General features: G+C 40.6%; 9 protein-coding genes across 11 annotated transcripts; 7 read left to right on the top strand and 2 right to left on the bottom strand.

Annotated features, from left to right (window-relative positions):
* Positions 1-594: 594 nt before the first annotated feature.
* Positions 595-10457, bottom strand: LOC118785580 (endoplasmic reticulum junction formation protein lunapark-B-like). Of its 2 annotated transcripts, XM_036540358.1 has the most exons (14): positions 10344-10457; positions 9130-9227; positions 8578-8619; positions 7706-7893; positions 7203-7261; positions 6978-7018; positions 5902-5982; positions 5748-5799; positions 5421-5630; positions 4383-4488; positions 4031-4101; positions 3419-3580; positions 2941-3057; positions 595-1680 (listed from the first exon to the last, which is right to left on the bottom strand). In XM_036540358.1, the coding sequence occupies exons 2-14, from the start codon at positions 9154-9156 to the stop codon at positions 1451-1453; spliced, it is 1386 nt and encodes a 461-aa protein (XP_036396251.1). In that variant the 5' UTR covers positions 9157-9227; positions 10344-10457; the 3' UTR covers positions 595-1450. The 2 variants fall into 2 exon arrangements, with proteins under 2 accessions (XP_036396251.1, XP_036396252.1); XM_036540359.1 differs by lacking the exon at positions 2941-3057.
* An 8233-nt stretch (positions 10458-18690) lies between these two features.
* On the bottom strand, positions 18691-21067 carry LOC118786302 (homeobox even-skipped homolog protein 2-like). The gene is made up of 3 exons (XM_036541437.1): positions 20677-21067; positions 19924-20171; positions 18691-19263 (listed from the first exon to the last, which is right to left on the bottom strand). Exons 1-3 carry the CDS (start codon positions 21065-21067, stop codon positions 18691-18693), a joined length of 1212 nt encoding a protein of 403 aa, XP_036397330.1.
* Positions 21068-32188: 11121 nt separating this feature from the next.
* LOC118786292 (homeobox protein Hox-D12a-like) lies at positions 32189-33428 on the top strand. Its single transcript, XM_036541425.1, has 2 exons — positions 32189-32861; positions 33147-33428. The coding sequence occupies exons 1-2, from the start codon at positions 32303-32305 to the stop codon at positions 33383-33385; spliced, it is 798 nt and encodes a 265-aa protein (XP_036397318.1). The 5' UTR covers positions 32189-32302; the 3' UTR covers positions 33386-33428.
* A 5468-nt stretch (positions 33429-38896) lies between these two features.
* Positions 38897-40515, top strand: LOC118786090 (homeobox protein Hox-D11a-like). The gene is made up of 2 exons (XM_036541129.1): positions 38897-39699; positions 40283-40515. Exons 1-2 carry the CDS (start codon positions 39084-39086, stop codon positions 40513-40515), a joined length of 849 nt encoding a protein of 282 aa, XP_036397022.1. The 5' UTR covers positions 38897-39083.
* Positions 40516-45854: 5339 nt separating this feature from the next.
* LOC118786205 (homeobox protein Hox-D10a-like) lies at positions 45855-47813 on the top strand. The gene is made up of 2 exons (XM_036541304.1): positions 45855-46584; positions 47539-47813. Exons 1-2 carry the CDS (start codon positions 45855-45857, stop codon positions 47811-47813), a joined length of 1005 nt encoding a protein of 334 aa, XP_036397197.1.
* A 2513-nt stretch (positions 47814-50326) lies between these two features.
* LOC118786106 (homeobox protein Hox-D9a-like) lies at positions 50327-51441 on the top strand. The gene is made up of 2 exons (XM_036541153.1): positions 50327-50887; positions 51197-51441. The coding sequence occupies exons 1-2, from the start codon at positions 50335-50337 to the stop codon at positions 51439-51441; spliced, it is 798 nt and encodes a 265-aa protein (XP_036397046.1). The 5' UTR covers positions 50327-50334.
* Positions 51442-66676: 15235 nt separating this feature from the next.
* Positions 66677-68098, top strand: LOC118785994 (homeobox protein Hox-D4a-like). The gene is made up of 2 exons (XM_036540985.1): positions 66677-67113; positions 67536-68098. The coding sequence occupies exons 1-2, from the start codon at positions 66705-66707 to the stop codon at positions 67835-67837; spliced, it is 711 nt and encodes a 236-aa protein (XP_036396878.1). The 5' UTR covers positions 66677-66704; the 3' UTR covers positions 67838-68098.
* A 2940-nt stretch (positions 68099-71038) lies between these two features.
* On the top strand, positions 71039-82019 carry LOC118785993 (homeobox protein Hox-D3a-like). 2 transcript variants are annotated; one of them, XM_036540983.1, is made up of 4 exons: positions 71039-71110; positions 76616-76678; positions 79620-80148; positions 81209-82019. In XM_036540983.1, exons 3-4 carry the CDS (start codon positions 79710-79712, stop codon positions 81955-81957), a joined length of 1188 nt encoding a protein of 395 aa, XP_036396876.1. In that variant the 5' UTR covers positions 71039-71110; positions 76616-76678; positions 79620-79709; the 3' UTR covers positions 81958-82019. The 2 variants fall into 2 exon arrangements, with proteins under 2 accessions (XP_036396876.1, XP_036396877.1); XM_036540984.1 differs by lacking the exon at positions 71039-71110 and adding an exon at positions 73590-73634.
* A 9404-nt stretch (positions 82020-91423) lies between these two features.
* On the top strand, positions 91424-104406 carry LOC118786287 (metaxin-2-like). Its single transcript, XM_036541418.1, has 10 exons — positions 91424-91596; positions 93201-93248; positions 94133-94179; positions 97839-97911; positions 100082-100158; positions 100737-100829; positions 101945-101983; positions 102817-102942; positions 103109-103185; positions 103928-104406. The coding sequence occupies exons 1-10, from the start codon at positions 91557-91559 to the stop codon at positions 104127-104129; spliced, it is 822 nt and encodes a 273-aa protein (XP_036397311.1). The 5' UTR covers positions 91424-91556; the 3' UTR covers positions 104130-104406.
* The last annotated feature ends 39773 nt before the right edge of the window (positions 104407-144179 follow it).

Here is a 144179-nt window from a genome sequence, read left to right on the forward strand (position 1 = left end):
ACCTCACCTTGTGTTCCTTAGATTATAAAAATGAGCACGCAAATGAAAATTCTATTTAAAAAGCCTGAGTCCCCATGCTTAGCCACTTCCAGTCTACACACTCCGCCCTGTGTGTAAGAAGTCTCCCAGCCTGTGCCAGCCTGACACTTTTCGTCTGTCTGCCCTGCTGGAGGAGTGAGGACTGAGCCAAGCAAGAGTGATGGAGTATTTTCAGGGACTGCATCTCAAAGGGGCATTCCTCAGGACATGGGGAAAAAACTGAGATTACATTACATTGCATTACATTCATTTAGCAGACGCTCTAATCCAGAGCGACTTCCAGCACAGGAGAACGGACGTGCATCCATCCACATTAAATGATCAACAGCACAGCAACATATGGAAATAATGAATTTCTGTGGCAGACAAAGAGACCAAGGGCAGAGGACTGGAGCAGATTAAAGTTCTGTTCAGGTTTACAACCCATTTTAAAAGCCTTTACAGTAAGATTTTCAGTTCTTCAAACTACACATATGCAAACTTTACCTAGAAAAATCTCTTACCTCCGCAGCCATTTCAACCAAGTGGACATGAACAAAGAAAAAAAAATGGGTGCCAGTTTTAAAATTTTTAATGGGTGCACCATGCACATAATGAGAAAAACCGCCATTCACAAACATCTGTCATTCATATGACAGCCTGCAGCCTTAAAGTGAAAACAATTTTATTTCAGCTAAACTAGGACCAGCTGAACACACCTACGCAGGCAGGTAGTTTGAGACACCCTTTTAACAATAAATAAAAGCTTCCTCTTGGCTTCTTATCAATGTACACTTAATATGTAAACATGGAGGTGGCCTGACAGTGCCAAGAGTACCCGAAGACCTTACAACACTTCCATAAAAGGCACAGTATAACAGATTTAAATACCAATACAAATTATAAATAAGTTTTAAAATGTGTGACAGGTATTAGCCTTAATTTATACTGTTATATGCAACAAAGCACATATGTAAAAAAATGTGAAATAAAGTCAAACAAAACAGTGCTTTTTTTGGCAAGTTAATTATTCTGCTCTTCGAAAAATTAATAGAAAAACTATTCTCTTGATCACACCACGTGCATTAACTCGGTAACAGATCTAACTTGCTCTGGGCATATCTGCTCTATTTTGAAGAGTGCTAAACACTTCTAAAGCCCCAGCAGAGGGCAAATGAAGACAACCGCTTTTATCATTACCCCACTAAAAAGGAAAAAAAAATCCCTTTACCTCAACTATAGCTTTACCTACCCATTGGCTCTCCTAAAGCCTATACTTTGCTTATTCACATAGAGTGTCATGGGTAAACTAGTGCCACCTGGAGAAACACTTGCTTGAATGTAAGCAAATCAAAGAAACAGAAAAAAAAAAAAAAAAAAAACAGAAAATATCTTCACCGATTTCCTGTTTTGTGTTCAAATTTTGTGACCATCACTCTATTTGCGTTTGTGGGACCTCTTGTTCCTCGTCAGACTTCTCAGGGGGCGTCGTCTGGGGTTTCTCGGAGGGGGTCTCCTCGGACTGCTCCGCGGGCGCCTTCTCAGATTCAGGGGTTCCTGGTCGTTCTTCCTCAGGGGCTTCTCCCTCTTCTTCTGCCGGCTGCTGTTCCCCTGATTGGGGTTCAGTCTCAGCGGAGGGTGTTCCTTCCTGTTGGTCTTCATCTGAAAATCAGACCAGTTACACCTGTTTCAGGAAGCAATCTATGCCTGTGCCCTGACGTCATTTTCATAATCTCATCTTAATTTCTCTTTGATCTCCCAACTATCTGCAACAAATGTGTAGCAGACCACGGAGGGCTGATTAAAGAAATGTTTGTGTAATTATTCACAAAGCAACAGAAACAGGAGCATCTGGTGTAGCTGATGTAGTGTGAACGTTAATACTGGAAGAAGCCAAAGCTTAACGAAATGACAGAGAAAAAGGCATCACAGAAAGGTCACCCCTTAACCTCTCACCAAATCTAGCATCAAATTGAGCAACATGGAGTGAACTGTTCCATTAAAAGTTAGGAGGATGGGATGCTTCTGAACAGCCCATATGTTGCAGTTATGGGACAATGACTCTCTGTTAGCTGGAGCCCAAACTCTCAGATGGTGATAGAGGTTAAGGAGTTACACAGCTATCGATTAAATTATAGACCTGGTACTAATTATTTGCTGCATGCAGGTTTCTGTCCAGCCCATTAAAACTACACACTACAGCGATCCAGCTGGCAAATGCTAAAGCTTTGGGCAATCCCAGGGTTCTGTGTATTTCCATCTCCAATTCCTAAGATCCAAAGAGTGGGATCAGTATGTGCTGGTTCTTATAGGAGCCAGAAAAATATCTGAAAAAGCAGACAGAGAATATGAACCGAGTCAAAGCCTTCCTTCTCAAAACAGAGGTAAGGAGCTCACTTAAGAGGGGGGAATCTACTTTTACCTCCATATCCAGACCTTTGTTGCATTACAACAAATCTTCCCCTAGTATGTGACTAATTGCAAGACTGTTAAATTGGATCAGTTACAACCACCACAAAATCCAAATCCAAATCACTAAACCGTTTCATTTCTCAATTTCACTCGTGATTAAAGGAGAGCAGATTTTTGGCCAGTGAGCTCCATTTCACTGCTGACACAAGTAGTATTTTACAGGAGTATGACAGCAGGTGTTTTTTACAGTAGCATAACATAACTGATTATCGTTCCCTTTGGGGGTGCATGTGTCCTTTTAGATCAGCTGCAGATCAATGTTAGAAAGCGTTATTGATCAGATTAAGGGAAGAATCTTGACATGGTGAAAATCAGCAGAACTGAAATTCAACAATTACTCCAACAATTAACCAAGAGAAAAATTTTCAAATGTAATTTGAGGATAATTTTACGGGACTAAACGTTATTGGCGAGGTAACTGCAAGGCATCAGACTGCGTTAAGACAGAACCTTTTTGCTGGTGATGGACATTGTCGAAACTGTGAACTTTACTCCAAGGAGCTGTAGCTAAAGATACCGAGGACACCCTTTTCTGACGGCCTGGACCACCCCCTTCGCTTTGATCAGCTAAAAAAAAAAATGAATGAGGCTAGGTTCTATGATATAGCGAACAGCATGTTGAAATTTCACTATACATATCATGCAAGCAAAGAGTAAAGTAATTCCATTTTAATATGTACTTCAAAAGAATGATGAGATATTAAAACAAATATCAAGATGGAATATTTCAAAAGAAGGCAGTTGAGAAAGCTGAGTGTATCCTATCTGTGACACTTCTCTCCATTATTCAGCTTGCAGAAACCTTACGCTTTTTCATCAATAAAATTGCCGTGAATGGTTCCCTTCCCTTGCCAGTACTACATGTAGCACACATGTAACAGACATGTAACACACTGTGTACACAGGCGTTACGGAAACGGGGGGGTACCTGGGGCATCGTCCGTGTCGCTGCCTGCAGGAGTAGCTGAGGGGCCCGGCGTTGCTGAATCGGAGCGCTCCCTCCTCTCAAAACTGAACTCTGGGAGGCGTGGCGCCTGGGGGCGGGTCTTCCTCGCGGGGTTCAGGAAGTAGCAGTACGCACATCTGAAGGCTGAAAGACAACACCAAGCACTCTGATGAAACAGCAGCACCAGCCTCACGGTCAGCAGCATATTCAATCTACAGAAGATGCACGACCGCAACTGACAGACACCACTGGTGGCCACAGACTTTGAAACCATTATGTTGCACAGCAGGCAGTGTAACTTAGTGGTAGTGAGCAAGACCGAAAAGGTTGCTGGTTCAATTCCCTGCTGGGACACAGCTGCTGTATCCTTGGGCAAGGTACTTAATCCAGAACTGCCTCAGTAACTATCCTGCCGTATAAGTGAATAAATGTAATGTAAATATTGTAACCTATGCAAGTTGCTCTAGATAAGAGCATCTGCTAGAGGTGAATAATGTAAGATAACGTAACAGTACTGTCAGACATCACAAAGCAGCTGAAGTTGCCATGTTCGATGGTGGCTGACAGACAGAGCAGCGTTTCTGTAAGCCTTACCGACGTATTCAAATTCCTCCTTTAATGCCATGCCATTATGGGAGCAGCACTGCTGGCATATAAGGGCATATCTGTGTGTACAAAAACAACAAAACAATATAAACTGTGGCTCACTTTTCGAGTTTGTCTATATGCAGTAAACTTCAGAAATACAATTTTAGTACTTAATAATTAATTATTTATTTTGGTTTAATTACAAAATAATGCACTTTAATTCAAAATTTAATTCTATTTAAAAAAATCACTAAAACGGAGTACAGCTTATACATATATTTTATACACATAAATTCTCATATAATAGTAACAGATCGTTTGAGAGCAGATGCTGGCATCTTTACAGAACAGCAGGGACCTGTTCTGAGGGCCGTCTCCGACGAGGTACTCGATGACTCTGTCCATGGCCCCTCTCTCCCGGGGCAGTATGGGCCTGGCCAGGGGGGGTCCCGGGGGGTGCAGGCCTGCCACAGCACACAGGAAGAGCACAGTCAGGGAGAAACCGGACCCACACGCACAACTACGCCACACCGTCCCTCTGACATTAACTGCAGAAGCAATGGCACATGCGTGAAATGGGAGATTTTTATATCCCTTTGTGAGCTGGGTATCCCTCAATATTCATACACAGGGGTCACACTGTCATAGTGAGCAGTGATTACTGTGATTATATATCAAGATGAATCACTCAAAGATGATTTCTGAAAAGCCTGGCATGTGTATCAGTGCCCTGCTGGTTTTTTCATTTCCCAACGTATGGACGCACTGTGGAAACTCTGTATGGAATCATTGTTCAGACTGTGAATCATTTACTAAACAGAAATGCGGATTAAATTTTATAAGATTAAGTTTAAGAACAGAAATAACAAATCCAGTTCACCACTCAAAGTGCAAAGTGCTTGCACATTCACAACAGCATATAAACAAACAAGATATTTTCATTGCTTGCACAACAGGTGTCATTAGTTTTAACAATACCAAACTCACTGAGTCACAGAAGCACAGCACAAGGCCAATAGAGCCTCTTTCTTAGGATGCTGATTAAAGCCTGAAGCACTCCAAGTACAAACACTTCTAAAATCACAGCTTTCCGCAGGATACCGTGCATGCTTTTTACTATGCATTCTGTCTGGGAGAAAAGACTCAGTTTTTTTAATATGCAGAAGAAGTCTAAAGCAGGACTATCTTCTAGTAGGATTGATTTATTATTACAATTGCCCGGCCAAAGCCATCATGTATGCATGTGTAAAAATAAACATGACACCTGCCCTGCTGGGTTGTGGACATACGAGACAAAGGGCAAGTAGATCAGTTTAGCAGATCCTAGTGTCCAGTAGTGCCCACCCCAGTGTCCTCCCTGCAAGACCCAACCCCCCCCCCTCCCCCCCGCACTCACCCACTCCTGGGATGGGTGTTCCTGGACTCATGGGCCTCCGCATCAGGCTCTGCTGGGCGGCCATGGCGGACAGGTGCTTCTCGGGTGGACCGCCGGGGGCCGAGTGGAGGGGCGGGCCAGAGGGGGTGGAGCCTGGTGTTGCCGGGGGGTGGGGCGGGCCGGAGGGGGTCCCCATAGCTGGAGTCCTGGGGATGTTCCGCTGACGAACTTCTAATGAAGGAGAGAGTGAAAAGCAACCACTTTTCATTTCTCCTCAATACAAAAGGGATTGGAGGATTTAAATTTCACAACAAAGGAAAACCATTTAACGGACATGGACTCATGTACCTTGGCCTGGTCTGGGAGTCATCTGGGGTCCAGCTGGTGTGGATTCATGGTCCTTCATGAAAATGGCACATTGGCATTTTAGTTTGAGATACTTTTAGCTTATCTACAAATCGATCCATTGATTCTTTTGTAAGTTTTGAAGGTAGAGACTTACTTTTTTCCTTGACTCTGGATCAAATCTTTCCAGGATCAGTTTAGCATTTTTGTAGGTTTCGGTTTCCATCACCTCTTCAAGCTATAAGTAAATGAACATTCCACACTAAGGTGACACTCAAATGTCATTTATATTGCAGTCAGTGTACTTGCACCTGACATACAGAGACGACATTAATAACAATATATTAATATAAAACAATATTAACATATTGTTCTATACTGATTTATGACAGTTGTTTACTGCCATAAATCTTGAAACAAGATATGACTTATTTCAACACAGAAAATTAACACCAAACATGAAAAAGTTATTAAAAGAAAACTTTGATGATCAGGTGTCAACTTCAAAGTTGCTTTCACCTACTGTGTTACCACAGCTACTTAAATAGCTTGATTTCAGGGAAAGATCAAATATGAATTACTTACATATAATAAGAAGGATAATTAGTGGCATGCATTAACATCCATAAAGGAATGTGTTAAATCCCATCAGCAATAATTATTGGAAGTTATTATACAAGACAGTAAATGACAGGCAATTTTTCAGAAGCGCTTCCTCTTAGCACTTATTGCTATTAATTTAAAAGAGGCCGTTAGGAGAGCGCTTTGCAGAATAAAGTGTCTTCGGCAATTAACTGCTGTCTACATTGATTTTAGATTATTTATTAGCAGGAGCAATTAGCTCGCTGTACAGTGCTGTGAAAACCCAGTGAAGGTAAATGGCGGTATGAAAATTCCTGTCATGGCCTGTACCAGCCTACCGCTCTTCATGGCCCTGCTGAGAGGGGTATCTGTACTGCCCACTGGGGAGAAATTAAGCGAGGATGCTTAAGTACACAAGGCATACTTGAACAATGAAAGGGACACAGAGAAGTCTAAAGAAGCTGTCTCTCTGAAAAGTAGCCCGTGTTTAAATGGAATCAGGGCAGATTCAGATTCAATGCATGCCAGTCCCAGTTTAAGGTCTTTTTTAGCTAAGAATGAGATAAATAAAACCAAAAATCTAATGACTAAATGTCTTCAAAGCAACACAGATGTCATGTATGGAGAAGGCACTTTAAAACTTAGACTCACTATTTTTCTTTTTTGGGATTTCAGATCTTCTAATTTTTCATCTGAAACAAAAACAACATTTACATCAAGTTGGTTTACATTTCAGAGGCCGGTATGCATTTCGAGTAGGATTTTCTGATTTGAATGATGAATGATATATGCTAATGTTAATAGCTCTCTGAAAGAAACAAGACCTTAAACAATTGGGTCAAGTTAGGGTAGATGTAGACCCAAAGAGAACCTTACTGTTTCTCTCTGTTCGTTTCGAGAAAAGAAAAATCAGCAACTTCCTCATGAACCACACCCTGTGGAAACACAAATGAAAAATACTTGAGCAGACAACATACTGCCTTCAAAAAAAAAAAAAACCCAACTCTTTTCTAGTATTTTAAAAGTAACTCTCAACATACGCTTATATCACATTCTAAATCTAGTAAACTATTTACAAAATGTCTTTATTCTATGAGTAAAATACTGCACTCCTGTAAAAATATGGAATTAGTTAATCCATGAACACGCTTTCACTTGATTACCACTAATTATACATGTGTTCATTTGGAGACCTTAGCTGTTTTAAAGCCATTTTGATTAGATGTATTTACAGAAAAATATACTGATGGTAATCTACTTATCTTAAGAAGTTATGACAGCGGTGACATAATATGCAATTTCTGGTTTGGGAAACGAGAGGCATGAGTGTACTTACAGCAGCAAAAAGAGAAAAAAACACTGGTGCTCTGTGTACTTACAGTATGGGAAAGGTGAAAAAGGGCAGAGCCCATATGAGCCGCCCTGTCCACTCTTCAGGAAGACACCAGAGATACACAGTTACACAGGTAATCAGGTAAAGCAGGGAGGAGTACAGTAGCAGTCTTCCCACCCACAACTTCAACAGTCTCTGATTTTTTTCTCTGAATTCTTCAAGGTGCTTTATGTCCTGCGAACACGGCATACTTCCCATTAATAAAAACATATAAACTGTACACATAAATTACAACTCAACATCACTTTTAATTAGCATTTATGTAAATTTGGTTTGCTTTGTAAATCACTGCAGATAAGCATATCTGCCAAATGAATGTTAAATAAAGTGAATAATAACATTAATAACAAGGATTATAATCTTACTTACATAAAATGTCAAAGTAAACTACGAGTATACATGACCAGGGAGGAGACTATGTCCCTTGAACAAATAAAAGATGTTTTCTGTGAGACTTGTGTAAAGTTTGCTCATTTTGAAAAAGATTTCCTCTAGAGTACTGAATGTCTGAGCCACCTGTATATTCAATAGTCATGGACGGCAACACCAAGCATTTTCTTCGGTGCACAATCTCCTCTCAATGACATCTCAAGGATAACATTTCTTGAACCTGCCTGCACTATGCTGGACCAAGAGCATGTGTGTCTGTCACTCTAGGGATCATAGTGAGTGAAACCCCAGTCACTGTCTGACCCAGAGCCACAGCCAACACCCGCCCCAAAAAAGAAATTAAAAAGCAGCGTCCAAAAATACAACCCTCCATCTAACACAATCTATATCTCTGCTGCATAACCATTCTGTGACTCTTCAGTTTGAGAAAGTACATTTAACTCTGAGAATAATGATTAAAAAGATTACCTTTTCTATACCTTCCAAAATCTCCACTGTGGAAGGCTTAGCCTGTTTAAAGGTGGACAAAAGTAGACAGATTAAACTTGTATTTCTAAGAATATTTGGCCATAAAACATAGAACTCATTATGAAAATTAAAGCTATGGGCCTTATTGTCTTATTGTCAGTGAGTACTTGTGGAGGATAGCCATGAGTACACAATTTTAAAGATTTTTTTTGTTCATGCAAACTTTAACTACATCACACAACCTCTGTACAAAACTGTACTGTACCACTTCCATTACCGCTCCCATCTCAAACAGGGAAAATGCAGGCGGTTTTCCAGCTGAATGAAACTCTGAAATGGCTCCACTGTTCATCTGTGTGGCACTTTCAAGCCCATTGGGGGAAAGGCCAAGGTAAAATCTTAAGTCAATGGTGCAGAAACACAACAGGCCGGCAGTGGAAAATTGTGTGAGACCACATAAGGACTAATATTACGTGAAAAACAGCCACACAATTCCACCCAGAGATTGTGTGGTCTTACAGCAAATGCAATGATCTTAATTTCCATACTCACCTTCCACCGTGACACTACAGTTCCCATGTCTTTTGACTGAGCTCAGTGCTGTGAACACTTTTTACTCCTGCCACTGACAAAGTAGAAGGGCTCTCTACCTGCAGACAAACATAATATTGAGCCTCAGGGAGGGGGCATTATGAAGGCTCATTGGCATTGAAGAGTAGTTTAACTGTTCAGCCAAATTAGCCAAATATTAGGACAACTCACCATAGTGGTTTGACTCAATATCCCCAAGGAGTTTAGCTGTATTTACTATTTCCTTAAGTGCAGAAAGTAATAACCACCTTATTTATGACAGCCGACCCCATTATGACGAGAATGCCTGAATAATTCATAGCAAACTACTGTTCAACGGCACATTTTCACTATAGTTTTAGACTTCACATTTTCATCTAAAACTCTGTTCAAGTATGATGGTATGCAAGCAGACCGTTTTTAATAATATTAGCCAAACACTTAATTTTCCATGGCAGCTAGCAAACGGTACTGATATGTAACTTTTTCTGGTTAGCCTTCTCGCACTTTGGATTGATAAATGAAACGTTATCTTGTGTCAGAGCAAACAAAATACTACATCCACCCCTATCAGTCGCTAGCCAGCTGTCTAGTGTCACACCCTAAATAGAAAGGACCTCACACCAGCGTCATCACAACAATAACTGAACTTCGCCATCTACTTTAGCAAATACTGCTAGCATGGATTTTAAAAGCAGACAACTGAATGCACCTAGTATGCCCGCTGAATAACACAGCTCGCGAAAAAATGTTCACTAAAAGTAATGCAAAACATGCTAAGTAAAGCTAAAATCCGTTTGCATGGAGCCAATAAAATAAACCTTATTAATTATGTAACTATTGAGAACGATTATTACTTTACTACGCTGGCTATCTATTTTAGCAATCTGTTTAACACGATCTGGGTAGTTTTAGCTAGCTAGACCACTCAACAAGCAAACTACACAGATAATTGTCCAGCTAACAGCAAGCTCTGATTTTATCTAGCCAGCTACACTGACATCTTCCACAAACATTCAGGCAACGTTAGCTAGCTAACCGTTAGCTCACGTCACACACAGTAGCATGCTAAAGCACAGGCCCACACCTGCTGCTGATGCACACTTACAATCGCAATAATGCGCGTAATTTACTGGCTGGGTTACTGATATATACTGATCCGACTGTGGAGTGTGCAGACTGCGGCTATGCGTTACCTGACTTGGGCAAGATGCTCTTCCTCCTCACAGCTTTGCTGTGTGGAAGAGCTCAGCTAACCTCCCACGGCAACTACGCAACGCAGCTCAGGCATGTAGGTCCTCCTCTTCTCGGTGAATCGCCACAAACCCTTCCCGTCATCCCTTGCGATGGAGAATTTCGATGCCTGTCTTCGTCACGTGATAAGGGTTTACCCAGGGGCACGGCACCCTTGCGGTGTATGCAAGCCGCGGTTTGCCCAACCAAACAATGACTCATCAGCCTTTTTCAAATGATGAAGGCGAAGCGTGGAGAAACGGGACAAGAAACATGTGTACGTTTTGGGGTTCATTGCGTGCCCCCCCTATATGAAAAACGTGATAAAGGTCTGAACATTCCCATCAGGTCAGTATTATTGTTATCTCAATATATGCCCTCAGAGCACGTTCAGGTGGTCACCTGGAGAGCTTAAACCTTAAGCCGTTAATATTTTATGAGGGTATTATTATTATAAAATAAGTTGAAACAAAAAATGATTAATTCAGCTTTAACTCTGCTATGATTCCCGTCCACAACATGCACATTAATGTTGTTCAATGCAGAGAGGAGGGAAACTACAGGACGCTGAAGGGGCGTGTGTGAGGCCTTTATTGCCAGCGAGTTCATGCAACTAATGAAAGAATTTCAAATGAGCTTTTTTTGTGGCTAAATAAGAAAATGGGACTCTCTGGTATGGAATCTGTCAATTTTGTGTTCAGTATTAGGCCTATAGGGAAGGGCCAAGCCAAGAGTAACATCTACTTGGAAAATACAGTTAACTGAACCAGTTGATGCTATAGGGAAATACATTGAGAAAAACAAGTTACGCTTTTCAGAACATATGTTTGTAACTTGACCCTATCAAAAGTCATGGCAGTTACCAGTTAAGTTAGTCACAGATGTTCTTGATGTAGTAATGTGGATTTAAGCCGCAAATTAAACCTTTGATAATTTTACCTGAAATGATTGTATTCTTGTACCACAGGATTTACATAATTGATTTCAGTTCACAATATCTAAACAAGAGAACACGTGATGAATTGAGCATGGTGGACTGGAGCAAGTCAGTGTCACATAGGAACCAAGACTGCAACCAATAAAGGCCTTTAAATAGCCATTGTCAAGTGGAAAAAAAACACTTAAATTATGAAATGAAAAGGCTTCTTTTTGCAGTCTCTGATCATGTTCACACAGCTCCGTTTGTGGTTTGATGGGAACTCAGGGGGTCGACAACTGGGCTGAGGCATGACCGTGCTCTTTGTAAATCCATCCTTATGACGGCACACTGCCCAAGATGCAGTGTGTGTGTGTATGTGTGTGTGTGTGTGTGTGCTAGCCAGGATGTTAGCCAGGAGCCCTTCAAGCAGATCCTGTGTGTCTGTCCTCAACTGAGAGTGACTATGGCTGACACCTTTTTCAGATACGGTAAAGACTCCCCCCAACAGAGGTTAACCAGCTGTAACCAACTGTTACAAGGCACTAATCACAATTTTTGCCTGGAAGTTGAAATCTGAACAATTACTTGTCATGGCAAGTGATGGCACTAATACCTAAAATACATGTACTATATAGCATTAAGGTTTAGCCCTGTTCGTAAAAATGTTAAGGCCATGTTTTTAAAGGGAGTATAACTGTTTACCATGTGACTCAGCCCTATACCTGTTTTTGAATGAGTGTGCAAAATACATGCAACTCTGTGTTAATCTCTACATGCATGTGCAGAGGTTGCAATGTTTTTATTCTTTCTTTAATTTGTTTTCTCATAAAAGTGCCTGTGGGAAAGCATTCTGAAGCCCTCAGTGTCATCTTATAATATGTTACTTATTTCCTCACAGTACACGTTAGGGAGGAATTTCTGTCTCATTATTCCTTGACCTCCTGGGTCCTTTGTCCCAGATCCTTTGGTGGAGACAAAAGTCATGCTAAACAGCCACAGCACACTAATAGAAATTTGGTATATTTTTAAATCGCATAGGTAGTTATCACATGTAGCACATGTAACTTGAATCCCATGTAACCTGCATATCTGCTGCAGGTTTCAGGCCTCAGATCTCAGAGCACAGAAAAGCTCTGTGAGCTAAATGCTCGGATTTTAAGGGGCTGACATGATATGCTTTCTGCTTTCTGGTACGATTGATCTCAGCTATTCACGTGGCCTCTGACCTCTTGCAGCAGCTTCTGCTAACTGACAGGCATCAGTCTACATTACCCACTGCAATGTCTTTTCACAGTTGTTCAGGTGTGACAACATAAAGAAGTAAAAGACACTTGCTGCACTTGTGTATTTTTATTAGATGCCGTTTATCAAATTCCTTTGTGTAGCACAGTGTTTGGGTGGCAGTTTTTTCCTCAAATGCCAATAGCGGTCTTTTTACTGTAGTTGATCTGTGGCCTCTCTTACCTTTTGCTTATTTTTCCTTCTCTCTCCAGAAAATCTCCTCAAAGCTGCTTCATCTTTTCACATTCAAAAGGTACATCTGTAAATTCCAGCTGCATTAGGCCCAAGCAGAAACTCTTTTTTTTACATGCTTTGAAGAGGAACATTCCCTTAGTTTGACTAGTCTATTGTAATTTAATTGAACACAGTTCGTGAAAGATGTGTAATATTTGCTGTATATATATATTTATTTATTTAGCCACAGCCAAATATAAGTGGGTGAATATTAAACGTATTTATCATATCTGGTATGTCTTTTGGCCTACTGGTTGTTCAGGTATGAAGTATAAAATCTTGGTTTGCATGCAATCAAGATGTGTGTTAAATGGTTTCTGTTGTGATCATTTTGGTCATATTTAAAGTGTATCTCACCACAGACACTTTGTTCTAAATATTGTAACTTATTCTAACTGACACAAAGGCAAAAATATGAAAGAGTCTGGCTGTGTTCCAGATATAATTGGTAACATGTTGTGATTCAAACATAGCTAAATGTTTTACTTACAGATCTGCATGGAATACAATGAAGAATGAGGACGCAGACATTGCTCGTGGCCTATCCCTCTGCACGTGCACAAAAATTTCAGTTGGTAGTATTAAAGTCTTCTGTATGCTATCATGTATGTATCATGCTCCCGCGAGGCAGTGTGCCGTTTGCCCCGACCTCTTTAGGCTTCTGAGCTGCCAGTCTGCCGGTCTTAATCAATTCACGTATACCAGATTCCCCTGTCTTTGAATTATTGCAATTAATCGTCAATGGCTGTAGCACCATGTTTTCCTGCAATAACATTATTCAGACAACGTGCCCAATTGCTCAAGCAAGTTTCAGAAGTTTTCTTTTAAGCGGTCAGTGAAGTCGCAATGGATCAGATAAGAAAGTTAGTTATACGTGTACGTCATCTCAATCTCGCCGCTAAGCGGTGTAATTTATGAATTTAAGACCAATACACTTATTTGTTGCATACCGTGTGGACTGTGTTTAATTAGGTCTATTTTCTTTATGTGAAGAGTCCCGAATGAGGGTTTATGGTTAGGGTTTAGTGCAGGTGTGTAGTTCAGTTTTTTCATGTACGAAAATACAGGTTCTGTGGGTAATATCAGCTCCGCTTTCATGCACCTTTCAGTCAAGGTTCTTGCTTTACCTCGTCCAATGTCCATGATGCTGTTTTCAGGTATATCCGTACGTTCAGTAGCCTAGCCTATTGTGATCAAATTGACAGTGTGTCAGTCAGAAAGAGCGAAATGTCTTATTTTTAAATATGTCTTATATGTCTTTTGAAAATTCAGTGTGAATACCATGGGATCATTTGCTTTCATACTGTAAAGCATGAAACGGATGATCGTCCATACAATGTCGTGTCATGCTTTATGGTAGAAATGTTACCCTTTTGTGCGTTCGTGTTTCGATATGCACACGTTTACTGACACGACTCATGTGCCGTGTAGCGAGCTCGTGAAAAAAGGTTTGAAACTGGATAAAAGTGACCCTGGACCTAAAAACAACGTAGCATCTCCGGTTTGAAATACTTTGTCCTATGCGCCCATGTAACGTAGCCTGTACACATAATTTTTATTTTCTTTTTTATTTGATGGGTAGTCATAATAAACCACTGGAATGTATTTATTACGTACGTGCTCGTGTGAAAGTTAAGATGCTTTTGTTCCTGAGATCGGGGGGTATTACAGCTGTTGGGTGTGACGTCGCTTGGTTTCATAATAGTCGGTCCAGAACCGCTGTTTAATCCACTGAAAGAAATTTCCAGGGATAATTGGGAGCATGTTTTAATACATATACATAAAAGATTGTTTCCCCGAAAATTACGTTTCAAGCTATTGTAATTGATTAGGGGGTTGTCCTGCTATTCAAAAAGCTGTTTAAAAACCATAAAACATGCGTACACGTGCCCAGCTTGTATCTGAATTAATACCTCATTCATCATCGTTATTGGTTGAAGTCAATTTAACCGCTTCACTCTGCCTTAATGAGCTTTACTTAAATGCTGTCACAAAATACATGTAACATTTAAATCGAAGCACTCATTTGAGACAAACGGAGCCTCAAGCTATTTTGGTCAAATAAATAAATCATAATTACAACAAACGTTTATTTGAACAGAATTCATCTTCTAACTTTTATGAAACCAGTGGGGTTGGCATATTTTCAGTGAATACAGTGCCTGTTTGAATTAGTGTTTTGATCTTTAGTTACTTAAAAACGCGGATAATTGTCTTCTTCGAAATTTTATTTCAGCTTTCATAGACTTCTGTGATATCGAAAGTTAAGCCATTATTCACTATTTACATTTTGGTACAGTTTGCTTTTTTAATCATCGTCTGGAGGAGTTCATTACTGCAGCGTCTATCGCGGCCTAAACCCCTCTGTGATTTTCTGCTTCACATCAAATCTGATGTTAATTTATGGAATACATTCAGGCCGTATGAATTTATTCAGCTGGTATGAATGCATATGTTGATTCAGAAAGGTCATACCTATGACTTTGCGTCTTGATGACAAGCCACAGTGACCCAGCAAGCCTCGTACTTTTGTGTACTAATTGCTCCATGGTACTGTGTAATATGGTGATGATGACTTTCTCTGCTAGCGTACATGAAAGGCACATTGTGGAATCCACTCATTACATTACATTATTGTCATCTTATTCGTAGTGACTTACTAGTAGGTTACATTTTTTTCCACTCGTAGAGTTGGATATTGACTAGGGCAATAGAGCAGCAGTGCTCTAGCGGGGAATCGAACCAGCAACCGTTTTGGTTACAAAGCCCTACTCTTTACCACTACGCCACAACCGCTGTCCCCGCTGCTGTGCACACAGACAGGCGTCCAGATGTGTAAATTCGTAAAAAAATGATCTCAATTTCAATCGATACCGAAGCATTCTCGGGCATTTATTTCCTGAATTTATTTTATGACATTGAACAGAACGCTTTTTCGCCCCGCGCTGAGCGTCGAACACATTCACCCTTTCCCGAGCAGCAGCCTGATGGGTAACCTCTGATCTCAGGGCCTGCGCGTTTCTGCGCTGGGCGGTTTGCGGTTCCGCCTTAAGCGGCGGCGTGCTCCCGGTAGCTGGATTTTCTGTCCTCCCTGCTGCAGCTGTCACCCCGCATTACTCGCAGGCAGCTAAACGAAACATTATTCTAAACATATGCATCGTAATCAGCTCGGTCACACTTACAAGAACAGGCGTTAATAAGGCAATCAATCACTCCGGAACGGGCGAGTTGTTCCGTAACAGCTCATAAACAGTGCGTAATGGAGACCTGGAGGCCAGCGTGGCGCGCGGTGATCACATAATCAATGCCAAAGATTCGATGAACGTCAGCGAATGTAGGCTTCGTGTATTTTCTATAAAATCTTCAATTTACAGTAAGCGCTCCATTTACACAGTCAGTCAAACTGAGGGACTGGGCGTTGTGGAGGATGGATCGTCGTTCTCTACATTTCTGCCTCGATGGTGGAGATGTAATTTAGTATTTTTATTCTGAGATCACTAGCAAAATAACCAAAATATAAAATTCAACTGCTTACATTTTTTTATTTTCTTTTCGAGACCAATTCGGGTGTGTACATACTAGGTCTTCGACTAGACTGGACAAAACTTTTCTTTTTTCATGGCCTCTGTTCTATGCTACTCGATGGCTTCGCTTAAGCGCCGCAAATTGTGCAAATACATTAGAAAACAAATTGAAATATCACGAGCCCAGTTTTACTGCTGTATTTATTTCTTTTTAATTGGGACATTCAGAACAGAAACAGCTTATGTCCCACGGGAACATTCTCGTATATATTTACCCTGAGTGCAATTAAGTACAATGTCTGCCTGTATCAAATTGAAGTGATACAGGAACAATGCAGTCGCGCCTACACTCAACAGCTGTAACTTCGGTTAATGAATGACAATCCGACTTGCTGGTATTAGGAAGAGGTTTAAAACAACGGTTTGCTTTGTACTTGTCCGACTGCAGTTGCCATGAAGAAGTGATAGATAATGTCAATAACTAGTAAGTTAAATAATTGTATAGTCAGCAGACAGTTATACAGTTAAAAAGAACAACATTATTACAAGGATCTTTTTAAATATTTATTTCCCGTGAACAAACACCACCAATAAATAACAGAGTAAATAAATATTTAATATTGCACATTCGTTCAAAATTAAACATTTAATTCGCACATCCTGTTGTATTTCAACACAGGTTTAATGTAATATTCATAAGTCACAGCGATCCTGGCAAAAGGGTAAAATACAAGCATTTTTAAATCTCTGAAATTCTTCACTGATCGCTCACCAGCCCTTCGAAGCCGCGTCTCAGTGTATATAATCCCTGAAACTGTAACCATAATATTATTAATGACAATAAATGTCCCGTGGTTGGTTTTGGTTCTTTGTAAGTAAACGTTATTTTTACGTTCTCCATTTAGAACATCTAGCCAAAAAAGGCTAATATCAGTCTGTTATCAAGAAGCATAGAAATGTCGAGCTATTATTAAATATTGTTCCTCAGTATGTCCAAAATCTGTCCGTAAACATTCAGTCAGTCACAGAAATTATGAAAAAATATAAATGCGCCATTTAGCCTACTGGTCGTTGAGCATTTTGCACCGCTGGTCATATTTTGGTTTTAACCTTTTTAACGAGACAACACATGATATGAAAATATTAAGCAATTTGTTTGCGTAAAAATCTGTAGTAGTCACAAGGACACCGTGTAATTTACGGATACATGTCTGTAGACAAATACACATGTGCAAATTGTCTGACATTCCATCTTATTCCGATAATCCAATTATGTCCGATTGGAAGTAGGTCTGTTGGGAGTATTATGGAAATATTGGCTTTGATTTAACAGAGCTGCCAACATACGTGAAACGTCAAAATAATAGGGAGAACATTCTACCCAGAACATCAGTTATCCTCAGGAACATTTGAAACAGGGCCCTAAAGATATCGTTTTTGAAGGAAAAAATATCAAAACACCAAGTATAAAACACGAACTGATACAGAGCAATCTGTTCACCAAGAACAATGTTGAGGTAACAAGTCTTCCGTTGGTTTACTCTAACGACATCCCTCAGCGGGTTGTTAAGGGTTTGACAGCGGGTTTCAGAATTGGGATCTTTCTGTTCCGCATTGAAAAGAGGTCTATCAATCCATGATAAACAATTTTCGTTACAATTCTGGAATTATTAACATCATACGTGGCACGGGCAGAGCAATGTACAAATGTCCTGATTTTTTCTTTAATTTTTTTTTCTTATTTCGTTGAGCAGCAAGACAATAGTTCAATTTAATCATGGAAATTTAACTGAAAATCAGATTTTACTAATATATTTTTAGAAGTTGTAGATATGAAATGGATATTTCCCAAATACAAGCTAAGATAGGCCTGTATGTGTAAAAGAAAAATAAAAACGTCAACCTAAAATTGACAAATGTTCAGAAAAATCAATTAAATCAGAAAAACGAGTTTTTTTGTGGAAACAAATTATAACAAAATATGTCTTGAGATTATTGAGGAAATTGATATTAGCACAACGCACTTCACTGACTATTTTCGAGTCTTGACTCATTCATATGCAGTCTTGACATGATGAATTGTTTCACAATGTTGTTGCGGTTGCATATGTTGCAGTATTTAATTAAATCAAGCTGTTAGGGTAAATTATGTATCTGGAATAGATGTTTATGTCTGTATGCTTGTGTATCTACATCTTCATAAATGTTTATGTCAGAGTTTCCCAGAGTTTGGAGTAGGCCCAGGGCAATTTCAGACATCGGTGCAAGAGTCTAACGAAGTAGGAAAACAGAACGCAGTATAACAGGCCAAAAAAAGACGTTCTTAGACATATTTTTTTAGATCCACTCGAGTTATCTGGTCAGCGACGTTTCCTCTCTCTGATCTGACGAATTGACCGCAGATTTGCTCAGAACGGCGGCCGAGTAGGGCAGGAATCCGCTTTCAGGCCTTTGCCCGGCGGCGGTGCAGGTGAAGTCCGTCCCGACGCTCCTGGAGCTCAGGGCGCCGGCGGATTGGCCGCCGTGGCAGCTGAGACAGGAGCATGGACCGGCCGCGGAGGATGCGCTGACTGCGGCCGCAGCCGAGCCGCTGAGGCCTGCTGGCGGCTGGTACAGGCCTGCGTGCCGGAAGCTGCAGAGCAGCTCGGGTCGCGAGTACGGATGCGAGAGCGAGCGGAGAGGGTCGAGAGGACGGATGGAGGTAGCGAAAGGAGAGGCCGCAGCACCCGTGATGGCGGCTGCGGCGCTCACTCCCACGTGTGGGTAGTAGTGCAGAGGCATGTGGGAGTGGAAGGGGTACGGCAGGCTTCCCGTGGCGGCCGCGTGCGTCATCATGTATGTGTAAAAGCTCGGATCGGCGGGGTGAGGCCAAGACATCGCCAGGCGCTGTCTCTTGTCCTTCATCCGCCTGTTCTGGAACCATACCTTGAGAAAATAAAGGATCGTTCAGATTAGAAAATTCAAACTTTACAAAATTCAGGCAAATTCAAATTCAAACAAAAAATTCAAGCGCGCGCGCACACACACACACACGCACAGAGAGCGCGCGAGAGAGGCTATAATTATTTGCACTTGTCATATCACTACTTGTCACTGGATGAGCCGCATTTCAGCAAGAATGCGTCCGTTCAAATAGGCTGCTGATTAGGCTAAATGAAAAAGGTCGTGTCAATTTTGTTTAAAATTGTGATTCTAGTGCAAAAAGCTCTGTGTTCGTCGCCTGTTAGCGTATCACACAAAGCTGCATCCAGTTTTTGCATTCATTCCAAATGTCACCACGTCTCATCACGGAATTTGTGCAAATTTGTTCAGCCAATTTTGTGTAGGCCTATTTTTTTGTAACAGTTACCTGAAATAATTCATGCTGGACATGCGGGGTATTAATGTTACATATTTACAGTTTTATTTGCAAGTGCAGTCAAATTTAGGCTTTGTAGATTTAGAAATCCCAAAAGAGTTCTGGCTTTGGATCTTGGTCTATATTGCTGTTTAATATTATTTTAATTCCGCGTCTATTGAAGTGTGTTGAGAGGGAGAGAAAGAGGATGTGACACATTTACCACCAATGTAAGAAATAAAACGCACCTTTATTGTAGTTTCAGGTAAGTTTAAAGATGCAGCCAGTTCACACCTTCTTGGTCTGGAGACGTAGTTTTCCCTGTAAAACTCTTTCTCTAGTCTGCCTATTTGTTCCCTGGTAAAAGCAGTCCGGTACCTTCTCACCTGATCCGCGTTTAAGCTGCCTGAACTGCCTATCGCGTTACAGTGAACGCCTAAGCTGGATAAAGATGATGAGTTTGTTTGGGAAATTCCAGAATTGCTGTCAGAAAAACCTGTAAAAGGGATATGCACGTATTAGACAATTATTTCCATGCTATTCGATAATAATCTACAGCGGCTATATCTCATTTCTGTTTCATTTTGGCATAGGCAGTGAAATTGGATTTGTTCTACCTTATATGTATAGGCTACGTCTGAAAAGCATTCAATTAAAATATCGAAACATGAAGAATATGAGGATATAATATGTTTCGATAAAAGAACGACATATCGAAATGAAATACGCAAATCTGTTATGTCTGTAATGCTGGCTGCTGGTAAGAGTAACTTTATTCACATGTTATAATTAAATAACGAGGATATATGCTTGATTTAAATGTGCCAAGGACCTGAAAGTAAAAAATTTTATACACCAATCGACATGTAATAATCTAAATAATTATTTATTTCCACCGATATGCACCGAAATGACCATTAGATTTGCATGCAATAAGTAATATGGGCGTTTCAAAATTAGTTTTAATTTCAGTGCATAAAGTGATGATAAATATAAGTTACCTTTGTGGTTGTTCTCTTTGCTAGGAGAGCTATCTGCTGTGCATCCCACCTCCACGTCACTGTTCATGTCCGAGTCTTGCGAAACTTCTGCATACACGCCGGGTTTCTTCCCGTTTTCCGGAGATAAAGTCTCCACAGCGGCGGTGTGGGTGGTGACACGGTGATGGTGGCCGAACAAGGCGTCCGTTTCGAATTTGCCTTTGGCGGAGACATCCTCGACATTTCCAGGAGTTAATCTGGGGCTGAGGTGACCACCGTGCTGTGAATTTTCCAGGGCCTCCAACACAGTATTTCCGGCCGGTTCTGACATATTCGAGGGCCTTTTACCTGCAGCGGGACTGTGTTGCCCCCGTTCCATCAAAATCAACTCCTGTCTTATCCTCTCCATCATCACGATTCAAGAAAAAAAATATCCCAAATTCCAGGCGTGCTCTTCTGATGCGTCGCAGCGCAGCTGTAAAGCATACCACACCTTCTCTGTGCGGGGTGCAGAAGCAGCGTGCCCTGCGCCAGCAGAGAATGCCAGCTCACTCTAAACCCGCGGATCCTTTTCAGCCCGAAATGTCATTAATCAAAAAAGTTCCTCCTCGTGGTTATGGTGCGTGTGACGCTGCTCGAATAATCATTTATTGGAACGTATTTCGAAGTGGGTAAACACACAGGGCTGTCAGTGGGTAGGTGGGGGGGGGGGGGGGCGCCTGTGGTCAGAGGGATATATCCAGGTGGAGAGAAAGAGAGGGGGGGGTAGAGTGGGTGGGGGATGAATACTAAATCTGGTGTCTCTCGGTTGATCAGCGTCTGCTGTAAGATCTGATTAATAAAACTAGCGCCACAACGAATCCTTAAATTGAGAAATAATGTTCTGCTTTGATTCTCCAACGTTCTCCCCTCCGCCCTTTTTTGCGTCTCGCTCTTGTCTTTCTTCTCTTACTCTATAATAAAAACGCGAGGCTGTGAGGTCAGACATTACTGTGGAGTTGTTTGTATAACAACATCAGAAAACCGGGTATGATTTTGAACACCAGACATTTTTTTTCTAAGCCAGATACGATGGCTTAGAAAAACTTTTTTAAAATGTATTTTTACACTTCCTATATCTGGGGTGCAAGGTTTCCAAGATTATAAAACAATTTCTAAGCGAATGTCCAGTTCAGTCTTATAGTCCTGCGGTGAGAAACAATCATGTGTATTTTATACACACTATTTCACTGATATTTCTCCAATTTTTTTACGGGTAGGTAAGGTTGTCGCATATTTTTCATTTTACAGAGCGATTGCGTTGATATTTCTGGCCATGTTTAGTGTTGTAATAGTGGAGAAATTACCATGATTATGAATGACACAAAGTAATAGCCTATATCGATTAAATTATATTGTTTATGACTGATATATTAATATATTCGAATGTTAAAGGTGCTTACTTTCTTTGCTATTGATTGTGGAAAGTTTCTTTCACTGAAGAGGTCAGTCGTGTCTTCACAGAATTCACTGGCTTTAAAATGTACCGCTTTAGTTTAATTGGCATGACATGATAAAATAGCCTGGACATCTTTCACAGTAAATATATATATACAATATATACAATTCAATTTATACCTACTAATTTCCTTCCTGGCCTAATTTTTAATGGATTTAGGAAAAGTACGTTTGTGATAATTATGTGATAAGCGACTGAAATGAAATTTAACATGGGTTTTCTGATCATGGTAAGGACGGTCTGTGCCTGGCGATGTTATGCAGCAGGGAGAATAGCGTATAGGGAGCGTAGGTAAACAAAACATCTCTCGCGCGTTCTTTGGCGCCCCCAACAGTTTCCGTTATTATTGGAAATGTGCGATGGTGTTTGGTCCTATTCAATCTTACCGCAATGCCTTCATTTTGCTTAACTGTTGTCAGCGTAGAGACAGCGTTTTTACGTGTGATTAAATGAAGTATGACAAAATAACGTGAACTAAATATTAATATTTTTGTCACAAAACAGGATATATTTTCACATTGTCAAGGTAAAATAATAATAAAGCGCCGTCTTAAACCCGTAGAGGGATAATCAGTCCATGCACTTTACAGTTTGTCCTTTGTCTACGTAATGTCATCATGTTATTTCTTCACGATTGTCGCGTCATAAAGCAATGTGGTTACATTTCTAGTCTTATATTAATGGACAGGATTTAGATGGAGAGTGTAAATTACCTAGTCCAGCACATTAATATGTCTGCTGAGCAAAGGTATAACAGGTCTTATTAACATTTCACAATTCTTTTTAGATTTCGTAAACATTAATTGCAGTTTTTATATGAAATTCCCTTCACCTTCCCTTCAATAAGGGCCATGAATAGTGTACACATACACAAGTACACAAGTGCAAGAACAGCCAACGACATAATCTCATACAGCCAAACACATTCAATTTGTCTGAATCTATATTAACAACAGTCAACTGACAAAAGTATGCGTTTAAACGTGACATCATTGTCATTTAGCAGACGTTCTTATCCAGAGCGACTTACGTACAGTACGTCACAGTTTTATCCATCTATACAGCTGAATATGTATACATATTTATACTGGGCCAATTGTGGGTTAAGTACCTTGCCCAAGGATACAACAGCAGTGTCCAGGCGAAGAAACCTTTTGTGACAAGCCCTGCACTACGCCATACTGCTGTCCCTCATTATGGATTTACCTCACTACAGATTTTATATTATATATTGCAATATTTGTTTCTCGTGTAGAAGCGTCTGCTTAGTGAAAGAGAACGATGTCACGGAAATTAAAAGTTAAAATATTACGACCTTTCTTTTAACCACAGTCGACTTGTTGAAGCCTATATCACATAAAGGATTGTATATCATGCATCTTACAATAGACATAATATACCTTCTTAATTATTTAACGGTTTTGGGTTTACAGATTATCAGATCGTTCGTTCATATGAACCAGTTAGTTCTAAGTTGCTGTTGTCTCAAGCGTGCAGCACTGAAAATTGAAGCAGACCTATGCACGCGTGTGCGTCTTCGCAATTCCAGAATCTGCGGATTCCTTTTTTCTTCAAAATGACAGAACAGTGCCATCTAGTGATGGTGGCGTTATACTGCAGAATCGGCTTCCGGGGGATTTGTGCCAGTCGTTGGACTCCTTCAGCGGCTACACCCGTCTTACAGAGTAAACGAAATTTTGTAGGCAGGGTGTTTCTTAAAATTACAAATGTCCGCCAGCCAGTGGAAGCTCGAATACGGCCTGAATATACATTATTATTAATTTTTACTTTGCTGTTTTAACGCCGTTTACTTTTTGGTGTACTATTGTTTTTAAAAACCGAAAAACAATTGGACTCGACAAACCTTTCTTTTTCCTCTCAAAATTGCAGTTTCTTTCAGAAGTGCACGGCGACGGTCGTGTTAACAGGACGTTGCTAAAAGTAACTTTTAAAAGGTACAGACGAAAAGTACGTTTATATGATAGCCAACTTAAGGACATGGGCCCTGCATCTGAGAGACAGCAAGATTACAGTCGAATCCCTCTTTAAATCACGTCGTAACAGAGAGCGGTTGTATATGAACAACTACAAGGTGACAATGTTATGATCTCATTCCGTTCTTCCTTATAAGGTGAAGTGCGGCTTTGGAGACAGGGGGTAAAAAGGCTTCTTTCACTACAACACGAGAAATCCCAACTAATGTCAATCGTTGAATGAATATCGAATAGGCTATTTGGTTGTACCAATTTAAACCTTCTTCGAAAACATGAACATCTTATGATAATACTCAGGCTTCTTCGGAATAAAAGTAATTTAAGTACAATATTGTTATCCCAATCATTTGTAATGTTACAATGCTGTCGCTGACGCCCCAAAGAAATAACCTACCTTACTATATTAACTCGTGAGAACAGAATTTTAAACAGCATATATGCACATGTTCTAATATTTATCTGTTCAAGTAAGATAAGCATTTCTATTCTGAAACTTTGTTTTCTTTTATTTCTGTTCGTTCAACAGAGAATGCAATTATTATTGAAATAAAAAAGACTGCATCAGGGCGAGTCCGCTTGTTTAAATTGTGTTGTTTTAAACATTTGTGTCTATCTAGGTGCGATGTGTGTCAGTTATAGGAATTCTGTGGTCAATGTTCTTAGTTTCTGAGGACTAAATGCCTTAAGATTTGTGTCACTAGATTAGTCAGTCTGTCATTTTCTGTCTTTATCCACTTTAAATCGACTACTGTTTGATTTTATCGAATAATAATCACATATTTATAAAATATAATTATGGTAAATAGAAAATATATTATGATATAACTGAAGTAATATTTCGCTCAGTATTTCTTTTAATCCACATGGGGGCTAGAGGCAGTTAAAAGAAAATTATTTTCTCTAAATGATACATATTTTCTCTCATTTCAGATGAAAATATCCCTGCGCATTTAAGTTGATTACAGATAAGAATTAATTTAAACAAGGATAGGACTACTTTAACTGCATTTCTTTGTTTGAAATCCGTTTTTCGTTTTATGTGTAAACTCGTATAGTAAACGCGGACATAACCCTGTTGAATCTGTTCAAATCTTCATGCTTCTAAAACATATTTAACTTCTTTCAGTTCTGTTAATCGTTTTTTCTTTCTCTCTAGAAAGGAATAAACACGCGTCTTCACGTATTTTTAACTGTATATTTCATGCAACTGTATGTATTACAGACATACACTTAACCATATATATATATATATATATATATATATATATATATATATATATATAAAATTACGGGTATCGCAAAATCAATTAGTTAATGTCAATAGCAAATAACATCACAATTAATACACTAATTTGAAACAGCCCTGGTTAAGGTTTTATTTGCTGCATTTTTAAAATAGATGCCTTAACTTTCTCTTGTTAGCTTAAACAGTAGTATTACAACGTAAACATAAAAGGTAATCTCAGTATGCAATGTTTTGTCCATGATTATAAAGATTGTTTGTTCAAAACATTCTAACAACATTTTCTTTTTTCATTTTCATTTCTCTCCTTACTTGACTATGTCTCCTACCTGTTGAACCCAGTGTCACGTTTTTCAGGGATGTCCATCTAAATTCATTCATTGTGTTAAAACTGCAGGCCTAGCTCGACTTTAATATCTGTAACAAGATATAGAACAAAAACCTGCCACGTATTCGCAATGCCCGCTGTTTAAAACTGTATTGATCATATACTGGTGTTGATCTTTTTGCGTCTGCAATACAAACCAGTATTTTGTATCCAATCCAAAATCTTCGGTGTTGTTAGGCGATGACCTAATTGTAGCTATTTTTCAGTTACAAAGTGGATACAATATAAATACGTCAACATATATAAACATTTCATGTTTATATTTAAAGAGAATCTAAAATAAAATCAATGAAAGGAAAATTGCTCTATTTAGTAAAATATATATTTAAATTGAAATAATAAATATAATATAACTGAGGTTTCTGAAATCTGAAATGATAGATATATATGTAATTTTTTTTATTCAGAAAATGTATGACTGATGGGATGAAAATGCAAGTGTGAGCGCGAGGCCTTCCTGAATGGCACCGTTTGCAGGGCAAGTGACGTTACCTTCGGCCCAAACACAGTTTTCCTCAACGGTGGGAAGTGGGCTGCCTGCAAAACAATAATACGGTCTTTACACCGGATATAATCTCGGCGCGGAAATGTTAGGTGTTGCTGTGTCAACAAAAGAGAGAGAATGGATGAATACCCAATATTAGCGGTGTATTAATGCTGTAATAATTGTAAACATCAACCGATATAGGTGGTAGGCCTACCATGTTATATTAAATGCAGTAGATTAGATTTAACTGAAATGCAGCGCAGTTTAGAAAGTCTAAAGGTTTCTCTCCGCAGAACTTTTGTCTGTTGCAGTTTAAAAGATATTTTGCTGTCGATGTTAAATTCCAGATGACCATGTTTATCCCAGGTACCTGAAGGATTCAACGAGTTCAGCATTTATCCCCGAATTACGCAATGCACTCTCTATCTAGGTTTGGATATAGCAAGCAATAATCCCGTCCCCAAGGAGAGCCAAGGTCATCAGAGTTTGAAAAAGACCGCGCGGGGATCTGTCCTTTTGCAGTATAGAAGGCCGTCTACGGGAAGAAGGCAGGAACACACCCCCGCCGGACAGCGTTTGCGATGACAACGGGAAACCCTTTCAGCCATCAGATCCGACACACGTTTGCTGCTGGCTTCGAATCCGGTGAATTGAAGAAAGGAGACTTGTGTACATTTTCACCATTCAGACATGTGATTGTCGTTTCTGTTGCAGTTATTGATTTATTTATAGTTAAAACATATTACTTTGTAAATTAGTAAACCTCACTGATGCCTTTAATGGAATACACTTTACACATATCTAAAACAACCGTTTCAGGGGCCACACAGTAAAATATTTTGCCGTGAACGGGACCAGGCTATACTGCCGCCCTCTACCTCTTAAATGTGGTTATCTGTTTTTTGTTGTGATTGAGTGCAAATGGCTGACTTTTTGTTGACTAGTTTGGAGGTAGTGTGTGTGTGTGTATGTTTTAGTTGCGGGCCGTCACCGCTCAGTCTCCTGTGGAGTGTCCGGTGGAGCAGCAGCAGACCTTACTCTGAAGCGAGAGCTCTCGCGGTGCGTAAAGGGGAGCGTGTCTTTGCTCACCACGCGCTCGCCAGCGGCGTCCTCGCGAGCTCTGCTGGCCAAAAACATCGCCGGTGGTCAAGTTTCTGTGATTAGTAAGGTGTGCCATGATTTTTGGTACGTGATTTCAAGCATATGAGGGTTATCCCCCCCTGTGCAGATATGTGTTTCTATTATGACGCTTGCTGAAGCCTCCAAAGCCGCTTGGTCTATCATATATTCGGATCACACAACATCTTTCGGCCCAGGATCAATCAAATATTTTGGACCGCTCCCTTCATCCCTAAAATCGCTTTCAGCTGTCCTGATAAGAATAGTTTAGTCACCAAATCCCAGGCCGGGAATCGAAAAGAACGTAAAGAAGCACGTGCACCTCCGGCAGGCCATTCAGTGGAAAAAGATGTCGATGTTTCAAGGTTTGAAGAGCCAACATGCATTATGAGAAAATGTCAGGAATGGGCAGCGAATTTGGTATTTACAAGATCGTAAGAGTTCTTAACCCTGGATCCATGGGTACAGGCGTAGATGTTGCGCATAGAGCACTTGGTATGGATTCGAGTCACGCAACTGTTTCAAACACTCAAGGAAATCAGATCTGGAACTCGTCAAACAGATGGAACAGACAACTTAACACCAAAGAACCGACCCGGGGCTCCCGTATCTGGATATCATCTCTCGCGGGTATGATATTTCCTCTGGCTTTCAAAAACCCGCTAGTGCGCCATGTGCTTCGGTTGTTGCTGAAAGTGCAAAGTGAAACACAAGTGGGAGATCGAACAGTTTTTTTTTCTTAATTTAAGTTTATCACTGCTGTAAGATTTCTTTGATGTCTCCATAACAAAAATAACGAAAATAAAAGCATTGGTCGAAACGTGTCATGATTTCAGGTACATCCAGTGCATGGATAGAATATAGGTGATATTGGTGTTTTGAGGATTTTTTTTTGATATAGCTGAAACGCTGAAACATGTAACATTTAAAGAATTAAACCAGTTAAATACCCATGTTTTAATGTTTGTTTAGCACAAACGGGTTTAGCTTTTCACTGTATGCAGAACACTATATATCCAGTAATTGCAGCCCTGTGTCAAGTTTACTCTTATAATATAATAGTATGAACAATAACAAAAACGCAATAAATATGATTATGACAGAAAAAAAATGCTGTAGAGAACAAGTGCAAAGATGACGAAAACAACGACAATAACAAGTGACACCCACAACCAACACGCGTTTGCGTGCGTCGTATCGTGAATCAAAACGCGATGGATGTCTTGTAATTGCTGTATATCCGTCTCCTGTGATTCCCGTATAAACGGTATTAATATTATAATATTAGTATACCGAACCCGAGCCTGATGTTGCTGCAAGAAAAAATATCTTCCTGCAAACTGCATTTCGGGGAAGTCGAACATGCTTAAACCGGCACCAGACTTTATATTAAACCACGGTTTGGTATTCTTGTCGTATCATAAGTGTAGGCCCAAGAGGAATAACTTTGGAACACCTCCTGGAAAATCAAAATGGGCAGATATTGCAATGTTCAGATATGCAAGCCTTTCTATTTGTTTATATGCAAAAGAAAAGATTTGCCTTTGTGCTTTTGCGACATTGTAACGTTAGTTTTTTTACGACGTCATTCATTTAAATAGGATTTTAAGTGTGTATGTGTATACAATTTTTTTAAAAAGAAACCACTTGTTTTAATGCACGCACTAAGCTGACATTGAAACATTTCTAATAATATGTGGATTTTACGATCTTGTGTTGGTTAAAAAATCCTAATGAATTATTTCTTGCCTCCCTGTGAGTGCTGTATATCCCTTTTTCATAGGTCACACAAAATCAGCAGATTAAAGACTTATTTTTCTGTTTTTCTGTGTTGTTGGTAAAATCAGCCGATGTAGCTGTCTGAAGCGAACACATCATTTAAACAGTCTACTGGAAACTTCAAATGTATGTTGCTAAAAGGGTAAACTGTGGTAAGATTATTGTATTTTAATACGTATGTACATTTAGTAAACGCATTCTGAAAGAGTTGCACATACATTGTGTAAATATGAAAGGACACATTAATACCCTGCTTCTTCTACTGACACAAACTTAAACTGAAAATATGCCATCGCAGATTTAAAACTATTTCACTTCCTCGTCTCCTGAGCTAATCTCTTGCACAACATTGCAGATCCAAACAAATCTTGAACTGTAATTAACCATATCATTTATGACGCTGAGGTATTGGTTAATGTTTTTGTATTTGTGTCAATCCGAACGTACAGAAGAAGAAACACTTAAAGTTTACTTTCGTGATTAGTTAGCATACAGTTCTGGCCTATGCGAAAACAATCTTTCTGATACGCCCCTTTCCTTTGTAGTTAATAAGTTATCCATATACATATTCTATTAAACGAAATCTAATGCGACAGAATATGGTCACAAGGAAGCACGTACTGTATTCAGGTACATTCTGTATAAACTCTAAAGAGGGGCTTGGTGCTGTATAGTTATGGAATATACCTGAAACCTGACGGGTAGCTTATCTGCTATCCCAGTACACAAGGATCAGTCCAAGTATTTCTGCGTGAACGTAATATCACGAACGTAATGTAGAAGAATAATCAGAAATATCATTATTGTTTGCTATTTTGATATAATTAGAGTTTTGCCATTGACCTTGAGACGCATTTGTAGTCTTTGACCTTGAATGCAACGCAAGCTCATGAATAATGTACAGACCGCAATCCACGGACTTTGTTTGCCATCTACTGGATAAAGTGTGCAACTGCATATGGAATTGCATGAAAGGGTACTTCCATTTTTATCTCAAAAAGGACAATTTTGACGTTTGTTTCTATGTAGTGTGAGGGACACACAGCACGTTGAAATTACGAAAAACAGAATTTCAAAGTCGTTTAAAGGACCATTTATGACTTATGAATAAACTAATTGAATGGGGAAACTAAAATAAATTGCACAGTGAAATTTCCCATTCACTAGCCGCTGTCCCGCCCAAAGTCTGACGCCATAGAGAGCTGATGGTGTAAACGCCGGTGTATTTTTCATTCACGAAATTTTTTTATCTGTGTCTGTACTGATGTGTTTTTCTGTTTTTTTGCTGTCTTTTGACTGTTGAAATGGCACTGTGCTTTACCCTGAAGGAGGCAGCCAGTCATTTGTAGCTGTGTGGACCGATTGACAAAATGTGTACTTGAAGCTGTTTTGGATAAATTTAGGTATCTGGACTTTGAACTTGAACCATGCCGATACACTCTAGCGGTAAGCAATTCTAACGGAATTTATAGGTATCGAATGTCTCACATCACGCCAACCTTTGCTGACCTGCCGAATTCCGCCTTTAAAATAGTCTATTCTTGATTTTACAGGACTCGTAAACGTGACGACGCCAAACGGTCTCCTTTCTCTCTGAGGATAAGTAGTGAGTGTTTCTCCAGTATATCCGAATAATACTGTGTGTCTACATTTGCAGGTGGCGCGGTCTTTATTGAGTTGAGGACACATTCTGCGTTAAATACAGATAGAACACACAAGTGTCGAAACCCCGTTTTTTAGGGAGAGCAGTATATGATCCTGAGTTGTGTGTCTTAATAATCAGTTGTATTTTTATATTAGTTTTTGAAGTTACTTTCCCGTTTCTCTGGAGGAACTGTGTATTTATGTATGTATGTACGTTTGTATGTATATATGTATGTGTGCGTTATTATTCGTAGTAGTGGTAGTAGTAGTATTGTTGTTGTTTATTAAAGTAATAGTAATTGTGATATTAGCATTATTCTTATAGTGTTTAATATTTTAAATCTGAATCTTTATAGCCTACATATTACAAAATTGTGTTGTTGTTGTTAGATTTAAAAGGTGTTTCAGAATGTGTTCACAACATTTTTTTCTTGTGAATCTCATAACTTCTTTTATGATACGATTTAATTCTCGCCGTCGTCCTGTATTTCGGTATTGACATGCATTGGGTACATGTGTGTTCTAAAGTCTGTCAACAAGTTGAATTTAAGGATACAGTAATTCTGTAAAACGACGAAAGGCGTGTATGACTAGATATGCCAATACAAATAAAACGCAATTCGAATATTTTTCAGGGACCTCTGAGACAATTTAAACTACGCAGTGTCAATTGCGTATTTGGTGATTTCTATTGCATTTCTCTTTTCATATAAAGAAAGACTAAATTGAACCCAGTGATTGAACAAAATTATTAGTAAAAATAGTCATTTTCATTTCATCTTTAATCTTTCTTCTGATGACATGTAAAGTTTCTTGTGAAATTAGTATTATGTATTCGTAGATTGTATGATATGTTATACTGTTTTATAACCAATGTAATCTATAACCCTGGCATAAACCTAAAGGAAGTAATTGACAGCATAATTTTGGTTTTGAAATGTAATCTAAGCAAAAACAAAGGTAAATAATATATTTTTATAGCGCGTGAGTTATCGGTGTTTTAGTTAGATTATATTTTGGTCAAATGTTTTCATTTTATTATTTCACATAGATATTTGCACTAAATTGTTAGCTGGATCTGATGTCATTAAATGCATACAAAAATTTAAAATAATTTCTAAAACATTTGTGCATGGGGTTGAATGAATATTTAGTACAATATTCACCCAACACGACTATTACTAAAGCTACAATAGGATTAATAAAATAAAAACAATAACATCGCTGTGATTTCATTTTCATACCAACACTAGTTCTTTATTTAACTCAAGATGAGTTTAGTTGCCTGGCTTTCCTTCAGAGATAATTCTTTGGATTCTAGTGTGAAGAAGTGTTTTTTTTTCCTGTCACTACAATCATCTGGATGAGGGTGGAGCAGGACATCATCGTTTGCATATCACGTGACGCAGTTTTGACAAATCAAATATTGCCTTCCTTTTATTCTTGAGGTGAAGCTAAAAGGTCTGTAAGAAGCGTTTGTGTTTGCTCCTTGGAAATGTGTGAGCGCAATCTTCTCAACTCCGGCTATGTTGGTTCTTTGCTGAATTTCCCCTCACCGGACTCGTTTTATTTCCCCAATCTGCGGGGCAATGGAGGTCAGTTCCACGGTCTTCCCCCAATTTCCTACAGCAGGAGAGAGGTGTGCTCGCTCCCGTGGACTTCACCAAGTTCGTGCGCATCTCCGCCACAGAGTCGCGCCTTCGGTGGCTACTCTCAACCCTTCTTTTCAAATTCAGTACCTCAAAGTACCAACCAAAACAATCAGAAGGGACCACTGGATGAATGCAGCAAATGTTACTTTCAGGATACAAACCTCAAACCAGAGGAACCAGGCAGGCAAGCGTCATCTTTTACAGGTGAGCATGGAATAACCTGTTCCGCTAACTCTGACGTGTATGAATTTTCAAACTTGGAAAGACGTTCGCAAAACTCGACGGCGCACGCTGAACTGAATTCAAGTAGCCAAGAAATTTCGGAAGGCATGAAGCAGTCGACCAACTCGGTCACAACACAGCCATCTTCAAGTAACTGCACCAGAGCTTTCCCGTCTGATGGTACGCAACCTCTTCCTCAACCTTCTAATCGTATGTCCATTGTATTTATTTATTATTTTTACTTAAATGTACGTGTTTGTATAACGTATGCAAAGTCGCATTAAAAATGTCAGGTGAATATACTTATCTTACATGTAACTCACTTTAAGATATAATTATATATCTACAATATTTCTTCAAAGCCCTCAAAATTGTTACCAAAATGACTGGCAAAATAATGCCTCAAGTGGGTATTGATGTTTAAAATATGCTCACTGTTGATATTATTTTGCTTTACTTTTGCAGGTGTATCATGGGGCCCCTCACACGTGAAATCCAGAAAGAAGCGAAAGCCGTACACGAAGCCGCAACTCGCTGAGCTGGAGAATGAGTTTATGATGAACGAATTCATTAACAGACAAAAAAGAAAAGAGCTCTCTGACAGGCTGGCCCTGAGTGATCAACAAGTAAAAATCTGGTTTCAGAACCGCAGGATGAAGAAAAAAAGACTGATGATGCGCGAGCGCGTATTTTCAGTGTTCTGAAAGAGTGGGACTGGTAGTGACCTCCACGGCAGTTCACCCGAGATTTCCCCCACACTCACACTCACCTTTTCGGAAGTCGCTCCTTTCTACGCTATCATAGGAACTCTTCAAATGCGTCAAACCGATTTCAGATTCAAAATATATACCTATATACCTCAAATGTGCTGCTGTAGTCGGATATTCAGCAGAGTTATGATATTTACATGTGTTGTTCTCTTCTTAAAAATACGTGGGAATCTGTTGGAACCTAGAAAACCCTTGTTTATTTGGAGATAGAGGAGTAATGAAAATGACTTTTATTTTGCCAAGCATGCGATTTATATGTAAACATCCAGTGTTATATCCGTTTCCTCTTTCGTAATATTTTTTATTTAATGTAGACTACCTATTTTTGATTTATGACAATTTGATCTGTACCCCAGAGATTGTATTGGAGTTTTGAAGGAAATGGATCTGTCCTTGTGTCTGATTTAGTGTCGCATGATGGTTGTATGCCGTGTATGAACCTGACTAGGATCTAAATGTAATATATATTTTTTAATCGCGCTGTAAATATGAAGGTTATGATAGTTTGGCATGTGGTGATTCTTTAAAGATACAGCCATCGTACATAATGTCCCTTATGATTACATTTTCCCCCCAAGCAGTTGGTGACCTTGGTTGTGAGGTGGGACTGACTTCCACTTGGCCACCCGCACCCCCCCCCCCCCCCCCCCTCGCCCCCACACCCGGCACCACCCGCGCGCCCCCTCCCCCAGGACAGTCGCCGATGCACCATGCAGTTGTCCTCCGTTTTTTGTCCATTTCATTTTTTTCTTTTTTTCTTTTTGGAAATAACAAGCGCCAATCTGTAGTCAAAATTACAGTCCTTTCTGTGGGATGCTGGAAAACGTGTAATCCATGCTACTTTTGTTATCCGAGTGTCGGAATGATTGTTGTACGCTGTTGTATGGTTTAAATCATGTGTATACATTGGTCATACACGCCCGTATGTTGTGTGAAACATTCAGTGTTTGTATACGCAGTACTGTATCAGACAGATGTCCCTGAGCGAGCATCTAGCCATTCTCTGGGAGTTTAAAATTTAATTGCAGACGCATGAGTCCAAGCTCAAGTTTTTTAAAAGGTGGGGAGCTGAGACAATGGGAAGGACAAAAATATTAGCATTTACATGATTATTATACAACAAAGAAATGTAAAGTTGCCATTTTTCATGAGGAATCCTGTTATACATTTCTTTTGTTGAGTAAATGATAAAGCTGGCATTTTATCAGCCGCAAAACGCGTCACAGGATTTTTATGAATGCTGTTTTCCAAATTGTTGATTATTATGCCAATATTTTTACTTTATGAATACGCTGAATGAACAGGAAGGTATTTAGCCAATAAGTGTTAGTAATTCCATAATGTGCCAGTATAATTCTGTTTTAAAAATAAATTAACAGTGTATAAGAAAATGGGTTGGGCGATCGCAATTTTTGACTTTGAAAAGATTTCTGACTACTTCGGAAGACATTACGCACTACATTTCTAACAGAACATTTGCTACACATTGAATTTCTTGTGTGCTTACACATGTTTAAAGCAGGGATACAGTAACAGCCACGCATTGCTTTTTTAAATATGCGCCATTAAAATGGTGCTTGCTCCTTCATGTTACTACAGTAACAGTTCCTGAAATAATAATAATAAAATAAAAAATAATAATAATAATTATTATTATTATTGTTGGTAGTAGTAGTAGTATTGTTGAAATAATAATAATCATAATAATCATAATAATAATAATATAAGTAAATAAAGTTACAATGTACATATATTTTATTTCATACGGGAAGCTAACTACTTCGAATTGGCTACGTACCGTTTATAATGGAATAGTTTGGGCGCCAAACGCCTGTCAGAACCAAAAAGAAGAGACGGTGTCATGAGTTTTTGTTTGTTGAAAATGTTCTTTTTGTAATATCCTTAAATGCTGCTTTACCTTCATGCAACCGTGGTTTAAGATATTGTAGAAATAAATTGCAAACAATGAAATAACCTCGTCATTTCATATTTCGATATTAGGTGATAAGTTATCTGCACGTTTCGTTCTCTACGTCTATTCTACGTCTATAAACACATTTGAAATGAAGGATTATACAATTGTCAGACTATTAAATTTTGGTGAATATGAAGTCTCCTGTGAATACATGTGTACACTTCAGGGTGTTTTCCTCCTGTTGTTTTTTCTAGTAGATTATGAAATATGATTGCTGTATAATGTAGAGAAGTGAATGTTAAAAATTAAAGTAATTCTTTGTTGTGATTTCACAGACTCTGTTCGACTTGTCGAATGCAGATGACATGACATTATTTGTATTTTAAAACAGCGTTTCTAAAACGGTTTGAGTTTGACGCTATGCTATAGTCTAAGCAAAACGCAAAAGTCGTGATCTACCATTACATTCCATATCCAATAAATGAATGCTATATTATAAACAAAATAATTTGTAATGTAATATGAAACCCTATGCTTGTATTTGTGACAAAAGATGTTCCAAGACTACTTACACTTACATATTCCTAATGTCCAGCACGATATGAAAATTTACCAAAAAAATCAACAATACACACACAGATGCAGTTACATGTTCCCAAATTAAATAAGATGCCCCAGATTCGGTTAATTGAGACATAACGTCCAGAAATATCACAGTTAATGCCTTCACCTGTAAACGTTACCTTTTCTCACCATTGTTAAATTGTTAAATATTTTGTGATGAAGTAAAGAGGTTTTTGTTTTTATATATGAGCACATATCACGACCATTGCATGCAACTCTCACTTCGTTAGTGACCCATTTAGCTAGACCACGAGGTCGTGTATTAGTAACCCTTCAAGGTCTTTCAGAAGATATCTGACTGAAAATAACTGACTTGGAGTGGGAGGAGAGCTTTGCCAAAACGGCACATTTACCCGTCCTTGCGAGATTAATTTCGCGTGATTTTCAGAGCGATTTATTCATTGAATCATCGTAGCTTGAAAACGGACAAACGAGGAATGACGTTGCTTTTTCCATCCGGCGACCCTGTTTTATGAGAAGCCTGCCGGAGGGCGCCCGCTCACGCTCTCCACATACGGAAAGGCGCCATGACAAAGTTAAGGTCAAGTTAACGTCTTATCTTGCGTTACAAAATTCACTTCTACACTGCCCCCGTTTAACCAGCAATTTGCTCCAGTTTACTTTAAATAACATCTAAACGCATTTCTCCTCGTTTTCACGAAGTTGCACTCTGATGAATACGTTGAAAGATTGCTACATAATGTATACACACTTCCGTGTATATTGCAATGTACGATACATATGTATACATCTAATAATGAATCCATGTATATATATGGACCCAAATACACACACACACACACACACACGCACACACGCACGCACTCACGCACGCATGTTCGCACTACTGAATTCCTGCTCTAAAGGTGTCTTAATAGATATTATTTAAAGACCATTTTCTTGGCTGAATATTACTTTAAAATGACTGCGTCGGTATAATGTTATTTTATATTACATTATTTCATATAACATTACATATATACAATGGTGCACTAATAATGAAATAAATAAATAGTGTTTTAAATTTGTATGTGGGAAATTGTCAATATTGTTGAAAAGTGATAGTCAAAAAAAGAAGGGAGACAATTCAAAGGGATTCACCCGTAATTTAACTGGCATGAATCCTTTAAATGTGCCGTAATTTAACTGGCATGAATCCTTTAAATGTGCCTATGGTATCCCATATTTCCTTCGAGACAGAAGAAAACTACAATGGCAAAATAAAAAATATTTCTTGGTTAAACAAGTGGTATCCTTTCAATTGTGTCCTAGAAAACGCCCGGGCTGATTTCGGCAATGTCGTCAGCCGACTTTTCCCCCCGTCCAAATTATCTAACACTATGAGTAAACCGCTTCCCTTTGTCTGTGCAATAAAATGATTTGACTGCTGACCGTTACTGTCGATTGCTGGGCCTCGCCGTCTCAGACCGCAGACGTTCAAAGCCAGGAGAGTTGTTTTGTACTTGGCAGTGTGATCCCCTTCCTCACCAATTCATTATGGAAGTAATCGGACTTTTAATTGCTGCTGCGGACTTGAGGAAACGTTATACTGCAACTATGGTCAAGATAACGCCCTCCGACTGCATGAATAACACGCCTCGGTAAAGTAGCTTTTTCTGTTTCTTATCTTGTTTTGATCATGCGTGAAGTCCATTACCAAATGAACGCAACTGCTCTATCTGAGGAAGCTGTCGGGTGAAATAAATGAAAACAGAAAGCATTCAAAGGCCGAGACTCGTTACAGGCCACTAAAAAACGAATTGCAATATGCTAGTATGGGATGTAATTGTTGGCGTTCCTTTTCTTTCTTTCTTTCTTTCTTTCTCTCTCTCTCTCTGTCTTTCTTTCTCTTTCTTCATTTTTCTCTATCCCCTTTTCTCAAGTAAAAGAGTTGTTTACTTTCAGTTCTTCATTTTTCTTTAAGAATAAATTCTTCATTAGGACTCATAATGAGCAGTGTATGTGCATACTTTAGTAAAATCTTGAATTATCTGCTTATCGAAGCAAAGGGCCGTTTGGTGAATAGATAGTACTCCAAAAGGTAAGCCAAATAAAGAGCACAATATTCATGATTTCTTGATGGTATATTTATCAATCTTACGTGACGAATATATTGTACTCCTATTCGTTTAAAATAGTCACAATTATAGATATATATGTATATAATGTCTATTTTTGTGCAATAGTTTGGCCATTTGAGCTGTGTAGTACCATTAACTTGAATTTTACACATATGACCCAATATTTAGGTTGTTTTGGGCATGCCTCGCCTTTTTTATGGGGTTGAAACTGTTTATCAATTTCGATATTATGAAAAATACTCACATACATACGATTCCATTATACGATTGAAATGTGTTATACTTATTTGTGCCATTGTTGCATTGTGTCGACGTCTATTTCTGTTTTAAAAGACAGATCATCTCATTTATTCATTTACTTACTTATGTATTTACTATTATTTACACTGGGACTGGTCTTATCAGGTTAGGACATGAGGCGTTTCGGATGAAACCCTGTAGCTATAATGTTATGTAAGGATGTTTGAAAGGTAGCTGTTAAAAGCAACAGCTACAAAAAGGCATATAAATTGATTGTCGGGCGAATCATGGACGAACTACGTCTGTAACCCTTATGAAATTCTATATATGCTTTTATTGGTCAAAGAAACAACTTTAGATGTATCAGATTTACTGCCAAAAGCGTAGGATTTGCAATTGTAGTCCGCATAGATTCGCGCAGAGAACCATAAGATTTAATATTTCAGTGATTGTTTACTCATGTCTAATTCGTGGGGGAAAGTAAGATTTACGTTGGGGTCTCTGCAAGAACTAGGCAACCAATGAACGGACTTGTACGCTCACCCACGAGTTGCTCATAGCTCCTAATGACTGATATTGATATATGGTAATTTCTTTACCGGATCACATGACACAATTACCTCAAGAATCGATCAAGATGAATTGCACGTCAGCCTACGTTTCCGATTTTTTCCCTCTCACGGGTGCTGTCCACACGCCTATAGTGCAATAGATGGACAAAGTTTAACACACTCACGCCGCCAGTTCCTACTCGCAAACGCAAACAGACGACATGACGGAGTATGATGACCGCAGCAACTGTTCGTCAAATATGTATCTGCCAAGCTGTACGTACTATGTATCGGCACCTGATTTTTCGTCTGTTTCGTCGTTTTTACCTCAGACGTCTTCGTGTCAAGTAAATTTTCCTTATTCCTCCAACATAGCTCAAGTCCAACCTGTTCGAGAAGTTGCTTTCAGAGACTATGGACTCGATCACGCAAGCAAATGGCATTACAGAGGCAATTACGCTTCCTACTATCCGACGGACGAAATAATGCACCGAGATCTCATGCAGACATCGAGCAGAACGGATATGATATTCAAAAATGATTCTGTGTACAGCCACCACGGCGGCACGAACCCGTCTTGTAATTTCTTCACGAATGTCGGCAGAAACGGAGTTCTTCCCCAAGGGTTCGACCAGTTCTTTGAGGCAACTAACGCCAGCACCGATAAGCCGAACTCCGAGCCACCGAAAGCAAAGGCAGAGACGAACGCGCTCGGAGATGCGGAATGTAATAAACTATCTCCAGAAAGCTCAGAGCAGGCGAAACGAGACCCAACTGAAAGCATAGACGAGGACTCCTCTCTATCAAACAGCGCGGAAGAAAAGAACAGCGGCCCAAGTAGGTACAAACATTAAACGGGGGTTAGAGTACAAGTCCGCTGTTTTGTCAGTCTGATTTTACGTGCACCTTTATAAGCATACAAAGATTTTTACATAGCCTATAAGATTTGCTTGAGTGTTGTAAAAAATATTTACGATGGGAAACAACAGTTTAGGTGGCCTTCAGCGGGAACACTGATGTGTAATACCTGTCCACTTCCCCATTAGAAATGAATCAACTGTTCATACACTTGGTTGCTTTGAGGAATATCGTGGGCAGTTGTTGTTACTTTAGTTTATTCCCCGTGTTTTGATGTGTAAATTTAGTAATTAAGGTCAAGAGACGTGATCATTGCGATATAGTTGTGTTTGGGGAGATTATTTCCTCCTGCACGAGTCGATAATATAGCTCATACAAGGGTTCAAAGACCTAGAAATCATTTAAAAGCCGCTGTTTTGTCCATGTGTTTGTGTGTGTTGGGTCTTTTTCTGTTGCAAGATTTTATATGAAGTAATGCATGTTCTTTAATGTGGCTAAAGAGGGACCAGCAATAGCACGTGCAATACTGTGATAAATAAAAATTCGATGCTTCTCTTTGTAGGTTTATCAAAGTCAAGGAAAAAGAGATGTCCCTACAGCAAATACCAGATCCGAGAACTTGAACGAGAATTTTTTTTCAACGTGTACATAAACAAAGAGAAGCGGCTCCAGTTATCAAGAATGCTAAATTTAACGGATCGACAAGTGAAAATCTGGTTTCAGAACCGAAGAATGAAAGAGAAAAAACTCAATAGAGATCGTCTTCAGTATTTTACCGGGAATCCGTTATTCTGACGTTCGATTTTAGGCGAATTCGCAGGTCACATCGGTGACCTCCACAATGGAGTGGCTGTGGCTTGTGAGTGCTAGGACGCTTCATACAAAGGATTTACACGCAGACACGTAGGTACTATGAACACTTGGGATATAAAAATTGTCTGCGATTCTATGCAAAAGTTTTGCTACAAAGACTCCTGCCACAAGAAAACAAACGGATTTAAAGCAGATGGATTCATCTAAAGTCACTAATAAGTGAATTATCCAACAGAGTTAGAGCAGTAAGGACATTGTGACAATCTCCGTTCGTCCTCCCTCTGTTTAGATGTGAAATATCACATGAAGTGTAACTGATGTGTACCTGTTCCTTCTATTTATTGCATTTTATTTGGTTAATTTGATTGAATACCGAACAATATTGCATCACGCAACAAATAATTTGATTACAGTAATCAATATGTAATTTTATAACTTTAGGCCTATCTATATGCATTTATTTCTCAGACGCATGTGATGTATTGAACTATTAAATGAAACTAAACATCACAAATGTTGTATTGTAATGGGTTACTTCCAGAAATTCAAATATCCTCTGTTTCAAGCATATACAATATGCAACTTGGAGTGTGAACGTATTTGTGTGAGTGGCGCGGTATCACAAATTTAAAGTTTTAAGATGATTTTTAGGTTTAAGTCTACGTGTTCAAAGAAGGCCAGCCGTAAGACTGAAATGGTGTAAGTTTTAATGAAATTAACATGGCAGAAAGCCGAACCTCTAGCAGCTTAACGGATGCGTGAATGTGGGAGCGCCATTCGGAGACATTTGATAGTTACTGCTTAAGAAAACCGCATGAATACCTTGTGAGAATGAATTTTATAGACGATTCTGTGTAGAGGTAGAAGTATTTTCTTTCTTCCGTTTAGTAAAGCTTGAGCCGTCTAGACAACACAATAAAAACTAGCTGTAAATGTCTAAATAGGGGTTATTTAACCTCTTGAATATGCCCACCGCATTTTTTGGGCGCAAAACGTTTACAGGATTAAGAGCGTTTAAATGTTCGATAATGCGCTGCGTCAGAAATGTGAAAAGTACAGTGCGGCAGTTAGAAGTATTAAACCGAAATACCGTTTACATTCTTGCTCGTTAGGAAATCATTGATTGCAGCCAAAGTAAAGGCCTTTTGTGAATATATAACAATGTTACTTCTATTTTGAACACATTGTTAGATAAAAATATTTTGTATTTTGGCGTTGAACTTCCGTAATGTCAAGGTCGTCACCTTTAACCTATGTATATAGGCGCCTTTTGGCTGTTCTCTTGGCAAAGTGACACGCGTTACAAATGTCTGCAATGCAGTCCAAGACGGCCATAATGCAGTGGTTGTGCAAATGATCAAAGTGTGTATGCGCGCGCACGTGTGTTTGTGTGTGTGTGCGCGCGTATGTATACATATATACATGCATAATGTATTTGCGTTGTTGTGTGTTGAAACAAAAAATGTGTGTAACTTCTTAGATTACATCCATAAGTGGCGGTGAGATGTAGCGGTAGCTGTGTGAGGTTATAGAGCAGATTTGCCTCAGTAGGTATCTGTTTTAATTAATAACAAGTAAAATATAAACAATGTAAGTCGCGCTGGATAATAACCTTCTGTAATGTAATTATCCGACACGGGTCATTAAATAATCGTGTAAGATACGATGGAAGCCAACATGAAACAAGCTCCTTTCGCCGTACTGCTTCCATTGAGTGACCACGCCAGAAGTCACGTAAAATTGTACAAAATAACTGAAATATGTTGGTGGTACTTACTGTACAAACCATTAGACCAACTGCTCACCGCTCTCAAATCACTGCGCGTTTAATGGGAAGTTGAAATGTATTTTAAATGTTTAAATTGATATAGGACCTCATTGTGATCAATTTATGTGCGTATGCATCTCTTTAACCCGATACAGATTTTTTTTCCCAATCGATGGTGTTGTGCTCTTTCCCTCTTGCAATAACAAGGACTTTATTTTAAACCTCATTGGAACAAGCTGGGCTCCATTTCCAGATATTTTCCATTTTCCACCACACGAGGGCGTACCTCCTACCACTTTGATTGAAATAAACATCCAGTTCAGTAACTGTGGAATTATGATACTGTTATTATGACTATTACATTTTGTAGACGCAATTTTAATTTTAGGACACTATTGGACTAACTTCTATTGAGTCATTGTAGCTTTAGGCACAGTGTTTATTAATATTTTAATGTAACAGAATACATCATACGGAAATCTAGATATGTGACTTTGCACTGATATGGAGAGATTAATTTCAGCCAAAAGGGTTTTTGTTTTAATTTTGTTTTAGACAGTGGCTGCAGTCTTCACACTTTTTAGGAACGAAATTATTATTCATAAGATAGAAAGACATAATGCAATGCTACAGATAGTTATCTTTAAAAAAATAAGATAACCGGCCTTCATAGGTGAAGCATATTCCATTTACATTATGGGATAAATTTAATATTGTGGGGTAGTTTTTTTACATTTACATTTTACATTATACATATTTTACATAATTTTAACAAAAGCGTTTCTTATTTCTAGACCAATGCAAGTCAGGTAATGGCTTTCAGAAAGATAAATTGAAAAAAAAAACTCTTCAATATATAAAAAACTATTCAGTTTACAACTATATATAAATGTATATATATATATATATATATATATATATATATATTCTCTAGTTCACTTCAGTATTGAGTTCGATATTTGAGGGTGTATAACAGAAGCATATTCTGTCACAAATATGTGTGTGTGATAGTATTTAACTAGTAAATAGTATTTAGTAACGGGATAGTATTTAACTACAATATTCATTTGAATAATCGCTATCGGACGTGGTGAATATGCTCGAATGAATTTATCCCGGAAGCTGTGGGTTATTCCTGAGAAATTAATTTTTATTCATAGTCTGAGTTACAAATAAACATTTAATTCCTTAATAAAAGTACAGTTTATTAAGCTTGGTTGTCGGTGAAGTCGCCCGTATTTTGTTTCGGAAGAAAGAGGAAGGTAGTGTTGCCTTTGAACTGTATTTGAAGACCCAGCCGGTTCATTCCTTGGAAATAATTTTTTTTTTTTTTTGGACAACAATTTCTTGTGTTCTGTTACACAAATTCTTGTGTTCTGTTACACAATTTCGAGTTGATTGCTCTCACTGTGCACAAGCTGTATATGCGATGTATAACGTCTAAAAGCGTATTTGGAATATTTCGACTTGAATATCTTGTATTCTAAAATCTTAATATCTTTAGTTTTTACGCAATTATAATGTTAACCTTATCCAGACATGTAGATATGTGCTACCCTCTACAATCAGATGGAGGATCGTTTCTCTCATTTCCTTTCCGAGATATATAAAAACAGGGAAAAGTAAACGCAGGCCGAGTCCCACGCCAGTAGAGCAGTGGTGTGAAATATATAGCCAATAATATAATCATAGCAAACAGTATAATGTCTGCATAATTATGTCGTATATATGTATACGCCAACATCCAATTGTTCTTCCCACACTGACTGTCGCTTTCTTTTGTTTTTGTACATATGTTAGTAAAAAACAGTAATAATAATGAGTTCTCTCCTCCACCGTTTGTTTTGAACTTGTTTCCTGTATCATGCGGTTTCTTCCCGAGATTAGTGCTGAACACGATCTATTGTTTTTATACTGTTGGTCGTGTAGTATTTATAGTTTGTGATTTGTTTAGGCCTGTAACACTAAAAAGAGCCCGTCTTGGATTCCCTTCAGAAGGCCTGAGCATAAACAAACCGTGCTGTGGCATGGAGGGGTACGGGGGAATGTCTCTCTACTTTCCAGAGCAGAATTGTTGTCGTGTAGCTCGTCCCTGGACTATCGGTTTCTCTAATATTGTGTTGTTTGAATCACTTACAGCTAACCCTACATATTGGGGAAAGAGGATGGAACTGCAATACTTAATATATACAAAAACAGAACAGTTCTTACAAAGACAGAGCAACTCAGACATTTGGGAAGTATTTATTGTTAGTGATATAGTACGGTAAACTTGAACATGCATGTCTTTACACGTTTGTTCAGAACGAAAGGGTTTCACACAACAAGGACCAACGTTGTTTCATTTTCTGCATGCAGCGGTGTCTGTACCATATTGTACGATTGTACTGTGTCTGTACCATCTGCACGATTTCTCCTTTATTGTGTATCTGCCGTTTTGTTCAGAATATGGTTACAATTTTCAGTATTGACGCCAGATTTTAAGACCGCAGGCATTTTGTATATTACAGGATGGCCCCTTATTTTTCAAATAAATACATTCTTAAAAAGGAAAAAAATAGGCTGGGCACTGCAGTCATTTACAGGAAAAAATCAGATCATCAATAGTGTTTCAACCATCTTACAAATTTAAATCTATTAATCTAATCCTTTACAAAATCACAATTGATTTGTTAATAAAACAGATGAACATCTCCTTTAACTGGGGATATAATTCTCTGAAAATCGTCAAGAGCAAGAAAATTACCAGAAAGCCCTTGAATGTAGATTAGAAATATATCGATCGCACTTATTCTCTTTAATATATATTAATAAATTCAGTAACCTTTGATACTCCGACGGTGTCAGGCTAAAATGCTTTTACTTAGTCTATAACTCATACTTACGTTCATCCCAGAATTATAACTGAAATGGCTTAGTTCATGGAAATATAATGAATTCAAACTCTAATCCAAAAGTATTTACCCGTGCACTTCAGCGTTGCTCTTTAGACAAGCGCCACCGTTTCTGAGTGCTCGCTGCTTGTATAAACAAAACCCATTTGTAACTCAAGATGAGTTTTCCATCTGTTTGACCTAAAACCGCATACTCATTCCAATAGATTAATACAGAAAGGCTTCAAGAATTATTTTCTATCTTGAACTTGAATTGAGTTTTGTTATTGACAAAAGAGTTGTTTACAGGCGTACCTTGGCGTCGCGTGTATTACATTAAATTCAGCAAGCCCTCTGAACATTTCGGCTATATTCTTTTTTTTATTTTATGAATCCGGCGAAAAGGAGCGTTTCATGCTCAAGTTGTATTTTGCCAGTCTTAGAATCAATTTCAAGTACGCGTCCTGGGTGTCGCTGTCGACCGCTTCTGAGATTCCAATTAAGCGTAGTGCACCACGTGACGCCGAAGGAGGCCGCGTCTCAAGGCCATTTTCAAATTTCATTGGTGAGGTTGTCATGTGGTCGCGGAGAGGCATCTTGAGTAGCACGGGGATTGTTTTGCTAGATATGTCAGCCTACAAAGGACATCTCTCTCTTCTCTTCTTTAAAACCTCTCCAAAATGTCATTTCCAAACAGCTCTCCCGCTGCAAATACTTTTCTGGTAGACTCTTTGATCAGTGCGTGCAGAACTGATAGTTTCTACTCCAGCAGCAGCATGTACATGCCGTCCAGTGCAGAGATGGGAACTTATGGAATGCAAAACTGTGGACTTCTGCCGTCTCTCGGTAAAAGGGGAGAAGTTAGCCACCAAACCATGGGCATGAACGTCCATTCTTATATACCTCAGATCGATAACTGGGCAGATCCGAGCAGATCGTGCAGAATAGAGCAACCTTCTACTCAGATGCCCACTTGCACGTTCTCACAAAACATAAAAGAAGAAAGTAACTGCTGCATGTATTCCGACAAGAGAGCAAAGGTCAGCTCGTCCGACATCCCCACGTACGCTAATCTGATTCCTGAATCTTGTTCTGTTGATGGTCCAGAAATTCCCGTTCCGGGGTATTTCAGACTGAGCCAAACATATGCACCTGGAAAAAATCAGGACTATAGCCACGAGACGAGTCCAAACACAATCTTGCAATTGAACAGAGTTGCTCCAAAATCGCAACTGTCTTCTCTGGCCGAGGTGGAAAAGAAAATAAACGACATTCAGACCGACCAAGAGACGGCCGAGGCACCCACCCGCGTGGAAAGCCCAGATCCAAAGTCGAGTTCGCAGGAGGAGAAGAATTGCTCCACTGAAGCGTCTGCCTCCAGCCCTGAATCGCAACAAAAGGAAGCGAAAGGTGGGTATCATAAAAGGATCCTTCGCGTCGCGCTGTAATACGAACGCTCCAGCATCATAAAAACCCAGTATAAAACACAAACAACCCTAAAGTCGTAATGTTTAATGAGAGCCTTACTCGAGTTGCAGTAAAATGCTTTTACAGGGAATGGATGGGCTTCCACCACGCCGTTCTGCTGCATGAGTATCTGTGTCATTGTTCGATTTTAGTTGGCTGTCTTATATTTTTATCTAATAATACAATCGTGAGTGTATTCGATATTTGTAATTTAGAGTAAATATGAGGAGTTTAAATGAGGAATTTCTTCATTCCTCATTTAGTGGGTAAAGCCGTTTTGGAATGCCATTACAGTTTGTGTTCGACCTTCCTCCGTTCGTGCAGCTTTGCTGGTAGTACAGTTTCTTTAGCAATTTTTACAGAATTTTTTTTTGAGTGAAAGAGTGTTTGGTATAGCCAGCATGCATTTCTTTGACCGCCGGTGTGCCGTGTTAAAGCATAAGGTGGGAAGAGTGAAGACATTACCGTTTCGTGAACAACTAAAATAATCAAAATAACTAAAATAAATACGGAAATATATCGTATTTTCTACTGGAACAAACATTACTAATAAACATCGTTCCTTAAATTAATGTGGTTTGAAATTCTGGCTGACTCACACTATGTTTAATAGTATGTAGCTCATAATTGCTACGTAGAAGTGTGTGGGCTTGTGCATTCCTGAATGTTGAAATACAAGTCCGATCTGGACTGGATTTAAAGTACACATTTTAAGGAAAATAAGGTTAGGTGTATTATATTGTCTAATATATGAGGAACATTTACATTTGACAGAAAAGCTTACGCGAATTTTTAAATGGTGCAATATTAATAATTCTGCCATAATATGCAAATGTTTGACATTCAGCAGTGATTGTGCCATTTCTCATAACGTTACTTGTTTTATCCTTTTTTCAGAGCGTAAAAATGATTCTCCGACAAGCAATTGGTTAACCGCCAAAAGTGGTAGGAAAAAAAGATGCCCCTATACAAAGCACCAGACACTGGAATTAGAGAAGGAGTTCTTATTCAACATGTACCTGACTCGAGAGCGCCGCCTGGAGATCAGTAAAAGCGTCAACCTTACCGACAGACAAGTCAAAATCTGGTTTCAGAACCGCAGAATGAAACTGAAGAAAATGAGCAGGGAAAACCGAATTCGAGAACTTACCTCGAACCTGACTTTCTCGTGAGCGTGTACACGAATGTATCTTTCTACTCTAAAACATTATACCACTCTCTCCGCAGAACGATGAACTGAGGACATTGTGTTTTTTTTTTCTTTTGCTTTCCACATTCGGAGACTGTGACTTATATTTGCTACTTAATATTTTACTTTTTATATGGTATGCTATTTACTTGATTGTATTCCACAAGTGTACATTGTGTAATTTATTCATTTTTCACCACAGGGTAACGACGGACTGATTTGCATAGGTGTTAAATTATTATAATGCTCCAGTGTTTTTCGACAAATACATCATGGTTCTAGAGGTTTAATATTTCACCACCATTATTTTGAACGTGGAAGCGTATTAAGTGTTGGTGAGTAATTGCTCATAAGAGTAGAGTATTCCGTAAGGGTAGGATATTCCATTTTCTCATTCTGAATCTTTAAAAAAAGTTTTTGTACGTTAATTGTGGTAAGCCTTGTTAACATATGGGTGTGATTTAATGCATGTTTTGTGGCATGTACCCTGCAATAAATTAAATTTGGCCAAATATTTAACTGTTGTGCTTTTCGTTTTGTAACTGCATCTGTAGCCCATTTAATTCTGGCAATATTATGCCGCTGCGTTCACCATCACCGTGCAATCATTCGTATACGAGCAAAATGGTATAGTAAACCAAATAAGAAAATATTAAACTGGGCAGGGAATCTCAAACTATACGAAATAGTTTGAAGTGTTTAGAGATAGCTGAGGTAGATGTATGATCTTAACCCATAGCATTGCGAAACGCAAGGATTTGATATTATTGAAAGTTTCGGTCAAATAAGATGGTCTTCACGCGCACTTCTTTCACCAGCTGTCGTTTCGCTGTTGGTGCTGTTATTTGTTCATATTTTGTCTTGTTAAACACATAATATTTGAGGTCGAATTTATTATTTATTTTAACTTTAGTTTCATGTTTGAATACCAGTTTTACTTACTGTACTTATATCGTTTTGCTTACTGTATATATTAGATTAATATTAGACATTAGATATATTAATATTAATATTGGAATATTAGATATCAAGAAGATTTCAGTAAATTGCACAATCCTGAATATCGACCATGTCCAATGTTATAATTGTTAAGATCTTAAAAACGATTTCTACTAAAGTAGGTAGAGCTGTATTCTGCCTGAAGCCAGATCGATGACGAAAAATGCCATTACAATCATGTGCAACTAGAACTAAAACACGGGTGAACGTGTTACTCTGCCAAAAGTAAAAACCTTCAGGCCTTGAAAATTAAATAAAAAGGCTGGGCAGGACTTTGGTTCAAACATCGAGATATAAGAAAAAATATCCCCCATCACACAAGCACACAGATACACGTTTTGTCATTTTATTTTTTATTTTATTTTGCGATTTATTTCAAAAGAATTTTACGCATTTCACTACTTTGTCTGTTCCGCAAAGTCAAGCACAAGTTGGCCGGCTCGTCCTTTCCGTGGGAGGGATAGCGCCAGCGTGACCGCTTCCTCACAGCGTAGTTTCAGTTTTGCAAGTTAATGTTTTTTTTTTTTTTACAATATTTGTAAATTTCATCCTACCAGCACATCAGTACTACGAACACAGCATGATCAGTAGGTTGAAATATTTAAACTTTTCTCCCCAAAATCCAACAAAAGGCTTGCTTGCACTTGTACGTGGAGTTGAATGGTCGACTCCAGATACCAAATTGTCGAGAAAGTGCAAGAAATGGAGAAAATATTTTGCAGATCGCGGTCACCCATTACTCAGAACAGTTTCATTTTGTTACAGAGCTCGTTTTATTAAGGGCACATTAATGTATTGCCTAATCAAACGCACCTCGTAAAGATTTTATTGATAGACATAAAAATATTACGGCGCTTCTCTTGATAAATACAATCAGTACACCAAGATTACTTTCTATGCCATATATACACAAGCACCTGAGCAAACTGGAAAATACTCTTTTGCGAACAAACACTAAATGAATATAAAATACACAAATCCGTAAAACAGCGTCATTTTTTATTTTATAGCATGTTATTGCGTTTATTTTACGAGGAGTTACTACTCAGTAGTCTATAAAAATATTTACAAGCGTGGAGTGCACAACATACCTTATGTCGATTTCTTTCAAGACTTTACACACATCTGAAATAATTTGCCAAAGCATCAATGTTGAGTGGAGCTTATATGACATTAATGGGTGTATCCATTTTTTCCACGTAAAGAAATAGTCCCGGACCACAATCTGCTGAAGTACACGTATAAACACTCAGACTCAGTTAGTATCTAACAGATTAAAGTTAGGTTTCTTTCTTACAGCTGTCCCGTCGATGTTTGTTGAAGTAAACATTAAAATTAAACACACTGTTATCTGCGGATTAATTTACTGAAGCTATTGGTAAATATGACCACGTGATTCACGTAACCAATCACTGCGGATGAAGCCAGCAAAAATACTATGATTGTTCTGTGGGAAGGTATCTGTAGCAGTGTAACATTTTATATGACTGCGAGGGGATACGAAAATGTCGACCAGTAGTGCACTTAGTAGTTATTATGTAGACTCTCTAATAGGACATGAATCAGAGGACACGTATGGACCCCGCTTTGTCCAGGGCTCGCACACTGCGACCTCAAGGCCATCAGGTGTAGGAAATAATGCTGATTTTTCTCCATGCAGCTTCACACCCAAACCCGCTGTCTTCCCCACGTCTTGGTCCTCCGTTCACCCACCGTCCAGCGCCGTCTCCGGCATTTTCCATCATTACGTGCCCCAGTCCCACCATCCAGCCGCAGACAGCAGATACGCTCGCTCCTGGATAGACCCAGTCTCAGACTCCGTTTCCTTCCCCGGTTTCCATCCAAGCAGTCGGCATTACGGGACAAAGCTCGAGAGCTCGCCGCCGGAAAGAACTGCGTGTTCCACCGCTGAAGCTCAGCCTCCGGTCGCGCCCGACTATGCGTGTGGAGCATCAGAGCCACCGGAAAGCGACGATAAAGCGACCAAAGACTCGAATGGCAGCGATATTTCGAGTCACAGTGAGCCCAAAGAAGAGAAGCAACAGCAACTTGACCCAAGTAAGTAAAACAGATTACACCCTTGATTTACAGCCTTAGAAAATGTACAAGCAAGGGTGTGTAAAACTGAGGCTTTTACTAACCTATAAAAGTGCCCGTGCTCTTACTATAATGTGAAAACAAACTATATTCACAGCTGCACATTTCAGTATTTTGATTGGAAGAATGAATAGTAACTGTGTTCACCATTTTAGAGGTAGTTATGAAGTTAACTTTGTGTAAACCAATCCATTGTGTGTTTCAGCGGGCAGTCGCATATCTGATTGTCTCCCCTGGCATTTATTAATTGTGTCTTCATTTTTTTGACAGGCAACCCAGCAGCAAACTGGATTCATGCACGTTCTACCAGAAAGAAACGGTGCCCTTACACCAAATATCAGACTTTAGAGTTGGAAAAAGAATTCCTGTACAACATGTATCTGACGAGGGATCGCCGTTACGAAGTTGCTAGAATCCTCAGTTTAACGGAAAGGCAGGTAAAAATCTGGTTCCAGAACAGAAGAATGAAGATGAAGAAGCTGAACAGGGAGAGGGGTAATAACGACCATCAGTGACCAAACCACAGGCTTATCGCTCGAAAAATGGACTGTTGCGTCTTCCCTCTTTCGTGTGTATAGTAACCTACCAAGTATATAAGCTAGAAAAAGGCTGAAAGTGGAGACTGTGTATCAAACATTATTATCCCTGTAAATTGTACATAATGTTCGTGGAAAAATCTGCACATATGTTTTTTTTTTGTTTTGTTTTGTTTTGCTTTTTACATAAAAATAAACGTTGAGTCTTGCATTACACATTGTGATCTCCAAATTAAATTAGAACGCGATATTTTTAGCGGGTCATTAAAGATGTCCTTCGACAAAGGCCTCTCGCAGACGCTCAGCTTTACATCGTCAGGTTTTCTGAAATTCTTCAGATATATGTAACTTATGCGAGACACATACGTTTTACTACTTTTGCGTTAAATATTCCCAAATAGTGAAATATTGTCAACTTAGACAAAAATACAATATTAATAAGCCTTTACCAATAATACTGCATCCCCGTAGGTCACAAACGGCAGAATATTATATTTTAAAATACTAGTCATGAAAAGATTAAGGGCGGATACAACAAATTCAGAAAATATTTTTTCACTGCTGAAATCAGCATGTGTTGATCCAGCATGTGTTTACTTACACTAACAGTTTATCACACCTTTAATATTATTTTTCTGTATATGTAAATTATATATTATATATCTGTATATAGTAACTATTACATGAGAAACAGACATTTATTCCAAGTCTGAAATTAAGCATTTCATTGTATATTAGTGTAAGATATGTTTAGTGTGTGTGCATGCGGGCGTGTGTGTGTGTGTTTTCCATTATTTACCTTTATTTAAAAGGCCAATAAATGCATATTTTGTCAAGCTAAAAGCTAAACTATCTACATTTGATTGCATACTATTTTAAGATGATAGTAGGCCTAGACATGCATTCATGGCATTTAGGCATTCGGTAATGGGGAATTTTGACATGAAATTTTATATTCATGTTCTAGTGACATTAAATTATGTTTTTTCTCCATGTTAGACATATACTATATTGTTTATTTTAATGACGTTTGCAGTTCGTGTCGCCAAAGTCATGCATTGCGATAGTATTCGATTTGGGGCCTAGCCGGAAAGCTGAAAAGAAAAAAATGTATTGCTAGTAACACTCGCTTCGTGACTAAATGCGGATCCGTGGTGAAGGAAACCCGTCGTACATTTTCCAGCCTCAGTTTAGGAATCCGTCGCTGGAGGATATCCGACGAAAAAGGTGTTTGTGTTTAGGAAAGGTGTTGCGGGGATCTAGACGCTATTGTCAAACCTCTACCTATAATTACTTTAAAGCAGGAAGAACTGCAGTCCAATAAAGCTATAGAGATGGCTAGACGTCTGGTCTAAATGAGTTTATGAACGAGGGCTGTAAGTGTACTCTTCTTTGAAACGGGCTTATTTGGGTGCTTGTATCTGTTGCTGACAAACAAAGATGTAGACAGTGTTCCACAGGGTGTCTGGCCGATAAATTATCCGCCTGTGCGGCCAAAGGGAAACCGGGCCCCTAAAGCAGGGAAAGTCACGTTTAGTCATCAACGCCATTCCCTGGCTGGGCCTGAGGTTTGAACTGACAACGGCAATGTTCGCCTGTCACATTTAAATATCAGCCAATGTCTCAAATGGTATATGTTTGTGTGCAACTGCATGTCAAATGACCTTAGCCGTACATTTTCGGGATTATTAGAAATGCTGTGATCCTCTGAGGCGTCAGCATCGTGTACATTTTAGCTTATATATATTTTATATATTTTAAACTCACATATAATCTAGCGTCCGTTTCGTGCAAAACATACATGTTTAAGAATGTGTGAAAGCCAAGAAATGAACATGTATCAGGAACGTTTAACGCTATTATCTTTGGAGTAGCCTAGAGGTTAGCCGAATTACTTTGTGTCCACTTGAGGGCGCTGCTGTTCCACAGAACAGCACCGTGGCCGTAGAGCCGGTGCTAGGTGCTGGATATGAAGACAGGCTGTGATGTGTTCATGTCTCTCCAGTCCTCCCAGATCCTCTGGTAAAGCGTACATGCTGCATGTTTTTTTTTTCTATCTGAGCTTTTCGTGAATTATGCTTTATTGAGCTGTTATAACATAGTATTGATCTAGGGTTGACATCACCTATCAGGTATTACTCCTTTGAGAAAGAAATGTATTGTGTGGCTGGCATATGAAAGATAGAAATAACTAGTATTCTGACCATTTGCCCCATAAAAATATAAACATTCACAATTAGAATTGAGCTTAATGGACTAAGATTGAGTTCCTATTCTATTACTTGTTTTAAAGCTTGGAATAATTAATTTATCAATTGGCCACTGAGGCAGAAACCGAGTACAATGACAAAGTATTACCAAAACAAATAAGATAAACAAACTACTTTCGTTGTGTCTTTCTTTTACCATAAGCAGTCATCTAACAACGTTATTCCCCCATCTAGGAATTAACGAGGTGGCATGAAACACATATCAGTATTCAGTCAACGGCTCAATCAAATATAATTACACGCCGATGGAAAAAAGATATATAATTACACGCCGATGGAAAAAAAGAGCAGCATACGCCATTTTTTACAAGGCCATGGTTGGAAGCTATAGTGTAATACAGTATATTCTCTCCAGGAACTGTATCCTATCCATTGAATTAGACTTGCTGTTATCTAACCAATACACCGTTTTCTATATACCAGCCTTTCTACAGTCAGGTATTTCCAATGTTTGTAACACACCTAGGACGAACGAAAATTAGAAGTAGGAGTCATGTTACATCTTACATTTTCACTGAAGACCCCCTGTCTGGGTTCCTTGTCTGTAATTGATTTAACAAAGTTATTATGAAATATCCTGTCAAATGAATAAATTAATTAATAGACTGATGGAGAAGAAGCGATAATAAATACACATAAAATCAGGAAGTGTGTTGTAAAGTCGTATGTATTAAAATAGATAAGAATTGCAGTTTTATTTTATTCCCCGGAGATATTATTAAATTAAACAGCAGGATACGGGACACCTGGCATATTCTTAGGAAACATTACTGCTACTATATTTAGTGCTTGTATTCATATTACTACCAACATAATAGTTCTTCTCTTTTCGTCCCCTTTTTCCATTTCGTTTCATTTTTTTAATCCAGCAGAGTTTAAATATTTTTTTCTAAAATGTTCTGTGAAAAATAAAACGATTCAGTCTCAAGATCCTCCTCCGTTTGATTTGGATAAATTGCAATTTTATATTTATATTTATCACATATTTATCATTTAGTAAACTCAATTCACCCGAAATTTACACCAGCTTCAGTAGCTAATGCTGCAGAGACCCTGGGGTACGTAGGCTCAAAATAAAAGGCCTCATTTATTTTCACGGTAAGCTGTAAGTAAGGGTAAAGGCCATTTTAAAAAATACAGTAATCATTCTGATGAAACAGTCGTGGACGTGCAGCGCGTACCTGTGATTGTTTCAGTTGTTGGAATTTTCCACGAGAAATCAAGCCCGACGCTCAGGTTAATATGCAAAATAAAGAGAGGTAAACAACCGAGAAAGGATGTGTGGTTATGCAAATCATTCAGCTGTAATTAAGATAGGAGTCTGAACTCCTTTGCACACCGAAAGGATATTTATTGTTATTATTATTATTATTATTATTATTGTTGTTATTGTTGTTACAGTTATTATTCGTTTATATTTAATTCGATGTATTATGCAGCATGATATACCTATTGACAACAATTAAACTATTTATTTTAAATCCCTTGTTTTTAAAATTCTACTTATGCACACATATTTCCATTTTGTATTTATTGGGCATGTGGTATGACGTGTGGTCCGCGCGCCCCTGCAGATGAATGTGTCACGCGTCTGCGCTCCTGCCTTGCGGACCGCACAGTTACGCACTTTCCCTCATCCTGTTTCACCTTGGCTTTTAGATCAGGCCTCTTTTTATCTCTCCGCGTTTACAAAGGCCCTCTTTGCCTCTGCGCGGACTATGGGTTGTCTCATTTAAGACGTCCACACTGCTTGAGATAAATAATCTGATTCATTCAGAACAATCTCGGTGGGATATTTGCCTAAATAAAACTGTTCTTAAGAGAGACTGAGTGCCTCTCGGTCGGTAAATGCATTCAGCTGTGTGGTGCAATGGATCGGTGAGGTTATTCTATAAAACACAACTGGTCGCCCAGTCGCTTGATATTTTTAAAGACTGCCGAAGGACAGCAGCTTTCAATCACAGCTGAAATGTTTTCAGTTAAGTTCTTAGGGCATAGATAACATCTTTATTTTGTCAGTCCGTGCAATGCGGAGTACAAATAGCTGGTGAGGATAGTTCCAACTCCGATTCTTCTCTTTTCTCTGGACTATAACGATACGCATTCGATGGTGTACGGCAGCCGCGCAAGCATCGAAACATCCCGAAAGTCCAGGAATTTTATCGAGGGACCGCAGCTATGGCGAGCGCGAGTTATCAGCCGAATCGTACTGGAATTACGTGTCAGAGCGCCAGCTCTAAATTTTATGTAAACGATAATTTACAGAGACAGCAGCTCTTTACGACCCAGAGAGAGGCTGGGCTGCTACAATACCCGGCCTGTAAATTGTCCGATAGTAATGCCTGCGAGAAAGCAGAACGCTTAAATCAGAACTCGTCTCCCTCTCAAATATTTCCGTGGATGAAATCTCAAGGTTGGATGTAATATGTTTCTTCCAAATCGTGCATAGATGTGTACCCTGATTCTGCAGCAAGCCTTCTTCGGTAAAGCAAATTTGGGTCGGCATCGCAAAATTAGTTTTTCTGCAGCTCTGTTTTTAAAAAATAAATTCGATTTTGTTAAGTTACGGTGATGGTGATCAGCAAAGTCAGGTTTTAATTTAAGAATGCAGTGTTCCCGTTTCAACAACTCCCACGAGAACTAGAGGCAGGCAGAAATAATTAATTCCAAACTCTGTAAAACTCGAGGCAAAATTTGCATAAATTTTCAGTAATTTTGTTTAACCAGAAAGTGGAAAATCTAGGTTTCTTGCAGCTGACATTGGGCAGAAATCTAGTTTCAGAGAAAGAGGGCAGAACGGGAAAAAAGGAACAGTATTTCTAATTTTCTCCTTTCAAGCAGATAACCGACGTGGGAGAGAGTCTAACTAACAGACATGCTGTTACAGCCAGGCCTGCTGATAATATACTTTATGAAATCACGCCTTTCAAAAAGGCTTTAATTTTTTAAAAATCGTATTTCTAAACTGGGTATAATTACTTGAGATATACGTTAAGAATGTAAAACATGTTGAAATAGTTAGGCTTTTCTATAATTAATTTGGTAAAACAATGATTTGAACGCCAGACTGAAGGTCAAGGCCTGCATTCTGTGTCTTGGCCTTTACATTATAATTGTAAATGCGACCGGAATTTCTTTATTTTTTAGTTTTATTCCTGTAAAATAATATTTATGTTAATGCTTGTTTTAGGGAAAATCAGGGTTTTACAATGTGAATTATTAATAGTGTTGCATCCGTATATTTTAATTTAATTTAAATACGTAACTTGGTTTACTACACAGTTGTAACCATTTACTGTTAAAAAGCCCCTGCATATTCTCTTTTGCGTTTTTGTTATTATTGCCATTTTCACAGTGATCCATCACATTTTGTTTGTGTAATGATATAATAGGCCCACATAAAGACATAAGTTGCAACAGGCACGTCGCAATATACGTTGCAATAGATGCAGACTGATGCAATATACATACATACACACCCGCGCGCGCACACGCACAATTTACAGTTATGATTTAGAGTCATCTTGATTCATGAAACTGTGTAAGGATCGAATTGCACTATTGCTGATAGTTTACAATAGTCTGTTTTTTTTTAAATAAGTTCGTTTAGAATTACATCATGAATTACCTTACAGACGAATATACACAGTTATCTTTGAAACAGCCAGCCTCAACGAAAAAATGTAGCACTTGCTTAATTTGATCTCCGAATTCATATGTTCTCATGTCAGATGTCTATAGTTTGATTTGTATAAGCCTACTGTTTTGTCAGAGGTTAATATTTCAGGCATATTTTGGCAGATGCTATTTATGTGATATGCCCAAACGGCTATCATATGGTAATGTTCCCTCTGATATTTTCATGCTGTAACGCCACGTCTGCATTCACACAGCCATTTCTGGCGTTTCATCAGAGACATTTTTTGCTCTCTCTTTTGTCGGCATATTTATGGATCTCTGGTTGTGCTGGAATGTTGCGTGTAATCAAACCTGATATGTTAATTCCTCCATTTAGCTGCATGCGTATGTGTTAGAATTCCATGAAAAATATACGATCATAAATACAACAAATTACTTATAGAATCACTCATCGTCAATATATTAAAATATTTTCACTTTTCTCTAACCTCAGTGGTCCCTCCCCCTTCCAGGAAGATTCGTTGATTTTAAAGGCATACTTGAAATGAGATCACCGAAAGACATCTGCAGACATAACTGTTGTTATTCGAACTTTATTTCCTATATGCATGAAACTTGACTATAACCGAATACGCACAAGACTCTGCTTGTTCGTTTGTTCCGTGCTGTAATCTGTTCTAGCTGTTGTTGTGGTTTAAGTGTTCGATTGTTCGAAGTCTTTTCAGGGATTTTAGCTCTCACCCTCCTTCCCTGGGAAAGGGAATACCGTCCACCATTACGCGCAGAAAAACGAAAGCATTTTCAGCAGCCGAAATTCCTTTTTGTTTGAAGACAATTTACAGCTGGGTAATAGACCTTTTTATGAGCCACTATCGTCTGTCATTGGATGCCACTGGTCATGTGCAAGACGTTAACGTCTCCATGGCCCCTTTTCCTGATTTCCCAAGTGATTTTTTTTCACTGCATTCTGCTGCAAAAGCGTTTCGACTCCATCCTTCCTATCTCCGCCCTCAGTGTCAGTGTTTTAATATTGGTGGCGCGACGGAGGTGTGAAGTCGGCAGTCGATTACAAAATTTCGATAGCTTTGATCTTACTCCCTTGAATTGTCAGATGCAAGGCTGAGCGCCTCATTCATTCTCTGCCAATAAATACTCGGCCTCTCGAAGTAAAAGTTCTTGATTAGGAAATCACAAGAAGGCTGAAGAAAATGGATTACACCTTTCCAGCAACACGGCGTGGTAAGTTTTTGCCAGAATGTTTCTCACCTGTTTATTTTTCACTTTTGGACTTCCATGTTCGGTTTCTATGAGATAAATCAACAACAATTAATCTTCTATCTTTTTCTATCTCTATTAATCTTAATCTGATCATTCAGACATTAGCATCGCAGTCTGCTAACTTGATATAGTTTTTTGGTATTAATTTCGCCAGGTAATTATCTTAGATAACACGTTACTGAGTAAATATTGTCTGATTCATAAACAACAATTGTATGCTAATATATTAGCTAACGGTTTTCTGCATTGTCTATCCATTTGCACTGCCACTGCACGAAAAAAATGCTATTCAATTGAGCAAACAAAAGCATATATAATTAATGTACATTCCCTATCCGAATTCATATAGTGTATTTAAATTCATCTTACGGTACAGGAATTCATGCACATCACTGTCACAAAACATTGTTATGTGTGCATGAGTGTGGAGATGCTTTTCAACAAACTCGATTCTTATGCAATGATAATAAGGATAGTGATTTTTTCTTATTAATATTGTTGTAAGTATACTGTTTATTTTGTTATAGTTGATATCAACACCTATTAAAACGTAATAAGTGCTGATTATGATGGTGATGATGATTATGTTTATGGTCTTCGTCATTGTAATTAGCATGAAGGTATTTCCAGACTTCTTTGTCGAAGGGAAATGATAGATGTATTTAATGAAATTGCTGGACTGCACTCCCTATTAGCCTCTGTGGGTTGTTTTTTTATCGATTTTCCTCAGGAAGAACTCTGAAATGAATATCCGAGGCTAAGTTGGGTTAGCAGAACGTATTGTTTTCTGTAATATGTAGCAAAAACGTGATACTGTCTGCATGATGTGCTGACAGTATCATCCATGGGTCCTGTAAGGCAATTTTGCCGAGTTTGTTTTAAGTTGTTTTTTTTTACCATGGTAATTGGGCAGTGAACAGGGTTAAGCATACCATGAAGAAAAGAACAACTTAACCTTGTTTTCCTTTTTGGTGGGAAGCAGCAGGGTTGAAATGATATTAGAAATGTTAAATATGAATGTCTGTTTTGTGTTTTATTTTTCTGTATCAAATGGTTCCTCCAGCCATTTTGGGCAAATATAAACTTTGCAGAAAATGAGATGGACCTGTGTGTTATTCTGTGTAGGGTGCCGGTAAATGATCTTTTCACTAATATTGTTCTTAAATATGACTGGATTTGTTCATACAGAAAGAGGTAATGAAACCTGGCACTGAAAAATACATGGGCACAATTGCAATTAGCTGATCACGACAAAAGTGATTAATACTGTATTACATGTCAGTATGATGTCCTAAATAGAGATTTTTTTAACAAAAAAAGAACTGCACGTTATCACTAAATCCCCATTTGTAGGAAGCTGTAGTTTTGAGAGTTGTTTTCTTTGGCTTGTAGATGAGGTCTGTGGAACAAAGACAATATTTCACCACTGCTTGGCAGGCAGCTGCCAAAGTATTTACAGCTTTACTGCAATGCGGCAAGAGAGGCAGACTCCTCAGAGGGGGCTACGGGTGAGGCCTAGCGGAAAGGATGGGAGGGAGCCACACAATGGCGCACTGTTGCTGTGACTCTCCATGGAGATGCAGTCATTTCAGGTAGCAGCCAGTTCATCATACCTTTGGAAGATTTTTAATACACTGGAATGTGAAATCATCCGCATTCTTCCTTTGTTATTAAATTTGTGAGGTTCTAGATGCTTGTAGTGGGCTTCTCACCTTTAAGCAGTCATCTTTGATCGAGTGTATTTTAGCTGCATATCTGACATATTACACACATCAGTGTTTCCAGTTGAAATAAACCATTATCAGATGACCTTTTGCTGTTTGGAGTAAATATTAGCATAGGCATATGGGTATGGTGAATCATTAAAATAAATATAAATATATTCATGATCAGAAGTATGCTATAGGGGCATTGAAGTCTTCTATCACTGATTAGCTAACAGCACAGTACAACAAAAGATAAATAAATAAAAGCTCTCCTCCACCATACCATGATATGCATTCTTGCCCTTTCTAAACATGAGCTGGCATATGAAGGGAACCTGCTGTGAAATGGCTTACAAAAATGTCATCTATCCAAGCCATCCATGTCTTTCTGGGGTGGTGCGTGTAAAACAGAGCATTAGTTCAACGAATTGTCTGTAATTTTAAGAACAAACACGTATCAACATATTTAATTTACACTGAGATGTTTATTTTTTATGGTTATTACTTTCATCATATGTGATTTCACTTGGTGAATCTAATAATGCTATTAATTCTGAAATATGATCTATAATGAGAAAAATAGATATAGATAGATAAGAGATAAGAGATAGATAGATAGAAAGGAGGGAGAGAGAAAGAGAGAAACAGAGAGAGAGAGCAGGATCAAGGCTAAAATTGAGCTGAAGCAGCCTTATTGAAAGATGTGTGACGTTTTTTCAATGTTAAAAATGAGTGCGATTGCTAACCAGCAGGAGGCGCTGTTGCACAACATTCTGACACTTTCTCCCATTTCTTCCGCATCTTTAACCCCAGAGGTCATGCAGCGGAATAATGACTGGTCCGCTGAAGCACGTGATGTACCGTTTTAGCGGTTCTGTGGAGAAATCTTGATTTTCTGCATGATGTCAAAATGTGATTGGACATTGGTGATGTGCCTGCACTCCGAAAACGATCTTAAAAATGTAAAACTCAATATTTGCACACAAGACATTTGTTGCAGCAGAAATACAATAATATTTAAATTACAATATTTGCTTATTTACTCATTGACCGTGCTCGACGGCATAAATCACACTACGCATTAAGTATGCATTAAGTAATACATAAGAAGAGGACATCTTCTGTACATGAGTGCAAGTGCTTCTGTTGATGCAGCATGTCCATTTAATTAATTAAAAGCCGATATATAACCAAGCTTTTTCACTGCAACAGCCAATCTCGGGATCTGATTTAGCAAAAACAGAAAGTCGGGTTGTATATTTAAGTAATCGAGGTTAAAACCTGTTAGGCCTATTCTGTATGTGATCCCGACGCAGAATTCAACAACGTGCTTTGCCACACATATGCATTTTATAACAGGTCTTTGTTTTAAGTTTCTCATTTAAATTCGCTTCTAATTCAATCGAAGAATACCCCACCTGGGGCACTTTATTGTTTTATTAGCGTCCATTTACCAAAATCAGGTGCACACAAAGGTCCAGCATGGACCTGCTGTTTCCCAAGGAAGTCGACCACCATAAAAAATCATGATCCAAGAGTATTCTTTTTGATCTTTTGAAAACAGTTCTAAATTGTCTCAGATAATCTGAAAATATAACAAATACGATCAAATATTAGATGATTGAAATTGATTTAAAAAAAAGTAACTAAGCAAGAGGAAATTGACGCTAATCACAAGTTTGAATATTATGTAATAAAACTGAATAAAAATATAGTTCATTGATGTGCTTGTAATGTATTTCATAATGTTTCAGCAGTAAACTGAGACTCATATTAAATGTAATTGCGATGGGGTGTGAGTGTGGAGTTAGAACAAGTGTTTCTCCGGGTTTTACTTTACACCACGAGTTCAGCGATGGCTGCATTTAACAAAACATGTTGCGAAAGAATGGAAAATGTAACATATGATTAAATTCATCACCAACAATCTGGGACTAGGCCCGTTGTGGTTAGATGGAAATCTAGACATGCAATTAATGCGCATTGCTTAAATTTTGTTGTGACATCAGTATAACAGCCATTATTGAATAAGTGGAAGTTTGAGGGTTATTTATGGTGCCAGAGCGGTGTCATGAATGGCTATTGGGGAACACGTGATTTCATTAAACTTTGTTTTATGGCCAGGCGAGTAGACAAGCCAAAAAATAACTCACATTGTGTATTAGCACGGAAGTGTAGATGGTTTTAGAATAGCAGTGCGATCTCTAAATAGGCGGACGCGTGGAATAACCTGCGGGTTTTCTCGTACCATGGCTGAGAATTTCGGTTGGAACCTTCCCCATTTCGTCGCTCCACCAAGTAAGTTCTGTTTATGTACCTAATGGGAGTTGAGCGAGGCAGAGGAGAGAAGGTAGTTCGAGTCATCCAAGTCTGTAAAGCGCGTGTACCTCTGTACAGCCATCTAGAAAATTTCTCCGACATTCTGTCGATGCACGGGCATTCCTTATATAATAACAGTGAAAAAGGTCTTCATTGATATGTGGTAAAAATATCGCTCTGGAAGTTTTACTGTACTTCATGAGACCGTTACTGTGTTCTAATTCTTAAGATTGAAATATGGTAAATGGGAGTTCGCCTGCCCAACAATGTCTCCATTTCGAAGCGCAACGTAAATATATATGTGAAACCTTACTGTAAAGAAATCCGTGCTGAAATGTCTTTAAATAATTTGTAAAAGTGTTAAAATAATGTTGAAAATTGTGACTTTAAGGAAGACGTCCTGGTTTTGTTTGCTTTGTTTTGCTGGATCAGTCATTTATCAGTATTTTCTTTGGTTTCATACGGTGTTGGTTTCGTACATTGGTTTTATAAAGTGTTTTGTATTAGAAGAACTTATTGATTTGGGAGGCATGTGCACGGAGTTTGTTGAGACTAAACGGCACTAGTTTGAGTTGTGGAATTAAGAATGTGGTAAACTCGTGGGGAATGGTCTAGTAATGAAGGAAATTATAGCTGCTGTAAATGGTTGTGAATATTAATTATTATGTTATGTACAGTATAAGCACGAGGGCCTTCTTATTATCTTCAAGATTGAAGTAAGCACAGCGCCCCCAAGGGCACAGCATGGTTTTGTCTATGTTTAATATTTTAGTTTCATATTACATTTCATATTGCATTTTTTCTTTATATCAAAATATAGAATAGTTGTTGTACTGTTAGTGGTGGGGCTATTGTTTGTAATTATTAAAAATATGAGTTACAGCAGTAAATACATAAATTTGAAGTAGAACACGCACACGCATTGAAAAAATACATACTAAATAATTATTAGCTAGCGGCAGAATAATGAGGTGTAGTCTTAACTCCCATGTGTCGTTGTTTAGGTCTTTTCCTTATTATTCCAAATGAGTTCCCCATTTCAGTATTTAAATATGAAGGGACAAACGAACTTTAGTTTTAAGATGATTGTTCGTGGCAAGGAATAGTGAAACGGGTGAATGCGTTTTATTCACAAATTTGTGGACTATTATTTCATCTTGAATGTGTCTTGAACAGGCTACGATACACATCAGGCAGTTTTAATGTTAGTTATTTATTCTTTAGCTAGCAGTTTCCTTGCATGCACAGGGTATTTTATATGAACATCGTTTTATTTTGAAGAACAAGTAATTGTGCCATTTCTACAACAAGTACAATTCCCATTCGTAATGTCAGCACAAGTCGATCATACAATTGACCCGTCTGCATTTTATGAGTTCAGGGAAAAACGATAATCTCACGCCTCACTTTATATCAAAATAACCAATTCTTTCGAAATAATGTCTCTAAAAGCAGAAAACAAAATTAGGAAAATGTGGAATAAAAAGGCGATTTTAAATCGATTATTCATCAGTAACATGGCTTTGACCCGTCTGAGCAAGTCGCGCGGGTTGAAGGTGAAACGCAGGTCACGCTGTCTAACAAATATTAAAATACAAACTAGAATCCAGACGTTTTTAATATATATTAGGTTTCATTCCCCCCTTTTCCGTAACAATCCTACGTGTAAAATACCATGCTTTTATTTGAAAAAAAATTGAAACAAGAAGTTTTGGTGGTTTCTGTACAAATTGATAACGTTTAATTGACACAATTTATTTAACCTTTTTTCAGTTAAGAAAGTATTCAGTACAATTTTGCAGGCTATTAACAATTAAGTATGGCGATATTTTATTCCTCTCTTCTGCCCTAATCCAATCTGTTAATGGCTTTCTACATATAAGCCATAGCGGGTCTAATAGTCACCCAGAGGGGAGATCCAAAATAATTTAAGAATTTTATTTATGCAAAAATAATTTCATTACAGAGTTTAATATACGCTGTTCTTACCCTACTCGTTTAAAATGGAAGTTCTTCTGTGTTACTGCCCCTTTGACTTCGGATGCGCAGGTTAAACCAGTAGACCTGGTTTTCGGATGGGTCATGCAGAATTCATGAACTTTTGTACTCCTCGCACCCGGCTGTCGACAAAGAGAAAAATAATGAAACTTTGTGATATGTTTGTGAATGATTTCGTTTGACCTCGCGCCCTTTAGCCTTGCCTCATACGCGTCCGCTTTATATCCGAGCTTTGGACAGTGGAAATAGCGCATAGCCTGGGAATAGAATGGGGCAGACTTCATTTTCAGGGAATCATCACCACTTCAAGCAGATTATTCTTAAATTTTAAGGAACGCTTTTCTTCAGGGGTATTGACTGGCTACCTAGTTATGCGGTGTAGTGCAAAAATAAGGGATATTCTGTTTATTTAGACAATTTCTAAGCAATCCACAAATGTCCTTTTTATAATGAGAATACAAATTAGAACTGAACAGAGCAGAATGTATGTATGTAATCCATTTCATGATAATTAATTATCCTCTCGGCGCCAACTATTTAAAACAAATGTACAAAGATTACCTTTGATATTGCTGTAGGAGTGGTGTATGAGAGGGATTCATTGCATTTTCATTTGGGGTTCCCTCTTTCCAAGAGACATATACAAGGGAGAAGTTGTTTTCCTTATTGCGCTTTCTGGAGTCTTACATTCCGTCGTCTATATATACCCTGTAGAACCGAATTTGTGTGATAAAATCACGGTCACAGATTCGATTCTAGGGGAGTATATGGTCGATGCAAAAACTTCGATTATTTGACGCCTTTCCGAAAGTATCCCTAACAAGATCTTAACCGAGTTGCATGCAGAAACCCACTTTCTAAATTAAAACCGTCTTCCTTTAAGATGCTTAAAGTCTTAACCATATGCTTGTACATCATTTTTTCCTAATAAATCATGTTTTCATATGAATATGATGTGAGAAAATATTTACTCAAATACTTACCCACTGTAGTAATGTCTGATATGATAATGTCACCATTATAATACCATGATAAACCATATATAGTAGCGTTTTTACTATAATCAAACGAATAATTTAAATGTATGAATTATACAATCAATATCGACATTTTTGTACGTGTGTGTATTGACTTTGAATGTCGATGTGTCTAAATCTGGGTATATAGATACACATCATGTTGTTACACATCGTGGTATGCACACAGGTATACACACCATTTCTAGTCGCGAGGTTAAATGCATTATCAGACTTTGTATTCCTCGAACTTCTTTTTCTTCTTTCCAGTACCAATAACGATAATTACTATTATCACTGTTATTAATTATTGTTTTGATTATTGTCAGTATTCGTTGATTTTTGTTGTTGTGTACCAAGCTGTTTGTATCAAATTCAAAGGAACTGCAGGGACAAAGTGATGAGATTCCTGTAACCTGTGGATGACCCTTTCCTGACAAAGACGGTCCCCCCAATTGTCTCAGTGCTTTTCTTCTCCTCTTTTTGTGCCACGGGACATTTGTATCTTTTGATTGTTTTTGTCACACCTCCCTGGCTTTAATTTGATTCACTCGTACATCGACATTAAAAATTCTGCACTGAATGAACGAGTGTATGAATGAATGAATGAATGAATGAATGAGTTAATCAGTGAATTAAACCCCAAAATGTGTAAAATTCTGTCGATTTTAATCTTTAATCCAGAACAAAGCACGAAAAATCTTTGAATACAGCTGTTAAAACGATTCTAGAAAATAGGCCTGTTTGTAATTATTACTTGTTTATAATTTAATCACATTTTCAGTACATATTATAAGTACATATTTTCATTATGTTCAGATTAAATATGTTTCTGAGTTTATGAAAATTGCTGCTAGGTGTGCACTTACTCGTTTATCGACTCCCTTTACCTCGATTGGCCAATCTGGTCACATGGGTGCCTAACTTTATTCAGTTCACAGCAAGTAGGAGGGCTTTATGGACGGAGAAAAAAAGACAACACGAGAAAAATTAGTATTTTCTACCTTCAGAAATTAATGGCCATGAGTTCGTACATGGTGAACTCCAAATATGTGGATCCAAAATTTCCTCCATGTGAGGAATATTCGCAGAACAACTATATACCTGACCAGGACACTGGGTACTACAGTCCATCGCAGGACACCGATTTCCAGCATTCTGTAATCTATTCACGGTCAAACTACACCGAGCAGTCCTTCAGCTGTAACACAGTGCAGGGTTCCGCCGTGCAACCGCGGGGTCATGTGCAGGAGCAAGCCAGCCAGCCCGTCTCTTTCAGCGCTCAGACCGGGCAATGCCCGCCGGCCCAGATGTCCGGGCCACGGACTTACGGACAGCAACAAAACACAAAGAACCAAAACGGGATGCCCGCCAAGCAGCCAGCAGTAGTTTACCCCTGGATGAAGAAAGTCCACGTTGCAACGGGTAAGACCGTCTTTCTCCTGTCTATCCCCGGCCCATTCTGGAGCAGTTGTGCCGAAGCGTTTTTTTTCTGCTCTAGAATCATTCCGTGAAATATTTATGGTCTCTTTTGAAGGGACTGCCAATTACACCCGTCATAAATTTTTATTGCTTAGGAAATAGGCCGCTAGCGTTGTGGACGGCTCAAAGCGCAATTGAAAACGCCTCTGCTTACAAGACTATACTTTATTATTTGCACGGGATCATATTCGTTTTAGATATGTCTAATTCTTTAAAAAGAATGTAATATTCTACGTCTGCGCGCACTGTTGATTGAATTCCATGCTGAAAAGACTTTTTGAACAAAATATAAACGTGCCTTTTGAGAGATGTGTTTTACCTAGGGGTGTAGTATTTTGTTCACTTGGGTGCATTGTCTTCCTCAGTGAACCCGGATTACACAGGACCAGAGCCCAAACGGTCACGGACAGCATACACCAGACAGCAGGTTTTGGAACTGGAAAAGGAATTCCATTTTAACAGGTATCTTACTAGGCGGCGTCGCATTGAGATCGCCCATACCCTCTGCCTCTCCGAGCGCCAGATCAAAATCTGGTTTCAGAACAGAAGAATGAAATGGAAGAAAGATCATAAACTGCCAAACACCAAAGGCAGATCCTCCACAGCTACTAGCCAGCATTTACAAAGCGCCCAGAAGGACAACCAGACTGATATCACAACTTTATAAAAGAAGAAGAAACGTGTCCACACCTTACAACTGGCTTGTATACCAGACACTGTTTCATGTGACTGCGTGTTCTCCAGACATGACATTTTGGTCACTGCCATTTCATGAGAAACGGAAGCAAACCTCACCAACACAAAGTCTCCAGAAGCTATAGAGCATGGGCTCACTGAATTACCATCATGTCGACCACTTTAACTATTATTCTCCACAGCAGATATGAAAAACATCACCTGCTTCAGCGAGGTATAGTAGATAACTAGAAGCAAAGCCATAAAAATTAAACGAAAAGATTTTTTTCGGTCTGAAACTGAAGGTCCAATATTCCGTTGCGACAAGGGTGTCCACTCTGATATTCAATGTGTTTGATTCAGTTTCTCCCTTTCCTCGTGCGTTTAAGCAGGTTTAAGATTATGGCCTGTGAATTGATGTTTTTTATTTACATGACATGAAAATATGTGAAGCTCTTTATGCATCTGAACCTGCTACTGTTGTGTAATAATTTCCCTTCCTTATGCGTTTTTAAAGACGATTGGATGCCTATAAGTGTAAATAATAAAATTAGCTTTAAATAAAACACCGGTTTGATTTAGCGTTATTTTTAAATGAATATTCAACGTTGTTATTGGGCATTTATGTGTAAAAGCTGCATAATTGCATATTTAGCTGTATGGATGTGCAGGTCTTTTTAATTTTCCTCTGTAAATACTTTACACTGAGACGAAGAACCCATATAAATGAGCTCTGGAAGGACATTTAATATTTTAAGAAGCAAGCAACTCTCATGTTTCGCAATAGTATGACATGCTTATCTCAGTTATAAATCTTTGGCTGACATGCTTGTAAACAGTATACATTTAAATGTGTTTTCCATATACACTCAAAAGGTTCTAAATAAGAGCACATTTTGCATAGATTTGTATACATACATATTGATGCTTGTGACATCTTTTTATTTATTTAATGTAATTACGAAACCTTATAAAAGTGTTCTTGTAAGGACAACCAACCCCGAGAGACCTAAATACGCTTCCTGGGGTCTCTTCTTGCACTTTTTTCGATGAAGGAATTATTTTTATACAATAAAATATCAATATGTAATATTTTGTAGTTTTTCTTTTACATTTTTGCTTGTATGTTTTGAGAAAAAAAAACTTCAAATTTTTGTGTGTGTCTGTGTATATGCAAAATTAAAATGAGGGCCTTTACAAAAAATCTTCCCATATTTTGAGGATACATTTGTGTCTCTGAAGAAAATAAGTTCATCTTTATGCCTGATGTTTGTGCCTCCTGAGACGAATACAAGCAAAGCCATTCATGTCGTCATATTAAAGATGGATATGTGGTATTCATCCCGTCATTGTTTCAGCGACAAAAAGCGAAGGCTTGGCGCATTGCGAAGATATCTTCCCTTTGACGCCTTCACGTCGAGAGGCTGAAAAGGTGTTTTTAACCGAAGTTCGACAAAGCCGCAGAGCCAGGTTCACGCGGAGGACACGTTTTCTCTCCGCTCAGCCGCATTTCAGCCGCCAGCGCTAACCCCCAAACCCTTGACCCGATGGATTCTTCCCTGCCAGAGACACAATCCGCATTCAACCATTGTAAATGAGTAGGGTTAAACGTAGAGCACTGCACGGTTAAAAACTGTTATTAACTAATTAGGTGAAATATATAACCTGTGTCCTTTATTAAATGCGCACCATACAGCAGTGTTTGCGCAAACATCTGCTGTGGAAATTTTACCTTAAATTACTCGTAGTAATTCCTCCATTGTCCATCTTAGCTGGCCTGTATACTGACAGGACTTCCAAACTTTTATTGGAACAATACAAATGTTTTCTTTTACTCACTCATTACTCACGAGATATTTTAAACGCCACGATTAAATAATTTAAAATGTGGATTAAAGTATCTGATTCCCATTTCAATGAAACTAGGAATGTTGATTTGATTTGTATTTATTTTTTACGTTGTCGCTAAGATAGTGACATGTATCAGTATATATTTACATAAATTTTGTACGAACAAGTACATTCGCAATGAATTTATGCTACCCACTGATACTGAGTAATCATAGATTATTGTACAAATGCGTTTATATCCACATGTAAATGTGTGGATGACATTGCAATTGAAACTTTTTGTGTAGTTCAATGCATTCAGGGGCAAAATACTATGTAAATGATAATGTGGAGTGTTTACGTTATTATCACTGCGTAATGGAAACAGAGGCAAAGCAATACGAAGCCACCACACCTCATAATGGGTACGACAGTGATCTTCAGTTCCATTGTGTGTGTGTGTGTGTGTGTGTGTGTGTGAGAGAGAGAGAGAGAGAGAGAGAGAGAGAGAGTGCGTGCGTGTGCATGTGTGTGTGCGCGCGTGCTTGTGTGTCCGTGCACACCCCCAGCTCGGCAGTATGTCATTCAAGTTGGGTCATACAGGTATGAAAAGCTCTTAGTTTATATATGAATTAGGCTACATTATATGTAACGCACACAATACAGATCACATGAATCAATAGAACAAAATCATAACTGTTTAATATGGCTTTGTCTCACAATGTCTGTCCATGAAAACAATAGGGAAACAATGGATTAATTCCCTTCATTTTAATCCAAACCCTGTGTTTTTCTGGGTGCTTCATATTTGCTCATCCTAACTGGTGTTAGAGTATGTTGTGGGCAAGAATCGAATTTGCGTGCCATCCTTTCACTCATTAAAATATATTAAAATATGAAGCTTTAAGTAAAATGTCATGTTATACATGTAAGTGGAAGAGATGCTGTGAAAAGCAGTGAATTCTATGTGTGCTTGCTCTAAAATGTGCCTTGACTATTGACTGACCTTCTGATCTGAATAAAATAAGTGAAAGCAATAGGCAGTGCCACTTGCAATGACACTGCACCGAACGCACCGCCGCCACTCTCACAATGGTTCACAAACGGCCATGTTTGATACCCAGCTGTTCGCAGAAAATGTCGTTGGCTTTCGAGAGAGCTCCTTAAGATACAGTAAACAGCGGCGTCTGCATCCGAAGCTTTAACCCGGGGACAATACGGTTGCTTTATATTTCCCTTTTTCCTTTGACCACGTGATTTTTTTAAATAATTAATGCAGCATGTCTCCTAGAAGCACAGCGTCGTCATTTATCGCGAGGACTCTTATCAGACTTGAAAACTGAAGAGATCCCAAGTATATTATAAACAAACAGCCCGGTATGCTCCGCTGCCGTAGCCAGCACTTTTGACTAGCATCTGAACAAATGGAGGCTTGGTAGGTAAACATTTAACTTTCATTTTTTTGAGTAAGGTTGTAAATGAACTTATCTGTCACTTATTTGATAAATAGCGCCCTTTGATACGCGTTCTGGAGCTTCCATTACACAGCCTGAAGTTGTAATGGGCTGTTATATGGTGGCCTTTTTCTGCCGAAATGCTCTTCTACCCAGACTCAGACATAAGGTAAATAAACGAAGGACAACGCGTTTTATTGCCATATTGCTATTATCATGTTTTATATCAGGAATGGACTGCCTGATATTCTGTCTATCTTTATGCAATGGGTTGGATGATGTTTCGTGAGTCTTGTGTTGTGCTTTGAGGAGCGTGTAGTATTGGTCAGTTGTTACCTGTTATTGGCGGCTTCATGCACGGGCCTTCGTTTGATTTATGGTATAATTCTGGAAAAGGCTATCCTTCTGCAATACATTTGTGTGATTGCTTGATGCCATATTTGGAAAAAATGACATAAACAAAGACTACCAGAGGAAATGGATATATGGTCATCTACGAGCGAATACTTTTCATTTTACAGAACAGAATCATGTACAGCAAGCACTGCAATCGTTCTGCGTCCACATTTTGCGCATTTTCACGAATACGGAGTTCAAATATAAACTTGTATGGATCATGAGATTAAATTAAAATGATGCCTGAGAACACAGTAATGGAGATTGTAATAGATTCATTGCATTGTATTCAAATCTCACAGTTGGTCTTAAATTCAGCTGACACAAGGAAACATCTGATTCTAGGTACAGCTCTTTTTACGGCTTCAAGGAATACAATTCGAATTTTATTTTAGAATACAGGGAATTCTTCGAAGTGCTTGACAGTTCAGTGCCTCGCTGTAGCCTAAATCATTCACAGTAATTCCTGAAAGGGTGCGAGGCTGTTGGAGGGCCGGGTGCAGGCAGTAAATCTTTCACTTTTATTGCCCCATGAACATATGCTGCGAGGGTAGCAGTCTCGCATCCTTTCCTCAGGACAAGTTCCCCTGGTCCCGCCAGACTCTCGTGGTGGATGAGGATAACCCTCTTCTGTCTCTCTCTCTCTCTCTCTTGCTTTTCAACCTCCATCTTCCAGTGGATTTGGAGAATATCCGTTTAGATGATGCTTTCGTCTTACGTCCACGGGAAACGCTGTTTAAATGAAACGGAATGTTTGTCTCTGTGTTTCTGGAATGATCGCACAGCACGGCTGAACGAAAACGCAGGTTGTCACAGAACATTTAATTCACGGCTCTCCTGGAGCAAATTTGACGTACATACATCATTTATCATACATTCACGTATGTTATTTTCTCGTCATTTGGGCTGGAGCACATTTTCAAAATCAGTCTGTGACATTGATTGCGATAGTGTGACCGGAAAGGCAGAATTTGGAAATATTTCCGTGAATATTTCCTTTCTGGGAGGCACACATCCTTGCATGTCTAAACGATATTATTTCGATAGGTTTCAAGTATATTTCACTTTTATTCGCCATGCATGAAGGGAAAGAGATATAAGTCACAGTATTTCCATTCGTATGGATTTTATATAAATTCACCAAAGCAAACACCATATAAACTCGGATTACACTGTGATAACATTAGTGCCTGAAATTTTTATTACAGAATAAAAATGATTAAATAAATAACATTAAGAACAATGGTCAGTGTAGAAAAGGGAAAAAAAAGAAAACACGTCCGTCATCTTAACTGTGCCAAACTGTGGGTTTTCAATATAAGAAATTTCACGAAACACACTATTTGAAAACTAAACCTCATGTCTGAATATGGTGGTGCGTTGATCTCGGTTAAACAATAAACAAATCCATATATCTTATAGTATAAGCATTATGAAGATTACACAAACAAGGATGATTCTTAATTTTACACCAGCATATTGCAGACTGAATCACCGCCTTCCCAATCACTCATCCTGTATGTAGGACAAAACGAGCAAAATAGGTTGGGTTTGGATAAGTGTAATGTATTTACCTGTATTATAAGTCTGTTGAAACTGTGAAGAGTGAGAGAAACACGTGCACGTGAGCATCCACCTAAACGATACCTTATAAAAATGAATTTGTGATGCAAGGCTTTTGTGAAGGTCCAGCCTCAATGAGAACAATTTAGTATCTAGATCACGTGAACAAATATGCTTATATTTTAAGGCAGTACCTTTATTTGTCGTTATAAAAGGTTTCCGAAAGACTAGCAAAATCATAATATATCATGTTAAAAATTGTATCTGGTGCCGTGAAGTATTTTTTAATCAATGGGTGGTTGATTGCCAGCCATATTTAAGAAGGGTATCAACTGTATTCGTTTTTTATTGGTAGCTGAGTGTGAGACTGTTTCCATTCTATCGGGAATACCGTCTGCATTGGAATATGGAAATGTGTGAAAAACCGCAAGATCAGGTTTAGGACAGTGTTATCCGCAGACAAAGGGTGAAGGATATATATCCTACTGACTGCAGGCGAAGAAATTGAGACTGAGAAGCAGGGATTTAGGATAAATTGATTCACAGGTAAGCACTGCATTGCAAATACATTGCACAGCAAAATGCAACCTTTAACCATGGGTCTACATAATACAAGAGAATAAATATGATTAATTTCGTTCAAATGCGGCGATCTTTACTGATGCCGTTCTTGCCCAATTAAGCAAGTATCTTTAAGAGACGAACGTGTAATTTGAAGGAGTAGTTCATGGTTTTTTAGCAACCACGGGCACTTTCGAAAGGTTACATGGACACATGTTCAGATACATCGGACACATGTCAGGTGTGTGTATATAAATATATAATGTTTTAGCTGATCTTGCAGTTTGATTAAAAGCGAGAGGGAAATAAAAGAGGAAAGAGGCAGAATAACTTCTCATGGTGTCATAAGGAGAGTAAGATCGTAAATCACATTAATTTGTTGTCTTATCGTCACTGTATAGTTGGACGTGATTTATGCGATGCAAACATTCCTTGTTATTATCTATGTTTTGTTTGATTTAATCACTTTCTTTGAGTTTTTTTTAATATCTGACAAAAATGGTTTATTAGCGAAAAAATAGCTGTGATGAAGTTCGCTTAGTCTTCGACATTTTGTATTGTTGTATTCAAATTCCTTTGTGAAATATCTGATATTCGGATTTATACATTTTCGAGATTTTCTTTACTGTAGAGTGATTATTAAACATGATTATATTTTCAAATTCTCCGTTAATAGAATTTGAATCCATTGTTTTCGGTCTGTTAATAGTCCTATTTAATAGCACTGTTATTATTATTATTATTATTATTATTATTATTATTATTATTATTACTAGTAGTAGTAGTCTTCCGTCAGATATATATTTTCTTTTATCTGGAGGTTGGTGAGTTTCCTCATATGGTAGCATTGTGAATGTGATGCTTGGCTCTGCACATGATTCTTTATTTTCGTATCTTTGTAAAACATTTCCCCACATTATATGGAAATGTTCTTACAATACCTTTATTAATAATAATGGAGCTATTTGATGTGTTTAATTACAGCGGCTCGAGTTTATGTTTCCCTGCCAGCTGATTTTCGGACTGTCCGTATTGTGGACAGTTTTACACTTCTAAACAACATAACGAAAAATAACGTCTTCCATTTACTTTAGCCCATAACTCAGCCGCCCAAGCGTCTGCGACCAATGTTGGTATAGTCTAAGACAAGTTTCTGTAGTAAGACCGTCGGTAAAATTTGTAAAATAAGGGCCATTCCCTGACGATACGTTATATGTTCTTTTTAAATTTACATTTACCGGAGTGAATAATATCACAAATATAATATTACAAATATAACTAAAATCGAATGCTCTCGGTATTCTTGACAGAAAAAAGTTTGGAAAACCTAGGCCTGCTCGTTCACCGGCAAAATCCACTTACTGAGACCACCTCTTCATTTTACCGGATGAACACATTACGTTAGAAATTATAAATACTGTATATGATATCATATCATCTGAAATAACTGAAACATCTGACGACATCATCTGAAAACCGCATATTGTAAATAAATAAAGAGCAATAGACAATTGTTTGTTGACGCGTATAGGCAGGCTGCGTATTATACGCATGTTACAAAGTGAAATACAGCAACTTATTTCACGTGTTTAGACCAAAAATTCAGTCCTGACGTCGAGATGCGGGAACATGCTCAACTGATCCACACGGCAATAACTAATAGCCATACATCGTTCCTCGAGGTTATGTTAGTAACAGCCCATTGTGCTATTATACATATCCACTTACCGTACCATTGCGTGGGCGAGAGACATTGTTGCTTCAGAAAAGAGCATCATGCCACGATATAGAAATCACAATACAAACCTCATTAAATGCACTCTGAGGACGACTCACCCTTTCTCTAAACCAACATTCCGTCACTGGTAAGAGTTACACGATGCCTGCGTCTCGTGTGATAAATAGCAACAATAAATAAATTGCTAAACGACAGCGTTGCAGAGTTCGTATGGGAAAAGTGAAAGAAATTAGACTGTAACGATCACGTATTCCATCGCATGATGACTTATAAAGCAATGAACATCTCTTGGATGTTTGAAAGCGTCTTTCTTTCGTCCTACTTTGCTACTTTCGGGATAAAAAAACAGGGTGGTGAAAAGTTGTGCGATGGGCTGCATTGTGCGTTACTTAAAGTGCTTCCGTTGGTTGTTCATTAACTCTGTGACTTATTGCTGAGAGAGCCAAAGGTCGCCAAAAAGGCTTATGACTGCTAAATATTTTTGGCCAGCTCTCCTGTGAGTAGTTTCGCTTGTGTCCGTTTGGTCCAGTTTTCAGAGTTATGTGTTGGGCTTAAACCCATGACTACAACTAAAAACATTTCCTGAATTACACCAGATACACGGAAATAAAGAGCCTCAAAAGACTGTAATAACACAACTAACGTTAATAGAAATATTTTTAGGGCAAATACATAAATACTTTGTTTTCCCGCTGGATTGTTAATCGTATTTAGCAATGTTCAGGTTTATAATGTAGGAGATGAGATTTAAATTATCTTTTTTATCCTTATGTTCAAAGATGTGCGTTTTTTCAGTGATTTTTCGAAAACAACAACTTACATTAATCTTTACAACAAAGAAAAAAAAAAACAAAGAAAATCAGCAGGCATCAATTTCTCACTTTGATGTAGAAGTCAGTACATGTTGGAATCTATTATTTTTGTATCTTTTTAACAGTGTACAGGAAGCGCAGTATGCAGATTAGTGGCAAAGATACGTTTCTTTTTAAAAGAACGTAACCCAATCCGTATAGTTTGGTTATATATATATATATATATATATATATATATATATATATATATATATATATATATATATATATATATATATATATATAAAATATAAAACCGTTTATAAATGTTAGGTCAGGTTATACCATATGGTTCAAAACATAATGCACTCCAAATGGTAGATGCAAAACAGTCAAGGTGTCTTGTCTGATGATTTGGTTGTTTTTCCATCTTGTAGGTTGGGGTGACCAAGATGAAGCAGTGAAGGAGAAAATAAACGGCCATTTCAGCACGAAAGACGGTAAATTATGTCTGTTTTAATGAAGTGAGAAGTACAAGTGCATATCACGAATGAAATACATTCGCTTTATTTTTGTCTATACATATATCATGTATGACGAAATAAGACAAAACCTCTGGAAAATACTTGTTGAGACATTCATTTTTAGGAATTGCGTGTCTTTTCGGAATAAAGGTGACAATTCAGACAGCCTTAGCTGCAATTTGACTGAAGTCATATGCACGCTTAACATTCGTGGTTTTTAGTCATTCGAACCAGGATATTTATCATAACTGCAACTGCTTACTATAAGCATGTATTCAATGCATGTACGTAGCCCTTTTTAAATTTTCACACACATTCCTTGTTTAAAATAAACAAAATACTTGTTTGTTCAGTTACAGGCCTACCAGAGTCCACGATAGTCTCAGATCAGAAACGTCATGTATCAAAGGAAATTCCTTCCGATGCTGATTAGGTAGCACCACTGACACATATTACGCACGAAACATATCAGATTGACCATTTTCCAACGGCTAAACATATTCATAAAATGTAGACGTAAAACACAATGAACACGTTATTCCTTTGATATTCAACAAACTTTGAGCGAACCATTCCAATCTCCACGAGCCCGATAATCCGTTTGATTGTCAGTATTAATATTATTTTTACTCGTTTTCCCTCGTTTCTGCGTAAACGGCCTTCGGTAGGATCTTAGTTTCAGAAATGATGTTGGAAGATGTGGCCTCACTTTAAATAAACGGCCCTTCCATTCTTGCAAGGGGAGAGAATTTGCGGAGTGGGGAATTCCTTTGCTGGCCTTCCTCCTACGCTCAGCCTGTTCTACGCTTCTGAAAGTGGCGGGTCCTGAGAAGTGTTTTTCTTTTCAGTCCTTGCTAAGGCCTTTACGACCATAGCACGGGCAGTCATAAATTTTGCATTAGTTCACAATGACAGGTGCATTGATATGCGCCGCGCGAGCTTTCTGGCGTCTCACTGTATTGCGCTGTCCACTCGCAGAGCCTAACTCATTCTGCTGTTTCGAAAGCAGAAATAACAGTGTTGTGCTGGCAGTTGGGAATATTTAAGGAGCGCGTGTGATAAAATCCCGTGCTATAAACAAAGAAGACGAAGCAGAAGGGAAAGCACGTGCCCGCGCACGTGCAGATAAAGTGTGTTAGAGTTAATAGGAAAAATAAAAGTGAACGAGAGAGATTATTGCGATAGTTCTGTTGCAAGAGGGTTCCCACTTCAAAACACCAATCCACTGACATGTCGTCTCTCTAGGAAGAGTACTGCACGCCACACTTCATCTGTTATAAAGTCATATTTTCTGTATAGTTAGCAAATTTAAATCACACTTCCATTCCACGAACGGCACATAACCTATTGTTGGGAAAAGATGACCCAGTTAAATGCTTTCAGCGAAATAACAAATTTACTACCGGTCTATGCTAAGGAAACTCCAGGCAGGAAATTCGTCTTCTGATGTCATATGGAGTTGCGCCTGTCCTGAGAATTATTTTTACCGCTGCAAAATTAGATGAAGAGTACACAGATTTTGGAAAATTAGATCAAGAATAAGCACAGAAAAGATGATTTATAATATGAATTATATATGGATCAAGTAAAGTTCACATGCGGGCAGATGGATCAGTATGTAAGAGAAAAGAGAGAGACTGTTAAAACATAGCCTGTATTACATTATATTAATTTAATTGAGCATATAGAATGCTATACTTTCCAAACTGTCCCTTATTATAGATGGCATAGATTTACATGTTGCATTATGAACTTCCTGGCTTCTAGGATCCGTTACGTTAGTTATTTTTGACCAACGGTCAGTTTAGGACACGTGGAAATAGAGCAATGGACGAAGGTATGAATTCATCTCGCCAAGTTAAAACTTCGCTTCAATACTTTCGACATTGACATCAAAATAATTCACATTCTATATGTACATACATACTTTTCAAAGAATTTTATGTCATTAAGAGTTTGAATTATGTGAAAGACAAATTTTCTGTTAAATTATTTTCTCTTTGAGTTTACTTATTTCTTGCGCTCATGATATTTCAATCATTACATCTGCATAAGACTCAAGCAGAACAACCGAACGGCTGCTTTCTTCTCCTTCTAGCTGTGATTTGCGGTAGAAGTGAAAAGGACAATGTGTGGCCCTCAGTTGCTGACTCCCTCATTTTCTTTTGATTGATTTTACGCAAAGGGGATCTTTTAGGCACAAGTTATACTTTAACCCCTTTCTTCTGTATCGCCAAAGGCTTTGAAATGCTAAAGAATGTGACTTTGCACACATGAAAAATACGAAAACCCACTTTTTAATCGTTTGGGAATCTTTTCGAAAGCTATTTTATCAACATGTACATTATTGCATTTTTGAACAAAAGGGATGTGTGCTACACTTTAAATGTATTTACGTGATGGCACAATCCATTGTTTTTTCACTAATTTTATTCGAGATTGCGTGCATGTGATACAAGTGTGCCTTGGATTTGAATTGATCCATTTCTATCGTGTAAAGTCAATGAATATGTAAACAGCAAACACTCTTGACTTGTATTGAATAAAGTGTTACAGCATTATACAACTGCACCACTCCCACCTCAAAATTGTACTCTGGGACAAATCCCAAAATAAACCATTCAAGATTCTAAGAGGTGCTTCTCATCAAATGACCTCTAAGGGTGTAAATAAATTATCAATGCCAGACAAATTGCCCCATATTTCTGTATCTGAAAAATCCACATGCAGAAGATACAAAATAAGTCTGAATAGTAGTCTCTTGTTTCTGGTCATCAGAAAAGAATATGTTTTCTTTGTTTTGCTTTTCTGTCCAATGCACCAAAATGGTGAAATCATCTGCAGGCAAAATATTCACTTGCTTGTTCTACAGTATCATTGGAATAATGTCTAAAGAGATCTCTTTGTGTCTCTGCAGGTCAAAAAGACCGGAAAGAGTGGGAGATTCCCATCACATGACATCATAAAATCCATGCCACTGGATTAAGGCACACAGGTCTCCTCCACAATGCAGAAAGCCTCTTATTATGATAATTCAGGGTTATTTGGAGGCTACCCGTACCCCAAATCTGACTCATACCCGTACGGCCCCACCCATCAGCAGTACCCCTCCTCTAACATCGAGAATGATTTTGAGGGTCCGGTTTGCCCGGTGCAAACGCCAGCGCTCCGACCCCCAACACATAAAATCAGTGACCTAAACGGCAGCTGCATGCAAACAGGTAACACCCAGGGCAACAGCCAGGCTGCAGGCAGTGACAAGCAGCAGCAGCAAGCACCTCCTCTGCTCTCCCCCTCGCCCAATTCAAGCAGCACTGCGCAGAAAAAGAAGTCCCCCCCCAACAGCGCTTCCACCAGCACCACCCCAACCGTCACAAAACAAATATTTCCATGGATGAAGGAGTGCCGGCAGAACTCAAAACAGAAAAACTGTGCAACACCTGCAGGTATGCACGTGTGTGTGTGTGCATGCGTGCGTGTGTGCATATGTGTGTTATGTGTTGGGGGGAGTGAATGTGTGTGTGTGTGTGTGTGCATATGCGTGTGTGTGTGCATATGCGTGTGTGTGTGTGTGTGTGTGTGTGTGTGTGTGTGCGTGTGCGTGTATGTGTGTGTGTGCATATGTGTGTGTTGTGTGTTGGGGGGAGTGAATGTGTGTGTGTGCATATGTGTGTGTTGGGGGGGAGTGAATGTGTGTGTTTGTGTGAAAGAGGGAGAGAACATGTTTCTGTCTGCAAGTGTGTGACATATACATTCCTTAACTATAATGTTGTCTTCAGATGACGTTTTTTTCTTTTATCCAAGTTATTGTAGGTGGAAACTTGAAGAAGCCCTTCCAAAATAGGCTTTATGACCAAAACTCAGGCCCAGATTCCATCAAAAACTATGCTTTGTATTAAACTTTGAATACATTCAGTGTTACTTACACAACATCCTGGGTTTGACAGTCACAGAAGTGTAAAAATAGGAAGGTAACAATGTATGTAGCTAATCCTTAGAGTTAGATTAAACGTGGCTCGGGGGCTGTAAGCTTCTCCTTCACATTGCATAACACATTTACGTAAGCATGGTGCTCGGTTAAATGAATGGATGTTCTGAATAGGTCGCATTTACCTATCAGGAGCAAATGTAAGAACATTTATAAATCACATGTACAACCAAGGTTTTTATATGGGTACTTTCTCACGGGAAAACCAGGGTAGCTGTTGTAGCTGATCTTTAAGAAATTCCTTGTATATTATTTATAAGCACATCTTCTCTTTTCTGACTAAGCACTCGCATTGTTGACCTTAATTTAATTTCCTGTTCTTGAGATCTGCCGAGGCAAAACATAATTCGATGATGAGCCGCACAAGTTTTCCATACTGTAACTTTGTTCCCAGTTTAAATGTTTAGCTTTTCATGGGTGGGATTGAAGCCTGGCGGGGAGTGTTTGCATTGTCATCGTAATTCTAGAACGTTCCAGAACTGAGCTGCTTTAAAACTCGTTCCTGCTTCTTATTTCAGGTGAAACGTGTGATGAGAAAAGTCCTCCGGGACCGGCTTCCAAACGAGTGCGCACCGCCTACACCAGCGCCCAACTTGTCGAACTTGAAAAAGAGTTCCATTTCAACCGATACCTGTGTCGCCCCCGCAGGGTGGAGATGGCCAATTTACTCAATCTCACAGAGCGTCAAATAAAGATTTGGTTTCAGAACAGGAGGATGAAGTACAAAAAGGATCAAAAGGCTAAGGGGATAATGCACTCTCCCATCGGACACTCTCCCGACAGAAGTCCGCCGTTGAGCGGCACGAATCACATCGGATATTCCGGGCAGCTCCAAAACGTAAACAGCCTCGGCTACGACGCGCCCTCGCCTCCGCCGTTCGCCAAGCCTCAACAAAACATGTACGGCTTGGCTGCCTACACGGCGCCATTGGGCGGCTGCATGCCGCAGCAGAAAAGGTACCCTGCCTCCGAGTACGAACACCACAGCATACAAGGCAACGGCGGCTTTGCCAACGCTAATTTACAAGGCAGCCCCGTGTACGTCGGGGGGAATTTCGTTGATTCCATGCCAGCCTCGGGCCCCATGTTCAACCTCGGCCATATCCCCCACCCCTCATCCGCCAGCGTGGACTACAGCTGCGCGGCCCAGGTCCCCGGCAACCACCATCACGGACCCTGTGACCCCCATCCCACGTACACAGACCTCTCCTCTCACCACGCATCTCAGGGAAGGATTCAGGAAGCGCCGAAACTGACGCATCTGTAGTGGATTCTGTCCGTGTACCGAAGCGATGTTCTCGCTTTTTTTAATACCTCAGTCTGAAGCGTTCCAAGAGAGTCATCTGTGTTAGCCGTACGATTATATATTGTTATTACTGTTACTCCTATTATTGTTATGGTTTTTCGAACAGCGGTGGTCCATTTTCTGCTGATGAAGATCTGTAAAGGATTGTAATCGCAGCTATTTCAGTTTATGAGTTACAGTGCGTAACACGAGGACCGAAAATGTATCAGTTTACTTGAAGGTAAGTACTGTAGACGTGTCAGCATTAGTAACCCATCAAAATAAGGATGTCTTTTGCATAAAAACAACACAAAGGGGGGAAAGAGTGATTTATTTGGTCTACATCCGGTCTCAGTTCAGAAAGCCTAATTTATTTTTATTTTTTTGAAAATCGTATGATAGACATTTATTTCTATTATGGTATTTATTATTTAAAGAACAAATTTGTACAATGTGTTATTTATATTAGACTTGATGTAGGGTATTTATGTGGACATCTGTAGAATTGATACAACATACCCAGGGCAAACACTGCTTTGCCTTTGCCATTATTTCCCGTTTAAAGGAATTGATTCAAATTAGTTGAAACATAGTCTGAAGCATTTGTAGAAGTGGCGGGTGTTTGTAGTTTTTGTAAGAATTCATTCTGGCAAATGATAAATACAACCTAAAATGTGTCATTAAACAAAAATCTACGTTTTCGATTCACTTACTTCTTATGTTGAGCATTTTAAATAAAATATACTAAACTATAATACGTTCCTTCGATGAAGTCATTTTTGTTGTAGATAAGCAATGCAGCATGACAATTAATTTCCCGGATTATTTAGTTTTTTTTTTCCAGACAGACAATTCATCCATACGTTGATTACATGATCCGAAGTGAAGTGTGTATTTATTATCACACTTAAATGTAAAGCGCTCATAAACATACCGAAAAGAACATCTTTTTTTGCAAGTCCGATTAGAATTTATCGAGGACATTTGCACATTACGAACCCACAGTAACCAACCGAATCTGTTATTGAGTTGCTGTTTTATTTGCTGTTCTCTGAAAAATAATGGTGAGCGTTTTAAAGAGTCCCAGTCTCTGTCTTCAGTCTCACACAATACACAATCGAAAGTAATTCGGACACAAATTCTATCCACTCTAATCCAATCTAATTCACAGTAATTAGCCGAGGATAACGAGCTGATAGCTACAACTAGAAAATACGACAGGTTTTAAATGCAGGTTGGTTAAAGGTTCACTCACTAATTGGAAAAAGATCTGTAGGCTTACAGCCGCAATGTCCGAACCCACGCCCATCGAAGTTAAGATAAAACCTGCAATCAGAGCCTATTAGCCAACCATTGCGGCAAAACAGATTTATTCATTCGTCTTTCCTCGTTTACTATGCAAATATATATTGTGATAAGATTCTTCTGAATTGTGACTTCAGTGAAGAGTGAAAATATGTATTTATGTTGTTTATTTATGATTTGTAACAGGCAACACAATAAAACAATAATCAATTCAAATATAAATCGATTCTTGTTTTTTCACAGGTTTGCTTTCAATGTGTTTTCTCCACGATGGTCATTGGTCCACTGAATCATGTGATTAATATCTTCATCATATATAGGCCTGCATTCAGGTTAACTGTTTGTCTGTTAACCTAAATCTAAATAGGACGCGATTTATGAATATGGAAGCTATATAGCTGAGACAGGCTTTTGTTGGCTACATCAGCAGTGATCCGTCCTTCGCGAAGTGCCCGGCTTCTCGACTTTCTCTTGGCCAGACATCCCAGGCTCATCAATCACAGGCCATCAAAGCAGTTAGGTTCGACACTGATTCCTCCTTCCTGCGAACAAAGCGTTGCCATTTTGAACTCCGCAAACATATTTCAAAATGAGCGGCTAAACTTTGCTAAATACAGAGGAAGCCTGCGCTCAAAGCAGGCCCCTAGATTACCCACGAGAGCGCCTAAAGGAAAACAAGGCAAGATACCCGAGTCACCATGCTGAATGCAATATTCAGACTTTCTTATTTTGATTAATGGGTTCCATTGTTGTTCGTAGTGTTGTCATGTGTGTATCGGGTGGTGCTTAGGATATGCACTGAATGTGAAGGGCTGATTTGGAATGTAATCATTTGTCTATTCATTTACATTGATCACATGACAGCTAAAAAAATTAATCGTTTAAGTCTTAGGAAACACATTAAAACTTGCCTTCTGTAGGAATTATACGTGGCCTACTGTCGTAGACTATTGTCCGCCAAGCAATGCCATTTTGTTAGACGCGGCATCAATGGCGGCCATTTTAACGCCTATCCATCGCACGCATAGCCTGTGCTGTGATTCATTGCATTTCATTTTCCATTTTAGACAATGTAGACCTCGAAAAATACCCGGGCAGCCCACCTGACAATACCCGTCGTACGACGTACACCAATAGTTAGGCTACTCAAACTCATGAATTTTGGGGGGGAGAAAGACTTTATGCAATTATAACACAGCGGCTACCTTTGCATGCGAAATATTACACGTCTCAGATGAAAAACAATATTTTCTTTCATCGTTTCACGGGAAATTTGCGGTTAACATTTCGTACTTTAGGGTTGCGTGCGGGGGTTTGAAACTCTAAAAGCGCAAAAAGGGACCAAGTGGCGAGAGAACGTTCAAAGCCAACATCTGCCCCATGCCAGTGGCAAATACTTGTCCATGATTTCATAATAAAAAATGTTCGAAAATAAATAGCCTGTCTGCTAATAAACATGAAGGTTGTCTTCTGGAAAGAAGTGCGAGACTTCGATCCAATCACAATTAGGCTGATTTACATGCAAACTTGCTGGGGTAGGCAAAAGAAGTCATTATAGTATGACATAAACGCTATACGGAAGCTTTCCTTCATATTGAATTATTTGACCAATCAACCATTCATAATAATCTCACTAAAAAAACGACACTAAAATCTAAAACGTAGGCCTAAGAGGCTGAAAGGTTGCTTATCTTATAACAGACAAATACTTTCATGAGCAAGAACGATTGGAATTCTCGTGGCAAATACCAATTTAAATTGGCTATAAACATAATTCGTTCGTCAGCAATCTACGAACATTTGCATGCTACCGTTAACTTTCACCACTCAAACTTCGAAATCTCCACTTCGGTGCTCGACTGAACTCTTGGTCGCTCTTTTGCATGTGCGCAAAGAACATCCTCACATGGAGACAAAAGAAGGTGTTAATTTTTGTTATTCAAGCGATTGCTTTCATTGTTAAGACTACGAATTAAATTGCACGAGGAAAACAGACTTAAATTCTTCATGGATGCATAACCAATTCGCCCACACACACGCTGTGAAATTCGTAGTGACCGCCATTTTGAAAACGCTTGTCTATCGCTCACGTAATTAAAACTAGTGCAGTTAGGTCACCGTGCCATACTCGTTTCAAGTGAGAGGTCCGTCTGAAGCAAGACAATGGGTTAAGCTGTGTGTGATCGAGAGATGTAGTGACCAGGTGCACTACAGGAGGAAGCCTGTGTCATTAGTGAAGAAGCACTTTCGAGAGTTTCAGTGTGACTTCCTCTTCAGGACACGGTGTTTTTTTTTCTTTATCCGCTGAGAAACATGACCGCTCAGTGAATATGTTGACATCCATCATGAGTTAATTGATTTCATTTAGACAAAGAGGGCAATGCCCAATAATCAACATATTGCACAAATGCACAATATGCACAAAACACTAGATTCTGGTACACAGTCAACTCAATTAACAAATTGGCAATTAATTGTGTCAGGAGCTATATTAATTATTCTGATGTGTTCAGACAATGCAGTTGCTGCTGTTACATTAGTTCGAGACTGTTTAGTTCTGTTGAGTTTTCCAATCGTTTGCCACTTTGGCTTGATGTTAATGGACCGTGCTTTGAGCCTGTGAGCGCAGTGAAAGCAGGCCTATACAAATGTTTTGTTAGTCAAGAGAAGCCGAACAACTTTCGAAAGCGCCATTCGTGAAGTTACTGCATTCCATTAGCTGTGAGATATGTAGATTTTAATTAATTTCCAACATATTTGCGTAGTTTGTTCGTTGAACACTCTCACGTTCACTGAAAGCGATTCATAAATAAATGTGGTTCAGTAGCATTATAACCTTAAGTTATGTCTTATCGTGTGTTCTAAGATTGAATCACCATTCTTTTCAGCACCTGAGGGTTGAACAGTGCCCCTGATGACGGGCTGAATATTCCTCGTGGTGGTCCTCCGTAAAATTTCTACATGTTTTGGGAACACATGTGAAACTGCCACCAGAGCTGCGCGCATTTTCGGGAAACTTGGCTCTGGCTCTTATTCCGTCGCCCCGGGCAGTCGGACCTTGAGCACTGAAGCCCGCATTACAGGTCAAGCGATGATTCTGGGTGCGTAGATCATTTTAAAAACCTAAATACATCGTGGAATTATTTAGATGTCTGGGTTTACTGGCCTACAATGTTTTGATCTGTGTTGTATGAAATGTACCGTTCTTTTGATATTGTTTTTAGACAGTTTGTTTTGGTTATCAGCTGTGGTAGGTACAGGGAAGGAATTGTTCTCTGTACGAGAACTCAAAAAAATCGTCCTAAACAGAAAGCGAACATTTTGTCATTTTTACTGAATACGTTTGGATATATTTTATATTTTGATATGTATGTATGTGCGTGTATGTATGTATGAATAGTTAAATGTGTTCTGAATAAAAGGAAACTTAAATGATGAATATAAATGCTCTTGTCCTGATTTTACAGAAATAAACCACGTCAATGAGCTGGCTTCATGTTGTAACATAAACAGGGGGGTGCCATTCATCAGACTTTTACACTTTACAAAAAATTAGCAATCTCTGATCATACCCAGTGTAACAGGAAACGAATAAACTGCACAATGTAGGCCATGGCCTATAAACTGTGTTGCCCTTTGTGGAAGTTGCGCAGAATTATTGACTTGGTTTAAAGCGTTTCTAGGCTACATATATATATGGTCGAGAATAACCACTTAATATTTCTCGTGAAAAACAGTAACTAGGCTGTGTCTGTACCCACAAGTATCCCCGTTTTCATCAGCCAAGAAGCCTGTATTGGTTTTGTACAATAATGCAAGGTACAATACAGGCCTACACGCTTTGGAATCTCCCTGATTGGTACAAATACAATAACACACGAACACTAAAATACAGTTTTAATAACCTCTCCGAAAAGGCATATGCGATAAACAATTCCACTTTAGTACAGATGCGATGGAAGAGATACAAATTAGCAGCGGGAAAGCGGCTGTCCGGGGTGCGAGGCTGACGGTGGGGTTATTGTTCAGAGTCCATCAATCACTAAATGCGCGCTCTGCCTCCGAGAGCCAGATGGGATGCGTCCAAATTCGCCGCGAGAGAGGCCAGCTCTAAAACCAAAAGATCACAATTAAGATCCAGATACGCATAATTAACATACACATTCCAGAATCTTCCATTTCAGCCCACAGCCGTGGTACATTGTGAAATTTCTGCGTGGCACACTTGCTTCTGAGGTGAAAAACAACTTAGTGCTTATAAATACCAAATTTTTACACACGTTTTGGTGCGGAGCCTTATAGTAAATGTCCACTAAACAATACAATTCTGCATTGGCATTGTATTAATAATAACATTACATGAAACGATGAAGTAGCTGGAGTAGTATGAAATAGCTTCTCAGTTACATTCAGGATAGACTGGGTGCATGACGTCCGTGCAGTTACTTTTCTTTCCTTTTTTCAAGTTTGGCAGGTGCATGTTCTCGCCCGCTGTGGGCAGAAAGACCAGTGGGAAAATCTGCTGTGTAATTCTTTACAGAATGATGTATAATTATGGCTTAACGTGCCGACCACCGAATGGGTCAATCTTACACTGAATTTCCACACTCTCAGACGAAATGTGGGATTGCGATCCACCTCCTGATTTGGACAGCAGAACAAAACACATTTGCTCGCAACTGGACTCGTGTCTAAGCAAAGAAATGTCGGAACGAAGCGCCTGTCATATTATATACATCCATGTTCCATAATGTATTAACTAACTTGCCAGCGCTTGGATGTGATTGTTAAGAATAAAGGCAACCATACTACACGCCGACACATCTATTTTTGCCATTTTTCGTCATCTATCTTGACGTTTCTTCCTTGAAAAACGTGTTAAATGCGACGTGTTTCACTTTAAAATATCAAATATTGTACTTAGCAAAAACTATGTAAAATAATCTGAATAAATAATCTGCACACGTTAAAGAAAATTTTGCATACAAATTATTCTTATATTATTCCAACAGACAAATGAATACTCAATTTCAAATGTAAAATGTCAGTGTATTTAAAACCAGCTTCACGTAGTTCTCTGTAAATATTTCTCTGTAATATATATATACTGAACCACTTTTGGTTAATTTCTCCTTACGAAAGTCAGCAATAGGGCTATCCATCTCCCTCTGGTACTTCCTCAGCACCGTAAATGAGATTAAAATAACAAGGCTGTTAAATAACATCACTCTGATGGAAAGTATAAGACAATACAATTGGTTGAATTATGCTTCCATGTCTGCAATGTCCTCTTAGTTTGCCATTAACTTCGACTTACATGATATAGACCCATCTTTGAAAACGTTAAGGCCAAGAAAACAAGCAAACCTTACCCGAAAGCCAGATTCACTTTTTTTCTACAGAAGTTTGCGCAATCGAGGACGCATTCACACCTCTCCACGGTTAAAGTTACATCTACAGTGAGGAAATTTCAGTCTAAAGCGTGGTCTTGGTCTGCTCCCCCTGATTGGACAGATGAAACATGATCACGCCCACTCAGAAGTGGGTAATACATCCTGAGTTTGGGAGGTACAGTATATTGCCAGGGAAAAGAGTCACTGACAACGTATCCGACAGTTCATTCAATGGATGACTTGCAATCGCGCATAGACTGGTGGTGACGTTTGCGCATGGTCTGCAAGCCAGTAAGTGCTTACAGGACAGCGCCTTGCAGTGCCGAAAGGACCTATGAAGTTTCCTGTAGATACAGTGTAATATGTTTCTAACACCCACTCAAACAGGAGCGAAGCATCAGTTTAATTCAGTTTATATTCCATGCACGTTGCAGGCTCATTTGGTTATGCTATGGATTCCCATTAAAGTAAGTAAAGTAAATTTCAGGACAAGCTACAACTGAATCCATGATTTTCATGGCATTAACAGAACCAATGTTTTAAGTGCCTGATGAATAAAGTTATGGTTACATTCATGATGATGATGATTCTGATTATGATTATTAATAGTATTAGTGATAGTAATAACAGTAGAAGTAGTAGTACAATCTTCCTCCACAATCTTCCTTCCTCATTCTTATTATCACCATTATTATGTTTTTTCGATAAGGTAAAATAGTATTATTATTATTATCAGGTAAAGTGGGACATTAGGTGAAATTGCCTACTTAAGCTGTACAGTGCTGTGCTCTCTAAGCATCAACAGCCAATCACCAAAACTGTTCCTGAATTGTTGCTACAACAGGTCTTGTCATTAAGCAATCGCCTGACATAATAATAATGGGTTTGGTTTATCTTTGAAGGAGATCTTTTCAGTGCAAGCACATGGAAAACACATGGTAAGACTTATGAAGTTTGATTTCTCCTTTATCACACTACTACTGCAATACAAATTAGGCTGCAGCCTGTATTGACGGATTACAATAAAGTTGTTTAAACACTGGTTGAAACACAACACATATGTTTGTTTTTATGAAAAACTGTTTTATGGCACTGTCCCTCTTCGTCTGGAAGAGCTAAGTGCAAAGTGGGACAATATTCTTTAGGTATAGTGGGACACCTTTTAAAGCTTAATAAGCGCTATAGAACTAAAATGTGGCCACTTATAAACTTTAAATGTTATTTGTAATATTATAATGCATGCATTAAGCATCAGTATCCTTCATGTCTAATACTGGCATACTCCACAGCTTGTTACCACCACAAGCCCACAACTTCTGCACCTACCATTGTGTGCTGTCAGAAAGGGACAGGGAAGGGGCATTGCAGCCAGCATCTCAATCAATTACAAATCAGGGTGACAGTGTCAGCAAGCAGGGTATGGACACTATAGAGGTCACTGTCTCAGACAGTCCACAGCCTGCAGAACAGCCAGGTGAAGAAATTCCCTCCACAGCTGGAATAGGCCAAGATGCGACAACCCTTTCAGCAAGCTTTGAGGATGTGGTACCAGTAATGATACAACTGCGGTACAAAGAGCCACCATCCATTGCCTGGACCAGCCAGGAGAACCTCCTCTAGCCTGAGGGCTCCAAGCAAAAAGGCAAAGGAAAAACAAGAAGAAAAAGTGCTCACTCAAGCGTAAACTGGACAGGTGGGCATTGCCAGCCAAGGCACATGCACTGGCTGCCAGGAAAGTTACGGGGGTGCAAAAGACCCAAAATGTGTGAGGCATCGTACCATGTGTCCTGGGCGGAGGAATATTAACTATTGTAATAGTGTTTATCATTGAATAAAATGCTTTACTTTCACTATCTCAGAAGCGTCAGAAGCTCAGAAGCCTGTTTTTAACATAAAAACATGACTGTAGCGCTTTAAGATACAGGCTGTCCTACTTTAACTCAACACAATGTCTGAATGAGAGATGGGGGTCTTGGTATGTTTTAGGGTATTTAGCATCTAATATACAGCCAATATGTGTAATGCCATAGTGCATTCCAATACACTTTCAGGACAAACATAAGAAGATATGCAATGACATACAAAAATCACTGGAGTGAACAGTTTTTGTTCGCTTGATCTGCCAAAAGTGTCCCACATTACCTGAATTCACCCCATCTTTAAAAAGGTGAGTTACCATGGCAACAAAAACAAAGGCATCCTCACTGTAAGCAGCAGCGAATATGCATCGGAATGTTAACACTATGAGCCAAAAAAGGTTGCAAAAGGAAGTCTTAAATTGTCTTATTTCATATAAAAAATTTTGAGGGTAGGCTGGTGTATTATTTTTTTCTTGCTGTTGATTCTCACGATTAAAGTCCTCGTTAAGATGTCATGGATGTCTTCGTGCATTATTTCAGCATTTAAAATGTGGTACAACAAATTTTAAATCGTTAACTTTGGTTAACCAACAGTTTGCTACAGTATAATTGTAGGCGTACGCTGTCCCCACACAAGCGGCTCTGGTCAATGTCAGACTCCCAAACTGACACTACCCGGAAGTGAAATGGATAAATGAATGAAAACCAGGAACTCGCCACCGCGTGCATTTGACGTATTGGGGCTGAGAATATTGGTTTGTTGCTTTCCTCTTCGCTTACACCGTCCTTACCTATGATTGGCTCATACGTGCAACGTTAGAAATATCTACCAATCATGGATAAGTGCGGATTGTCTGCAAAGACAAAACAACACTTCCATCCGATGCCTGTTGTGTCCGTAACCTTGTGTGCAATATACAAGAACAGAATCTTAGCATTGGAGAGACATTTAGCAAGGCGCTGTTCATTGTTTGAACTACCGTTAGTAAGATAGATAACCAGCTCGTAGCTGTTGTCTGCTGCCATGTCTCTCGCTGCCGAGGCGTTCGTTTCACAGATAGCAGGTAGCTAACAACAAATGCACCTGTCATTTGATTAGCAAGCAAGCTATCTGTTTTGGGTTCAGCTATCCAGATAGCCCATGTTCGCTAACTAGCTAGATGCAGCTATGCTTATTTGAGGTATTTCCAAGTAAAATTGGAAGGCAGACAGTAAAACAGTGTCAAATTAATGTTTTGCATGCGACCTTGTAAATATTGTAAGAGGCACTGCAATGGAATGTATTGGCTAGCAAGCGCTGCGTGTTGATGCGGCACCATTGTTATCGTGCTAGCTATAGCCAAGTTAGCAAATGAGTAGCCGGCTAGCTACCGTGTTTGAAATCTCGTAGTTTATTTATAACCACAAGCAGCTGACTAGCTGAGTGACAGCTACTTGTTTTTGTTTAACATGTCAACATTACCCTTGATTGCACTAACGCTAAGGTATGAGGGTGCTCACAGTGCTTAGCTGTACGTAATTCTTTTGTTTGCGTTTTGTTTCAAATTGACAAGGGACTGTTATTCACAGCATCATTGTTTGCTCGCTGTGTATGTGCTGTGTTTCCGCTCCTGTCCTTTTAACTGTCTCCGTATGCTCGAGACTAGAAAAATGTCATAACGTGCCGCGGTTGCTGATAAGGAGAAAACAACAGTACATATCACATTTCATTGGAAAAGATTTTGCAAGCAACATGAATTGAAAAATTTAGTGTCAGCAGTCTTTAGTGTTAAATAATTTGTGTTTGCCCACTCCGGTAGTCAAAGATGTCGGTGCATCCTACTATTAATATAACCATTTACGCAATGTTTGTCTTTTTATGAGATTGAATGTATCTTTGAAAAGTGTAAGTTACACATACATGTTTAATCTGTATTTGCACGATGAATGTTCCATGAACAATTGCATATGCACAGCAACTTTGAGTGGGAGGTCTTGCAGCTGTATATATATATTGCATAACATACACCGTTTTCTCTGTAATATATATTTAAATTATAATATATGCAGTTATGGAGTGTGTGCGTGCGTGCACAAATACACACATATTTGCAGCATGGCTCAAGGATATGCTTGCTTGTACAAATAGTTCATGGCAGTAAAATTTAATATTTAATTAATATTCATATGAATGTGTTGATATGAATATGTAAAATAAAACGGCACACAGTTCATAGTCTTGTGAAAAAGATAAGAATAGTTATGTTACTTGCTGAAGACAGGAAGCTGAATTAAGAATAGGTGTAACTTAACTGCGAAAAAGGTATTCAGTTACGCTTTTCACATGCAAAAAATCAACATTTCATGTTGCACTAATTAATATTGGAGACACAGTAGTAGCCTGCTGCTACACTTAGTAGATTGCGTATCTACTTTGGTAAATATTTTAGAAACGTGCCTGAATTTTGAATTGCAACCCGAGTGACCGTTGTTTCTTTGCCCTTGGCCTTCTGACATGAACATGCATTGTGCGAGGAAAGTCAGTCCTGCGTTTCCACAGTTTTACAGGATGTTTGACGCAACAAAATGCGAGCCGGACACATGTAATCCAAGGTCGTGGTAAGAATTTTTACGTCTGATGAACTAGCCGAAGTGACCTTTAGTTACGTGCACCATTTGTCTCCTCCAGCCTCAGAGCCATGGCCTGAAACTGCAACACTGTATCAGCCTCTGAAGGGTAAGTCGTTCATTAAGCCATTAAAACCGTGGGCATCTGTGGTGCAACTGTGCTGCAAGCCGAAACGCTGTGTCCTCTGCATGTTATCAGAGAGCACGTGGGGAACACGTGCATCGAAGCCAACCTGTGAACGATTACATTCATAACGTGTACATTTACACTTGTTTGTATTTTCTAAAGAGGAAATTATTAATGAGTGCTATTTGCAGCTGCGTGCAGGGCTGTCCGCCGTGTGGAGGTGGCTTGAGGAGGGGCTGTGCTCCGTTATTGACCTACTCCCGCTGCTGTGGGCAGAATAAAATGATGAAGTAGCGGGGAAGGCTTGGTGGATTTACTGTGCCAACAGCTGAAGCAGCAGATTTGTGATGCTTTGTGGTAATGCGTAGCTCTTCCTTTACAGAAAAAAAAGGTACTGGTAAAACTGAGTAAGAAGATCTGGGCAGACATTAGCGGCTTTTCATATATCATAAGATCATGTTTTAGCCCCCATTTGAGGCTCAGCAGCATGTTACAGTTGTCAAAAGCCTGCGGAGTAATGAAGACTAATAGTTACCAGCCGCAGTCCTCTAACCACACATTTTTTATCGCAGCAAACTTGTCATCTTTCCTTCCAGTGTCAGCCTGAGACATGGTTTACAACATTCATTTGTGAAGGTTTTTATACAGTGCAGTTACCAGCTAGTAACTGTTGAAAGGTGTGGACAGTAAGTACAATCATATGTCCTCTCAAGCCTCAGCTAGTGTACACATCTATAAAGGGGATCTGATGTGAAGTCAGGCCCATCCTGCCGTCTTATACATGGTGTAGGCTGACATCACAGCCCACTGTGTTCCACTGTAGCATCAGAAACATGTAAGGCAATGTCTTGTGCTTTGTTTTGCAGAAGGTCAAATACTCCTGTCAGATTGTGCCTCCTCGCTTGCTGTCCAGGTAAAAACGCAGGCGTACACGCAAAAGTACACATTTCATTTCCAAAACTGCATCCATGGAATGGACCCATTCATTATTTGCTTTATCCTAACAGAGGCATGGCAAAGCAGCCTGAATCCATGACATTAATTGCATGTAGGTTCACATTGTGACATTTGGAATAAACCTGTGTTTTCAGGTAAGCATTGCTTTCCAGCACAAGAACTAAGCAGTTCCTTCGTGTTTATTGCAGAGTATTATAATGAACATGAACTTTATTAATTTAAACACTAAGCTTTGCATGTGAAGATCCTCCAGCCTTTATCAGTGAAGCAGAGCGCATGGTTTTCCCCCTGCACATTCACCGTCAATGTGATACACAAAAGCATTTGATAGTATAATAATCATTTTTTTAAAAATCATACATGTAAATGCTTTTTAAATTGGATTGAGGGTAAGAACGCCCTTGTTTTCAGAAGGCAGACCTTTATACTTTATACAAACAGATTGCACCTGAATTATGCTATTAAACCACCTTTTGTCATTCCCTCTCCAACCTGAAAGACACCGCACTGATTATGCAGGAACAGGGTAATAAACAACCTCAGTCTTGTCTGTAATATTTTGGACCAAAATGTATTAGGAATCTCTTTCATCTTTGCTGATACCCGTATGGACACCCTTTACAGCATCTTCAATATGAAATTATGACTGAATAAATTGCATATTCATTTATCTTCAAGATCCTCCGTGATGACAGCTCTTCCTGGCTTTCAGCACTCCCAGGAAAAATTGCGTTACAACATTAAATTAGTCCTCTGCTACGCTGTGAAATTGATTGTTCTGGAAAATGAACATGGCTTTGCTATAAATTACACCTTTGGATTTTGAGGAATCTGTTATATTGTTTAAAATAGTACCTACCTAATATAATTAGAGTTCTAATTTATGTTAAGCTACAAGTGTGCCTATTACTGTAAAAGGGTTAGGAATTTAATCTGTCTGTGGAATAAAGAATGATCCAGTGCATTTTTCATTTGTAACCCTAGACACATTATTTCAGTAAAATATCGAATAATTATATATGAAAAATGGATTATTGTACAGGCAGCTTAATTCTGAATTTATACTTTTTAAAGTTAGTGTTTTGGTTGTAGGGAGGAAACATTTAAACATGGGCAGTTGAATAACTCATAAGATGCTGGCTAGCGAAACAATAGAAGCTTTTCCCTTTGGTTAGATGCAGATCTTACTTGAGGTGGGAAAATGTAGCACGTAATAATTATCTTTGATTAATGTCACTGTTCTCAGTTTTATTTGTGGTTTACCCTAAAATGCCACTGATTTCAGCTGTAGGAATGTGTTCAGTGCACTCATTTACAGTTAAGCCTCATCTCTCAGTATTCACCTCCCGCAGAGGAAATTCTTGTTTACTTTTTGGACAGGTTTATTACTTCCCTCTGAAGGGTTGATGTCGATGTAAAGTGGTAATGTCATAATGCCAGTCCTGGGGAGCTGATAACAGATTCATCAGCAGGCCATGCATGACTCTGGAACCCATAAAGGCCTCCTTTGCTACCACAAACCACCCAGGCTAATGTCTGCTGGTCTCATCTCAGATTAGTCACTCTGCTTTAGTTGGCTTTATCCTCTGACGCCTTGGAATTGGATGGTTAATACTGTCAGAGTGTAGGAATGTCAGAATTTTTATCTCTGTAGGATACTGGTTAGAGTTGTTAGAATAAAAACCCAGGTTTCTTCTTAAAAACACAATCTCCAGACTTTGAGGTGAACATGAATTTTGGAATGTGGGTTAACATACCTCCCTCAGTAACGAGAATGCGAATCATTACTACTAAGTACTAACATGCCATCAAGAACTACAATGGCAATATCAAGTTTTTCATTGACATCACAGTGTTGATTCTGTGCATGAAATGTTTTCTGACCCTGAGAACAGACTAGCTAAGCATCATTGTTATAAATGTATTAAAGAACTGACAACATGATAGCAGTAGTAGCAGCGTATGTGAACATGCAAGAACACTGATACTGAAGTTAGTGATGTATATCTTTTCTTAACATGCATATTTTACATACGGTACCTACACTATGACATTAAGCCCAAGATTTAACAATTGGTAAATACGAGAAACTGCCAGAGATTTTTGGCAGTTTTTTTCCCCAGGCATTCAGAATGCAGTGGATTTTATTCATATTGTATGTGTGCTTATCCAAGGCATTATTATTCTTCATGTTAGAGAGAGACATCAGATCCTCTCTTTCCCTTTAGTCTCCTGACCGGCGGAGGTGAGGCCACCTTTGGCTGCCACATGAGCACAGCAGCACATATATCTCCTGCTCTGGGACACAGAATTGACAATGCATTTATCTTTGAATAATGTAAATGCCCTGAGAGTGGGGGGGGGGGGGGGGTAGCGGTGGGGGAAGTGGGGGGGCCGTCCTCGCTGCGTCCGCCGAGGGCAGGAACTGTCAGGCGGCGCTCTGCTCGCTCCACTGCAGACCCTCTCAGACCCACGGCCGTCCCCAGGCAAGCGGCACGGACCGGCACTTAATTTACACTCCTGCTGTAAGGGGAATTACTGCGGGCAGGCTGGCCTCCGTTAAGCTCCACTTATTTCTGTTTGGAAAAGAAATAAAAGGTGGCAGATAAGGTACATTAGTACAGTATAGCTTTTCAGATTGATTTGAATTTAAAAAGTTGGCATTTTTTTGGTCATTTCTTTGGTGGTGCCTGAAATTGTGTTGTAATTTAGCATTCCTGATGAGCTCCCTAAGTGAGGTCATCTTTAGTGTTGGTGGGGATGTGCCGATTTCACATTAGAAGATCGTCTCTAAATGCATTGGGCCAGCATCCCAGCAGATAGGTTTGTTCAGGCTGAATGAGTGGCCGGAAATGAATGGATGTTCAGTGAGCCAGAGTGGCAGTAAACTGTTTATCTTCTGCTGCGAAGTCCTATCATTCTTCTGGGAAACCTTGCGCTCGCCAGTGAAAATAGTGATAAATAGTGGGAAATCACGCTGGCAGATTTTTAGATGTGTTACCACCCCCCACCCCCCATCCCCCCCAGTGTCCTGGATGACAAGCAGAATCTGCGTACGTGTCCTGTCCCTAGGTGCAGTGGTGGTAGTGTTGTGTATAAAGTGAAAACTTGCATTTTCACACTGTATGGCATATGTGGCTTTTTGTGATATTTCGTATCATATCATCATGTCATATTGTTTCAAATTGTGAAGACCAGCCATTGGTTAAACCTCAGAGGAAGGTCCTTGTTACTTAATGCGCATATTTATTGAAGCTGACCTTTTCTCCGATTGTGATATTTCTCAGTGGTTGAAGCCTCGTAATTTTACTCTTATCAATACTGAGCAGTAAGAGCCTGACTGCAGTGATTGCCTGAATGAGGGCGCTGGATGGCACATTTGCTTTTCACATAATTGCATTTGTTTTTGATTAGCTGTCTTCGTGACGGTACGGCCACTGCACTGACACACGAACGCACAGGATTTAATCCTCACAGAGGCACGTAAGGGGCACGAAGGAACAGCAGGCATTTTGAGAAGATGCAGTTCAGGTGGAAAGCGGGGCGTGCTGTCAGTGCATTGAACTGAGCGGGTGTCGGTGTGCGCGTGATCTAACAGCGCGTTTCTCTGTGCAGGCGTATCTGCGGATGTGCAACCTGCCCGTCCGAGTGTCCTGCCGGGCCAACGCCGAGTACATGTCCCCATCTGGTGAGTCTTCTGTTCTCCCCGCGAGCGTGACGGCATCACGAGTTCCCCTCGTCACCAGCGGGCCTTCCCGTTAGCTGCGGCCGTGAGCGGGCTTCCCAGGCTCCTCTAGGCCTCTCTGGGGTTACGGTCCTGACACCACAGTGTGTTCACTGCACCCGTGTCGCCGCTGTTGGTCTTTATTTGGCAACAAAAGGGCGTGCTAATGGATAAACTCAATTAATATTTAAATGCGGTGTCTGGCGACGTGAGCCTTTTTTTGGTTGTTGTTGTTCTGGAGGCAGGAGAACAGCTTTAGAACATGCTGTTGGTTGAGGGTGATTTGTTACATGCTCAGACTTGTCACCGGTGGCGTAGTGAAGTGTGACCGTGCAGCAGCCCATGATCGTCCATTAAGCCGCTGGTTATTGGGTGAATTACATGGAAGCGGAGGCATTTTGCAATAGTTTGAATGTGGGTCAGTAACTTGTATACACAATGCATGCATATACAAACATTTCTTGCAGTATTTTTGTATATACGTTCATATGTATATATGAATAAATATTTATGTATGTATATATATGAATACTGTTGGTTCTGAAGGTGAGGAAGCCACATGTGAGGCCTGTTGAAAGCATCCCGCTCTGTTTTTGTAGCGCACTTTATCATGTGGATGCAGATGAGGTCTTTGTTGGAGCCGTGCACCTCATCCATTATCCTGAGGCTGCCAGGGAGATAGTGGGGGAGAGATGTGCTGAAAAGGGCCCTGACAGATCCTGCTGTTCCAGCGAACTCTCGGTGAACCAGGATCACCAGCAGGGTCCTTGCACGGAGACACTTTCACTACTGTTCTCTCCAGTGCGTGGTGCAGGTCACCATTATGACCCATCTCCTGTGCCTGTCCGCGTGCGGATCGATCTTCCCTGCCTGCTGTTTCTGTCCTGACCGATCCCACCAGACCGCGTATGTGACTGTGTCTCGAACTTCATGGTTTTCTTGTGCGTTTTTCTAATCTCATTTTCCAATTCATCTTCGTCACATTGAAACAACACCAAGCGTAGTCCCTAGCAAACACACTGCGATCAGTGTATCGTCTCCTTGTTGTTTGAGCTTTACTTTTTGTATATTTGTATATTCCATTATGTGTTTTGGTTATGCAGTAGCTAAGTATGGACTGCAGTCAGCTACAGCTGCCAAGATGAGTATAATGTTTGTTCAGTTTCATGAACAGATGCAAAAAAAAAAAAAATCAGTTTTTCAGATGTAGTCAGTGCATCAAGTATGCTGACAAGACAGATCATGTGCTTCAGTTATTAAATTAAGTGCACAGACAGTCAATACTACTTTGAGTTTTGAGGATTTTTGGGTCTGCCAATACCAAAACAACTTTGGTGGAATAATCTCAGTCTGGCAACCGCAACATTATAATGCAATATTCAAAATCCAGTTAGCACTATATTTCATATTCTCTCAGAAAATATGCACCTGTTGCGGTTTCCATTTTCCAGTCTTCACATGTAATAGACAATCTTTCACATGAGCTGAAAGAATGGCATTAATTTCAGCCTAACAGAAAATAGATTTGTGGGTTCAGAGATCCAGTTAACTGTTTCGACCAGGGCAATCAGAAGCAGCGGTCAAAATGTGGCCTAATGGAGCTGCCCAGGAGATTTAGACTGTCGGACTGAAAGGAAATGCAGGGTATACTGCTGCACAGCACGAGAGCTTAATCAGAACATTCACTGCTGTGTGAGTAACACAAAGGATCTGCCAAGCGCTGTCTGCTCCAGCAATCCTTTTACTTCTGCATCATCCAGGTAGTAAAACACAGTATATCTTTGAGATTTATTTGGCGGAAAGTTTAAAAAAAAAGCACACTTTGCCACCGTAGATGTTTTTCCTCAGTACTAGAGGAAAATGAATGTGAATCGCGATGCTTCAGCACAAACAGAAAGCCCGTTGTGCTTCCTGGCTCCGGCGGCGGCCCTGGGGCTGTATTGTCACAGACTTTCTGCTGGTATATAAAAAGTCCTTTGACACTATTTAATTTCTGTGTGCTCCGAGGCTGAGCGTCCGCAGTGGATTTCTTTTACGCGCTCTCTTCCACCTCTAGCTGCACGGCTTTATAACCAGGTTACTCTGCTGCCTCTCTGTCTCCTTCCACCCCCCCTCCCTCTCTTGTGCCCTCAAGGTAAAGTACCTTTCATCCACGTCGGAAATCAAGTTGTATCGGAGCTGGGACCGATAGTGCAGTTCACCAAGGCTAAGGTAAGAGACCGAGCCCGGGAATGAACTCACCGCCGGAGCTGCGGTCTGACACCGCCTCATCCATCAACGCACGGCTCGCCCCGCCACATCCGCACGACACCTCATGAGAAAAAATGTAAATGCACCGCTCGCATGCTCTCCCCTCCGCTTTCCTATTGGCCCTGAGAGGCAAACACGGGCGCGCACATGCTCATCCCATAAAAGCAAGGGTGATTGTTGTGTGGAATGCATAATTTGAAGGCCCCGTGCTCGTGCTGTGGAAAAGCATTTGCATAGGCGTATCTAGGAAAAACCTACAATGTCCTATTTTTATTGGGTTAGACATTCAGAGGTTCCAAAAACATTGATCTTTTTCGTACTTTCCTCTCTGCTTGTTTTCCTTTCTTTGTTTTCCCCTCAAAGCCAAAGAATTCAGCAGATACCTTCAGCTCCAGTGCCCACCCAATCCCTGCTATTGATTAGATTGTGCCATGATTAAACTCTGCTTTACACTGAGGTCAGTGCCTCCCCCTCGCAGCCCGCGGTGCGGCTAAGCTAATGAGAGCTGTGCTGCGTGTCCCTGCTTCTCCCCGCTGCAGGGCCACTCCCTCAGTGACGGCTTGGACGAGGTTCAGAGGGCTGAGATGAAGGCCTACATGGAGCTGGTGAACAACATGCTGCTGACGGCGGAGGTGCGGTGATTTCAGATTGCAGAGTGCGTGCTACACCATCACAGCGTTACTGATGCCAGTGAGCGTGCTGAGCTGTTTAATCCTGACACAGAGAGAGAGGAGCTGTTAGATGACTGCTCCTGCAAATGGCATCAAGTGTTGGGACAGAATCTCCACCTGATCAGTGCAGAGCTGCAGAGTTACAGCTGAAATGATTGTCCTTGTACTGACACAAGTGTCTAAAACAGATCTGGTTAGATTAGGTAATGCCCAGTGTAAGGAGATGAAGATATGAAGAAATAAATAGTCATCGGCATTGTCTGTTTTAATATAATATTTAAATGTTTCATCATAATAAGAAAATTCAGTTAACACACTAATATGAATAACACACTAATTTGCATGATTGTGTGTTCCTTTGGTCAAATAATAAAGACCTTGTATGACAGTGTTAATTAAATGTTGCTAATTGTTCCACTTAGTTATGTTGTAGTTAGTTATTGCATATTAGTTATGTAACGTATGTCTGTGTGTGTGCACTTGTGCATATGAGTGTGCATATGTGTGTATTTGTATGTACATGTGTGCTTGTGTGTGCACTTTTGTGTGTGTGTGTGCGCTTGTGTTAGTGCATGAGTCTTGTGTGTGCATGTGTGTACTTGTGTGAGTGTGCATATGTGTATGTGCACGTGTGTGCGCTTGTGTTTGTGTGTGTGCACTTACGTCTGCAGTTTTGTGTATGTGTGCATGTGTGTGTGCTTGCATGAGTACATGCATATGAGCGTGTACATGTACGCTTGTGTTTGCGTGTGTGAATGTGTGTGTGTGTGTATATATATGCTCGCGCGCGTGTGTGAATGTGCGTGTGTGTGAGTGTGTGAGTGTGTATGTGTGTGTGTGTGTGCGCGCGTGCGAGTGTGCGTGCGTGTGTGCGTACGTGTGAGAGTGTGTGTGTGTGTGTGAGAGCGTGTGTGTGTGTGTGTGTGTGTGAGAGAGCGTGTGTGTGAGAGCGTGTGTGTGTGTGTGTGTGTGTGTGTGAGAGAGCGTGTGTGTGTGTGTGTGTGTGAGAGCGTGTGTGTGTGTGTGTGTGTGTGTGCGCGTGCCACACTCAGCTCCTCTTTGTCTCTCCTCCGCAGCTGTACATCCAGTGGTGTGATGAGAGCACGGCAGCAGAGGTAAGCGGTTTCCCAGCATTCATCTTAATTAGGCTTTAATGAAAAGGGGCTCTCTTTAAGACCATGGCTGCAGGCTCATAAATGATGCATAGCGCTTTGCTGCAGTGCTAACCCTCTGTTCATTTACTTTGCCTGCGCACACATCCTCCATTATACTCTCCTCTCTCTCTCTGCCTCACCGCCTCTTTCTGCTTCAGGTTTAACATGCTCTTAGATTCCTTCAGCTTGTGCATGTCTGACAACTTAGCACAAACATTCAGATAAACATGTTGTCATTTATACAGATATAGTATATATCTAGTAATTTGGTTAATTTCATTAATTATATTTATTTGTTCTGTGTGTTGAGTTATATTTGTGGTTGTGTTAGCTTTAGTTATAAAGAGAAAAAAATTCCTTGCTCTTCATTTAAACATCACTAGCTCTATTTTTGCATGTCAGTTATTACATTATTTTCATTTAAGAGACACTCTTATCCAGAGCGACTTACATAGGTGACTTTTTTTTACATGTTATCAATTTATACTGTTGGATGTTTACTGAGGCCATTCTGGTTAACTACCTTGCCCAAGGGTACAGCAGCAGTAGTCCCCGGTGGGGAATCGAACCAGCAACCTTTTGGTTATGAGCCCTGCTTCTTAACACTATGCTGCACTGCTGCCACAAGCAAAGACCCTTTTCTGATGATGATGCATTTCCTCAAGTCACAGATATGAATTAGTGTGGCAAACGTGCTGTCTGATTTAATAAGTGAACTCTTTTATCCTTTTTTTCAAATCACCTCTATAAAACCTGTACTGTATGCACACACAGAGCTTCATTGTGATTTTCAGGTCTCGAGGCCGAGGTACAGCAGCCCTTATTCCTGGCCCCTGAACCACATCCTGGCCTATCAGAAACAGTGGGAAGTCAGACGTAAGATGAACGCTATTGGCTGGGCAGGGAAAACCCTGGAACAGGTATGCAATGGTTAGGATGTCGCTAAGCGTGCTGCTTTATAATGTCACCTGACCATCCCGTGATTTGACCGCTCCCGCGAAACTTGATTCCTCTGTCACGCATGTCAGTATATTGTTAAATGCTCGATGTTGCCAGGAGGTGAAAGGAACGTTTTCATGTTCGCAGGTCTATGAAGATGTGAATCAGTGCTGTCAGGCTCTTTCCCAGAGGCTGGGAACACAGGCCTACTTCTTCAATAAGCAGTAGGTGTCTGACTCTCTCACTCTCTGTACCACTCCACTCTGTCACCCGGTCATCACCCTTAAATGCATAGGGCCTCATCTGGTGCTGTGCATCTGGTGTGTTTGAGTGAGGGCTCTTCTAACTCTTGTACCTTTAAAAAAATGACATTATTTTTGCTGTGAGTATTGAAGTATAGAGTCCATTTCTGCTTATTCAGACTACAGATCGTGTTTGAGCTTTTAGGAGGGTGATGAAATGTATTGGCTAATTATAAAGTATAAAGTAATTAGACATGACTGCCTTTTTTATTTTCAGTTTTCCTCAGTCTGGGGGTATCATTACAACATAACACTGGATTTGCTGCATTCTGACTCATCACAGAGTTGCATCATCACTGAGCTGGCAGTATGACTGGCAGTTATAAATGTGCAGCTGTAAAAGCCGCACACAGATTCCTAGCCAGTGTTTCAGAGGAATAAGAGAGACATTCGTATTCAAAAGCTGGCCTGCATGCATACACATTTCTCTTTAATTGAAAGTACAAGAGGGAAATCAAAATTAATCTTGTGGTGGTAGGCATCCCAAAGCAGCCATTTTTGGCATACTTTGGGAGTGAAAAGTGAAGTGCAGTAACAAAAATATTGCATTCATCAGACAAACCTTCAGAGGGTTTGAGACTGATCCTTACTGATGCTCCGCCATGGTTTATCCAGGGCTATACAGCTGCAAGGGAATCTAAGGTGTCCTCTTTCCTCGTTCCAGCCCTACTGAGCTGGATGCCCTGGTCTTCGGTCACCTGTTCACCATCCTGACCACCCAGCTGACCAGCGACGAGCTGAGCGATAAGATCAAGAACTACAGCAACCTGCTGGCCTTCTGCCGGCGGATAGAGCAGACCTACTTTGAAGACGAAGGCAAGGAGGACCTGGCCAGCTCTTCATCCCGAGCCTCCAAAGGCCCCTAGCTGCACTGACCCTCACTGCTTCTATCTGTGCAGTCCCACATTCCCTTCCCCCAAGCCTGCTGTGCCGGAATCTTCCGTTATACTGTGGAAGTGTGTAATGGTGGTAATGCTGTTGTCTGTTGTTTAAAAAAAGTGTGTTCTTGTCTGTGGGTTAGGTTTTAAATGGAAAGTGCCAAGAAAGACTGAAAATAAAAAAAATTCACATTTGTTAACGTCTGTTATTAATACATGATTATGTTCACATGTTAAGGAATGGGGCTCATAACTGAAAGGTTGCTGGTTCGATTCCCTGCTGGGGCACTGCTGCTGTACCTTTAAGCAAGGTACTAAACCTCCTCCGTAATGTAACATGTAAAAACTGTAACTCTCGTAAGACACTCTGGACAAGAGCATCTGCTAAACGACATTAATGTAATGTAAGGTATGTGATGGTATTGTCCCTTATTAAACATTATCATTTGGAACATGGCTGGTGTCCTGAGCCCAGCCTTGTGTGAGAGAGAGAGACCTAAGAGAAGCGACTCTTAAGTGACCATCTCTGTCTGACCACTGGTCACTCAGTCTGTTCTGCATCATTCCCTGTCCACTACAAGATTCGGAGGACACTTGGATCCCCCTCTCTATGATGGATTATTTAGGAGTCAATGAGTTTGGTTTGGGACTTGCCCTTCTGGGCATGCTGGTGCACATGTAGCCTGACTGGTTGACCCACCAGGGTTTCCCAGGTCATCTTGCAACAACATTGCCTGCTATCCTGCAGGAACATCAACACAATGGAGATCTTTGAGCCGACAGACAACTCCTGGCCTTTCCTGAGCCCAACTCAGTATTTAATTGGGGAAGGATAATCTTCCATGAGTCAAAGTCATTAGCCAAGACACAACTTGTTGATGTCTATTTTAAATACATGAGTACATTCTGCAAATACGTTCATGAAGATGTGTGTTCATTAACAGTACTGAGCCTCTTTGCTTTGCAGTCAGCATGTCGGAAGGTGAATGGTTTAGACTTTGGTCACTTGGAGTAAGAAATGGGGTTGGTCTTAGTGTGACATGATGGTATAGATATGCATACTGTTAAGAGGTTACCGTTTTATGTAAACATACTTTGAAAGACGTTTTTTTTATATTGATTTATCGTGGATATAGAAATGGATGGGAACATGCCCCACCCCCTTCATTATACCTGACCACCTTCTTATAAAGAGTCCGTATTACAAAGGCTGCTGTTAAAGATGTATTACGATTATGTTAAAACGCGTCTGACGTCTATAAACATACAGTACATTTAGACACCCCTACTATTAATACCAATAGCAATTCTGTTTAACACACGTTTTGAATTTCGCGAAAGGACAAACGGGATCGGGAGTCAAAAATTTGATGTGATTGGTCAATCACTTAGACGTTGAACTTTACTTCCAGTTTGCAGGCGTTGAAATGTTCTGTGGCACCATGCTTTGATATGTGACAGCGAGCTGGATCTGATGATATCCGCATAAATCGCAGTGGTTGGAGAGACAGGTAAGTTACGTTGTTGGCCAACCTACACAATGTTTGCAAGCAAACTTTTAATTAGTGCACTTTGACGTGACACCCGATAATACCCATATATGTAACCTCGCTGGCCAACGACTGGCGTTAGCAGTGCTCGTATTTACCGTGTGTGTGATCATACACGAGCGTTGAGCAGGTTGCATGGCTCTTACCTTGCATGCGATCAAAATTATTGGTAATGGTTGTAATATTTCTCTCCCATAGATTTGCACTGAATTGATTATCAAAAATACGGGACAAAGTGCGTCCCGTATTGGTTCAATACGGAACACGTGTTTTAGTTTCCAATTCCTGGATGATTCCGTATTTTGTTGGCAACCCTAAAATCAGCGACCGCCATACGAATAACAACCAAACATGGCCCCAATACTCGCCGAGAGCAGTGTAACAGTTCACACCTGTTAATGATGGGCACTATGCAGGTCGACAGGAATGAGCAGGGTTTACAACAGCAACACATATAAAATCGCCAGCAACAAGCGTAACAACTAGCCATGCAACCAGCACGCAAAACGCCGATGATAGCTACGCGTCAGTAAATTACAGTTTGCTGCCAGCCAACAAACATCGCCTCCTTCAGTGACGTAGGTTGCTAGATAACCAGCCAGCTAACCCGCTAGCTGGATTCTTCCTTGGAAAATGGAAAATCGTTTGTACTACTCGTGCACTACTGGCATTACTCATGCCTATGAAGAAGTGCGATGCAGACAGGCGAAGCAGATTGCATTTTTTAAGCTTCCCTACTAAGCCACTCCAAGGCTATGCTGGTCTTTGCCACTGAATGCTTCTTCTATAGCTTTGAGGAGATCTGAAAAAAAAAAGTGTACTTCCATCCCACAGAGGGACTCCAGTTGTTTAAAACTTTAGAGTCTGCACAAAGCAATGCCCATAAGAGAGATTAATACACTGATGGTTTTCTGTATCCTGCAAGTTGGAAATTCTGTGTGTGGGTGAATTCCTCTGTCCCAAATAAAAAGGTACTCATGGAAGGTTCTGGAGAGTCTGGCCTAATGAAGCCTCAGTGGAAGGCCGGAGCGGGCCGCTGTGTGATCCATTTTATTTCGCCATGAGCCCTCATGACCCCCCCACAAACACACACACACACACACACACACACACACACACACACAATGACCCACGACCTCCCACGACCTTCATCGCCCACTCGTGTTCAGGACGCCTTTTGCTCTCCGCTGCTGTTTTAATTCTTCTCTCTCTTTCCCTTTTTTACCTTCCTGCTTGTGCTGTATTAATCAGGGCCCTGGCTGTTATATATCACCCACTGGATGAAAAACAATAATTCTAGCACCAGTGGGGCAGTGGGCCAGAGGTACCAAATTAAGTAAAGCAGATAAACACCAGTTAGGCCCTTTTCTCTGATTTATGAATCCTTGTAGAGCAAATAATAATAAAAAAGTTGCTTATTATTTAGTGTATTTTGTCCAGGGAGGCTGTCTCTGCTCAGGATGGCAGGGGCTTTTTCTTTTGCATTGTTACAGCGGTGTTTCCTCGTTATCTCCACACAGCTTAATGGGTAGGAGGTCTTTGTGAGCTTCGTCTGAAACTACACTGCTTATAAATTTGTGAATCCATCGATAAATAAGACTTTGTTTTGTAAGCAGTGCGCAGTTCTCCCCTGACATGCTGTAAGTAAAGGTACTGTAGACCACACAGTCTGATGTATATTCTGCTGGCTGTGTGGACTGTGAAACCACATTATTTCCTGTATGGTCCTGACAGAACCAGAGCAGCACCTTTGAAACTCCATCATCTTACAGAGGGTAGGAAAGGAGATATTTATGTATTTAGAGTATTGTCATCGTCTGCTTGCCATCTGGTTTGTAAAATCTGTTAGGGTTAGAAACACCTCTCTGTTTTCAGCTCAAGATAACATGAGACTTTTCCCCTGGTCCTTGAAGAGTAAAGCTATCGAACACCTCCTATATACTGTGAAATTGCACCGTGTTAGTGGAGTATTTTGATATTTTTTGATCTCCATTTTGAATCCATTTGTCAAAACATTCATTCTCTGCATAGATCAGTCACATTGTTAAGATATTGTGCAAAAAAACAATACAAATATGGCCAAGACTTGCTCCACGCTCCACCCCCTCCTCTTTTTTCTTACACATTAAGGGAAAAAATAAAATCATTCTTTTTAATTACTGGTGCTAGGCACTCTATTAAAATTGCAATTTCGCTCCTGCGCTGTGGCGGCTGCGTGTGTCTGGTGTGTGGCGTTTGCGCGGATGCACTCTGCTGGTGCGGGTGTGTCAGGAGTCATCTCTCCTCGAATCCCTCTCCCGGCCCCGCTGTGCAGCCGGTGGAACTGATGGGGGGGAAGAGCATTGCTTTGCGGCTCCGCACCGGTAATCACAGGACTCGGGAAGCGCATACATCATTTCCCCCCCCCCCCCCCCCCCACCCCTGCGCGTACTGGCACCTCGAGCCAGAAGCCGTCACGTCGCGTAAGGCGTCGGATGAATGACGGCCATACGGCCGCTCGTCTCAGTGCAGATGGCTGTGTGTCCTCGGTCGGGAAATGGCTGAGCTCTGCGGTTTTTACCATGTTTTTCCCCCTCTGTCTCCCTTTCACTCTCCCTCTGTCTCCCTTTCACTCTCCCTCTGTCTCCCTTTCTCTCCTTCTCTCTCGCTACCTGTCTCCCTCTCTTTTTCTCCCTGTCTCTCTCCCCCTGTCTCCCTCTCCCTCTCCCTCTCTCTCTCTTCCCCCTGCCCGTTCTGTCTCCCTCTCTTTCTCTCCCTCTCTCCCTCTCACTTCCTCTCTCTTCCTCTCTCTTTCTCTCTCTCTCCCTCTCGCTCTCTCTCTCCCTCTCTCCCTCTCTCTCCCTCCCTCTCTCCCTCACTCTTCCTCTCTCTCTCCCCCTCTCTCCCTCTCCCTCCCTCTCTCCCTCACTCTTCCTCTCTCTCTCCCCCTCTCTCCCTCTCTTTCTCCCTCACTCTTCCTCTCTCTCTCCCTCTCTTTCTCTCCCTCTGTGTCTCTCCCATCTTCAGTTGTTTTTTTCCTGCTGCTCCCGTGCAGACGGTTTAATATTGGCAATACTGTTAAAGGCCTCTGCAGATACAAACAGTGGAAAAGATGACATCAATTATTTGCCAATTGTTTGACACACGCGGGGGCATTGTCCTGGTAATAATCGCCAGCAGTCTGTCAGCAGAGGATATGGATGGTGCCACTGCCATTTTACGTCTCTCTGAGAAAGCTGTCTGGCTTTGCCCTTCCAGTCAGCGCTGTTAGGATAATATCTACCGCAGGGTCCCTGGTGAAGCCGAGCACACAATCCACATTATGAAATGAACGATAAAGAATAGTTAAATGTGTTTCATGAGGAAAACAGTTACAGGTCCATAAAAATTGCTTTGATTGTGACAGCTGCTCTGGTTTTGAATATTGAGGATTATTGAGCATACTCATATACTGTAATTCCAGCCAAGAATGAATGTCAAGGGCACACTGTTATTGCGCATTGACCCTATGGCATGAATTTATAAAATGCATCAGTGAACTCATTAGGCAGGCCGGAATTCCTGTGGTGGAGGAAAATCTTTTTTTAATATTTTTGCATGATCTCGTAATCAGAAGTTTCAATCACAGCACCGTTTCCTTTAGTGTTCCAACAGCAGTGAATACTCACACACTGAAGAGGACTCATAATGTGATATACCGATGAAATTATTTTTTGAAACACCTGGGACCAAAGCAGAATTGCAGCTCAACTGTTGGTGGTCTTCTTTGTTCATGTTCTATTGTTTTCCTCAGTAGCAGTCTCCAGTTGTAGAGGGTAGATGTATTCAGTGTCGCTGAGACCTTGGTATTTTGTGTCTTAATTCATCAGCACTATAATGCACTGACACTGATTTTGTTATGTATTAACACCGTGGTATCTTACAATGTTTCTCATATGCCACTGCCCAGAACGTACTGCAAAAATAACCGTTGGAATCAAGGTTCCTGCACGATTCAGGTTCACAAACACAGGCATATGTTAAAGGCCATAGGTCAGTCATTTATCCATTCACACAACCATTTAATGGATCCACTATATTTTCTACATTGTGTATTGTGAAAGCCAAATTGTTGCACAGTACATGGGCCATTATGGTTTAGTAATAGAGGAATATGATGATAGGAATATTACTGAGACCATAAATGTAAACCCCTTGAAGAAATTTCATTGCAAAATGAATATTTTAAAGGAATATCCTTAAAGGAGTAAACAAATAAAAAATAAACTCATAAAACCGAATTCCAATAGTTTATATCACTGAAGATGGATTAAAAATGAATTCTATTAATGCAGATAATATAGTCTTCTATCAGCTAAGTAAAGTGGGGTTGTGTTCAAATGTCTTTTTTGGATGAGGGAGGGTAAGTGGGCATGTATCATAATTATTGTGTAGCCTATAAAAAGTTTGAACTAGTTTGCCTGGTTGTATGCATACTACTCCTTTGCTATCTGGAATATCTCATCTTGACTGTAAAAACACTTTTTGAGACACTCTTTGAGACTTGGCATAATATTAATGTATGCCACACTACAGTGGTTTTAACCATTTTTTCAACTTATGGTGTCAGCTGACGTGCTTACCTTTGCTTCCATCTTACCTCGGTGGCAATTTTGTTCATAAATTTATGTTTATAACTAACTGCATGCTCCTGGCCACCTTAACCCTGAAAATAATAATATCTGAAAGCAGCAATATATTTTAATTTCTTCGACTGGGAAAACAAATACACATATACATCAACTCACTAACTCTGCCTCCTAACCCGCCTCCATCCTAAAAGGTCAACAGAGGTCACTGAGAAACTCAGTAGTGCGAGACCGCAAAAATGTAATACGCCACAGCAACACACAGCTCGAATTCGGCTTTCACAGTCCGATAGCATTATTCATTCACATGTTTCTGTAAGAGAAGTCAAACAGAAATTCGAAAGTCAAAACTGGACATAAAATGTGTGTGTGTGTATGTATGTATGTATGTATGTGCTTTCTAATGCTCACCTTCATCTGTAGAGTAGATTTTGAAAAAAAAAAAAGATAGGGCTGTTGTGAGGGGCTGTGATTCACAGGCCATAGCAGTGAAAGGCCTTGGGTCACCATGGTAATGTATGTCTCACAAGCAGACAGTGTCTCTCTCTCTCACTATGTCTGAAAAACAGATCTCCTCACCATCACCCATGCTGCACCATAGCTGACAGGGAATTCATTTCCTAAAGAAACACTATTGGCTTTCCTTTGAATGTTCTGTATTCTGTTAGATTCTTTTAGTGGTTAGGTATGCTTATAGAGCAAAGCAATTAAAGCTGAGATGGCTTTTCCCCTTTGTGTAATTGGATATGGTGATTCATGCTGGGGCGATCGAGGTTTGCATGCTGTATTTTTCTTGCATAATGTTCTCGGCAGCTTACCTGCTGGCTCAGGGTGAGGCAGGTCTTCCCTGCAGTCCGGTTACAATCAGCTGCCTAAAATAACTACTGCTCAGACAACCAGGAGCCTGTGGAGAGAATAAACTTCACTGAAGGTCTGAAGACTGATTACAGAATGTCCGTTCAGACAAACATCAGCATATGAAAAAAAGCAATTTATCTGATGCGCTCCCGGAAACAGGACATTCATTTTATGCAGGAACCAGTACAAAGAGTCTGCCTTGACTTCAGATATCCCTGGATGCATAAATCATCAAATAATAGAGTGAAATCAAAATTACTGTTTGCCCCATTGCATTTTACCTTTGGATGCCTAATAGGAAAAACCTTTTCATTATACTATTTTGCTCCAAATGTTTTAGCTAATTATGCTTTTTGAAGCTACCTTTCCAGCCCATATGCACATATGCTCTTGATACACATGTAGATTGTAACTATGTGATTGGAGGGATTATAAAGTAAACAGTGGAATAGTCCTTTTATCACACTGGGACCATCATGGTGGCCTGTGCTTGTGTGTGTCGAGTATTTTAATACATCTCTAAATGGTCAGTCAGTCTAAATGAAGCTTGTGCTGCACACACACACACTCACATAAGCTGAATAACAAGAGCATAGCTGAGCCTTTCCCTTAAGTGCAGTATAATGAGGTACTCGGAGTGTGCAGAGGGTTTGTTTTCGAGTTGTGTCGAGCAATCCAGTTGGCTCTGAGGTGTCTGAATAAACAACACTAGCTACTCTCGCTGCTTTGCTAAATGTCTCAATTTGCTTTTGTCAGTTCTCAATGTGTCACGCAGTGGGAGCCAATGGGAAGCTCTCCAAGCATGCCCTTGAACGGCGTCCAATCAGCACGAGACCAGACTTCCCCCAGTACACGCCACACTGCACAGCGGCTCTGGGCTATATTTAAATTCATGCCTTATTTAAAAAAAAAAATACAGAGGTGTAAAGTAGGGAGGGGAAAAATAGCCTCTGACCTCCTGAAACATATTGCCAGTTAGGTAAGAGAGAGGGAAATAGTTTAATGAAGATGGATCATCTTCGTTTCATTTGAAAACGGGTAACATACGGTTTTATTACAAACAACGGTCACCTGCAACCTTTGCCTTTAATAGCGACAGCTCAGAGGTTCTGGGTATTTGATTATTTTATATAAATATAAATATAAAATTTGATTTTTACATATTTACTCAACAATATAAATCATCGCGCCATCTTCTTCCCCTACCCACAATTCCAGTGGGGGGTGTTGGAAATCCTGCATAATTACACATGGCCAGACTGTGGTCTTTCTGGTCTGGCTGCACTGTGGGGTCTGCTGTGAAACAATGTCCTCCATCAGTATTGAATGTCATATACAGTAGCCCACAGCGGTGCTTCACACTGAGATCCCTGAAGACCCAATGGAGGAGAGAAGCTCTGCATTTTTCATCCTCACTGTTTTATGATGGGAGCCCTTTTTTTCTGCCTCTTTGCATTAATCACATTTGCAGTATCGCAGGGCTGCACATTGCATTTATGGACTGATAAAGACCCCTTTGGTTTAACAGCCCACTGTGCAGAACGAGTGGTTTTACTGCAGTTGAGCTGTGCTGGGCTCAGATGGTAAAACATTTGCTCTCGGAAACGGTGGATTTAGTGTTTGGTTCTGCTGTCAGATCGGCAGTAAAAACACTGCTGTTGTATAGCTGTATTTCCTTTGATTTCTGTCGAGTGCTGTACTCTGAAATAGGAAGAGTGACTGGAGATACTGAACTGAGATATGAAACGTGAATGAAGTCATGCCAGTTCGGGGGAAACCGGTTGTAATCTTGTAATCTCTAATGTTCCTCACTGAGTGACTGAGGTCAGGTGCAGATCCCTTTGAGGGGCGCAGTGAGTTGGAGGGATGGGAACAGCTTAGGAGCCCTGATCAAGACCTCATGCTCACAGCATGGGAGATGAGCTTTGCTCAAATTAGCTTTGGTTTCACCTGAAAAGAACAAAGCTTAAGTTCATAAATATAGCCTAGATGCAATAACAGGTCTTGTGCATGTGCAGGTCTTATGCATAGTGAATACAAATAAAACAAAGCACAAAACTATTCAAGTAGAAATGGCTGGGAATTGGAAAATTTTATGTGACATTTTAGTGGAATGAATGGGTGGGTGCAGTACCTCACAGCAACCATAGTATAATATCCCCAAAGCATTTGCCAGGGACAGACCATAATATTCCAGGTAAGGTACTAATAAGAACCAGTGAATCATTTATGAAAGCTACTCGAAAAACATGCAAGCCATTCCTCTCCGGTGTGTACAGACGTGTAGCCGCTAATGGAAACAGGGTGCGTGGGGTTGCGGTGTAGTGTGGTTTTAATAGGAGCTAATGGGATTGCCAGCCCTCAGCATCCTGAAGCACCTGCTCTGGTCATGAACTGAAGGGAGAGCCTGTCTGGTGTGCGGCAGATGCATGTTCCTGAGGTGCACAGCTCAGCAGCCCTAATTACATGCAGGATTTCTGGAGGAGAATTATGTTTGGGAGAAATGTATCATGTTATTCCCTCTTTAAGTGCGCTACAACATGGGCCCTTGACCTTGTGAGTAAGTAAAGCCTTAATATCAGAGAAGGCAAAGAACGTGTGAGAAGGACAAATTATGACCAGGGATAATGGAAGTCAAGGTCAATTGTGTTTGAAAAGCCTGGCGTGCTGTTTCAGGCCAATGCGATAGGGGCAGGCTTGGGGAGTGGGGAGGGTTAGTGTGTAGTCTTCAGCACTAGCAGTTAGGAGCAGTGCTTTATGACAGTCATTTTCTCTGTTATAAACACTTGTCTTTACTTATAATGACCATGGAACCATAACTTGATTTCTGATGCTGAGGAGGGGGGTGTTGTGAGTATGAGGGTTTAGTCTGTGTGAAAGAAATCTTGGTTTATAATACAATTGTTATCAAATATCATTTTTTTTTTCCAAGCACATAATCAAGTGATGCACCATGGCAAAGCTGGGTTGCGTTTGGATGACCTGACCCTTTTAACCTTTGGCTATTAGTAGCCTATTTGACTGTCTGGCGGTGTTATTTTAACCAGGAAGGATTCAATGTGCAGATGCAATGGGTTAATTGTTCTTGAAGCAAAGATGAGCCACAGCGCTCATTAGCTCTGACCCTGTGGTGTCACAGCATCGGGCTCTGGCTGGGTTGTCCCTCAGTAGATGAAAAATAGCAGGAAGCCAGGGACCCAGCTAAATAACACCAATACAGGGGAAGGGAAGCTGCTGACAGGAACTTGACCATTTGTCCGTGATACAGAAGCTTCTGTTTCTCCCTGCAAGTGTACCCATCCTGCTGTCCTCTGTGTCAGAGATGCCCTGTTTATGGTCAGAAATCTGATGTCAGTGTGCTAAAGTTCACATGAGAGAGATCGCATCCTGACTGCTGGAGAAGTATCAGGGAGTAATTTAATGTCAGACGCGACACGTCTACCTGACTCACACATCCATCCTACAGTGGTGACCCTGGAGCAAAACGACATAGTCTCCCAAACAGTCATAGACGTCCTGAGAATTAGTACATGATATTAAGTGTTAAATACAGGAAATGAGCTGTTGCCTCAGAATCTCCAGCAGTGGACTGTCTCCTAATGCCATCAGTGTATTTCTGGCTGCTGAATGTGAACTTGGTGAAATAGGACCAGAAAGGAGAAAAAACAGCTGAGTTGGCAGCATGGCCCACAGACCCTAAGATTTAGGAACTGGGAGTCAGAGCTGATGATTCACTGAAATGAAATAACTTTAGAATACAGCACTAGAGTGTAGAACCACTGCTTGGAGAAGGATTCAGAGATCGATCATGACTCAGAGGACATGACACGGTTATTGCTTTGTTGTGTCTCAGTTATAACTGTATTCACTACACATCAGTGCCAGTAGGGCACTTAAAAGTAATCTGTGTATGTTCAACAAACTATGAAACGAGCGTGACGCGGAACATAATTACGCACATATTCCTTTATTGCCGCGGCCTTTAGATAAACGGACAGGTAGACGGATAGATTGCCGGTGCAGATTAGATAAAGCCATCTAGGGTGTGTCCTCACAACCTCAGACAAACACAGAGGATCCAGCAATACCCGCGGTCTGAATGTGCACTTTCATCCCTCCGCCTTTTCCTCGCTTCCAGCCACGGGTGCCGATGACCCTGTCGCGTCAGCCTCCGACATGACAAATTGCAGAGCCGGGTCGGCTGTGTTTTTCAGGAATGTGGGGGGTTCACGGCGTGGTCAGACCGGTGGCGGGGCAGCGGACCCCTGCGATGGAGACAGATGTATTAATTGAAAGATAATAGTCGTAGATATATGGGAGCCGGGCCCCGGGTTTAGGGTTTAGAAACGTGATAGCCGGGGAAGGCTGTGAGGCTAACTTGTGTCCTACCTGCGGGGACCGACACGGGCAAACCCCGGCCGCAACTGCGTGGAAAATGTATTAGATTTCACACAGATCACTGAGAGCAAAAGAAGCTGGGGGTGAGATTTCCAGGAAAGTGTTTGCTCAGTAACTGGCAATAACTTGGCCTCCTCTGGGGAGAGTGAGACTTATTTTTTGAAGAAAGGTTTATGATCTGTAATTCCTGATTTCCTCTAAAAGGATGTTTTGTGAGTCTGGCTGGAGTGGGACACAGCAGCAGTGATGTAGCAGTGGCCTGCATAGAGGGCTCTTGAGGTTAATGTTGCCACTTGGTTTGAGTCGTGGATCGGCCAGGCCGAAGGCGGCCATGTTCTCACTCTGTGGGCTCATTTGTCCCCTCACTGTTGATGTTGTCCCTAAAACTCCAGCTTAATATCTTCCTTTCTACCGCCAACATTTGTAGTACATTACATTACATTATTGTCATTTAGCAGATGCTGTTATTTATAGATAGTATTTTATAGTTGTATCCATTTATACAGCTGAATATTTACTGAGGCGGTTGCAGATTAAGCACCTTTCCTAAGGGTACAACAAAAGCGCCCTAGCAGGGAATCGAACCAGCAATCTTTTGGTTACAAGCCCTGCTTCAGACTGCTGTCCCTGTCCCCGCTGTGGTTTTGTGTCATCTGATTTCATAGCAGGCTTTTGCATTCTTTGCACATTCACGTTCTCTTTCTCAGCTGCTGGTGTGTGAGCAAGACTTTACTGCACACTGTGGGGAAATGAATCTCTGATACTTAAAGCTCCATTAACTGTGGAGCCGGGGCTGCCAGAAGGAAACGTGTCTCAGGTCTCTAGAGTGTAGGAAGTAGGGAAAAGGAACACTGTTCTGCTGTAATGGTATATGAAATAATATACATCGCACGCTCGTATTTGTCTACACTAAAATGCTTCTTATATACTTGGGAAAGCCGTCCCCCAGAAGAGTCCTCTGAGTACATGAGAATGATATGAATGATTCCTTCATGTAACCATTTCATCCGAATATCTCGCAAAATCTAATTGCTTCATACTTTTCGGTCTCCATTGCTGTCCAGGGAAATAGCTCAGATGACACTCTCAAATTTCTCAGAATAAAAAAAGTAGTTATCTTTAAATATGTATATGCAGTTTGTGCTGATTTTAACAGTAGGGTTTTGACCATATATGCTTTGTTACTAAATGTTTACCTGTGTATTTACTATTCTGTTGACATGAAAGTGTTAAACATAAATATACCATTACCTCACCTCAACAATGTAATGTCATCAGGAATTCATGAGCAATGATTCAGTCTTCATCAGTGTTAATTTCTTTAAATGATGATTGATTGCAGCTATCTACTGAAGAGTTTAACATCGGGAACATTTCTGCAGTGAAAGCAGTCAAGGGCAAGCTGGTCTGAGGCTATACTGAGGCAGTTTTTTTGTCCATATTAATTATTTACCATTTTGAAAATCCTTAATGCTATTTCAGTGTGCTGCAGTGCTGCTGTTTCTGCCATAAAACTGGAATAAAGTATTGTAAATATCTCATAAAATATCTGCAGAACGCAACAACCACTAATGTCTGGATCAGAGCATGGTCTGTATCCACTAGCGGACTGAGGTGGCTTCATTCTTGGTGGGATATCATGGAGAAACTAATGTTAGCCTAAACTAATGTTTGCTCAATAATACCTCTTCAATGGGCTCATGGGCTTAGCTACAGGACAATGATTTAATCGAAGGCTGTACAGATTCCTGGCTGGGCTGGAAATAAAATAAACAGGTTGTAAGGCGTGAAGCAGGAATCCCCCAATGGAATTTTAACATTGTCCAAATTTCCAGAATTTCAGCAAAATGATATAATTTTTGCTGTTTCCCATGCGGTGCAGGGCCCAGTTCGGGGCTTTGGCGGCTGGCGCGGGATTGGCCGTTTCGGTGATTGTGTTGCGGTGTGGCCAGCGTGCGCATGTGGAAGAGAAGCCGGGCCAAATGGAGCTGACCATCATGCTCAGTAATTCCCCCTCCACCTCATCACTCTCCTCTGACAGTAACAAAATCCAGGAACACGGCTGAAACCCACACTTCCTCGCCAGCAGGATTACATGGATTAGGCAAGGCCAGGGATTTTTTTTCCTCCTCAGTAATATGTCACATTTTTGTCTGCATCAGTGGAACTTCAACTGGTTAAAAAAAAGGTACAGGGAATTCAAACACTTTCAGTGCCACACCTTGATGCTCTCACACTCAGTGATACGAAGCTCAGTGCTGCTCATTCTTTTGTTACACACACCATATAAAACATCGTCCATGTAATGGATCACACCAGCTTGGCACAGGATCCAAGGTATTACTGGGGGGGGGCTATCCTGAAATAGCTCACCTTTCAACAGGATTTACCTGAGCTGAGTATAGGCACTGTCATCTTATTGGTGTATGAACAATGAGAAAGTAAATTAGCTTAGTAACTGTGTTCGTGCTTGTATGTTGGTGTTCTGTAATATTAAAGAATCATGGGAGCAACTCGGGAGGCTTCAGAAGTGCTCGCTCCAACATGGAACTGAATGTGGGGGTTTATTTCTCGGGTGCATTTCTGCTTGCTTAAAGCAGTCTTTAAAGCGTTTGGCAGCTTTTGCTGTTCTGTATCATTGGATTTATGAACAAAATGTGCCAAACAGATCCAGAAGGGGATTGACTTGTCAAGATAAATAAATGGGAGCAGAGATAGCTACAATATATGGGTGGCTAACAGCATTGGTAGAATTTGGGAAATGTATGAACACTTAATGTGAAAAACTAATGTTAGTTTGCAGGCTACTACGAAGATAGTTAACAAAACAGATGCTACATAAGGTTTTTGTCACACACACACACACACACACACACACACACACTCTTAACACACGTAGACCGCAGTGCAGATTGTGCTATTGTGTATGTGGCAGAACCAATAATGACACAAAAATCTTTGTTCTGTGTGACAGAAGATTTACACTGAACAGCTCCCTCAGAATAAAGACAACATCCACTCTCTGGACTCGGAAGGATAGCAAATGACGCACAATGTTGATTATTTGAATTTATTCTAATGGGATTACATTTCACTAACTGGCTCTGCATCAACTTGCTCTGCTTATGAAGTTATGAGACGCATGCCAAGAGAACACTCAGCCCGCTCAGAAACAGAGAATGATTTCATGGAGATTGTCAGCAAGATTAATTTTCTGTCAGGGCGCCGATTGCCTGCCTTGAGAGTGCTGTTCTTAAGCACTTAACCCACATGCAGAAAGGGATTCGTAAAGGTCAACAAGTGGTGGTCGCAGCCAGATCTTCACAAAGTGGTTCTCAACAAGTTTTTATTGAAGTAACAGTGAGTCCATTTGTTCAAAGACAAAAAAAGTAGACATTCATTAGTGCAGATATGTATTTACATTCAGCGCATGTCTTGGCTCGGAGGCTGGCAGAGTCTGGATAGCCTCGTGCTGCTGTATCTTGGAAGGCAGTCATTTCCCCCTGCGGATGGTCGAGGCAAACTGTTGATTTTCTAGAGAGTGTTTACGGAGGCAAGGGCATTTTAAAATAATGACAGCAATATTGGTGTGGACACAGTAAATAGCCACCTTTACATTTCTATTAGGATGTTATTTTACACTTCTGGTGTTAAAATACTCTTAAGTGACCATTTCCTGCTTGGTGAAGTGGTGTATAAACATTATGTATGGTATGTGGTCGAGATAACAGCTACCTCTCAGGGACTTTTCCCGCCTCAAGTGCACGAGGCAAATGCTAACAGTATTGCATTTAATGTCTGATAACACCATGGCTTTTATACCACAGAATATGTTAGTTTGACTAGCAAAATAAATATTTAATCAGGAAAGAATGGTACCTGCTCATATAAAAGCAGAAATGTGCAGTAAAAACGCATACTCAGATGATTAGGCAGGGCAGGTGGAACCTGAGTATTGCTTTTTTAAATATTATCATTAGAAAAAACTGAGGCAAAATGTGTGGCTGCATATTGAGTTTTCTTTTTCTTTGAATTATGGTTTTAGTCTGTAATTACTTCTTGCTGATAGCATTCAGACATCATAATGATTTCGATATGTATCTGCTGTTTGTCTCGTCCTGACATTTACAGCTGAGACCGGGCTCCCCCCGATGGAAGTCCTCGGTATTGCACACTGTAGATTTAAAAAAAAAAAAACGTTAACTAATGTGTGGAAAAAATGGAGGAAACGTATGAGGATAGCTACTTCATAAGACACACATTAGTATTACAATAACTTTTTTCATATTAATAGGTTAATAGTTTGTTTTTCCACCGTGTGTTTTGGTTAGTTCGAATTTGCTTGTAAGAGTATATGCAACATTAAATTGCGTGCATTCAGCGTGAAATGATAAGGGTAAAACAAGATGACCCCCAAAGCCCAGACTGTAATATGTATTGCGTAGTAAAAGAAATACTTCATGATGACAAAGAGGAGTTACTAAAGATAACTAGTTATGTTACTTTTACTGATATAGTTTAAATTTATCAACAGTAGTTATTTTTATAATATAAATACTGACTTAACAAAGTTTACAGTACATAACACAATTTAAGTTATAGATATTTACAGAGGTAGTTACAGGCACATTATAGTTACAGGTATTATTATAGTTATAGGTACATATAGCTTTAATATATCCTCATAGGGAAAAGCAAAGTTTACAAAATTTGTCAAAATCGCAAAAAAGTATTCCATGAAACTACAGTTATTGGAGTGACTTCATCTGGGGAGGTATGTGAGGTAGAGTGACCGCTAAATGAAAAATACCTGGAAAATATGTCCAAAAATCAGGTGTGTCATACAGAATACATTTGCATTAAGAAGCTCAAGTTGTGAAGCATGGTGACTGAGAATGATAAACAGGCAGAAACTACGGAGCCTTGAGCAGAGCCTGACTAAAAAACTGTACATGGCTGTAAGAGACCTCTGTCCAACAGAGCAGCCTTGTCCAGTCACAAGACTTTCACAAGGGTGACCAGAGGTCAGGAGTTACCATATATCAGAACATGTGGATGTATAACCCCTCTGTGTCTGTCTGAGACAGCCAGCAGAGACACAGAATCCCGCCTGTCCCTCTGTACATGTGTCGTGCATGAAGGGGACTCTCCAGGCAGTGCCTGCTTTGAACAGACTCTTCATTCTGTAGTCTTTAAGTGCGTGTGTGTGCGTGTGCGTGTGTGTGTGTGTGTGTTCCCTTTCCAAAGGTTTATGTCCTGTTAAGAGCAGAGGGGGAGAGACAGCTCTCTTCGCCAGTTTGCATGTTCGTCCCCCAGGAAGCGGCGCATTCCAGTAGTGAATTTCTTGCGAGTGGGATTTTCTTCGCCGGTGATAGTCCTGGAATTCAACCGGTGCTGCAGCGCTGATGGAAGCCAGGGAGGCCTGAGAGCTGCCAACGCTAACGGCGGTCAAGATAAGAGGACGAATGCAGGGCCCGAAAAGGCCGCTGACGAAAGGGAGGGGAAGTACGAGGGAGTCTCTCCAGGTTCCCTCCTCCGGTGGGGTTCATGACACCGGGAGTGTATGTTTATCAAATTATAATGTGCTTCAGACTCAGCTCACCCAATCAGAGTAATAGGAGAATACTGATGCCTGACATCCAGTTAGCGCATCAAGAATGGGCAGCTATGAGACAGACAGCCCCCTGTAACAGAGGGATACATAATGCTATGAGTCTCCTCTCTCAGGCTGACCCGTCAGAGAGGAAAAGAAGACCATCTCCCATCCCAGTGATGGACCCTGCTGAGGAGACATGAGATTACTTTGTCATTATACTTGTCATCAAAAGACCTCAGCGATTACCATGTCATTTTACGCTGGGTGGTCTTGGCCTCTTTAAGACACATTTAAGCTTCTCCATGTTCGCTTTGCAAGGCTGGTGGCAGGTATATGTTTACATTTTTTCCAGTGTGGTGGAACTCCCAGTTTGATAGTAGCAGTGTCTGAAAAATTATGTTTCTTATAATTGCACCAGGATAAATGTTCGGAGGTATTTTGAGTATATGATTTGGCTGCCCTCACCATCTCTGTGACCGCTCTGCGTAACCCCGAGAGGAAACCCAGCTCAGAAAGGCCGCTCCTGCCAGTCTCACGGGGCAGTTAGCGGTCGGGCTAACGTTTCCTCCCTTCTTTGTTGACCAAGTTGCACAACAATGCAGACAGCAAATTCCTCCAGTTTGCTGGTTTTCCTGTTTAACCCTTCTCTCTCCTCTCTCTCCTCTCTCTCCTCACTCTCCTCTCTCTCCTCTCTCTCCTCACTCTCCTCACTCTCCTCTCTCTCCTCACTCTCCTCACTCTCCTCTCTCCCTCCTCTCCCTCCTCTCTCTCCTCACTCTCCTCACTCTCCTCACTCTCCTCTCTCTCCTCACTCTCCTCACTCTCCTCACTCTCCTCTCTCTCCTCACTCTCCTCACTCTCCTCTCTCTCCTCACTCTCCTCTCTCTCCTCTCTCTCTCCTCTCTCTCCTCTCTCTCCTCACTCTCCTCACTCTCCTCTCTCCCTCCTCACTCTCCTCTCTCTCTCCTCTCTCTCCTCACTCTCCTCACTCTCCTCTCTCTCTCCTCTCTCTCCTCACTCTCTCTGAATCACCATTTGAAGAAAAATGTTCTTCAGACAGAAGTCGTTCTTTATAGAAACATCGCTGGATGCATGTTCTGCATAGAAACATCGCTGAATGCAAACGGCCCTTTTAGAACCACAATATGTCACCACCTCAGCCTTTGATGACGCACGGACCAAATTGCTGTGTTTTGTTGAGCAGTGTAATGTAAACTGTGTAATTCATATCAATCTGTAAGTTAAAAAAAAATGTTTGACGATGAAATTAGATAAGAGTATAGAATGCGGCCTATGATTTTAATTTGACATTCTCATCCTGTTTATCATTGTAATAAATGACCCCTGACATGATAAACAGGAGAAAGTTCAGTGTCTGAATGTAACTACTGCACAACATGAGGGCCAGTGCGTTTTCCCTGTTGACTCGCCTTCACGTAAACAGGAAGTTGATCGTTTGGCTTATGAGCTTTCAGGGACAGAGGGTTGAAATATATGTGCTTCACACGCTTATCAAACATACTGGATTTCATTTAGTAGTACTAGTTTGCCCGGAGTATATATATTTTGCAGTATCATAAGTAGATGAAAACACACAAAAATGGCAAATTTCCAAATACGCATGCTGTAAAATACACAAATACACACAGCTAACTATGAACACTGATGAAGTCTGCATGTGTAGGTTGCATTATTAAGGTTAGGAACACATTTTCATGTTTGATCTTTGAGGGATGATGACTGTCAGTTCAAACAGAATGAGTTTGATTTATGAAATATGACAATACTGAGACATTCATGATTATTTATTGGCAGTGTTAGCTGAAATAAAAGGGCCATAAATCTCTATTTTGTCTGTGACATGAGTCAGAGGAGGAACCAGCAGGACCTGTTTAAAGGTAATAATACATATTGTCAAATCACTTTAATGTCCTTTTACTTCAAGTTTTAATGAATGAATTTATTCAGTCAAAAGACTTCAACTTTTTTTAGTATTCACATCCATAAATAACATGGAATGTGTTATTTCTATTTGACAAAATAATTTTGGAAGACCCAACAGTGAGTCATTACACACATTGCCAGCAGTTGACCCTGGAGTTACATTTCCACAGTGTCTCACGTGTGTAACAAAGATATATTAAGCAGTGGCTCCATAATGTTGTCTCTGTTGATCCGGCTGTCATTTGAGAACAGGTCAAGAGTTCAGGCCCTCCTTGCATGGTTTTATCATATTCTTCACACATTTCAGCTCCTCGTCCAGCTTCGTCAAGCCCTGGCCTGTCAAAAGTGATTCCGTAAACCGGCCATGATGGAGCACAGTGCGGTATTTCCCATCAGCCACCACAGCTGACACCACCGCAGACCGCTGACCGAGAAGCACCGGAGTGCTAGTGACAGAGGTCTGCTAATAAGGCCCGCACCGCAGGCCAGAACCCGTGTCTGCAGAGAGCAGGAATTGATTGTTCTGGAAACTGATGAAGCTTTAGCACAATTAGATTGCCCCAGCAGCACTGCCAGGGCGGAGAGTGGACTGCCTGACCTTGATTGATGGTAAAATCATAACTGCATCATATTAACTACAGAGTTCATCGCAGGGTTAAGACGGGCCAAAAAACTGCAGCCCTTATTGGATTTCATTGAGGCTTGTGAAATGTGAAAATGTTTTTTTTTTCTTTCAGCTTTTGTGTTTGCATTAACACTTTTGTGTTTACCGTAGTTGTATAGACAACATAGGTGGTATGATGTATAATGGGATAACTTAGTGTATTGGGGTCAATACTGTGAGTAGTACAGTATCCATCACAATGGTAGCAACACTGTGGGTCATATACTGGGCAGCAGAATGGTGCAGTAGTAAGAAGCAGTGTTAATAACCATAAGGTTGCTGGTTTGAATCCTTGCAAGCGCATTGCTGTCGTACCCACAATTGCTGCAGTAAATATCCAGCTGAGGAAATGGATTAAATTGTAACATGTAAGTTTCTCTGGATAAGAGCATTTGCTAAATGACCGTAATGCAATGTAGTCACTGGGCAACACAGGAGCAGAATGTAATAAATCCTCCTGAAAGTTTCCGAGGATTCCATCATGTTTTGCTCTTTTCAGACACCTGCTGTGTGTTACTAAGTGTGCTGTGTCTTCTTATGACTGATAATATGTACAGTGTACTTTTGGGATGATACTGTATGAAATTTGCCTAATAACACAAAAGCAATGTTCTGTATCATGCACAACAGATGTTCCTTGTATGTCACTTGGTATTTATTTCCCATTGCACATTTTTTTTTCATTTGGATAAGAAACATACAGTACCACAGAAGAGTTTTAAGCTGAGGTGGTTATGGTTAGCACTGTTTTTTCATGTAATGTAGCCAGCCCAAAATGTGGTGGCTGTAACGTTGTTCCTGCTTGATCAGCATGTGTAGCACACCCCCCCCCCCCTGGCGGTCGTTTGTCAGGTGATGCTGGGAGTTTCCCACGTGGCAGGGAGCAGGGAGACCTGGGAGGTGAGAGCGCTCAGCAGCACAGCGTCTCCGAGGCTTCGGGAGCCTGGCTCATTAATCTCCATCCGCAGCACCGCGCGCATGGAGCTCACGCCACAGGCGAGAGGGTGCGGGCGTCCTGGGACCGGCGGCACCGACGGCCAGATGCAGGCCACGGGATCGACAAAACATAAAACAATAAACCAGCATTGAGACAAAATAGCAATCTGAAATTTTTAATGTAGCTCGACACCCCTGTACACTGCACGCTGTGGAGACGTTGATCTGAAGCAGGGAGTGAAGGTGTAGCCTCCCTCGGAGAATGAGAGAGGGAAGGATGTGATGGGGCCGGACTCCACTGGAAGCTGAGCTGTTCAGCACTGTTCTGTGGAGACATTTTCCCCCTAGTGGTCTGTTGCAGTAATGCTACTCTAATCAAAATGGCCTGCGAAATTACTCACCAGCTTTGGAGTCAATGTGCCAAGTCAATGGATCCCAAGGTTGCTGATGTCTCCTTAACCAGTATGGTAGACCAATAGAGCTCCACAAAGTATTATTATTAGTAATAGTAGTAGTAATAGTAGTAGCAGTAGTACTAGTAGTGCTATTTTTACAATTATCATAATTAGTAGCTGTAGAAGCAGAAGTAGTAGTGTTGCTATTTTATCCTAAAGTTCTGCTTGAAATTTATATTGCTGGAATTCCCAGCCTGCCTTCCACATGGTGTGGCCTTTGTGTGGCAGAATCCGTGCAGGCCTCCCGGTTGCTGGGTGCCCTGTGTCTGCCGGCCTGAGCCTGTGCGGGTTTGCAGGTGCAGTGAGATGAGGAGAGAGTGCTGGCACAGGGAGTTGGTGTCATTGGCTCTGTGCTCTATCTGAACGGTCATAAGAAGCTCAGCCATGCCTGACATTGGCAAAACCCTATATATAAACAAATCATACATATTACATATACTGTAAGCAGTGGGGATACTATGGACTGTCACTGCAATGAAGTCAATAAATAAACTTTGATTTTCTTAGCAAAAGGCTATGGCTTTAATTTGTCTCTGATGGTATATTGTAGCTGTGCCATCACTACAATATAGAATAATATTGGGAGATTTGTTTTTTTTCCCCCTTTTTCACAATATTTTTGGAATCTGCAGTTACTCATTAGCCTCCGTTGTGGCCATCTCTTTGTTTGCCCAGGAGCACTGATGAGACAGCAACGGAGTCCCCCGATACACTCACGTACAACCATTGGCTGCTCTTCACACTACAACTCCCACAGTGCACCAGGAAGCACCAGTTTGAGGATTGATGCAGTTCCACTGACACCATCTGAGTGACTCTGGTGCCTGACAGGTTTCAGGGTGTCTGGGAGCAGGGAGACGAGGAATCCCTTCTGAAAAACCCAGTCCTTTCCCTGGTGGTCGGGGGGGTTGGGGGGCTGCTCTTCATCAGCTGTTTTGTCTGTTTTGAATCCTGTAGAAGTGATCACTCTAGCTTCACAGCATTATCTGAGAATGTGTTTTATGTTTCATTGTGGGGTAAATATACACTAGCAATACCCTTGTGGACCATCACAAGCGTCCTCCATCAGCAAGACAAGATGCTGCCAATACTGTGATGTGGCATTGAAACAATGGGAGTCACAAAAGAACTGGCTGACAGTTCTGTGCAGATACGGGTTATTATCTTCTTCTGAAAGTGCTCTTTTTATCTCTGTTAAGAGATGTAGATTCTGCCCTTCAGGCTTTTGTATAAAATTTGACTTTATATGCAATTATACTGCCTGACCTATAAACCAGTGGAGACAAGAGAGATTGATCTTAGCGTACACTTCAGTCATGTTCTGAATCAGTTCTCAATCAGTTCAGGGGCTTGTGTTAATGAGAGTTCAGCCGATTTAGCGGCCCAGCTTTGGCTCATGTCAGTGATTTCTTTATCATCCCTGTCCAAGTGCTTTTTGGCTAACAGCTATCTGTGGTTCAGATCAAAGACACCAGTTGTATGTATGCATGCATACATCTGTAATTGTCTCTTAATAAGCCCTCTTTCAGCAGCTGAACGCAGCCAACATCGCATAAACAACTGTTTTCAATTTAAAGCAAAGCATTCATAATAACCTAATTAAATAGTCCTATGGAACAATTTATTAGAGGTAAAACTGATTTCTGTTTTGAGAAATGGTCATGTGGGAACTTTGGCCGAAATATTAAATTTGTTTTTTATTTTTAGCCAAGATCACATGATCACTTTTATTAATGATAGTATAAAAATAGCTCTGTGACTCAAAATATTAGCACTTGTTAAAAATGGCGAATAAACTTTAAATCCAGTTAGGTTTTCAATACAGTTATACTAATTCAATCAAGATTTTTCAGTCATTTCTTTCACTGATAACTTGAAAAAATGATTCGTAGCTGTAGCTGTAATTTTAAATTTATTTCATAAACTTGTGCAAGATACAGCAGAACAGACAATAACTCCACTGTGTGCAACTTCTGTAATACTATGCGGTATGGAATGAGCAGATTGTGGTTGTGGCCCTCTATTTTGTGTAGGGGGAAAATCAGATTGCTTGTATCCAATATGAATGCTGACCTTTGACCTTTCAGCTGGCCTATCCGTCTCCCCCTGAAAGTTCACCACAGGGTCAGGAAGATCCCTCGTCCCGGCAGAGAGCCTGGTGGTATTGATCGCCCCACCCCCTCTCACCCAGCAGCGCATACACACATACACACACACACACACACACACTCTCACACACACACACACACGCACAGTCTAACACGCATACAAACACACACACACACACACACACACACACACACACAAGGATGCGCACACACACACACACACACACACACATGCACACATACACTCTCGCACTGATGAGCTCGGGTACCGCATTTGCATGAGGCTGTAAATTGATGGCAGGCCTCAGTCTCAGCCTCAGCCTGCTGTTCACAGAGCTCTCCTCCCCTCTGCAGTGGAGCCTCAATCAGCCCTGCGGTTTCAGGGCCTGCTACACTGCAGTTACACCCCATATTTAAAACCAATGCAGATTTCATTACAACGGCATCAGTGCTGTGGCTCCAGCCCGCATTTTGATGAACTCTCTCACTCTCTTAACGTTAATCTGATTGAACATTCCGGAATGCTGCGTAGCCTGGTGCATGTGCCAACAGTGCGGGCCCGGGGATATCAGTCAAATCGGTACACTCGTTACGAGGATTAAATTAGACCTCTCCGCTGGGGTTATTTAAATAAGCTGGGTGCGTTGCGTGGATGGGGCGCCCGGTGGCTCACCCTACCTCCTCATATTCTCCAGGACTGCGTGCGGGTGTCGCTTTGAAGTGCGGATGATTGTGAAGGCGGCCGCTGGGATGTGTGCTGACATCATTACTCACACGTCCAACGGTTTGTATCAATCTCCAGCATGCCACAGAGAGTATTCCGAGCCCGATGAATTTTTCATGTTTTAATTCAGACAGAGGTCCCCGAGACTCATATCCCAGAAATACAGGAGGTCCAAAGCCTCTTAATAAAGACAATTACAAAACCTACTTTTCCTTTTTTATTTTATATACATTTTATTTTTTTACAAAACTGTATAACATTATAATGCCCCTCACCAAAAGCGCTCATGAGCTACAGGGAGCACTGCACCTCAGCGTAATGTACCCCTGTACACAGAAGCATGACATTCAGTCTGCAAATGGAAGCTAAGAGTGGGCGATTCATTTCAGAGGCCTTGAATTCCTTGCTACAGTAAGAAAGAATATGACAGATGAATATGCAGCATTCAAAACAGATTACCCATGATGCACGTGGGCATGTTGTCTGTGGAGTAACCGGGCGACCTTTTTAATGAAGCGCTGCAAGGCCTGGTAAAGCAGCCGCTCGGGCTGTCGTTTAGGAAATGGATGCTCTTTAATTTGAATCAATTATCTCAGAGGAAGGTGGATGCAGTCAAGTCCTGCTGCTCGTAGCCATGCCAGCACGTAACAAACTATCTACGTGCAGTGGAAGGGGAGCCAATTTACCTGCCGTATGCATTGTATCAAGCGCTGTCATTTTCACAGAGCGTCTTTAAAGGGTGCGAAAAGGATCATTAGCTCTGTGGCAGAGGAATCAGCAGCGTTGTCAGCTACCGGCTCTTCCTCTCGTTACACTGCGCTGTCATTGGTGGGAGTGTCGGCATCATTAACACTGCTGACGTTTAATCTGTCTTTAACTGAGAGGGGGACTTCACCCGCAGAGAAAAATTATAACACGTTTATTGTACTTTCGTGAAGGTACGGAAGCATCTGTTGGCTGCAGCACCTGCGAACAAAATGACTTTGTCTATAAACCAGCACAGCCTGAACAAAACTCAGTGTTCTTATTCTGCTGTATGGTAAAGCACTCTGATAATTCTTTGGTTAAGGGCACAGGAGTTGTGTATTAAATAAAATTTGATTGATTTGTTCCTGTAGAACAGCAGTTCATTGCTAGATTCCAGTGATTAAATGTTTTTAGTTAAATGCACACTTTAAATGCACTTTTTTTTTCTGTTTTTGTTTGCTTTCAAAGGACAAGACAAATTTAACTGCGGTCATCACTTCCGATTTAAACGATAGCATAATGTTCCTTTCTAACAAAACAGAACATTTTAAAATTTGTTGTGATTTAAATGGCTAAAAACACGCAGGAACCGATGCATGAGAAAATGCTGACATTTTTGTCATCTTCATCAGCCTATTACATGAGTAACATGAACCAACTGTATGCATCAGATTGAAACCAGCCTCCCAGCTGCAAAGGGGATCACTGCCAATGCACAGTAATGTAGTCTATATTGCACAGACTATAGTGTTATAGTCTGCACAAGGACTGCACAGGGGTTGTTCTTTGTTGTTTGTAAGGGATTTAGCACAATGGACAGAACCGAACGTAAAACAAACGCATGTAAAACAAAATAAATAAATTCAATTTTGATCTTCCAGCGTGTTGCAGCCGAGCGGCGCGGGACCTCCCAGTGTACGTGGGTGTGTGCTCGCCTGTAATGAGCGTGTTTAATGAAGTGAAGGCCGTGCCTCCGCCCAAGGCCTTCCTGCGGAGCGTGGCGGCGGACAGCGTTCTGCCGCCCCGCTCTTTTCCTCCCTCCGGGCTCGCCCAATCACGTCACTCCCACAGCCCCCGCTCTGCCACCCCCCCCCCCCACCCCCCACCCCCTGCCAGCCCGCAGGGTTCCAGCTCCTCACAGACGAGCCACATACACAGACCATCCCAGCGCTGGAGCCCTGCGAGAAACAGCCCCCCCTCTTCACAGTCTTACTCGCGGTTCTGTTTTACCACAGCAGACTGTATGTAGTGCCGGCGTGATTGAATTATTGTTATTCACCGCAGCTTTTGACATCTGCGGTATTGAGTAGGGGGGTGTTTTCCTCAACGACATGTTCTTTCGGTTTTAAGCGCGTGTGCGGCGCTGGGCGTTTCAGTAGCGTTAGCATGGCTCAGCGCGTCTCTCTCTGGCCCTTGACAGACTGCAGAACACTGCTTGGAAGAGATTATTCAGCACATGGGAGCCTTCAAAAGAGAAATAAGTGTGTTTAAGGATTTGACAGTGTTTTTTTTTTCCTATTCTGACTATTGTTCTTGCTCCCGTTTATTTTCATGTGGTGAGTGTGGGAAAGCTCTGGTCTCAGAGTGGCTATGTCTTGCCTTAGGACAAATACATTACAAATACGTTACATTACGTTATTGTCATTTAGCAGATGCTCTTATCCAGCGCGACTAACATAGTTTACAGTTCTCATGTTATCCACTCACATAGCTGGATTATTACTGAGGCAATTCTGGGTTAAATAGGAGGGTACAGCAGCAACCAACTAGTGGGGAACTGAACCGGCAACCTTTTGGTTACAAGCCCTGCTCCTTACTAGGACACTAAAGTGCCAGCCCAGCCGATCCAAACATGTGACACTCCAGCTTTGCACGGCTGGCCTTTGTCATTGCGCTTTGTGAGGGAGCTGCTCTGATGATCTGAGTATTATTGTGAAGCTGTGCTTCAGACAGTTTCTGTTCCTGAGCCCTCTGCTAGCAGTCAAAATGCACTCATGTGAACAAGAGGGCTCTGCAAGCATTGTGTGAGGCACTTCTTGTAGTCCCCCATACCCTCATTGGCAAATGCCAAAATCTGTAACATCAGTCACTTTCCAAAGGGGAATTTTAAACACTCACTTCGGACCATTACGGCAGCAGTGACACCATAAAGAGGCTTGGCCACTTTCAGAGGCCTGTCCTTTATGTTGGTCGTCAGAAACAACAAAGGTGAACAAGCCGTTCACCGGAGATTCAGAATGAAATGGACCTTGATGCTGGCGCTGGATAAGGGGCTTCCTCAGAGGTGTGCCTTCAGTGGTGCGGTATGTGAGAGCACAGAGAGCTCTCTCTCTCTGTGAGGGCCATTGTTGCTCCTCTAGCGGGAGCTCTTTCACAGCTCATCTGTCCAACCCCAGTGGATGTTATTGTAGTCAACTTCAAGGCCCCCAAAGCAGCTGCAATCACTTAGAGTCGCCCCGTTCACAGCTCCGGCCCTCCGTCCTCCCCCCTGGAGCGAGATTCTTGCTCCTCCGGGCGCCGGGGCAGTCCGAGGCCCTGCCGGCCGCGCTGCGAGTGACCTCCCCCAGCTTTTACAAGCCTCGCTCTGACCCGCAGACGCGATCGCGGTGAGAACGGGAAATCCTGGAGCAGGCAGGCACTGCGCAGGCGCGGCTCCAGTCAGATGCGGGAGCTGTGTGGGGGCGTGGCCTGCGGGCAGATCCCTGTTTGTGTGGGGAAGGGGCTGATTGCGCCTGTGTCGGGCTGCGGCTGATTTACTGCCCGTCATTAGGGTTGTGCATTCCTCTCCCCCACAGACACAGGGGGCTAACAGGCCATAGGTGCAGGAACTCAGGAGCGCAGACTCACAGCAGCACAGGCTTTCAGAAGCACAGGCTCACAGGCTCACAGCAGCACAGGCTTTCAGAAGCACAGGCTTTCAGAAGCACAGGCTCACAGACTCACAGCAGCACAGGCTTTCAGAAGCACAGGCTCTCAGAAGCACAGGCTTTCAGAAGCACAGGCTCACAGCAGCACAGGCTTTCAGAAGTGCATAAGAGCGCAGGCCCACAGGAGCACAACACAGCACAGGCGCACAGGCTCACTGGAAGAAGAACACAGGGGAACACAGGCACACAGCAGCACAGAACAACACAGGAGCACAGGAGCTCATAGGAGCTCAGTACGACAGGAACACAGGCTCACAGGAGAGCTCAGTCTGACAGGAACACAGGCTCACAGGAGAGCTCAGTCTGACAGGAACACAGGCTCACAGGAGAGCTCAGTCTGACAGGAACACAGGCTCACAGGAGCTCATAGCAGCTCAGTCTGACAGGAACGCAGGCTCACAGGAGAGCTCAGTCTGACAGGAACGCAGGCTCACAGGAGAGCTCAGTCTGACAGGAAAGCAGGCGTGCTCACCTGCACAGTGAGGCTAGGCTGTGTCAAAATCTAGCTCCAAAAGAAAGGGTGTAACACAGTGCATATCAGTGCACAGCACAGCATGGTAATAGAACGCACATTGCCTGAAAATGTGTTCTTTCCCATTCAGTACGAGGGTCCTGCTCCTACTCTGAGATCACAATGATCGAGATGGAAATGCTGGTGAAATTCCCAGCCTGCACAGGACCCTGAACGGAAGAAATATCCCTTTTAAAGGCATTTCAAAAAGTAGCAATGTGTACATGTTTAAATTTTTTGAATTATTATCAAATGTAGTAAAAGTGCATTCTTTCCCAAAATAAAATTTTCTTTCTGAATAAACAACCCTGAATACAAATATTTATATAATTTTGTAATGATAGATTTTTAAGCTGATATGTTGTGTATGCAAATATGTGGATAGAAAGGTAATCAGTGGTCCTTTGGAGCGCCTGCTAAATGAATGCAATGTAATTTTGTTTTTTTCTTGTCTTAGTTTTTGACTCTAAATACCTTTGTGGAATGACATGACTCTTTACGCCTCAGTTCTGGGCAGATTCCAGCTCTCTTGTTTTATTGCTTATTTGTTATTAAATTACACAGTATTTAATAAATTGCCAAAACAAATATTGTTAGGTCAGCCAGGGAAAGATTTTTGGACTTCTATTGCCACCTAGTGGCAGTCTGGTTAATTGCATCTTAGGCTATGAATCTGTGCGAGCCAGTCAGGCAGTGAAGTGACAAGGTATATTGTATTTATATTCATATACGAAGGGGTGATGGAAGGATACACGTTTTATTATGATTATCACAGCACCTTTATCACTATTACTTAATAATCATTTTTTCATATGCATTTCTCTTAGTATTAGTATAGTTCTCTATCTTCAGTGTTTCATGTGCAGCATACATCTCTTTTACAGATTCAACATATCCCCCCCAAATGACAATAAATTCAACTATTCAAGAAATTATATTGACTTGTACCGCACAACAAGTCTAAACAACCATACTTTGACTTTTCCGCCTTTATGAAGCCACGCTTGTGGTTGGAAGAGGGAGAAACAGAAAGCTAATTGAGCAGTTTTGATGTGGATTTCCTCAGATGCCCCCCCCCCTTTGGTTTGTCTCTCCTGGATCCTCCAAGCACTCTGCTTCCTCTTGCTTAAGAGAGCGGTTTGTTTACGTGGCTGTCTGGATGTGCTCCTCACTTCCCCTGTCTGTCCGACTCGTGAAATGGACCTGGGGGCCGTTTGCTGAGGCAGGCATGCTGAGCAGGCCGGCAGGATGGCCATGGCTATCAGCCTTGACCCCTCCTCTGAGCACTGTCAGTGCCCCGCAAATCCCCCCGAACTGCCTGCAGCTAACAAAGCCACAGATGCAGGGTGCATGGTCAAACACAGCAACATGCCATGCAGGGTGCATGGTCAAACACAGCAACATGCCATGCAGGGTGCATGGTCAAACACAGCAACATGCCATGCAGGGTGCATGGTCAAACACAGCAACATGCCATGCAGGGTGCATGGTCAAACACAGCAACATGCCATGCAGGGTGCATGGTCAAACACAGCAACGCGCTATGGCTGCTCAGACAGCATTATCTTATCGGATATCTACATCATTATTATTTTCTTTTTAAGTGTGGATAATTCATGAAATTAATGTATTGTGCACACAAGATGATTTATATAATATGAAAGTGAAATATCTAATTAAAACATACATCTGTATTTTTTCCCATAAATGATATGGAAAATGGAGAGCACATTTCACCACAAACTGAGCTTTCCTTTTCTTTTCTCATCTCCTGCTCATTCAGTCTTAGATTTTACTATCCGTATAATCATACGCTCTATGGCCGAGCTCATATGTAAAACATAAAATGCCAGCTTTGAAGTATGATTTCAATCTGGTGGCTTGTCCTGGATATTTACGAGGTGAGTGAAGATGAGAGACGTGATAACCTGTAAACCATTTCACAGGTATGCAAGGAACTGCCGTTAAAGCCCAAAATGGCCTCAGGTGCCAGGTGCTGGCTGGAGCAATCTCTCCTGTGGCATGCTCTATTTGCTAACATTGTAAACCCAAACACAAAGCACAAAGTAGAGCTCCTGCTTGGTGGCTAATCCGGTAGCTTGTCCCTTGAATGGAGTTGAATGGACCTTTGTTCACTGAGGTCTCTTAACCCATCTTAATTTATCTTGTCCTGCTGTGAATGAACTGTGCTTCCTCTTACAATTAATTAAGCGGCAATCACAGAATTCGGAGGGTTACATTGTAGCTGACGACAGACGATATGAAGCTTGCCTTGTCTAATGGAGCAGAGGGTTGAGTAGATAGCACAGGGCAGTACAGTACACAGACTGTGGCTCCTCCGTAGTGTCAGCTGCTGTAGAGGTTCCTCTGAACCGCTCCGCACACCTCCACTCTCAAACCTGAGTTTCTGAGTCCCTGCCTCAGAAAACATACTAAACATCGCTGCCATGTGTAATTCTTCCTGTTGTCAGCACACAATTGGTCCCAGACTAAAACAGGAGGTTAATAAAACAAAAGTTATGGTAACCTTCACCGCATGTGCGCTTTACTGCCCCTTACCACCTGCAAGTGTTTCATTTGAGTCCTGTACACTGTTTTAGCGTATGTCCAACTGTAGCCAAAGTAAAAGCAATACAGTTCATTCATCGCAATCTTTTCGTTGCTGTGCTGCATTTCAGTTATTTGTTTTAATTCTTCAAGAGGCTGCATTAGCTTTTATAAGACTGTAAAATCATGAATAATACCTGAAATTACTAGTGATAGAGGCTCCTTGCAGAGACTGCATGAGCCTCCCAGACGTGGTGGAGACGCTGGGCACTGTGACTCGGCTGTGGGTGAATGTACATGGTGAGTACAGCGTGCTTTCCCTCTGAACATGGGCCATTAACACTGTGTGCAGGATCACAGGCAGGGGTGCGGCTTATAGTCCACAATTGTGGAATAAGTAAACACCCTTTAGGATTATGGGTCCTCCAGCTGTATACTTGAGACATCAACACTCTTGTTCAGCACCCTGGCACACACTGTGTTCCAGCAGGACTGTCACCACCAGAAGGAAGTTGTAAACGGGTGAGGCTTCCAGGCGAGGAAGTCTCTTTAGTCACAGATAATCTTGCTTTGAACATGCGCGGGCCCGCCCCAGACAGACCATTCGCGAGCTTATCTGTGAAAGATTGGAGACTCCTCCACACTGCAGTCATTTGTATAATTCGATTGACATTTATATCACGGGACAGACGCGTTCATTTGCCTTATTTGCTCAGAGAATTCCAGCCATTTTTAATTTGTTAACGAATAGTCCCATTATCTGCATTTCTTCCTGAAGGAAGTTTAAAGCCAGGGACCTCTGTTAAAGCAGAGATTTATTCTCCCAGTGCATTACGGTGAATGGCACATCTGAGATTAAGGCTTGTTACTGCACTGTTTATGCACTGCTTTCCTACAGAATAATCTGGTAACTCCAAGCAGTCATTAAGGCTTATTATACATGCTGCACAACACCCCACAGAGCTGCTAATTTCCCATGCTTTTATTGCTGTCATATAGCTCAGGTTGTAAATGCCTGTGTGACCTAACATTGTTCCCTGTTGTTTGGATCAGAGAGGAAGTTTATTAGAATTTACAGCAGCATCGACACTAGTGCGGTTAGAGACAGATATGATGGAAGTACATCCCATAGTTCTGCCGTCTTTGACTGAAATTGCAGTTTTTTTTTCTGTTCATTTTTGTTTTATGTGATTATATTTGTGCAATGTTTTAAATATGGGACACGGCCGCCTTGTCTCTGTGAAACAGCTACCTTTATCTGAGGAATACATTGCATTATGTTATATTATCGTCATTAAACAGGTTCTCTTATCTAGAGTCACTTCCATGTTATCCATTTATACAGCTGGATATGTTTACTCTGGTAAATCTGGGTTAAGTACCTTTTAATGGTACAACAGCATTGCCCCGGCAGGGAATTGAACCAGCAACCTTACCGCTATGCTATACTGTGTGACCCAGGCATTACACCTTTGATTGAAATTCACAGTCAGAAAGTGGCTGGGATGATGGTGGAAGCCACACTAAGGCGCATGGATCGGCATCTCTGCCAGTCAGTTTAGGCAGATGCATTACCCTCTGAATGGCCCACCAGGGAACGTCCCCTTATATCAAGTGTAAGCCCGACAGCCAACAGCAGATCCAGCTGTTTACACAATGTCAGGAAGAGAGCCTGCCAAAAGCTGTCACATGATCCCTGCAAGGGAAATCTGATAGGCCAGGACGAGGCAGCCAATGAGATGTGTCACGCCCGCCCGTGTTTGGGTCCAGCGCGGTCATTATCACTCTGGCCGGCTCCAGTGCCAGCAGGGCCATTATCACCCTGCCTGGATCAGGGGCCGCCACAGGCATCTGCCACTGTGCTCAGCTCCGGGGCTAATGGACACACAGCCCTGCTAATGACATAACCAGGCAGTCTTACAGCAGATTACACCCTGTGGCCTTGCTGGACCCTCGGTTTCAGCAGACAGCAGTCCTGTTAAATTACATTGCATTATTGTCATTTAGCAGCATTTAGCTTATCTAAGGAAACTTACATAGGTTACAGCTGTATATGTTACCCATTTATACAACTGGATATTTACTGAGGCAGTTGTGGGTTCAGTGTCTTGTCCAAGGGTACAGCAGCAGTGCCCCAGCAGGGAATTGAACCTGCAACCTGTCGGTTACCCTCCTTACAACTACGCCAACCTGTCGCTCACACCGTGTTTAGCAACAACATTGTACACTGACAGATATGCTCTGGATCTGCAGCTCCTATTTTACATATCTTGTCAGTATCTCTCATCGGTGGATTATCTCCGACTTCCTGGAGGCAAAGCATTTGGCAAGTGCACTTCAGGCTTGATGTGGGTGTCACATTCAAGTGAATACTGCACTGTTGTCTTTCAGCCAGCAGTCCGTTCTGCTGGTGGTTCACAGGGCAGTGAACCACAGGAAGGAAGCAGGACAGGGGTGGGGGGGGGGGGTCGTGTGTTTGAACTGAAACCGCAGAGCGAGGCAGCCACCCTCTGCCATTGTTAGCTGTTATTCCCCCACTCGACGCAGCCTGGACCCTCTCCGGATTCATGTTCTGTTTCACATACCCTGCAGTTTTACAGGCAGTAAAGTCTTCGCTCGCGGTCAGAGATGACGCGTACCCTCTCTGAGGCAGCAGTCTGCTTTTGTTTCACTGCAGAGACACTTGCCGAGCATGAAAAGGAAAGAAAAAAAAAGTATGAGTGAAAAAGAACGACGCAGGATGACAGTCCCTCTCCTCTCCCCCCCCAAAAAAACATTTCCCAAATCCCTACTTGGAGCTCCATCTTGTGGTAGAGCACTGTCACCCCAATCACGAAGGTGCTTTAGCAGGGTTACATATCAGTCGGGCAGCAAAGCATTCGAGAACGTCAGATTGCAGAAGAAGATAAAGCACCCTGTGTGAAAAATGGTCTCACTAATACTGTTTTACACACTTCTCAAAACATTTCTCTCATGTGTCATGTTAGGTTTCTCTGCCATTTATTTCTAGTGTCTTCATCTGCTGCTGTGGTAAAAATCAATTCTCAGCGCCGGCCAATAAATAAAAGTAAAGAGTTTTTCCTGAGGTAAAAATGGACAGATGAAATAAGAGATTACATTTTCAATAAATTCCTGTTGTGAAGAGACCTCCCCCCCTTCCTATTTTCTCAGAAATACCTATCTCAGTGGGCTGGAAAAAATGGCTTACTGTCTCTCCATTTCCTCCTAATCAATATAATTACTATTACACATCTTGTGTAAAATGATTACCTATGAATTTGAATTGGATTTCAGAAAATAAATTTGAAGAAAATAATAGCAATGGACTTCTATTGATTTTCTCCATTTGAGACAGGGGCTTTTAAACACATTGCAGTGACTATTGCTGTAAATTCAATGCTGTCCACCAAGTTGAGAGGCAAAACAGTGTATGACTTTCTGGGGGTGAGATGGATTGGACATGACAGTGAAAATGAACTAAAATGGGAAGAGGTGCCCCCTGGTGGCAGGGGAGTAGTACTGTCTGTGTGGCTGTTTGAATGTGACTAATGTCTCAGACTCAGTAAGTTTGTAAATCAAACCAAAAAACCATCAAACATCTGAATCCTGTAAATATTTTTCAAGTGATGCTATTCATCCACTTCATAAGAACACAGTGGTGAGTTTCAGAGTACTTTGTGAGTGTGTAGTGGTTCAGGAATAAGGCCTTTGTCTGAAATTGTAGGTTCAGTTTTTGATTTCCAGCCAGTGCAATGCTGCTGTGTCTAAGTGCACAGTTCTATCCAGCAGTAAAACTGGACAGTTTGAACTGCACTGGGTAAACCGTATAAGAACATCTGTGAAACACATGAATAATATTTTTTCCACATCTCTCAAACTGTGTTCCCGAAAAGACTCAAGCATACATTAATTTTACTGTTGTTTTTCAGAGGTAGCTAATCAGTGCAATACACTGATTCACAAACATTAGCGATGTTTTTATTGTGCTTAAGTGTATTATAATAGCATTATTTTTGTGTCTTAAATTCAATTTTTAATACTGAACACTTGTAATATTCCATTGCAAAAATTTACATATCCCCACCTAAGTGATTCATCAGACTATTCTAAACTAATTAATATGGACAGAAGTGTATAAATTTACATACAGTACATTCTATTTCTGAGGTACGTGAATTGACCAGTGATGTAGACTCAGGTTAGGTGAGCCCAGCTAACTAACTTGAATCTGTACTTAACTTATAAGGACTGGTTCCTTATGTTCTTAATTACAGGAATGATCCTAAAATGACCCTAAAATGCAACTACAGCAATTGTTTGAGGTTCTGATTTTAAAAATGTTGCTGGAAAACCTGTGTCCTGTTCCTCCCTTTCCCCACTTTATCACTTCATATGATTCCGTATGGCTGTTGGGATGGATGAGTGTGTAGCTTGTGTAGCCTCAGAAGATTTAAGGCGTGCCATGACTATGTTTGCTACGTCCCTTACCTTGTTTCCGGTCAGTGACATTTAGTAAGATCTGTGGTTTAGGTGGTTCCGGTGTTGATTCTGTGATGATGTGATATGTCTGAGGTCCCAGTCCCCAGAAAGCTGTTAAAAGTCCTTGCCTGTGAAAACGGGGGTCTGTTGTCAGAGATGACTGCGGTGGGCAGGTGTTTTTTGAAGACAGATTCAAGGGGTTTGTGGCTGATGTGCTGTTACAGCCCCACTGCAGCTAAGGCACCGATTAAAATTGCGTCATGATATGTCTGGCAGAATCTCTTCAACAGTAGGCATCTGATAATGTAAGGAAAAAAAGAGCGCAATTCCAATCTTTGTGGAAAAGACTTCTTTATTTACAGGAACGGCAGTTGTCAGAAGTACGTGAAACGCACTCTGGGTTCAGCGGAGCCAGTCCGAACCTTGAGGGTTCACTGAAAGCATTCTTTACACTGACACAGAGGTTTGAACAGGATAGACGATAATTAAATAACTATCAGTTTGAGAGTGGGAGTACATGTGGTGAAATACAGGAGGTTTGGTAATGAGATTATCTGCCCTAGCAAGAACAGTTCTCAATCACCCATCACCGGGTTCTTCAGAAGTATCAATTGCCGCAACGGCTAGCTGCGGCCAAAGTGGCAATTGAAGTCTGTGAGCAGAACTGTGGTTACAATAAGGCCATCTAGACAAATGAATACAGGTATTTTGCATACCTTAAGTGAGACGATCTGTGATCTCTTATGCTACACTGAGTGAGCTGGTTTAGGCATTTGGACCAAAATCTTACAATAGTGTGATCTGAATAAGGCTTTATTGTGTGCAGCAGGGTTAATGCAGATTTGCAGCTTGTCTGGCTTTTCAGTGATGACCATGTTTCCGATCCACAATGTTGGTTCTCCTGTGAAGATCCCTGCCTCCTCCATGTTAGCTACGTCAGTGACTTTTGCCTGTAGGGGTTTAGGAATCTTCTGCTGCAACAGCTGAGCTGGTTTGGCTGAACTGTCCCTAGCAACATGTAGCTCAGCCACGTCTGTCAAAGACGTCTTCATATTCAGCGGGTATTACTGTGTTTATGAGAGATGCTGTCTCTGGCCACATGGATGTGATCGCCATGGCGAAGGTTGTGTCTCTCATGTGTCAGCTGAGATCAGCAGGACCCAGGATGTCTGCATGCAGCCTGCTTTGGGCTTTGTCAGGGCTCCGCCGTGCAGTTTCGGAGAGGCTCGGCATGATTGGGCTTTGTCAGGGCTCCGTCGTGCAGTTTCGGAGAGGCTCGGCATGATTGGGCTTTGTCAGGGCTCCGCCGTGCAGTTTCGGAGAGGCTCGGCATGATTGGGCTTTGTCAGGGCTCCGCCGTGCAGTTTCGGAGAGGCTCGGCATGATTGGGCTTTGTCAGGGCTCCGCCGTGCAGTTTCGGAGAGGCTCGGCATGCTTTGGGCTTTGTCAGGGCTCCGCCGTGCAGTTTCGGAGAGGCTCGGCATGCTTTGGAGCTCTGCATTGCAGTCCTGCACGATCCGCTCAAAAGCTCCAGCGGCTTGTCACATTTGCAGTTGATCCTGTGACTGACACCTGTGGATCCATGGCTGAGTAGCTCAGCAGGATGTGATGATAATTTTAGGATGATGAACCATTTGCTTGACTTTGCGCATGTGAGATTTCCCATTTGATGTCTGATGTTTGGAGTAGCCAAGTTCAGGCTTGCGCTGTGCTTGCTTACAAATGCAAGCTAAGGGTTTCTTTTACCACATGACTTGCAAGTGACAGCATGCGCAGGGAATTTAGTTTTTGCATGTAGAGAGCTACTGACAGAGTACCGACAGACATGGTCTTTTGTGTTTCTGTATCTGCACAAAGCTGTCGTGCATCTAGATTTCGAATAACTGATTGTCTCTTTTTCCCCCACCCTTAATTTTCTGGATTTCACGTCTAAATTCCACTGCTACATATGAACATTCCTTGCCCAAAACAGGAAGCAGAGTGGCTATGTGTTTACATCAATGTCAATGGACATCTCATAGTTTTGCCTATTGTGATGTGGAAAAAATCTGGTTATTGAATGCGTAGTCATTAATGTCCATTGCCTCAGTCAAGGGAACCCTTGTGGAAGACCAAATAGCTTGGAGTCCAATGAGTCTTAGGACATACTCACACTAGGCCCGGTTGCCTTGTACCATGCCCGAGCTTGCCAGAAAACAGTGATGAATGACACAGTGCATAGAATGTTTAAAAAGCTACATGAACACACACCTCCCAGGTCTCGGCTCCTGCCATTGTGTTTTGAAGTAATCATAGCCATATCATGAGCTGGGACAGGAGAACAGGCATGCCTTGACTGTGCCTTTGGCTTCATTATCCACGACACATTACCAAGGGTATCACCTACAGTTAATGGTGGTGTATAATTGAAACTATATATTGTAGCAGCCATGATCACATACACCCCTATGGCAGGCTATGCTTAATTTATATACCATGAACTCAAGATGCATGACTAAAATGGTTGTTTATTTGGTTTGCAAAGGAAAATATTCACAACCAGCAAATACCAATGTTGCAAGAACAGTATCGGTTTCAATGTTTTATGGTAGGCTAGCGCTGGATATATTGTCTAATTAATTAGGCATGAAAACCTGGCATTTAGAAATGGAATATTCTCCGCTTTAGAGACATTCAATTTTCAATGGGACTTCAGACATTGTTTCTTGAATCTAGATGGAAAAAAGGCTTGATAAATCACCGGCAGGAGAACTCGAACTCTTTCCTCGCAAATTCCGCGGACGCTCATTAAATGAGATATAATGGATGTGTCATCAGGCGGCTAAAGGTAAATTTCTCCCAGAAAAATCGCATCTGTCGTTGAAGGAGAAGGAGCGCAGCTGCGGGCGCGCGCTGGCACGCCGCCCGGGTTTGCGGCGCGTGATGAACGTTCAGGAAGCAGCGAACATGACATGTTTTACTATATCAGGAGGCCTGGTCAAAACAAGGCAGGCCGACGAATTCAGGGCCGAGACACATATGAGATGCAGGTGAGGAAGCCAGCCGCCTTCTAAACTGCATGCAATCCTGTGCCCGTCAACCCTGTTCCCACGGTGATCTTAGATAACTGTTCAATTATAATTCATCGCACATTTTAATATGTGCGCGTCGGTACCCTGCTTGCATTGGTTTTTGCAAAATAATTGAAAGTGAATTTACTGCTAACTAGAACGTGTCAGATTAATTTAACCACTCTGCTGTTGGAATAGCGTGCGCCTCGAGCTTGTTCTTTGCAGTAGTACACTGCTTTTAGACTGTAACTTGTTTTCCTATATTTTGTCCAAAACAAACTGCCATATTGCATCTGATCGAATGTGTTAAGGATTAGTTGTGGATATATTGCAGACTTGGTGTATGTCATACTAATGCACTAATTAAATGTGCTGTCTTCTGATAGAATGTTGTATGTGGGAGTGTTCTGTTTCCACTGCAGGTGTCAACGTAAACATTAATTTCATTCATGTTCGAATTAATTTAATTTTTATGGTAAGTTTGTTCCTGGCTAAAAATCCGATATTGACCGTAACAACCACACAACTAACATTATAGACTTTGCAATATAGTTGTTTATAATTGTTTGCATAGTGTTCAGGCTTACAGCACTCGTATATCAACTGGAGACTGTTGCAGCTATGGATTAGTTTTCATTTTTAAAACATGGTTATATTGTTAGTCACTCGGGGCAAAGAAATCGTTTCATAAAGGTTTGTACAAGTAATGAAGTGGTAAATAAAACTGATCAGGAAACGCAGAAGTTAAACTGAACTTGCTAGATAGCAAAGGTTAATCTTTAAGCAACCACCTGTTTATCTGACAGTTTCGGTATCTTAGCTTGCTAGTTCGGGTTTACATTAATAGGTAGTGCAGTATAGATGCAAATCCACGGAAATTATAGCACTCAGCAATCAGAGAAGAAAATAGTTAAAAATCAATGGCATATAACGAGGTTAAAATTGAAGAAGAGATCATGTAATGAAACCATTTACAATTCATGTGTGATTGGGCCATGACTGCAATTTGCTTGTGAATTTCTTCGTGTAACCAGTTGCGTGTAAACTTTTGTTGCGTGTAACAGACAAACAATTATCGTCGTTGCGTGGCATTCGTGCAATCCCTAAATAGTCATCGTGATCCAGTTAACAAGTATGTTCTTAACATTTCAGCTGGTTTAAAGTTACAGAACGGACCTGCAATGTTGGACGTCGAATCAACCTTTTTGTTCTGTAGTATTCGTTTTGTCCTCGGCGGGAGGACCCATATGGGCTGAGTCGGTGGATGTAAACTGTCCATCCGTAAAGATACTAAAAATGGTTGTTACGACTAATGAACTGGAAGCCAACCGGGAGCCATTGGCTTTATGCGCACTGGGCTTAACGCAGGCATCAGACTGAAGCCGAAATCACCCTGCTAGGAATATACGTTAACATTGACAGGGGTACGTGGGAGCACAACGCTAACCAAAAAAGGTATGACATATTTAATGAAGCTCCAAGACTGAGCTGACTTAGCAATGATTGTTGTAAGGGCTTACAAACTATGCCTCTCACTAGCGTATTTCCCCTGCGTGACGCTGGGGCTTTCTGTGTGCTGAATAATGAAGTGCTGGAGTTTGGGAGACAGTTTACAAGGCGAACTTGTTTCGTGTGAATTAGGCCCAGTATGTGGATTAGTAAATTAGAGCTCGGCCCTTCATGAAATGAGTGACCCTACCTGCCCCTCCTCCCTTTTTTTTCCAGGCAAAGGGAGCCAAATTCATGTGGAAGGCTTGAAAAGGAAGTATCGGAGGGCCGGCCTACCGCAGAGTTCTCTCTCAGAGAGGGACAGGGCAGGCCGTGGAACAGTGCCAGAGCCCCGAAGGTGAGAATGATGGCCTAACAAAATGTTTCCTGTGTGTTTTTGTCGTTGACAGCGGGTTTTGGGTGTTTTTCATCATCCTGCCCATCAGAAC

This window comes from Megalops cyprinoides, chromosome 11, assembly GCF_013368585.1.
Source record: "Megalops cyprinoides isolate fMegCyp1 chromosome 11, fMegCyp1.pri, whole genome shotgun sequence".
NCBI lineage: Eukaryota > Metazoa > Chordata > Actinopteri > Elopiformes > Megalopidae > Megalops > Megalops cyprinoides.

Excerpts from the sequence above, each read along its gene's own strand:
- LOC118785580 (XM_036540358.1), bottom strand. The coding sequence starts at position 9,156 with ATGGGAACTGTAGTGTCACGGTGGAAG. Across the intron at positions 8,620-9,129 it reads CTGTAGTGTCACGGTGGAAG|GCTAAGCCTTCCACAGTGGA; the intron begins GTGAGTATGGAA and ends ACCTTTAAACAG. Across the intron at positions 3,581-4,030 it reads GGAGGAATTTGAATACGTCG|CCTTCAGATGTGCGTACTGC; the intron begins GTAAGGCTTACA and ends GTTGTCTTTCAG.
- LOC118786302 (XM_036541437.1), bottom strand. The coding sequence starts at position 21,067 with ATGATGGAGAGGATAAGACAGGAGTTGATTTTGATGGAACGGGGGCAA. Across the intron at positions 20,172-20,676 it reads CAAAGAGAACAACCACAAAG|GTTTTTCTGACAGCAATTCT; the intron begins GTAACTTATATT and ends TCCCTTTTACAG. Across the intron at positions 19,264-19,923 it reads TACCTGAAACTACAATAAAG|GTATGGTTCCAGAACAGGCG; the intron begins GTGCGTTTTATT and ends TATTTTCTCAAG.
- LOC118786292 (XM_036541425.1), top strand. The coding sequence starts at position 32,303 with ATGTGTGAGCGCAATCTTCTCAACTCCGGCTATGTTGGTTCTTTGCTG. Across the intron at positions 32,862-33,146 it reads CAGAGCTTTCCCGTCTGATG|GTGTATCATGGGGCCCCTCA; the intron begins GTACGCAACCTC and ends TTACTTTTGCAG.
- LOC118786090 (XM_036541129.1), top strand. The coding sequence starts at position 39,084 with ATGACGGAGTATGATGACCGCAGCAACTGTTCGTCAAATATGTATCTG. Across the intron at positions 39,700-40,282 it reads AGAAAAGAACAGCGGCCCAA|GTTTATCAAAGTCAAGGAAA; the intron begins GTAGGTACAAAC and ends TTCTCTTTGTAG.
- LOC118786205 (XM_036541304.1), top strand. The coding sequence starts at position 45,855 with ATGTCATTTCCAAACAGCTCTCCCGCTGCAAATACTTTTCTGGTAGAC. Across the intron at positions 46,585-47,538 it reads GCAACAAAAGGAAGCGAAAG|AGCGTAAAAATGATTCTCCG; the intron begins GTGGGTATCATA and ends TCCTTTTTTCAG.
- LOC118786106 (XM_036541153.1), top strand. The coding sequence starts at position 50,335 with ATGTCGACCAGTAGTGCACTTAGTAGTTATTATGTAGACTCTCTAATA. Across the intron at positions 50,888-51,196 it reads GCAACAGCAACTTGACCCAA|GCAACCCAGCAGCAAACTGG; the intron begins GTAAGTAAAACA and ends TTTTTTTGACAG.
- LOC118785994 (XM_036540985.1), top strand. The coding sequence starts at position 66,705 with ATGGCCATGAGTTCGTACATGGTGAACTCCAAATATGTGGATCCAAAA. Across the intron at positions 67,114-67,535 it reads GAAAGTCCACGTTGCAACGG|TGAACCCGGATTACACAGGA; the intron begins GTAAGACCGTCT and ends TGTCTTCCTCAG.
- LOC118785993 (XM_036540983.1), top strand. The coding sequence starts at position 79,710 with ATGCAGAAAGCCTCTTATTATGATAATTCAGGGTTATTTGGAGGCTAC. Across the intron at positions 80,149-81,208 it reads AAACTGTGCAACACCTGCAG|GTGAAACGTGTGATGAGAAA; the intron begins GTATGCACGTGT and ends TTCTTATTTCAG.
- LOC118786287 (XM_036541418.1), top strand. The coding sequence starts at position 91,557 with ATGTCTCTCGCTGCCGAGGCGTTCGTTTCACAGATAGCAG. Across the intron at positions 94,180-97,838 it reads CCTCCTCGCTTGCTGTCCAG|GCGTATCTGCGGATGTGCAA; the intron begins GTAAAAACGCAG and ends TTCTCTGTGCAG. Across the intron at positions 101,984-102,816 it reads ATGAGAGCACGGCAGCAGAG|GTCTCGAGGCCGAGGTACAG; the intron begins GTAAGCGGTTTC and ends TGTGATTTTCAG.